Source organism: Globicephala melas, chromosome 13, assembly GCF_963455315.2.
Source record: "Globicephala melas chromosome 13, mGloMel1.2, whole genome shotgun sequence".
Taxonomy (NCBI): domain Eukaryota; kingdom Metazoa; phylum Chordata; class Mammalia; order Artiodactyla; family Delphinidae; genus Globicephala; species Globicephala melas.
The window spans coordinates 2,492,520-2,636,698 of NC_083326.1; the positions used below are offsets into that span (position 1 = coordinate 2,492,520).

Here is a 144,179-nt window from a genome sequence, read left to right on the forward strand (position 1 = left end):
GTCTCTGCCCCCTTGAAGGTAATACTGGTTAGTACTTCTCAGGCAGGTCCCCACAGAATGTGCCACAGGGCTGGGTATATACATTCCTCAAACACTGGGTTGATTGTGTTTCACAGCCAATATTCACAGCCAAAAATATTCACAGTCAATATTTTTCCCAAAAGATATTTCTGCCCCATGATAATCAATAGGAAACAAATTTCCTGCAAAAGTGTGAGGCAAACAGATCTTTTTTATAGGTCCTGTCATCACATTTTGGCAGCAGACTACCTCTAAGCTGGTAAGCAAGTGCCCTCCACACTATTCTACAGGGTTGCTATAAGGATTAAGTAAGATAGCATAGGGTAACAATACCTACCACACTGTAGGTGTTCAATAAATATTGGTTCCTTCCTTCTCCCCAAGAACCTTTTCCTATGAAGAAATGCCTTTCAAGATTCCTGCTAAGAGACTGGCTAAAATCAGATCCTTGAAGAGATATTGATGGCTAATGTATTCATTAGCAATTGATGTGTAACAAATTGCCCAAAACTTAGCAGCTTAAAACAACAATAAATATTTATTATCCTCAGAATGTCTTTGGCCAGGAATCCAGAAGCAGCACAGCTGGGTCATTCTGGGTCTATAATAAGACAGCAGTCAAGATGGTGACAGGGCTGCTGTCATCTGAAGGCTTGCCCAGGGCTGGAGGATCCACTCTGAAGGTGGCTCACTCACACAGCTGGTGAGCTGATGCTGGTTGTTGAGGAACTCCTAAGGCTGCTTGAGTGTCATCACGACGTGGCAGCAGTTTCCCCGAGAACAAGCGAGCCAAGAGTGCAAGGCTGTCTTTTATAACCCAGCCTCAGAAGTCACAGACCATTATTTCTACAATGTTCCACTGGTTACACAGGTCAGTGCTGTGACTACCAGCAGGCAAGGATCATTGAGTCCCATCTAATAATAGTCTAATATATTAGTTCTTTTTTCTCTGGATAAATAGAATTAGAGATAGAAGACAACTTTGAATTACAATTAAAGAATAAAATAAAAACGTATAAACCTTGACAAAGCAAAAATAATAATGGTAATAAAATTAATAAAAATTGATAAAAGTATGGAAAACCAATTTCCTCATTTTTCTTAGTGAAGAGGTAATCAACACTACCTAAAAATGAAACATGGAATTTTTTTAAAGATACTGAATTCTTGATTTTTTTCCAAATAGTTTTTCTGTTTTCTTAGTCTTAAAGGGTTATAAAAACCAAAAATATTTCCTGTGATAAACACTTATCTGAAGATCAGCAGTTTCTTTAGTTTCACTTTAATTCATTTTTCTTTTGTTAAGGTCACATAAAATTAAATATAATACTTTTAACTTTAAAAAATATTTTGTAAAGCATGATCCTATTTCTAGAAAATTATTTTTGTCTGTCCATTTCTCTGGCTGCTTGTGACTATAAGCAAAGAGTTGTTTGGAATGATAGATCCCCAATGTTTATGATGGCCTTTTCTGCATCTGGACAATGGAATGAGTTTTTGCTCTCTTCCTGTACTCTTCAGTAGTTTACGTTTTCACAATGAATGTATATGATTTTATGAACATGATAAGTATAAACATGGTTAAATTTTAATTTAATTACAATTAAATTAATTTTAATTTAATTCTTAAAAGAATATGATTATTGGGTGGGTTATACTGTCATATCATTTTTAATGTGTATTCCCAAAAATTTATGTCTTAGAACCTCAGAAGCCCTTGAAGATGTTATAGATGGGTCATCAGTTTTTAGAGGGGTTTTCCTGACTCTTGTCTTAGTGAGTTAGCATACAGACATAATGCAGCCAAAGACAGTGTGTTCAGATCCACAATGAGCCATTTGTCTTCTCCCAAATCTGTGGTCCCCATCTGTACCCCTAATCAAAGCTAGACTCCTGGTAGAGGCAAATCGCTGATCAAGGGGGTCTGTGAATCCTAGAATCCTGATTAAACCCCACTTCTTAGTTCACAGTTGGTTGCATGAGCTTTGTGCGTGAAGGAATTAGGAATATTACCAAAAAATGAATGTAATCATTATATAGAAGGCAAGGCCCTAGGAGAAAAAGGCCTAGAAAATCTGGAAAACAAAAGAAACAGGATACAAGATCCCTTAACACCCAATTCAAAGATCTCTTAAAAGCTGATGTTAGGGAAATGATGATATTAAAAATATTTCTACCAGCAGGCAAGTTTTTGGTTTCCATGACTTTTTTCACACTTGGTCTATGATGGTTTCTCACCGAGCATTTTGAGTGGGACAATCCCTTGTCATATAGGCTTGTCCTGCATATTGCAGGATTTTTAGTCTCCCCATTCTTCCTCCCAAACATCCTAGTTATGTCCCTCAGTCTCTCAGGTCACCAAGAGGTGCTCCCTTGTTTTCACTTCCATAATCTACACTCCCGCCATGGGAACCAGACAATCCCATCCCTGGGCACTTACAGGTTACCTTCTGGTTTCCCTTAGGACAAGAAGGGCTCTTTCTTTCTCACTGTTGAATCTCCAGTGACTGGCACATAGTAGGTGCTCAACAAATACTTTTGAATGAAAGAATAACATCCGATATAAGACCTGCTATGAAGAAATTTTTGGAAGATTAACATTTCTAAATATTTACATCAGCCAATCCACTCTCTTAAAATCCCTGGTAGTTGGAGTCCTTAGAATTTGTGGACAACCCCAGAACATGTGGGTGGATAGAGGTAGAAACTGACACCGGTTGACACCCACCGCATGCCAGGCAGTGAGCTAGGCCCTCTGCATGTGGCCTTGCAAGGTAGTTACCAACATCCTGCTTCACAGTGAGGAAGGATCTGTGTCTGAGGTGGCACTGTGGTGACTGGCAGAGCTGGAATTTGGCTGGACTCCAGAGTCCATGTGCTTTTTGTTCCACCCCAGTGGGATTTGCTCATCAACACTCACCCTCCTTTCAGATGTTCAAGAGAAAACACATCTTCAGAGATTTCACAACAAGCTCAATTTACTTTCCAGTGATGTCCAGACAAATTCCATCTCTTCAGATTTTTGGCTGTTTAAATATAGCCGACTTAGCTCTCCCATTACCTCAGTCAAGCCTCAGGGAGTCAGAAAACAAGCAGCTCGGCAAATGCCTTCAGCCACTTCCAAATGCACACATTCCTTGACACCCAACTGATGCAACCCCAAGTGGCTTCTTTGGGCATCTGAAGAAAGATTGTTTTGTCAATCTGATTAGTCATATGGGAGGAGTGAGGGTGGGATGGAGCTGGAATTGTTAAGCTCCTCTTTTCCTTTTTAGATAGCTGGCCCGGGGGCTATTTCTGAGTCCAGATGATATGCCAGGGTGATGAAAAAGAAGCTCCCCGATTCCTCTTCTCTATCCTTCACAGGATTCATGGAAGAGGGGAGGAGGGGGAAGCCAAGCCACGGGGTGTGGCAGCTTGAAGGCCGTTGCCGCATCAGAGCAGAGACAACTGGCTCAAGGGCTGCTGTCTGCCTGCCCCGCCCCGTCCGTCTCCTCCGCAGCCTGGTTTTGCCCCCTTTCCTTTACTACCAGCACGTCAGCGTCTACAGCGTCTACTGCGCTGTGACTTCATTTTCTCTTTTTTCCTCTCCTCAGTCACATCTTTTCTCCTTCTTCTTCTTCCTCCTCCTCTTCTTCTCCTTCTTCTTCTTTCTTGTGTCTAGAATTCTCCAATCCTTCCACTTTTTCCTTCATTTCTGCCAATCCCAGCTGTATTTCTCTTCTCACTACCTGCACAAAATGTCCCTTTCCACATCAGGTGGGGCTCTCTCTGTCCTCTCCTCTCCGAGAATGCACACTAATCTCTTGATCACTGAGTGTTTTCCTCTTGTGTTCATCCCCACTGAAGCTTCTGGCAAGGCTGCATGAGGCCGCCACAACTGAAGCCCCCTAACTTCCACTCACCCCAATGTGGGTCCAAGCTTCTGTTCTCTTCGGGGATGGGCAAATCCACAACCCGTCTGTGTCTCCTCTTTACATTCTTGTATGGGCTTACAAGGCAAGGTGAGCATTCGATTTCGATATTCCAACAACTGAATGAGCCTCTGTTTCCATAGGCAGTACATGCTTATTTCTGAACTTGTGCAGCCCTTATAACTAGCTTCCTTGAGAGTAGGCCATTGCTATGACCCTGAGCAGGTTGCATGGAAAGCAGGGACTTAGCTTCTGCAGGCCAAGGCACACACTGGAAAAGACTGGAGTGTTTGCTACATCCTTTCATCTGGAGATAGAGGACATAATGACATTTAACTAAAGTCATACATCTTTTGTTTTGATTTTGTTTTGCTGTTCTTAAATCTGTCTGGTTTTGCTTGTTTACTGCATGCTCTGACCACTAAGCAAAAAAGTTCTGAATTGAATGAAGATCTTTTCCAGGCCCTCTCCTACAGCTCCCACAGCCCACCCCTGCCACCAGCTGAGACCCCTACATCTGTGCCACTCAGACCTGAAGGAGCAGACATGGGGCTCTTGTTCAAATGCAGATTCTGCTTCTGCAGGTGGGGCTGAGCTCCTGAGTTCAGAACTGGAGCTGATGCTCATCACACATCTTGAGCAGGTGGGAGCAGACTGTATGCAAAACAAGAACAGACTTAGCGACCTAGGTCAGCACTTCTCCATCTGTGCTGCACGTCAGCATCCCTGGGGAGTTTTTAACCATCCCAGGCTGCAGCCCAGACTACTTAAGTCAGAATCTCTGGAGAAGGAGCCCAGGCAGCAGCATTTTTAAAGCTCCCTAGAAAGAGACGATGCCCGTGTGCTGTCAAGGTTGAGGACCTTAGCTCTCAGGGTTTAAAGGAAGGGGCATTCACATCCGGCTGGAGGGAATGGGGAGGTGCTTTGAAAACAATTCATCCCTACTCAGTTCCCACCAAACCAGATGAAAACGGTGGCTTGGGTTCATCATGTGCAGAAAATGGCTTATGTGAAGCCAGTTTTGAAAACTGGGAGACTGGGGGAAAGCCAGCTCCTAAGCACGTTACAGCACGTTGAGAAGCACTGCCTAAAGCCGTGGAGGATGGGGCAGGCAGGAGGCCGCACTGGGAGGATCCAGTCCAGTCGCCCCTTCGGCTGGTGCTTAAGAATGACCTGAGATTGAACACCGGCCCCTTAGCTGCCTCCCCTCCCTCTCCCATCAGTACCCCTCACCCCATTCTAAACGCCTCCACTCTGTCCACAGAGGCCTTCCATATTCACCTGACTCTGTTTTAGCTGAATAAGAGGCTCCAAGGACAGCGCCTGATGGGATCTGTCCCAGTTTCTGCACCCTCCCAGGGACAGGCTGACTCCCCTCTCTAATCAGTGTCGCTTTCAGAAAGCAAACATCTGTGCCGGGAAAAAAATTATCAAAGTTTGGTTGAAAAGAAAGGGCGTAGCTCAAGGGCCTTACGGACATGCCAAACAAAGCCTTTTGGAGAGGTCAAGTACAGAACTCTCTCCCTGCCACGGTGGCAGCTGGGGCTACGCACCATCCCAGTTACACACGCAAAGTCCCAGCTCACACTGTGGTCCAGTTCATGAAAGGAGGCATGAGTTTGTACACACGGCATCCAAAGACCAAAAGCATAAACTATATACAGCCAGGCCCCTGGTATATGCATGGGAGGAGAGAGTCCTCCTCAGGGAAGAGTCCAGGACCCGTAGCAAGGGTGTCAGTGATGCAGAAAGAGTCCAGGTCTGAGCATGAGGAGGCAGGGTCAGCCCCAGCTCCTGTGTCAACCCCCATGTGACTTCAGGCAGCTAGCCTCACTTTGCTGGGCCTGTGAAGTGAGATGAATACACCATCCTACCTCTCTCCACACATCATGGGATCGTTTGAGGAGACAAATGCAGTTATAGTAAGGAAAGTGCTTTGTAAAGTATGAAATACTATGCGCATGAAGGCTTAAAGCAGTGCAAAATTTATAGTGTTCATAGTGTGTGCACGTGTATATGTGTGTGTAAGAGATATGTGTGTGTGAGTGTATGTATGATTGTGTGCGTGTGGCGGGGGCATGTACATGAGTGAATGTGTGGATGAGTGTGTGTGTGTGTGTGTGTGTGTGTGTGTGTGTGTGTGTGACTCTTGCACTGTAAAACAAATCCCAGCCACCACATGGGTCAAAGACAAGGTCAGAGCACCTCCGGGTGGTCAGGAAGGTACCGTAGTGATGACAGGGCCAGGCTGTGGGCAGAATCAGGGTGGATAATGGAGAGCACCACACATGACGCAGAATCAAGCCTGAGGGGGCCGTGGGGCCAGAGGAGACCTCCTGCCCAAGCCAGGGGCACATGCTCAGGCACAGGGGGCCCAGCCCTCAGGCAGAGCCGCAGGGGAGCGAGGACAGTGGCCTCCTTCAGTGCTGCTTAAGTTTTCCCCCAACTGATGGAAGCACTTGACGCATTGTCCCCAGGCGGTCTGCAGACGTGCCCAAAGCAGCCAGCTACATCCAGAAATGTTTATCTTAAAAATTAAAATGTTTGCACGCTACTCTTTTATAAGCCATGTTTGCTTAAATATACAACAATTTCCCACCAAAAACAATTAGCATGTGGAGCAGTGTGCATATCCCGTCCAGAGGTAATGAGACACTCAGACCTGGAGCACCTGGGAAGCTTTTTGAGCCGTGGCATGACCAAGTAGTGTTTTAAGCTAATATATCCACCACCGGTGGGGAGGTGGAAAGGGATGTGAGCTGGCCTGGAGAGGGGAGGCCCTGGCCCAGAGGGAGAGAATAGACTGATGCAGACAAAGGCCCTCGAAGGGAGCTCTGACGGCCTGGTAATTGTTGCAGTTGGGATGGTGAGGCAGTGGCTCAGTACATAGCCCATGGAAGGGTCATCCCACTTGAAAAGTGTCAGCTGAGAAGGGTGTGGTGCGCACCTCTGAATGTCCTTCCAGACACAAGCTAGTATCTAAGGCGGAGATCTGGAGGTCTCTTACCTCCACCTCACATAGACTCCTGAGACTTTCAGCTGAGGGCCCTGGTTAAATTCCCAGCTACAGGCCCCAGCCCTGGCCCTGAAGGAGAGGCCAGAAAGATATGGCCCCCGGCACACTGGCCACCAGCCATCTAACCCCAGACAGTCTGCTGATGGCCCAGAGGAGTTTTGCTGCCTCCTGACTCCCGTCCCACCCACCTGACCTTCTGGCCCCAGTGAGTCAGGCTCCTCTGAGCCCAAATCAAACTCATTGGGCTGGAGCTGCCAAGAAAAGCTCTGAACCACTCCTAACAAGAGGCAGCACTTGGACAACATCTTATACAACTGACCCTGAGAAAGGCACCTCTCACCTAGGCCCGGTGGCCTGCCAGGCCCCTTCCTTTCTTCCCCAGCCTATCTGTCTATTGACCAGGCCTCTCCCTGGCCTCCCTCGGGATGATCCACCAGCCCATGGGCCTCTTCTGTCCCCATTCCAGTGTCCACTGAGCCCTGCACAGCTGATTTCTCCCTTTCAGCAGCTGTCCACCAAGCTCAGGGATCCACAGAGCCCCTGGCCTAGGGACCCAGCCTGACTCAGCAAGGTCCTTCAGAGCGAAGTCCCTGCCTTTGATCCTGCTGTCACTGTGATCGTAGCAAGACGGCAGAGAGTCTGGGGGCCTTGTCTGCTGAGCCAAATCAAAGGAAGCTCAAGGGCTCTGCCCTAGAGAAAGGAAGGTTTGGACTCAATCCCTGAAGTGCTCTTATGTGGCACAGGGAGTGCGAGCATCCTGTGCCAACGTGACAGACAGAACCAGAGCCCGCGATGGGTAAAACTCAGGGGCTTGATGTCAGCTCCACAGACCCAAGGGTTTCCAGTAATCAGAGCTGTTCACAGTGAGAACAGACTGCCTCATGGGATTGTGGGACCCCAGCCAACAGTCAGAGGCACTAAAAAATGGACCTTCAAAGTTTGAAAGAGGCAAAGGATATCCCTTTCCGTCCTACGGTTGTAGAAATTTATGGAAACTCTCCCTTTCCATAATTGTATCAATTGTAAAGTCTTGGGTAAAATTAATCAATTCAGTAAATATTTTGGAAAACGTACTAATCACTTTTCCTTCTCCAGAGCACTGCAACCTCAGTAACTCAGCTGGGTGGAAGATGACATAAATGAGGCCATTTTAGATTCACTCCCCATGACAAGGTCACGGGCAGACTTAAACCCAACAAGCCACAGAGAGGGGGAGCTTCTACTGTGCACTGATTCACACCAAAAACTCAAGAAACCCTTCAAAAAAAAAAAAAAGAGGGGCTTCCCTGGTGGCGTAGTGGTTGAGAGTTCGCCTGCCGATGCAGGGGACACGGGTTCGTGCACCAGTCCGGGAAGATCCCACATGCCGCGGAGCGGCTGTGCCCGTGAGCCATGGCCACTGAGCCTGCACGTCCGGAGCCTGTGCTCCGCAACGGGAGAGACCACAGCAGTGAGAGGCCTGCGTACCGCAAAAAAAAAAAAAAAAAAAAAAAAAATACAGAAACCCCTCAATCACAGGCCCTTTCCTCTCATAACTGCAGGAATATGCCAGGGAGGGTGCAGCTTCTCCCCACTGGGCAGAGGCATGTTTTTACATTGCTACTGGAAACAGTCTTTTAGAGAAAAGAGCTAGAAGAAGAATTTCAAAATTAGTACAGTAGAGTGGAAGCCACACTTTCTGATGTTGGGAGGTGAAATGGGGTCCAAGTATATGGACTGAGAACTCACAGTCTGGCTTCTAACACCCAGCTTCGCCTTGGCTGCTGGCTGACTCCGGCTCCAGCAGGCCCACAACTGGGATTTCCTGGCACAAAACAGGTGTGTATTTTTTCAGGCATTTCCTTGGCTGGAGTGCTCGCCTGCCTCTTGCCTGCTCAGCCAAGCCCTAACAGGAAAGCCTGGGCTGGTCTCCCTGAGGCAGGGAGGTTGGGGAACTGCCCTGTGCTTCGACAGCAGTCCCTGCATCCCCCCCACCCTGGCCCACTTTCCCTCCACACCGAGAGTCTGCTGCCTCTCTCCCTGCTTCTCTACCGCCAGAGCAGCAGCTCCGTGCCCCCTGGGATAGCCTAAGGGCACACAGTAGGTATTCAACAGGGAGCTTCTTACAAAGAGGAAGGAGGGCCCAGTCTATCTGAGAAGCCTCCTTGCGGAACGTTGAGGCCTGGCTTTTTGGAGAGATAGGAGGCTGATCCAAACAACCATTTCTGTCCACATTTCTGAGGGAGAAGAGGAGGTGCAGGCAGCCAAGGAGAACGTTCTCACGCCAAGCAGATAATTATGTGTTCTTGGAAGCAGGTTTCATGGACTGGCTCAGAACTGAACTGGGAATGGGCTCTGAGGGCTGCCGCCTTCTGACGGGACGTGGCTCGGGCAGCGATTTCACTGTCCAGTTTTAACAAGTGGCCGACGCCTTATGGAAACTTTTGAAAGGCATTCTGCTTCAGACCAGCCAGTTTGCACCTCATCTGGTTGCTTTAGCCATCTTTCCCTTCAATTTGGGAGAACACGAAGGGAGGAAAATAAAAATCACTGAGCACCTACTGTGTGCCAAGAACCAAGTCAGCAGTTTCACTGTCCTAAGAACCCGTTAAAGAGGGAGAGACAGAGGCCCATGCAGCAACTCCTGGCAGAGAAAAGAGTGAAGCTGGGCATCTCAGCTTCCACAGCCTTTACTCTTTCCAAACAGTGACCTTCTCTTTACAAGGCCATTTTTGCTGCACGTCTCGCCCCTACCCCAAAGCCAAAATTCCCCCATTTGAACAGGATAAACATTCCCATGGCAAAGGAACGCTGTGTTCCCCAGAGGAGATGCAATCACGTTGTGGGCTTATGAAATAGGACACTGGGCTGAGGGCCTGGCCCCAGGCTGGAGGGCTGCCTGCCTCCCCCCCCCCCCCGCCTCCCCCAGCTGTGCCCTGCAAGGCAGTTGGAGTAATAGAAGGAGCCCAGGGTGGGAAACTGGGTCTAATCTTGACTCTGCAGCAAGCTGGTGTCTTCCCTGGGTCTCTGCTCCCTGTAGCCGTCACAAGGCAGCAAGTTTGCTTCAGAAAGTGCAGAGAGTTAATCCACGTGAGAAACAACTCTTGCTTTGCTTTCCTGGGCCTTGATTTCTCCATCGGTAATTGGGAATATTATCTGCATACAGGAGGGACTCAAAGGAAGAGAAGATGGAGCCTTTTTGGAGACACTCTGGAGAGTATTTCCGTTGTGCAATCATTCATTCTTTCCATAATCATTAAACATATATTGAGGGTTTATTATGTGTCAGGCTTTCTGCTGAGCAATGCAAATACAGAAATCAACAAGGTAACAGGCCCTGTTCTTAAAGCGCTCATAATATACACACACATTTTTCATCAAAAAAATATATAAATGTTTGAAGTCCCGTAGTTAGAAAACAATTCCTACTCCTGAGTATTCCTGAGCCGCATCACTATGATTTTTATCATGTTTCCTTGATTATATAATATACATCTTTCTCATATTTTAACATTTCTTAACTCAGGGTGAAACCTGCAATTTTAATTGCCAGCATTTTCTTCTTTCTTGGTTATATATGAAACAATGATACATCTTACAGTTGATAACATCTTAGATTCAATGAAATATGTTTGGGGAAAAAACTTATTTTTCAACTGGATTTTTAATGTAATTCACAGCCACTGAATTTAATACACGATTTTTCCAGAACATTTCTAGTTCATTCAGATATATAGTGTCATGCAGATCGTGTGTCTAGATATCTCACTGCCCCTCACGTTTTCAACTAGGTGACTTGGAAGGAATCATACCAACAGGCTGGGATGCTGTATCACCTCTTGGCCACCAGAGGGAGAGAGTGCATTGGGAAGGGACAGATTCTCAGGCTTGCGGGCTTTCCCTCTCCTAAACCTTTCCAGGGTGCCCCCTCCAGGGCAGTCTGAAACTCACTGAAACGCCACCTGCAAACTCAGAATAGAGGAAAGGCCCTCTTTCAGAGCCATGGCAGAACGAGAAAGAGGAGTTGGTTGGATCTGAATGATGTTTGCTGACCCATGCTAAAAATCACCCATGGTTCAAATGAGCTCTTCCTGGGAATGAGAACAAGTGCTAGACACAGCAGAGTTTTGCCTCAAAGTGCAGAGCTGGTGGGCAGGCCCACACCTTCTTAAACCATTCAACACCTGAGACCCACAGTGATTTGTAAAGTTCCCCCACTCTAGCAGTTACATGTAGCTTTCCACCCTTCCTTCCCCCTTTTCTTCCTTCCCTCCTTCTCCTTCACTGAACTACTTATTTATCGAATACCTACTATGTGCCAGGCTCTGTGCTAGGAGCTGGGATACAGCAGTATAAGGAAAAATACTGGGTCCCATGAGGACATGTGACAGGAGACCATCAGGGAACGCATCACTGATAGGTGATAATTGACACAAAGGGAAAAGTAGGAGTCACCCAGGTAAAGAATGAGGGAGAAGCCTTCCAGGCAGATGGACCAGCGTTTACAGAGACCCTGAGGTAGAAAGTGCTAGAAGGAGGCCAGTGTGGAGCCCAGTGGCTTTCCCTCTGTAGCCACTGAAGGGATTTAATCAGGAAACAGACATGAGTAGTCTTGAGTGTTAATACGACAACTCTGACTGCCTGTGGAGCACGGCTTGGAGGAGAAATTTGAGAAGAGGTAGAGGTGATCATTTGAGAGGTTATTAGAGAAGTGACAAGAAGTAATGACAACTAAGTGGTGATACTGTACATTAAGGTGTATCTTAGAGATAGAATTACTGGATTTGGAGAGTGGAAGAGAAGGGAGCATGAAGTTTGACTCCTGAGTTGTCTGAAGGAGCAGCTTGGAAGGGGGAGGGGACTTTTCCTGGGATGGGCCCCTTTGAGGGAGGAGGACAGGACTTGGGAAGGGAACATTATGAGTTGTCTCAGTGTATTAAGTTTAAGCTGCTTCTGGAACATCCACATGCAAGTATGAAGTAAAGAATTAAATCTATGAATCTAGTGCTCAAAACTGGGCTGGAAATGTTAGATTTGGGAGTTACAGGTATGTAGATGGAAGGTTAACCCATGGCAGCACGGACCAATGAGGAAAACTCTAGCTCATACTGAGATGAGACTGTGTGCAGATCCAAAACCACCTCCCAAAGAAGCAATAAAGTCAAAGTCAAGGAAGACGTAATTGAGCTGGAAGAGGCCAAGGAAGAATGGCTGAGACAGGAAGAGGAGAAGTACAGAACTACGAGGGGGCAGGCAGACTAAACTGGAAACTAAGGACGCTGGGCAGAGGTTGTTTAAAACCAAGTCCTGGCATAAGCCCTGGCCCAGTGGTGAAAGGAAAAGGAGCCCCACATAGAGGGACCGGTGCACATAGCCTCCAAGAGATCATACCAGAGCTGCTTACTGCTCCTGGGGAAGGGAAGGGGGGAGGAGCTGGAAAGGGCACTGAGGGCAGAGGGGAGAGAAGGGGCACTGCAGGCCAACTGTCAGCAATATAAGCTGCACAGCAACTAAGAAAACAAATCTCTCTTAGACCCCCATTTTGTTGGAAGACCCAGATCCACATGTATGTATCAAGGGGAAAATATATGTACAACTAATTACCACAATAAGAGAGTACAATAGACGATATGAAAGGTAGAGAAAAAATATTTTAGTGATCAGAAAAAAAAAAAGAGATCTAGTCTAACTGGGTGGTCAGGGAAATCTGCACAGCAGAAATGGACTTTCTTCTGGGCTTGGAAGAATGGGGGGATTTTGAAAGGTACAGGTCACGTGGGTTGAGGAATGGCTTCAGGCCCCTCTGGAGACTGGAGGAGTAGGTCCCTTGTGTCAGGACAGACCTCAGTCCTCCTGGGGCCTCCATCCAGCCTTGGTCAAGTCCCTGAGGCCCCATCCTGACTCACCTGTTCTTTCCCTTTCCTTTCACCAGTCACATGATCCATGAGTGACCGCCGCATGGAAGAGATGTCTGACACTCACATTCACAGCAGTCCTCTCCTGCCAGAGCCTCTTTCCAGCAGACACAAACTCTATGAGTCAGAGCTTACCAGCCCTAGCTGGCCCTCAAGCCCCCAGGATACACATCCGGCTCTGCCCCTCCTGGAAATGCCTGAAGAAAAGGTGAGGAACGTCCCTCCCAGGGTGTTTCCCAGGTGGATAGTAGGAGAAAGAGTGTAGAAAGATGCTGCCTCCCAGCACATGTGACCTAATGCCATGGAAGTGTCGCCGCTGGGGAGATTCTGCCCCCCATACGTGCTCACACCCACAAGCAGCCCTACTTGGCCTTAGATGGAAAATGTGGCTCTGTGTGCGACATGATTTTTAAGGACAAGTAGAGAATGCACACACACACATACCAGTCTTCCAACCAGTCCCCAAAATCTTTCCCCTTACACCTGCACCCTTGAGTTACTCTACTATCTCCAAAAGGAAGCCCTCATTCAAACACAGGCCTTCAGCACTCCTTGGACCCAGAAGCACCAAGGCAGCCTGGCTAGCTACAGATTCAGTGGAAGAGAACCCAAGACTGCTTAGGTTTTTTTAACGAGATGTAATTCAGGTACCGTAAAATTCATGCCTTTCAAGTATACATTACAGTTTTTTAGCATATTTACAAAGCTGTGCAAACATCATTATCTAATGCCAGAATATTTTTATCACCTCAAAAAGAAAATCCATACTCATTAGCAGTCGGTCCTCATTCCATCCTCCCCCCAACCCCTGGCAACCACCAATCTACTTTCTGTCCCTATGGATTTGCCTACTCTGTACATTTCATATAAATGGAATCATATAATTTGTGGCCTTTTGTGGTTGGTTTCATTCATTTAGCATAATGTTTTTGGGTTCTTTCAGTAGATCATTCCTTTTTATGGCCAAATAATATTTCATTGTATTAATATACTGTATTTTATTTATCCATCAGCTGATGGACATTTGGGTTGTTTCTGCTTTGAGGCTGTATAAGTAGTAATCCTACTATAAGCATCTGTGTAGAAGTTTTTGTGTGGACACGTTTCTATTTTTCTTGGGTATATACCTAGAAGTGGTATTTCTGGGTCATATGGTAAGTCTATGTTTAATATTTTAACAAACTGCCAAACTCTTTTTCCAAAGTGGCTGCATTAGTGTATATTCTCACCAGCAATGTGCACATCGTGCCACTACACCTCCTCATCAAAATGTGTTGTTGTCTTTTTTGTTACAGCCTAGGTGAATGTGTTACAGCCTAGGTGAATGTGAAATGGCATCATTGTGATTTTGATTAGCATTTCCCTAATGGCAAATGATGTCGAACATCTTTTCATGTTCTTACTGGCCACTTGTATATCTTCTTTGGAAAAATGTCTTTTCACACCTTTTGCCCATTTTTTAAATTGGGTTATTGGTCTTTTTATTGTGGAGTTGTAATCATTCTTTTTATATTCTTGATATTAGACCCTGTCCAGATATATAATTTGCAAATAATTTCTCCCACTCTGTAGGTTATCTTTTTACTTTCTTGATCATGTCCTAGAAGCAGAGTTTTTCATTCTGATTAAGTCCAATTTATCTATTTTTTCTTTGATTGCTTATGCTTTTGGTGTCATATGCAAGAAAACATTTTCTTATCCAAGGTCACAAAGATTTACTCCAATGTTTTAATCTAAGGGTTTTATAGTTTTAGCTCTTACATGTAAGTCTTTTATCCATTTTGAGTTCCCTTCTGTATATGATATTAAATAGGGGTCCAATTTTAATACTTTACCAAGTGGATGTCCACTTGTCCCAGAATTATTTGTTAAAAAGATTATCCTTCCTCCACTGAATTGTCTTGATATTCCTATCAACAATCAATTGACTATAAATGTATGGGTTTGTTTCTGGACTCTCATTTCTATTGAACTGATTTATGTTTATCCTTATGGCAATACCACACCACCTTGATCACTGTAGCTTTGCAGTAAGTTTTGAAATCAGAAAGTATGAGTTCTCCAACTTTGTTCTTCTTTTCCAAGATTGTTGTATCTATTCTGAGATCCTTAAATTTCCATATGAATTTTAGGATGCAACTTTCAATTTCTGAAAAAAAATAAAAAGGCAACTGGCATTTTGATAGGGATTGTGTTAAATCTATAGATCAATTTGGAGAATATTGTCATCTTAACAATATTAAGTCTTTCAGTCCTTGGACATAGGTTATCTTTCCTTTTATTGAGTCTTTAATTTCTTTCAATGATGTTTCGTAGTTTTTAAGTGTACAGTCTTGCACCTCTTTTGTTAAATTCATTCCAAAATATTTGATTCTTTTTCATGCTGCATAAATAGAATTGTTTTCTTAATCTTATTTTTCAATTGTTCATTGCCAATGTATAAAAATAAATTTGTTTTGTATATTGGTTGTCTATCCTGCAAACTTGCTGAACTCATTCATTATCTCTAATAGTTTTTTGTAGATTCCTTAAGGATTTTATGTATAAAAGGATGTTCCATCTTCAAATAGAGATAGTTTAAATTCTTTCTTTCCAATATGGGTCCCTTTTGTCTGTTTTTTTCTTACCTAATTCCTCTGGCTAGAACTTCCAGTACAATGTTGAATAGTAGTGACAAGAGCACACATCTTTCTCTTGTTCCTGATCTTAGAGGGAAAGCATCCAGTCTTTCACCATTAAGTTTGATATTAGCTGTGGGTTTTTATTATTAGGTTGAGGAACTTCCTTTCTATTCCTAGTCTGTTGATTGTTTTTAATCAGGAAAGGTTGCTTAATTTTTCAAATATTTTTTCTGTTTATCAAGATAACCATGTGAGTTTTTTTCTTTATTCTATTAAACAATCTGTTGATAGTTTTTATAGGTTGAAACAGTCTCAAATTCTTAGAATTCTCTTTTGGTCATAATCTTTTTTATATTCTGCTTGGATTTGTTTTGCTAGTATTTTGTTAAGGATTTTTGCATCTATATTCATAAAGCATATTGGTCTATAGTTTTCTTTCTTGTGATTACTTTGTCTGGTTTTGATATCAGGATAATAGTAGCCTCATAGAATGTGTTAAGAAGTGTTCCCTTCTCTTCTACTCCTTAGAAGATATTGGTATTAATTCTTTAAACATTTGGTGCAATTCACAAGTGAAGCCACCAGGACTTGGGGTTTTGTGGGAAATTTTGGTTTGGTTTGGTTTGGTTTTTAACTAATTCAGTTGCTTTACTTTGTTATGAGTCAATTCAGATTTTCTATTTCTTCCTGAGTCAGTTTTGGTAGTTTGTGGCTTTCTAAGAATTTATACAGTTCATCTAGGTTATCTAATTTATTAGCATACAATTATTAATTTCTTTATAATCCACTTCCTTATAATTTTTTCTTTAAGGTTGGTAGTAATGCACCCTCTTTCATTTCTGATTCTAGTTATTTCAATCTGCTCTTTTTTTTCTTTGTAAAACTAGTTAAAAGTTTGTCAATTTTGATCTTTCCAAAGAACCAACTTTTCCTTCCTTCTACTTGCTTTGGATTTAATTCGCTGTTATTTTTCTAGTTTCTTAAAGTGAAAGGTTAGGTTGTTGAGATATTTCTTCTTTTTTAACATAGGTATTTATATTTACAAATTTCACTCTACTCAGTGATTTAGCTGCATCCCATAAGTTTTGGTGTGTTGTGGTTTTGTTTTCATTCATCTCAATGAATGAAATATTTTCCAATTTCTCTTCTGATTTCCTCTCTGATCCATGGATTATTTAGGAGTGTGTTGTTTAATTTCCACATATTTTCCAAATATCCTTCTATGTTTGATTTCTGATTTCACTCCATTGTGACCAGAGAACATATTGTGAATGATTTCAATCCCTTTACTGATATTTTTATCAGTAAAAATGTTTCACTTATTTATGGCCTAGTATGGTCTATATTGGAGAAGGTTCCATGTGCACTATAAAAGGTATATTCTGCTATTGCTGGGTGAAGTGTTCTATAGATATGTATTAGGTCTAGTTAGTTTATAGTGTTGTTCAAGTCTTCTATTTCCTTGATCTTCTGTCTAGTTATTCTATCCATTTTTTCAAGTGGAGTATAGAAGTCTCCAATTATTATTATTGAGTTGACTTTTCCTCCCTTCAATTCTGCCAACTTCTGCTTCATGTATTTTGGGGCTTTGTTAGGCATGTTAGTGTTTATAATTCTTATATCTTCTTCATAGATTGATCCTTTTATCATTAAAATTGTTTTTCTTACTCTCTAGTAACAATTTTTGTCTTAGCAAAAGGTTTATTTTGCTGATCTTAGTATAGTCACTCCAGCTTTTTTTTTTGGTAACGGTTTGCACAATATTATCTTTTTCCATCCTTACAATCTATTTACATATTTGAATATAAATTGTGTCTCTTGTAGACAAGATATAGTTGTATAACTTTTTAAATTCCATTCTGCCAATCTCTGTCTTTTAATTGAATTGTGAATCCATTTATATTTAATTTAGTTACTGATAATGTAGGATTTATGCCTGCCATTTTGCTATTTGTTTTCTATGTCTTTTTTCTGTTTCTCTATTATTTCACTATGCCATCTTTTGTCTTAAACAGATATTTTCTAGTGTATCATTTTAATTCTTCTGTCATTGTTTTCTATATGTTTCTAGTTATTTTCTGAGTAGTTGCCCTGGATATTACAACTAAACATCTTAATTTATAACATTCTAGCTTGGATTAAAACCAACTTAATTACAATATTATCCAAAAGCTGTGTTCCTATGTAGCTCTATCCCCACCTCCTTTGTGCTGTTACTGTCATACAAATTATATCTTTATACACTGTATGCCCACCAACACAGACTTACAATTATTTTATGAAGTTGTCTTTACATCAGAAGGGGAAGAAGAGAATTACCAAAAATACATTTATACTGTCTATTGTATTTACCTATGTAGTTACCTTTACCAATGCTCTTTATTTCTTCTTGAGATACTAGTGTCCTTCTTAATGTCCTTTCATATCAGCCTGAAGGACTCATTTTAATATTTCTCATAGGCAGGTCTACTAGCAATAAATTCTCTCAGTTTTCATTTATCTCAGAATGTGTTAATTTCTCCTTCATTTTTAAAAATCTGTTTTGCTGAATATAGAATTCTTGATTGACAGTCTTTCTTTCAGCACTTTCAATATGTCATTCCACTGCCTTCAGACTTCCATGGTTTCTGAAATTGGGTGTTAATTCTATCGAGGATTTCTTGTATGTAATGACTTGATTCACTCTTGCTGCTTTCAAGAGTCTATACAAAATTACTCTTGTCTTTGACTTTTCATAGTTTATGATATGTCTAGGTGAAGATCTCTTTGAGTTTATCCTACTGGAAGTTTGTTGAGCTACTTTGATGTGTCTATTACTGATTTTCATCAAATTTGGGAAGTTGTTCAATATTCCTGCCCCTTTCTCTCTCCTTCCCTTCTGGAATGCCCATTATGCATATGGTGGTACACTTGATGGGTCCCACAGGTCTCTGAGGCTATGTTCATTTTTCATCTTTCTGTTTTCTTTCTGTTCCTCAGATTGGATAATCTCAATTGACTTGCCTTTAGGTTTTCTGATTCTTTCTTTTTTGTTGTTTTTTTTGTTGTTTTTTTTTGCGGTACGCAGGCCTCTCACTGTTGTAGTCTCTCCCGTTGTGGAGCACAGGCTCCGGACGCGCAGGCTCAGCAGCCATGGCTCACGGGCCCAGCTGCTCCGCGGCATGTGGGATCTTCCTGGACCGGGGCACGAACCCGTGTCCCCTGCATCGGCAGGCGGACTCTCAACCACTGCTCCACCAGGGAAGCCCTGATTCTTTCTTCTAAGTGCTCCAAGCTGCTGTTGAGCTCCTCTAACAAATTTTTCATTTCCATTTTTATACCTTTCAACTTCAGGATTTCTATTTGTTTCTTTTTTATAATTTCCTCTTTATTGATAATCTCTATTTAGTGAGATTGTTCTCATATTTCTCATACTCTCCTTTAGTTTTTAAACATGGTTTTCTTTTGTTCCCTGATGATATTTTAAGGTGATTTTAAATCTTTGTTTAATAAGTCTGGCCTTCCTCAGGGACAGTTCCTATTGATTGCTTTATTTCCCTTGTCTCATACTTTCTTGTTTCTTTGCATGTCTCATAATTGTTTGTTAAAAAACTGGATGTCTTAAATAATGTGACAACTCTGAAAATCAGATTCTTCCCTCTCCCCAGGTTTTGTGGTTGCTGGCTTGTTTGTTTAATGGCTTGTCTGGACTAGTTCTGGAAAGTCTTTATTTTTTTGTCATTTGTAGCCACTGAAATCTCTGCTCAGTCAGCTTAAAGTTTAGCTAATTATTGGCCAGAGATTTCCTTAAATGCCTGGGATCAGTAAGCTTCTCAGTCTTTGCCAAGGAGAGCTGTCTATGTGTTGGGGCATCTTCAACACTCACCTAGGCAGTTTTCAACTCCACCTAGCCTTTAATTTCTGCTTTCATAGAGATTCAAACTAAGCCAGAGGTGAGAGCTTAGGGCATTCTCAGGTCTTTCTTGAGCATACATACTGTCCTGGGCATGTGCAAGCCCTACACATGCATCTAGGTGTTCTAGATTCACAGCAATATGCCCAAGGCTTTTAAAGCCCCCTTTGGATGTCTCATTCCCCAGTTTTTCCTTTTAAGCTTTTTGATGAGCTTCTTGTTTTCCTCAATTGTTATCCACCACCTCCAGCACATTTTTTTCCAATGTTCTCATTGCCTTAATGGAGGAGAGAATTTGAGGAGGTCCTTACTTCACCATTTCTACTGACATCTTCAAGACATTTAAGTTTTGATGCAGTGATGAGGTTAGAGAAAGCTGTAGACCATCAGTATACAATAGTAACGTAATATGAGCCACACATGTAAGTTTAAATTTATATTAACTACATTTTAAAAAGTAAAAAGAAAAAGAAGCAGGTGAAATTAATTTATTTTTTATTTAAGTATGGTTGATTTACAATGTTGTGTTAGTTTCAGATATACAGCATAGTGATTCTGTTATATATATAACTATATATATATTATTGTTCAGTTTTTATATATATATATATATATATATTTGTTCTTTTTCAGATTCTTTTCCCTTATAGGTTATTACAAAATATTGAGTGTAGTTCTCTGTGCTATATAGTAGGTCCTTGTTGGTTATCTATTTTATACATAGTAATGTATATATGTTAATCCAAACTAACCATCCCTCCCCCCACTTCCCCCTTGGTAACCATAAGTCTATTTTCTAAGTCTATGAGTCTATTTCTGTTTTGTATATAAGTTCCTTTGCATTATTTTTTCTTTCGATTCCACATATGAGCAATATCATATTTTGTCTCTCTCTGACTGACTTACCTCATCTAGTATGATAATCTCAAGGTCCATCCATGTTGCTGCAATTGGCATTATTTCATTCTTTCTTATGGCTGAGTAATATGCCATTGTATAAATATACCACATCTTCTTTGTCTATTCATCTGTTGATGGACACTTAGGTTGCTTCCATGTCTTGGCTATTGTAAATAGTGCTGCAATGAACATTGGGGTGCATGTATCTTTTTGAATTATGCTTTTCCCCGTATATATGCCTAGGATTGGGATTGAAGGATCATATGGCAGCTCTATTTTTAGTTTTTTCAGGAACCTCCATGCTGTTCTCCATAGTGGCTGCACCAATTTACATTCCCACCAACAGTGTATGAGGGCTCCCTTTTCTCAACACCCTCTCCAACATTTATTATTTGTAGACTTTTTGATGACGACCATTCTGACTGGTATGAGGTGATACCTCATGGTAGTTTTCATTTGCATTTCTCTTATAATTAGTGATGTTGAGCATATTTTATGTACCTTTTGGCTATCTGTATTAATCAGGTGAAATTAATTTTAATAATATATTTTATTTAGCCTAATATATATAAATACATATATTATTATTTTAATATTTAATCAATATAATGTATCACTGAGATCTTTTACACATTCTTTTTTCATACTAAACCTTCAAAACCTACTTCGAGCACATCTCAGTTCAGATTAGCCACATTTTAAGTGCCAAGAGCCATATGGATACTATATTGGAAAGCACAGTTTTAGAGCAAGGAGTCCTGACCCAGGCATCCATAGACAAGATTGACGGGGGTATGAACTTGGATGGAAAAACTAATTTATCTTTATTTTCACTAACCTCCAATGAACTTTAGCATTTACTTCAATTATAAATATAAGCAAAGAACAACAGCCGTATTAGTAGTACCTGAGATTTTTGTCATTGTCACATGATTGGGTTCCCCGAGAAAGCTGACTCTGAGATGGAGAGTTGGATGTAAGAAGTTTACTGGAGTGTATCCTTGGGGTCAATACTTGTAGAGAAGTAAAGGCAGCAGAATTAGGCAGAAGTTGGGCTGTGATGCAGTCACAATAAAGGCCTCAGGTGAGCCTACGGTGAGTTCTGGAGCTAGAATGGCCCTATAGAGTTGTCCTGAGTTGTTATCCCCCATAGTCACTCATCAATGCTTTAAAATTGTAATTGGTGCCCCTATATGCATAGCAGGTTTTTTTTTAATACTGTGATAACTGCATTTCAATATAATTGGTTTTCATTGCAATCTTATTTATTTTATTCATTTACAAACATTCTGGAAGGAAGCCCACAGGCCTACCAAACTGCCAAAGGGGATCCATGGCACAAAAAGTTAAGAACCCTGCTATGAGGAACGTGTAGAAGTCCTGGGAAGAGCAGGCCTGCGTGGGGCACTCTAGACAGCATTGCACAATGGACATTTATTTGTCTCATGATCCTCTACCTTTATCAAAAAATCTGACAATCTTCCCTACCCCCAAATGCCCCTGCTCTCAAAAAGCTATATTATTTGATGTTTTGTCATGGCTTCTCCTTGAAGGATCTTCGGTCATCCAGCGAAGAAAGCCACATTGTGAAGATTGAAAAACCCAATGAAAAGGGTAGAAGAAGAGAAAGTGGGGCAGCCCCTCAGGGCTCTTTGGGCCAAGGGGGCATCAGCCTCTTTCAAGCTGTGGGCTACCTCACAGGCGAGATGAAGGAATGCAGGAACTGGCTGAAAGGTAGGCCAATGCCCAGGGCAGAAGCAGCCAGGCCAGGCCAGAGAGCCAGCCCTCCCTCTGGCTCGGACTAAGGAAGCTGCTCCCACACTCATCAATGGCAGGGCCCCCACATTTGAGGTCCTCCAGCTCAGGGCTGGCTCTGGGTGGCCGTAATGTATCCTACTACCTGAATTCCCATGGTTTCAAAATTCAGTGCATTCCACTGATTTTAGTTCTTTGCAAATTCTTCACTCCTACATGGAACAGATATAGGACAACCACATTAGCAACGTAGAAGCCATTTTCAAACAAACTGAATGGTCATTCCTTCACTTATTCCACAGTCATTTTCTATGTGCCAAGAAAATATTGGCCTCAGCCTCCCCAATGTTCCAGATTCTTCCCTTTTAACATCATTCTTCTCCTAGTTTCCCTAAACTAAATGTTGCAACAAATATGCCTAACCTACCCTCCCCCACTTGCCCCCCACTTGTATATATTGTCCTGGAAACCAAACCAGAGAATGAGACAGAATGCATGTCAATACTCAATGTCAATACATAACTCAATGCTGATTTCACAGCTGGGCTAAAATCATTTCTTTCCAAGCCTTTTTTTCTCCAGACTGTATTCTTTGCTGCTCAGATACCAGCCCTCAACTGAGTCATACAGCTCTACACAAAAAGAGTTTCCTTCCCTCCCCACCTCTTCCTTTGGACCAATAAATTTCCCTTGGAATGTTCCTGGGGCTTCCTTACCAACCAAGGCGATGGGTGGAATAGCGTTAAATTGGTCTCAGCATGGTGCCTCAGTCTGTATGGCAAAACTGACACCACTGTGGACTGATTGTCAGGCCACGCAGAGATTCGGGCTGGGCGCCAGACTGAATGAGGGAAAATGTCCTGGCTAGTGCATCCCTGTCTGCCTTGGTTGCCTCGCCAACCAGTGGTCCAGCAGGGAAGCACAGGCTGATCCCTGCTGATGACTCTGCTTATCTCTTTCAGATAAGCCCCTGGCCTTCCAGTTCACAGACTGGGTTCTGAGGGGGGCCGCTCAGGTGATGTTCGTCAACAACCCTCTCAGCGGGCTCATCATCTTCATAGGGCTCCTGATCCAGAATCCCTGGTGGACAATTGCTGGGGGTCTGGGGACAGTGATGTCAACTTTAACTGCCCTTGTCTTGAGCCAGGACAGGTGAGTTCCTCTCTCTGAGGGTCTTGGGTTCTTGGGATAGACAGGTGGAGAAGTGTTTACTTGAGTGACCTTATCCTAGTATCAGCCAACCACAGTCTCCTGAGTATCAGCTTTAAACATGTCACTGGAGTTCTTTACACAGTTAAACTTCTCCTAAGTTCACAACAAGTGACAGTACCAGGCTCCATCTGACTGTAGAGACTTCTGGAAACACTCCCTCAAAGGCAGGTGCAGAGGAACACTTAAGCTGCTCTTCCTTCATGGAGCCTACAATCTAGTTGAGGGAGATAAGACTAACAGATAAGAAAAGTCTCAGAATAATACAAGACAGTATATACTGGAGAGCTCAGAGAAGGCAGACCTCATTAAGTGTTGGGAAGTTTAGAGAGGGCAGCCTTGATCTAGTAACATTGATGTAGGAGAGAGGAAGGCGAGAGGAGAGGGCAGTGAGGGCGTGGGGGGGTGGCATGGAGAAGGGAACAACAGGAGCTGAAAGGGGGCAGGTTGGGTCGGGGGGTGGGGGTCAGCTCTGCACCGGTGGTCACAAAGCCCAGTAACAACAACAAGCGCATTTTAGAGAACGGGACCATTTCCTCAGACTTTGCCATATGTTATTCCAATGGTTCCCAAACTTTCCTGATGGCCAGAAACACCTGGAGTGATTGTTAAGAAATGTAGTTTCTTAGCACCGCCCCAGTCCCCCTCCCTCCCAGAGATATTCCCATTCAGTGGATCTGGAGGTGGGCGGTGTTTTAAACAAGATTCTCCTGGGTAGTTCTGATGATCAGAGAGGTCTGGGAATGCCCAGAGTCTCAGGTTTTTTTAAATTTGGCAGTCACCACTTCATTTGTAGATCATGAATTTTTAAAAACAGGATTTTTAAAATTAAAATAGTACAGTAAAATAAAACAGATTAGAGTAATCCATATGTAGTAAAGGTAAATATTATTTTGTGAAATTTTTGTTTCAATCATGTTGGGTGTGTGTGGGGGTGGTGAGAGAGAGAGAGAAACTGGGCCATACTATAAAATATGAACACATTCCTTCCTTACCATGGGGTACTGTAAAAATATTGAAAAACACTGTCGTGCCTTGTTACCTGTGATTCTTCCTGCCACTTCACAAGGCAGACAGTGAAGGTAAGAGGGTCCACATTTTGCAAGTGAGAGAAAGAAGGCTAGGAGGAGTAAGGTGCTCACGGAAGGAGCCACAGCCAGTGGATGGCAGGGTTCAGGCTTGGACATGTGACCTGCGTCTTCTAGGCTGGAGGTCAGTGCTCTCCCTGGCACGTGGACAGAGTGGACGGCAGATCCGGGGGCCCCTGGTGACCCCAGAGCCTGGGGAGTGATCCGAGTTGCTTGTGTTATAACCAACGCTGCACTCCTCCAGCCCCCCTGACATTCCAGCTCCACCAAGGCACAGGCGTGGGTTGACTTGTCTCCCATGAGAAGTGTCAGTGCCCCTCTAAGGTGGCCTTGGGGGACCACGCCAATTCTAGCTGGGAGACCATACGAGATCAGATGAATAAGAGGCTGAATTCTTTGGGGTGTAGGTCTGGTAGGTGACAGAAGAAATGGGCTCCAGCCAAGATTTGTGTCTCTGTTTCAAGCAGTGGGTTCCCTATTCCTTGCTGCCACTCACCTCACGGAGAGCTGGCATAGAAATGGCCTCCAACAGGATCAGCTCTTGTCCTACTGTTCCATCACTGTTCGCCAAAACTGCGCTGAGGTGAACTCCATCCAGCCCACCTACAGGTCACCTTCAAGAAGCCTGTGTCCCTTCCTGCTCTGACAGTCTAATTCGCCAACTTCCCTCCTGACCATAATCCACTGGAAAACTTGCCAAGCCATTCAAAGAGCTGCTCCATGGACTCTTTCTTTGCTCCCAGTTTTATGAGGGAAACACACACACATTCCCTGCCTAATCTTCCCAAATATCTTGATTAAGAATCTAAGACAAGTGTGCATTAGCTAAAGACCCAGTCCCTCAGCTTGGTTTCCAAAGCCTTCTCTGATGGGTCCCACCCAACCTACCATGTAGCATCACACTCTTCCCAACTGAGCACTTTTGCTTCAACCTAACTAATCCTACCCTTCCTTCAAATCCCTCCTCCGCCAGGGAGCCACCCCTGACTACCCCAGTGCTCTCTGAACCCTCCTTTCTCTCTGAAAAACCACACACACACACACCCCTTCCCCGTGACACAACTCAGGTTTCTCTTAGATTTCCCTCTATATAAAGCAGTCTAGACTCCCCTGAGAAGCAAAGGGGAGCTTAGACACAAAGTGCATTATTTAATTCTAGATCAGTAAGGGTAATCAAGGTGTGTGTGTGTGTGTGTGTGTGTGTGTGTGATCTAGAAATGTGCCGGCAGCTGTGTGACTACCCTATATTCATTGACTAAGCTGACTTTTTTCTGTGAGCAGCAGGAGGAACAGACCCAGTAAGTGCCAACAAATTCACACGGTACCTCTGTTTTCAACCCCAGGACCACCATCGCCTCGGGTCTCCATGGGTACAATGGGATGCTGGTGGGAATGCTGATAGCTGTGTTCTCCGAGAAGTTAGACTATTACTGGTGGCTTCTGCTTCCTGTGACCTTCACAGCCATGTCCTGGTGAGGCACCTCCTTCTTTCCACTCTCGGACCTACAGGGCCCCAAGGTGCTGTGTCTGACAATGTTGTGGGGCCCAGTGTCTTCATAGTCAACCTGGTTTGTTTCTATCTTGCAAGAGTCCCTGAGTTGAGTTGCAACAGAAGAGGATCATTTTGAGTTTGGAATAACACGGACCTTTCAAAGAGCAAACGTTACATTTTTTTTTTTTGCGGTACGCAGGCCTCTCACTGTTGTGGCCTCTCCTTTTGCGGAGCACAGGCTCCGGACGCGCAGGCTCAGCGGCCATGGCTCATGGGCCCAGCCGCTCCACGGCATGTGGGATCTTCCCGGACTGGGGCACGAACCCGTGTCCCCTGCATCAGCAGGCGGACGTTCAACCACTGCGCCACCAGGGAAGATTTTTTTTTTTTTTTTTTTTTTTACTGCTACATTTTTTTTTTTTTTTTAAACTGTGCTGACAACCTCCTCTGAATGATAGGCTTAGTAATAAAGGTTAACATTTACTGAGTATTTTCTACATGCCAGGCACAGTGCTAGGCAAGGGAGGACTATTACTGTCCCCAATTTACAGAAGGGAAGGCTAAGGCATGCAGAGGCTATGCAACCTGCCCCAGATGATGAACCCAGAGTCTGCACTATTCAACTCCAGCCTACATGGGAATCGTCTATCCCATGGCCTAACCAAGACCCAAAAGCTGAAACTCACTTGTGATAGAATCAAAGAGCTTTCTTGAAACAAAATGTCAATATTTAAAGCATAGAATCTTTGAACAAGAAGCATCAGTTGAGGTCTTGCTGTGCATTTGCCTCATTTTTCAGAAGGAATAAAAGTCAAGATGAAGGTGTTAGCAACAAATAGGCCTCTTACATATGTAATGTTCAGCTCACTTGAACCTACAGTGGTTCCTATAGCGTTCCTGTAGGTTCCTATAGGTTCCTAACCTACAGCGTCAAGGGGTCTGGTCGCACCCACTGTCACATGGTAGCAGGAAGCCTGAGGGGAGCCCATGTCCCCCAACCCCCTGAACTCTACCACTCTCTGACATGTCGACTGATTTTTAACATCTTTCTTTGGTTTCAAAGTCTGGAGTTACTAAAAACAGTTAGTTTAATTTAGTTTAAGTGCTGTTCTATTACTTTTTAGGAGTGTTTGCAAATAAATTACTACATTAAGCATTCTGGGCAATTTACATTTCTTCTTAGGATTTCTTCGTTAATCTATCAAGACAAAATGCTAACACAGTCATTTCTGTGGGGATTTCCTTAATGTCCCCCACACGCCACGCCTGAGGATGAGGAGAACTTGTCTTCATTTGCATACATTTGGTTTATAACTACATAGATTAAGCCCCTCAGACACAGTGCACTGGGTGGCAGTGTGTCTGCCGTGCCCCCATCCCCACCCTCACTTCCCAATTTAAAGTGAAAAAAAAAAAAAAAGAAAAAAACATTGGGCCCCTACGCTGGCTGAGCTCTGTGCTACTATCCGGGCACTTCATGAATCCACTCACACAATCCTGGAAATCCAATCCACAGCGTAGGTACTAAGTAGTGCTGGAGTTATCCAACAAACAAAAATTTGCTGAGGGCCTGCTACGTGCAGAGGCTATTCTAGATGTCGGGGAGAGCTGTGAGCAAGAGAAAGTCTCCATCCTCTGGGAGCTGACATTCTTCTTGGCAAAGATAGAAATAAACTCATCAATTGTTCAGTAAAATGATCGTTTCAAGATATGATATGTGCTTTGAGGAAAGCAAAATGGAGCAAATGGGACAAAGAGTGATCCCAGACTTGGGTGGTCAGGGAAGACCACTTGGAAGAGGAGACATCTGAACTGTCACCTAAATAAGAAAGTACCTGCCATCTGAAGATCTGGGTGAAGTATATTGCAGGCAGAACCAGTGGCATATGCAAAGACACCTACTGGAGAAGTATGATGTGTTCAAGAAACAAGACCAGAGGGGCTGAAGCCCAGTGAATGAAGGAGGGGTGGCAGGAGGTGAGGGCAGAAGTAGATGATGGCCAAGGCCCATACACCTTGTGGATCTAGTAAGCCTTTCTTTTAATTGAAATATACTTGCTGTACAACGTTATATAAGTTATAGGTGTATAATATAGTGATTCACAGTTTTTAAAGATTACACTCTATTTATAGTTATTATAAGATTGGTTATATTCCCCGTATTGTACAATATATCCTTGTAGCTTATTTTGTACCTAATAGTTTGTACTGCTCCAGTAAGCCTCTTGAGTTTTACAACTGTGATGAGAAGCAGTTAAAGGGTTTTAAGCAGAGGAGTGATAGGATGTGGTTTAAATTTAAACAAATCACTCTGCTGGTAGTGTGGAGAATGGATTTTAGCTGGAGTGGGAGTGGATGCTAGAAGCATAGTTAGGTCTGCTGCAATAACCCACAGAGGACAGGAATGCTTTAACCAGGGTGATGTCCATGAAGGTGAAGAGAAGTGGTTGGGCTTGGGGTATATTTTAAGGAAGGTAGTTGGCAGGACTTTCTGGGAGGCTGTGGAGTTTGGGGGTGGGGGTGAAGGAAGACTCGGTGCACTCCTATAATTTGCCTGAGCACCTGGGTTGATGGAGGAGACGGAAAGAAAAACCAGTTGATGGTGAGGGACAGGACACACGTCAAGAGTTCTGTCTGGACATATTAAACTTCAGCATTCTGAGTAGAGATGCTGAGAAAGAAATTGGATGTGCAAATCTGGAACTTAGTGATTTGGTCAAGATTAGGAAGGCAGAAGCATATGGAAGATATTTCATCCTTGAAACTAAAGGTTATCACCCAGGAGGAGAGGATTCCAAAAGAGAAGATCCAAGACAGAGCTGTAGGATCTTCCAAGATTTAGATGCCTGGCAGAAGAGTGGAAGAACAACTGAAGGGGACTTGAGAAGGATAAGCTAGAGAAGCAACTAAGTGCAGTGTCGTGGTAGCCCTGACAGAAAGTGTTTCGATCCAGGCAGAGGATCCAACTGTCAAATGAAAGGGGCAGAGAATGACCACGGCAAGAGAGATGTCATCGGTGAACTGGACAAAAGCCATTTCTGTGGTGTGGGGAGAACATCCACCTGACTGGAGTGGGTTTAGGAAAGAATGGGAGTAGAAAAATTGGGGACAACAAAGATAGACAAGTTTTGAAGAGTATTGTTGTGCAGGGGGCAGAGAAAAGGGGCAATATTTGGAGCAGAAATAAGAAAGGGGGAGGATTTTTAAGGTAGAACGTACTAGAACACATTATGTATTTATGAGAGTGACCTGGAGAAAAAGGAGAGGTTGAAGCTGCAGGAGAGAAAGGAGAGAATTGCCAAGAATGAAGTCTTTGAGAGACTGGATCCCAAAGTACAAGGAAAAGAATTGGCCTGATAAGGGAGCAAGGACACTTCCATTATACGAAAAAGGCAGAGAGGAAGAGTATGTGAGAACAAAGCAGTCGGAGTATGAATCTTATGGTCGGGAAAATGAAACATTTCTCATCTTGTCATTTCTGTTTTCTTAGTGGCGTAAAGCAAGGTGGTTAGCTGAAACTAAAGGGAAGCAGAAAGTGAAGAATTGAGAAAGGAGAAAATGCAAAATTGTTGTCTCAGCAAGTTGGAGAGTTAATTTGCTAGGGACGTATAGTAGGGATTTCAGGCAGTCTTAAATGCCCAATTGAGATTCATCGTACTTAATTAAAAGTGAGCCAATCAACTGCATCACATGAGTTCAAGTTTTGTCCTGCAGCTCACTGCTTGTGGGAGATGTAGAGTGTCGGGTGCCAGGTGGATGGCCCTTTCAGAGGAAACTGAGGCTAAGGAAGGTTAATTTCCTAAAGCAGCTCACTCAGCCTGTAAGTGTAGGAGTTAGGATTTGCACCTCGCTCCATCTTTCTCCAGAATCCACTCTCTCCCCAAGGAAGACACCAGGAAGACAGAGGACACAGTCAACTGAAGGTTTCATTTTCACATGATGGCTCCTAGCATAATTCCAAGTACTTCAGCTGAATTGCTATATTCGTAGCAGCCTCCTCTTAGAAGGTTATCTAAAGCATACAGTCTAAATGTTATCACAGCCCACGATACGTTGTGATGTACATTGTAATGATCCAAAGGCAATACATGACATTTTGTAAGGATAAGATTTTGTTTAGTTTTCTTGGTTTAAGAAACAAGGAAATATATAAATTATTTTATAACATTTTCTATTGAAAACAAGTTATAAGACTTTTAAGTTTTGTTTCCCAAAGATGTAGACTTATATTGAACACCTTATTTCCAGTCCCAGGTAAGTGGACCACTCGAGTCTCAAGGGAGCCAGGAATGGCTGTGCCAAGGAGAGGGGATACAGAGCTGACTAGACAGTATAGACTGAAGGATGAGCACAGCGATTAATCCTTTGTCCCTTCCATCTCCAGCCCTGTCTTTTCTAGTGCCTTGAGTTCCATCTTCAGCAAGTGGGACCTCCCGGTCTTCACACTGCCCTTCAACATCGCAGTGACCCTGTACTTGGCGGCCACGGGCCACTACAACCTCTTCTTCCCCACGACGCTGGTGGAGCCCGTGTCTTCAGTGCCGAACATCACCTGGTCAGAGATTGAGATGTCTTTGGTAAGTCACCAGTGGCAGGTGTGTGGGGCCTTGTTTCCACTGCAGACCGTCTCACTCACCACTTTGTGGATTACTCAGGCTCTCATCTTCTCTAGATGCACCTCCAGCAGATGATGGGTCTTAGCAGAGAGGAGGACAGGAATCGGTCACTGCCACCTCCATATGTTCTTTCAATAAACCCCTACTGAGGACCTTATCAGACACTGGGAGTACATGGAGAACAAAACATCATCCCTGCCTTCATGACGCCTACACTCTGCACAGGGAAACAGATAATAAACAAGTTTACAGATAAAGGTTAAGTTGACAAGACAGAACGGTGGGATTAAGGGGAAAATATTAAATAAAACAGATAGTTGGGTGAAGGGTCAGGACACTAAAATAATGTTTAAAATTAAGATTTTAAAGATATTATCAATAGAAGATGGGGTTAAATTTTTGTTTATTTTCCATATCAGCGGTTCTCAAGCAGGAGTGATTTTTGCCCTCCTGGGGAAGGCAAATGTCTGCAGAAATGTTATAATTATCAAGACTGGGGAGAAAGGGTGCCACTGGCATCCAGCGGGTAGAGGCGAGGGATGCTGCTAGATATCCCACAATGCACAGGTCAGCCCCTGTCCCACAGCAAAGAATTAACCAGCCCAAAATTTCAGCAATTCCAAAGTTGAGAAACCCTGCTTTATATTCTATCACACATGTACATATTCATTTATTCTACTGATCTCTAGACATCAGAGATCAAGGGATATAATAAAAACCTAACATAAGATTAGATATATAGAATCGTAAAATTTTGCCTTTGTTAATGAATATAGAGATAGCTAACAGCTTACACTAAAGCAAGTTTATTACGTATCAGACACTGTTCCAAGCCCTTAGCTTACTAACTCATTTAACCCTCATCATAACCCAATGCTGTAAGTTCTATCATCATCCCCTTTCACAGACGGGAAAACCAAGGCACAGAGAGGGTTAGATCCCTGAGGTCAAACTGTAGCTAGTGCCTCAAATATTGTTCACAAAATCTGATTTCTGAGCCCTCCCCCCGCAGCCAAGTCCTTTGTCTAGATGTGCTTAAACCTCTGGGTGGCCCTGGTGCCGGGCAGACACCAGGTGGGGTGGACAGCACAGGCCCTGCAGCGTCAGCCAAACTCCGAGCCTGAACCTGTCAGAAAAGGAAAGGCTCCCCTGCCCCTCATGGCAAACACTGCTGCCAGCAATGCCAAACCTTTTTCAAGCTTTTGTCTTTTTAAAAGGTTTACCTGAGGCTGAGGTTAGAATGGGATCAGAGGCAGGATTAGGGCCTAAATTCAAGACAATGGAAAAGACAGGAAAAGACAGAGCCCTGCATTTAAGCAAAAGCCCACCCTCTCAAATGGAAAACTGCTGGGGTCAGAGCAGGGACAAAACTAATTTTGAATCATCAATGATCAGCCATCTGGCGACTGGACACACACGGCCTCAGGGGCACAACCCGCTATCCCTGAGCCCTAGGTGTGAGTCTGAGTGACAGCCACAGGGACATGTGGCACTGCCAGAGAGAAAGGGCCACCAAGCCCCCCACCCACCCTGCACGGTGAGGCTGTACTGTCCTGTGCTGAGGGAACCAGAGTGGAGACAGCCACACAGAAGAGGTACCTCTTGTTCATCTTCAAAACAAACAAAGTGGTAGGAGGCAAATCCAGATACCCTGAGGCCCAAGCACACCCTCTGAATTCCCCACCACCACCACTCTGACCACTGGCTCCTTTTCTTCTGCACATCCAAATCTGAGTTTTGAAGAATCAATGCCATTTCCCTCTTTCTCTTCAAAACAATGAGGGGAGTGACTTCTGTTTTGTTTAACCAGCTTGTTGTTGTTACACAAGGATTATCCGGAGTACATAGGAGGCCGGTCCTTAGTAAATTTCCACCGCACACCTGACTGCACTGCGCACCAGGGTATTGGCTGTGGCCCGGAGCACAGCTTGGAGGGACCAGGGCCACCATTCGCCAGGCTGAAATTTGGAAACCGGCAGAGCTTCATTCTAAACGCAGGCTTCACTCCAAAGCAGCTCGTCCCCTCATTCTTCTCATTCTTGCCTGCTTGGGCTTTAAACCTGGGTCCCCAGTTGGGAAGGTGGGAGTCGGATTCCCCGCAGCATCCTGCATTCCTCAGATGTAGGGAAGTCATGGAATATTTACTGAGTAGATTTCCAACCTGTTCCCACTCTGAAGCTGAGCTCCCTGGACTGGTACAAGGGTTTTCAGGGTTTCTTTAAATAAGATGGGGCCCCCACCCTGTGATTCCTTGCAGAAGTCTATAGACTCTGGCCCAAACAGTGCTTGGTGATTAAAAGGCCACCCATTCGGAGACAAGAATGGACATAGTTTAAAAGCTCTCTGGGAGTCCTCAAATTCTCTAAAGAAATCATACTTACTCCAGAATTAAGTCAAGTTGTTAAAAAGAACAAAATTTCACCAAAGGGAGAAATGCAATGCACTCCCAACATCTACAGTAGATTGTCTGTAGCTAATCCATTGGTCCCCAAGCTCTGTTGTACATTAGAGTCACCAGAGGCCCCAGCCCTGCCTCCTGACCCCCCACACCAGTTAAAACAGAATGTCTGGGGAGGGGCCAGACATCAACATTTTTTTAAAAGACCTTTAGGTGATTCCAATGTACACAAAGTTTGGAAACCACTGAGCTAACCAACACATATTTATTAAGCACCTATTATGGGCCCAGGTAAAGGAGGCCTGTCCTCAAACAGGTCATGTGAGCTGGTAATGGAGAAAGGAGTTGGCAGAACCTTAAAGCTGGAAGATAGTCGGCTAGGACAGCCTCCCCATCTTACGGAGGAGGCCACCAGAGCCCAGATTAGGAGGCGACATGCCAGCGGTTACACAATGACCTCCTGCAGAGCCCCCTAAAAGCTAGAGCTCTCGGGCTTCCCTGGTGGCGCAGTGGTTGAGAGTCTGCTCGTGAGCCATGGCTGCTGAGCCTGCGCATCTGGAGCCTGTGCTCCGTAATGGGAGAGGCCACAACAGTAAGAGGCCCGCGTACCGCAAAAAAAAAAAAAAAAAGCTAGAGCTCTCGACTCCCAAGCCAGTCCTCTCCCTGCCCTGTCAATCTCCCTCCTTTCCTTTTTGCCCTCAAAGAACTTTTTGCCAAGGTGTGGGTGGTTCAGCTAGGGCAAAAAAAGGCTATCTGACATCACTGCCAAATCAATCACCTCCAATTCCAGCGCCACCCAATGACTCTCAGGCCCAGGGATTTGGGGCTCCATGCTGTTCTCCAGATGTTCCTCACGCTACCTTTCTGCAATGTGAAGTGCTCCTCCAGAGCAGGCGAAGTGGCTTCCCCTCCTTCCCAGGGTCCCACCATCCCCCAGGTAGCACTGAATGTGAGGCAGCCACCAGTAGACTAGGGGTCAAGCTCAGAGGCTCTAGCCTGGGCTTGGCCACAATGAGCTGGCTGACCTTTGGTCAAATCATTCATCAAAATGGCCTAGAATATTTCCAAAATTCCTGGAATATTTCTAGAATTTCAGAAGGTCTAGGGGAAATCCCCTAGTGCCTGAAATCCCCAGTGGCAGTCCAGGGAGGTATCCTCTGGTCCCCTCAAAGCAAAAGCCATGTGTCCCTCAGAAGCACTTCTGTCTGGCCTCTGTGTTGGGGGACCTGCCCGGCTTTGCATGAGGCATGCTCAGATGCCTGCCAGGTGGTGGAGTGAGGAGTTATTTGTTCCAGTTTGTGCCCTCCCACGTTCTCCCACACACTGGAGGGCACAGCCATCCTTCCGTTCCACCCCATTACCCACCCAGGAATGGCTCACTCTTGGCCCTAGGGCCTGGTCCTTGCATTATCAGCCCACGCTCCAGTGACCTGGATTCTATTGACTTTGCAGCTGCTACAATCCATCCCCATTGGGGTCGGACAGGTGTATGGCTGTGACAATCCCTGGACAGGTGGCGTGTTCCTGGTGGCCCTGTTCATCTGCTCGCCACTCATCTGCTTGCATGCAGCCATTGGCTCAATCGTGGGGATGCTAGCAGGTAGGACAGGGCCCCCTCTCTGCAGGGATCATTTTCCTGGGGTCATTTTTCCCCAGCACACAGCAAATTGTCTAGACTTATCTTCACTGGAGTTTTTAAACACTGTCAGGGCTTGAGAATTATTTTTCCATTTCTCGAGTCCGCAAAGGGAGCAGATTGCAGTAGCAAGATGTGTGGAGAGATGCAAAGGGACTGAGACGTGTTGGCCTGTAAGCTGAGCCCCTGGGAGCTGAGAGGTGGGAGGAGGGTAACCCAGTGAGGGTGGGGGCCAGTAGCAGACCAAGCAGAGGTATAAATGACCCAGCCCTTCGAAATTTTGCCTAAGCTAAAAGGAAAACTTTTCTCAGAAATTGAATTGCCATTTGACAAATGTCATTTAATTTCTATATATGTGTATATATACACACTTATATATGTAACTGCAGACAGTAGAGTCAGAAATAGACTTCGGGCGCTTTAAGAATAGGAGCCTGTTGATTTATCGCAATATTTTTCAAAAACTTCTTGGAAGCACAACTTTAAAAATAAATTGTTTTATTTGGAAAGAATTTCAAACTTATCAAAAATTATGAAAATAGGGCTTCCCTGGTGGCGCAGTGGTTGAGAGTCCGCCTGCCGATGCAGGGGACACGGGTTCGTGCCCCGGTCCGGGAGGATCCCACATGCCGCGGAGCGGCTGGGCCCGTGAGCCATGGCTACTGAGCCTGCGTGTCCGGAGCCTGTGCTCCAGGACAGGAGAGGAGAGGCCACAACAGTGAGAGGCTCGTGTACCACAAAAAAAAAAAAAAATTACGAAAATAAAAATAGTCCAAGAGGCACCCACAAATTCTTTACCCAGATCACCTGCTGTTCACATCCTACCCCTTTTGCTTCCCATTTCTCCAACTGTATATATAGATATAGCTATATCTGTATATACATAATGTTTTTCAACCAGTTGAAGCAGAACTTTTTCAATTGAAATCTTTCTTGCTAAAAATGCAGCTGCTCTGGCCAAAGGAGTGGGAAGGGCCTAGAGTCCACCTGTTTGGCTTACCCTCACCATAGAAGTAGTCATACCTCTGAGTGAAATCTTTGAAAAACAGTGGAAACCACTGCTCTCCTCCCATTTTTGGTTTCCTAAGACCAGACGCTATTTGCAGAGGCTCCTCTGATGAGTAGGGGTAGCAGGTGTGGGGGGAACGACGGAAGAGAGGCCACCTGAGACCTGGCACCAGCATGGGGTGATCTTTGTGCTGCGACCCTGAATCAGCCAGAAATGCAACACCTTGTCCCACAGCCCTGACGGTGGCCACGCCCTTCAAGACTATCTACCTGGGCCTCTGGAGCTACAACTGCGTCCTCTCCTGCATCGCCATCGGTGGCATGTTCTATGCCCTTACCTGGCAGACCCACCTGCTGGCCCTCATCTGCGGTGCGTATCTGGGAAAGCTGGCAACCAAGCCACTCTGCTGTTCCTTGCCCTCCCCACTCCCCTGGTTATGTGACATCCATTGTGGCCACTAATCAGTACTGAGCAGTAGTGATGGAAGGACTGTGGCTGGGGTCCTATCACTAGAGGGTTTAATGGTAGGGTCCCTAACAGCTGGGGGATTTGAGGCTCCTCCACTGTCAGATGGAGTCATCACCACTATTACTGCTACTATATGTACACAGTGTTATAAATTTCACAAGGAAATCCCACACACGTTTCCTCATGTGCTAGTGGCAGTGTTCCTGCCCTGAATAACTCTTCATTCAACCACTATTTTTAAGGCACCACTAAGTTCTAGGCCCTTGGCTAGGCATGGAGAATACAGAGGTGACCACATCCTCATGAAGCCATGGTCTAGCAGAGAAGAAATAATTGCACAATTAATCAGGCTAAGATATCTAAAAAGATGGTTGGAAAGATCCAGTGAGATGATGTATGTACCTGGCAGCACTGAGGTCCCAGAAAATGAGAACATAGCACTAAGGAAGCTTGATTTCCATAGAGTAAACAGAGAAGAGAAGAGAAATGGGCCACGATCATTACACCTGCACCCCAGCACCATGCTCTTAAAGGGCAGAGTATCATCTAGAAGAGCTTTTCCTGTTTTTTCCCCACTTACGTGTGGGGACTGTAAATGACTTCCATGTCTCTCGTATCCTCCTCAGCATCCGGCACAAGGCTGGGCTTGGAGACGGTGGGCTCTGTAAATATTTACCAAGTCAAAAGTGCCAGGTATTTTGAGGTTCAGACTGTAACTGTCTTTGTCCTTCAGAGGAGTGGCAGATTCCTGTGGCTGGAACCATCTGGGAAGGCTTCAAGAGGAGGCTGGGGTTTATCTCAACACTTTCAGGGTGGGATTTGGATAGGCAAAGATGGGGGAAAAGGTGTTCTGGACAGAGAAACAGAGCAAAGATACAGCGGTAGAAGGAGCTTGTCCAGAGGCACCAGGGGTGTGGATGAGCTCCCCTAACTGTCCAACTACTCTCATCCTATGGGTGAACCCACATGCCTGGCTCAGGGACCCAATAAGGCCCAGCCGTGGTGGGACTTGATTAAGGTCCAACAGCATCACAGCAGCTCAGAATCTTGGACAGGAGGGACTTTATCCAGAGCTCACATAGTCTGACCACTCACCCCCAGACAGATCAGCCTGTGCCAGACCATCACCAAGGTCAGTGTGGACTAGTGAAAGATGCTTATTGACCCCTGACTCTATTCAAGGCCACCATGGAAGTGGGGAGGGGATAAAGGGGTATGTAAGCTTTAATCTCTACCCTCAGAGAACACACAGCCTGATGGGAGATGGGTCACATCTACCTGCAAAGATAACTAATAATGTCAGGCAAACATACCAGATGTCAGGGTATGGTGCAAACACCAAAGCTGCTGGAGCCAGAGCGGAGCCCTGCTCTTGGGGAGGGCTGGGGGAGGACCCTGGAAAGCTGTCTCCCGATGGTCCTTGTTTTTCCACAGCCCTGTTCTGTGCATACATGGGAGCAGCCCTCTCCAACATAATGTCAGTGGTAAGTTTGGGGTCTCCTGACACTACCCTAAAGTGCCCCTCCCCAGCCAGGGCTTCAGGACATTTGGAGTCTTGTGATTGTTTTCTGGTAGCTAGCACTCCATACAACACCCTTGTCAAGGTTTATCCAGGGTCTGTGCAGAGAAGGACTGGCAATAGCATACATGTGCCTCTGTGTGTGTGTGTGTGTGTGTGTGTGTGTGTGTGTGTGTGTGTGTGAAAGAGAGTATTGTTACTAGCAGTGGAGAACATGGATGGACAGATGGAGGTACTCATGTTTGGCCGGATATGGGAGATCATCCCTGGGGGATTTTCAGCTCCATCATTAAAAGATTCTGATTGTGCCCAAAGGTACCAACACCTCAAATTCAAACCAACTACTCTGACATGATAAATCCAGAAACCAATGCCCCATCCTCAACCCCTACCACATCCTTCTCCCCCAAGGTCCCCGGAACCCAGGAACATTTTCAGATCCCAGTGTTTTTGATTTCAGGTTGGTGTGCCACCAGGCACCTGGCCCTTCTGCCTCTCGGCACTCACCTTCCTGCTCCTGACAACCAACAACCCGGCCATCTACAAGCTCCCGCTCAGCAAAGTCACCTACCCAGAGGCCAACCGCATCTACTACCTGACAGTGAAAAGCAGTGAAGAAGAGAAGTCCCTCAGTGGTGATTAACCAAGTTACAGGCAGAAATGCTCTTTGCCTGGACTTGGGTCTGCTCCCTGTAATCTCAACTCTGGGTCAATCAGCTGCAGCACTCACTTTCTTTGCTTCTCTTTGTACCCGTGTGGAACCAAACACACCTGTAACTCCCTTTCCCTGGTGCTGATTTTCTCTTCCTGCCCAGATCACCTTAACTAATCATTGTGCATTGTTAGAGGAAGTTGGTGAGGAGCTTGCTGGCACTAGTAGTAAGGGATGTGTTTTCAATGTCATTGGCTTAAGTCTTTTGGAAAGGTGATTAAGAGATGATCTTCTTGGCATGTTTAACTAAATAATAGATGCTGTGATACTGAACTTGCTGAGTGGTTCCTGAGTGGGTGAAAATTCGGGGGATGCAGGCACCACGGTGCACGGAGCTAATGGCTGATGGGCACATACAGCTTTCCATTAAAGAGAGGAATTTCACACAGGTAGTTTTAAAGTAAAAACAGGGACAGCTAGGGCACTGGAAGTGTCTAAATAGGGAGTCTTGAATGTTCAGGGGTCAAAGTAAAGGACGAGAGGGTATTCCGTAGCAGGAAGGAATCAGTAAGTTAGAATCCTATATGACTCATGATGAAGGATAAGCATTTCTCAGTGTAGGTCAAGCCAGCAACTTTGAGCAGGGAATTCAGTTGAGGAAAGTACCTGAGCTCAGTATGTGAGAGGCTGGGGAAATTTATTTCATTTTCCTGTCTGCTTGTGGGTGTTGGAAGCTTTATGAGATTTATGATACTTTAAACAAAGGGTTAGGCTTGAGTAGAAGAAAAAAACTTATCCATGAATTTCATAATTTGCCTTCCCAATTATAGGCATTAGCTTACATTCAATCTTTATTTATATATAGATCAGGGGTTATCAACTTTTTCCCAGAAAGTGTCAAATAGTAAATATTTTTGGCTCTGGGGGCTATACAGTCTCTTACAAACACTCAACTCTGTCATTGTAGAGCGAAGCAGTCTTAGACAATATGCAAATGAATGATGGTAGCTGTGTTCCAATAAGACTTTATTAAGCAAGCAGCTAGATTTGGCCCACAAGCCATAGTGGGCTAGTCCCTGATGTAGATGATCAATATAACGATGCTTAGGAGCTGGAGATCCACATAACAGTTATAGGAGCTGGTGGGAAGTGGGCAGACCCAAAGGACACCACCATGTTCTTTACACCAGATAAACCACAAGGCATTTACATGCTGGGTGATAGTGTGAAGATCCTTAGGAAATGGAGGGCACTCAAGAAACAGTGATCAGTGTGACCGGAAGCAGGAAAATCTGCCCTGAGGCTCTTTCAGAGACTGACAGGCCCAGTGATGAGCACCAAGATGTGCAGTTTTACACGGGGACTTCCTTCCACACACATGTCTGGGAACCACCCCAAGGCTCACCCTCTCCGGCCCCTCGCTCTCTTTCCCCTCTGCCAGCAGGTGCACCACCACGAGAGGAAGAAGAAAACTCAGGCCCTTCAGTGCAGGGGTTTCTAGGCAGGAAGAGGAGGGGGGCTCTGGAATCTCAGGGTTATAAGGGAGCATGCAGGCCAGGTTGTCCCACCATCCTGTGATGAGTGATCCCCTCCATATGGAGGATGAAGCCTTCTGGGGCTCAATCACCCAAAACGGAGGGAGACACCCCACCCCCACCCCGGCTATTCTAACAAGAGATAGAACCAGAAACCCTATTCATTCATTATGGGCAAATTGTCGTAGGAAATCCCCTCTTCTCTCTGTTAAGCCCTTGAGAATCTCCATCCAAAGCACTGGATCTGATGGGAACAGTCCTTCAACCATGCTTTCTATTGGATTTTCAGGAGAGGAAAACTATTTGGATATGAAAAATGCTTTCAGCTCAACTGGACAAGATTATCTCTCCCCCTCCCTTCTCTCCCCACACCACTTCATAGTTTGTCATTTACAAGGTACCACTTTGGTCACTGGTATCTGGGTTGTTTTTCCCTCCCAAGTTCCCCCTTTAACCCCTACAGGAATTAAAAGTTAACTGTAATACAAGCTGCCAAACTCATTTGGAAAAAAATGGATAAAAGCTAAGTTATTCAGAGAAAGGAAAAAGTATGTCCAGCAAGTCTGGAAAAGCCACAGGACCCCAGAAACTCTATAACGCACTGTGATCAAGATGGCCAGGTTGTATACGTACAAATAAAAAAACACATTATCTGCTAGTGTGATGTAAGAAAGAACCGCCGGGGCCAAGTATTATTAATCACTGAATTCTCTGGCCAAGAGAAGTTGTACAGGAGTGATAAAATGTTTTAAAAAAAAAAACTTTGGGGGCTAAGAGGCCGAAAATTGATGGTAATTTTTCAAATTTGGTCAAACAATCTCCTTCCAGAGGCAGAACAATTCTCATTAAGCCAGGCTGGTGGGCAGAAGCGGCATCTCTCTCTCTCAAGTATGGATGAGGGTGGGTAGAAGTGAAAATCCCCACCCCTCTAAGAAAACTCTGCCCAGTGCAGGGCACTCTTCCCACAGGCCATAGACAGATGCCCAGATGTCCTCTGAAGTAGCCCAAATAGCCTTTCAGGACCTGAGAGCTAGCTCCCTGGAGTGATCTTGTCCCACCTTCACCAGAGCTTCGCCAACTACTGTCCCCTTGAATGAGTATGTCACGAGCCCTAACCTTACAGATTCTCACCACCAACATGGGGTTGCTTGGGAGCAGGCCCCCAGGAGGGAAGGAGAAGGGCTTCAGGGAGCATATCATAGCTGTTTTCCTACTATCACCCCAAACTACCAGCAGCAGCCCTTGGGTATACAAATGATAGTTGAACATAAGTATTTATGGATGAACAGAAATAAGCAGTCATTAAAGAGAGTAGGAATGTATGTGTGGGGTTGGGGATAAGGGGGCTTTAGAGGAGGCACTGTCTTAAACTATCTTTCCCCAACATACCCCTTTCTCCCTCTCTCCACTGTCTCTTCCCTCTGACCTGGCCATCTCACCCTCCCATTTTCATCTTCTCTCCTACAACACTGATGAGTTCTACTATCACTGTGAAATAGTTTTGTTCTATTTTTAGAACAAAAAATTCTAGTTTTTGTTCTATTTTTGAGCTGTATTTTTAAATAATCTTAAATCATCTCTCCTGTCTCTTCTATGATAATTGACATAATAATTTTTTTTACTTCTTCTTGGTCAAACTTGGGTGTTTGCTAGGGAATAATCCATTTTCTTTAATTGTAAAATTTTGTTGCCATACTATTACTCATAATATTCTCATGATAATTTCTATCTCTCCTGTTATCTGTTGCTTTGTCTCCTTTTTCATTTCTAATCTTATGTAATTTTGCTCTCTTTTGCTTAATCAGGCTTGTGAGGGCTTCATCCATTTTATTGGTTTGTTTCAAAGAAACAGTTTAGAATTTATTTGTCCTTTTCTACTCATTTTGGTTTTTTTTTCTATGTGTTTTTCCCATTTTTTCGTGGTTTATTTAAATGGTTTTCTTCCTAATGTTTTAAAATTCATATAAAGTTCCTTTATTTTAGATCTTTCTCTTTTAACAACAAAGACACTTTAAGGCTATTAATTTCCCTCTGAGTACAGCTTTAGCTGTGTACTGTAGGTTTTGGAATAAAGTATTCTATTTTCATCAGTTTTAAACAGTTCATAACTTTACTTTTTATTTCTCTTTGATGCAAGGATTATTTAAGAATGTGTTTTTTAATTTCTAGCACTTTAAACTTTTTGATATTTTTTAACTTCTTATATCTAGTTTTATTGGATTATGAGCAAAGAATATGGTCTGTTCAATCTCTATTTTAAAATGTTATGCATTTTTCTGTGTGGCCAAGTATTTGATTGATTTTGGACATACAAAATGCAGATTTTTGATTTGAAGGAAATACATATTAAATTCATTTATTAATTGCATCATTCAACTCTTCTATGCACTTATTTATTTTTTGTCTATGAATCTTAATTCTGAAGTGTTTATTAAAATTCAACTATAATTGTATAGTTTTATTAAACTCTCTTTATATTTCTGAAATATTTGTCTCATATATTTAGCAGCTACATTGTTTGGTGCCTATGGACTATGACTGTCATTGTTTCTTCTTAAATTTTATCTTTTACTATTACAAAGTATCCATTTTTATACTCATTAGTGCCTTTAACCAAATTCCAGCTCAGCTGACATTTATGTTGCCATACTTTCTTTCTGGTATTTTCTTTTTTCTGGTGTATTCTTATCCCTTTATTTTAAACTTTATCATTTCCTTTTAACTTTATCATTTCCTTTTAACTGTTTTTCTGACTTCATTCACTCATTCATCCAGAAGATATTGTATGGGGAACTATTAATATGTTACTCAGGCCCCCCTGACAACAAACCAGGAAAGAATCAGACCAGTTCCTGCCTTCAAGGAATTCACTTTATGGGGATTTGCCTGAGCAGGTGATTAGTCTCACCTGAAGTAAAGGTGAGGATGTCACCACAGACTACCTGTGCCACATAAGGTCACAGCACCAGTTTCATGATTTTGAGTGAATTATCTTGTCGAGTTAGTCTTCTGTTTAGGAAAAGTATCAAGCATGATATTAAGGGTTTCAGGAAAATTTCTATGCCTCTTCTCCTCTTGTCCTCTATCTTGCCATTATCTGCTGCCCAAACATTCCCAGCCATCCCTTCAGTTCAAGTCTTTGAACCTGTTAAAATGTAAACAGTCCTGGGAAGGTAACACAGTAAGCATGATCAATCACTTGCATCTTAGTTTGAAGGAGTCATTTCTGAGAATAGGTTGGATGAAAAAGGAGGGGAGAGTACAAAGGAAAAAATGGGTAGCACATTCTGAGAGCATCTTTGGCAAGGGAGGGCATGCTGACATGGGGCTGGGCTGGGTGAATGAGGTCTGGAGGCCCCTTTGTTTCATCAGGAATGATGATGAAACTGTCATATTCGGCTTGGAGAAGAAACGTCTGGGGCCATGACTGTCCGTAGTATGAGGTAACACATGTGGAAGAAGAAGTCAGTTTACTCAACAATACTTCAGAGCATGGAATACGGACCACTACATGGGAGTGCTAAGCAAGCAGATATTGAGTCAGTGGAGAGGAGTGCTTTTTCACAGTGGAAGTTGCCTGAAAAATGGTTGTCCTCTGAGACCCTGAGCTCAGGAACAGGGCTGGGGGCCTGTTGGAGATGCTTGCTTTGGGTGGATGTAGACCAGCTGACAACTGCAGCCTCTCTTCCAGCTCCAAGTTTCAGTGATTCTATAGCCCTGAGTTCCTACAGAAGAATAAGGGGGAGGTATCATTAAGGTGGCAAAAAGGTAAGAACATGGAGATAAATATATCAAAAGTATACCATTGCTGCCATTATAGTTTTTCCTAGAGCTTGACTAGTTAGCCATTTGGTCAGTCTACCAAAATGCTCAACATGGCTGCTTGTGTGAATGCAAACTGAGGGGCCAGCATCACTCAACTGTGCCTTGTCCTTGACTTTCTCCTCTTCATCACTCTCCCCTCTCCAGGGATTCTTCTTCTGGTCAACCCTCTAAGATCTGCCCATCAAAAAACTTAATCTTCCTGGCCTACTTCTGTGGCTACATCAAACCTGTGTGCCCCAGTTTGTTTGTGCTTCCTGTATGAGTCTGAGCTTTGTCTCCTCAGGTCATAAATGCTGTGAGGGCCTGGGGACAACTATTACCTAAAACCAGCTAGGAGCTGGCAGGTTCAGTGTGGGTATGATTTCCACCCAATAAACCACAGTCTCACCTGACAACTTTAAAAGGTATTCACTTTTTAATGTGAGATTTTTCAACTTGCCTGGGCTTCCCTGCCTCTTGCCATTCAGAGAAGATAGAAGAATCCATAGAGAACACTTCTGTCCCTAATGGAACTAGAATTCCAAGGTCCCAAGGAGGGAGGCAGGGGGCATTGCTAAATAAGTCCTTATTCTCTGTGAACTGATAACTAGGAGTTGCCAGCCCCTCCTACAGCTACACAGGCTGCTGGAACAGAATGAAGTAAAGGAAGTAACTCTCCGGGGAACTTCTAGCTTGGCTTTCATTTATTCCACAGGACCTCTAGGCTTTTCCCCTGGAGGAATCTGACCTCCCCAAGTTTGGCTCCTGGAGGTCAATGCAGGCTCCTCCCCCTACGAAGTTGGAAAGGCAGAGTTGAAGCCATGAGCATTATGAAGAAGACTTTGTTCTGAAGTAAATTCTGATGACCAAGCCCTCCAGGAGATAATCTGTATGCATAGATTATCTTGGGGATGCCGCAGAATCTGAGCTGTGGCCTCTGGTAAGACCCTCAGGGGACAAGGGTCCACCTCAGTCTTCTGCTTTCCAGGAGCACTCGACTGCCCCTCCCTAATCTAGTGTGCGTGACAGATACTCACCACACTTCTGAGTACACAGCTCCATTTGGCTCATGGAACGTGTGAGAATTTCCTGGATGGCTCCTCCCTCCCAGGTGATCATTTCTTGTCTTTTCAAACTGTTTACATGTTGTACGTGGGTAGCATCTCCCTGTCACTTTTAGATGCTTAAGGGCTGGAGTGAACACACCACAGGAAGTTCAGGAGCCTTCAAGGAGAGGCTAGAGTAAAAGGTCAAGAGATGGGCCTCCAGAGCTGAGCCAAGAGACCAACCAGCTGGGGGGACAAGGAACGTGTCCTCAGCAGACAGCCATGGGCCTTGAACTTGCAACACCAAAAGAAGGCCCCATGTGCAGGAAGCTGACCTCTTGTCAGTTCCCCACCCCTCCCTGGAATGTGGGTCCCTCCGGGGCTCCTCCCTCACTCTTTTGTTTGCTTTCCTTCTTCATGAGGCCCTCCGTAATCAGGACCCCTCCTCTGCAGTTCCAAAACACCTGGCCTGGTGAGAAGGGGGCCTTTGACGTCAGTGGGGAGTTTGTCTACTCAGGTGTAGCTAATATCCTCAGTGTGAGGTTCTGTTTCTGAACTTGGGTAGCCACCTCACACCCTGTCACTGAGGGGGGTTGGGGGTATACATGTGCAGGGGTGGGGGTGGGTATACAGTTGATGCTTGACCCATCATACTCACAAAGCCAAACAAAACATGTTTGGATTGGGCCTCATCCCCAGACTCCAGCCCACCAGAGCCCCGCCCCCCCAAAGTCCTCATGGGACTTGGGAGGGCCGCTTCCCTAATATATAGAGCTCAGAGTCCTTTCTGGATGCGGGGGTTAGGTCATGCCCTTCTTGCTCTGAGACAGACCCCAGGACCCAGTCAGCAGAAGTCAGAAGGAGGAAAGGTCTAAAAATTTCCACAAAACCAGAAAGACAGCATCTAGTATTAGGCTGTGCAGAAATAACCATCAAGACGCTGATGGCAATACTGTTCCCCAGCCTGTGCCCTGCCTGTGGTGGGGGGAGTTAAGGGAGTTCATTGAGGTGGGAAGGCAAATTGGCACCCTGAGGAGACAACACTTAGGTAATTGCTTTAAAGGCAAATACTGGAGCAAGAATTCTAAGGAGAGGAGTAACTGGGAGGTGATGCTTGAGGGAGGACAGGGAAGCTATTATCAGGCAGTCCAGGCTCTGGCCCTTTAAAGGAAACCTGCCTGATCAAACCAGTTTGGAGGAACCATGGTAGCCAAACCAGTCTTCCCCGGGGTGTTTAGGAAGGTCGGAGAGTGAGCAAGCTGCAGGAAGAACGTTGTCTTTCCTCTCCCTCTTCCTCCATGGTACCCTTCCTCAAGTGGAAGGCGTGCACAAGGCATAGGGTTAGGAAACACAAAGGGAATTTACAGAAAGCCAGTAAGAGGATGAGCTGCGGGCTCTGGGAACCGAAGGGGTTCGGCTTTAGGGAGAAGTCCAGCACCTGAGTTGAGGACCAGAGACGCCGCCCAATTGGAAAGGAGCTTCTTCCCAAATCCTGGTGGTCTAGATTCCTCCAGCCCTGTGCAGAAAATCAAAAAGAGCTCAGGTAAGAGGTCCTGGGGGAGAGAAATGAATCAGATAGAGCCCTAGCCAACAGGACCATCTATCTGACTTTTCAAAGGAAGAGAAAAAAGGTAGGCCAATCTTTTTCCATTCCTTTCTTCTGCTGAGCTGCAGGAGGGCAATCCTGGGGTGGGGGACCTTATTAAGAACTCCAGAGAGAGTTCAGATCCTGGAAGCTTGAAGCTGGAAGGGCTCTTAAATAGTTATAGTTCAAACCCTTTACTTTTAGATGAGGAAACCATGGCTTGTCCAGGAACCTGCCCAGGTGATAAATGAGCCTGGACAAATGCCCAGGTGTTCTAACTCACAACCCTGAGCTCTTCTCGCTTATCTAGTGATGGATCCAAGTTAACCCATCAGCCCTCAAATCCCCTTACCACCTTCCTGCCCACTGGATGAGCCTTCATATTATTTATCATCCTTTCCACAACTCTGTAACCCACAGCTCTGACATCAGTATGGTTCCCAGGGCAGCCCCTTGTTGAGCTGACTGTGGGATGCTAATGAGGTAGATTTGAAAACCTTCTTCCCAGGAGTCCTTCCTTACCTGCTGCTTCCAGGGTGGAGGCACCTGGTCCAGGCTCCTTAGCCTTTCTCCTCAGGTCCTGTACACCTTCCACAGACAAGCCAATAGAAGTAGAGCATCTCAGGAACCACAAATATCTTAACATCCCAGCTTAACAGCCCATCTCCTCAATGGCCCTCTCTTACATGGCCATCTTAGATTACTTTAGACATGTTGTGTGTAGCTACAGAGAGTGGATGTAGAAACATCCAGAAGGAAACAGATAGCCATGCCATGAGGAACAACATTCCAGGACATTGAAGTTATCTGATCAGAGAATGGGATCTCCTCAAAAACTGGCCCCAAAGGATATGAGCCTTGGTGAACTTGCTGAAGTTAGGCCATCCTGTGAGTCTCGGAAAGCCCATGGCCAGGCCTCTGCCTACTGTCACATACCCCTTCTCTCAGACTTGTATAGCATCCACACCCTCATTTAAGATTAGAGGGGAAAAATAAGTTTACTCTCAAGTGTCAACTGTGACTAACTGCTATTGGTTGTCTGGAGCTTTGTGTTAAGAAGGATTCTGAGGCTGTATTGAAACTTATTGGGAAAGAGTGCTATGATCAGTTAGCTATGTTTGCCATTGGTAATGCAAAGAAAGGGTGGCAGGGAAGAGGATGTGGGGAAAGGGTGTATGGAAACATTGCCACAAGAGAAGAAGCTGGTATACAATGGCCCAGAATTTCCTTGGGCTTTCATTGGATGGCACAAATGCAATGGTACACAGGTGGGTTCTTTTTATTTGTTTTTGGTGACTTTTGTTACTCCTTTTAGGGTATGATATACTTCATAATTTTTTTTTAAATAAAAAAGTCACAAGTCCATTGGTATCATTTGCGAAGGCTCCAGCTATCTGTAAAACACCTACACTACATGGGAAAAGAATCAAAACCAGGACGTCAAAATCTAGCTCCATGAATAATTAGCTGTATAGCCTCAAGGAAGCTACTTCTCTTTGGGCCTCAGTTTTTTTCTGCTAATGCCTAGACCTAAAGTTCACTTGGTTATAAAGGATTGATAATTTCAGGTAGTTTCATTTGATTGGAAAATTTTCATGTGCATTGTAACTATAAAAGTCCACCATGGCCCTAACTCCAAAAGATGGATCTAGGGTACCTTCTGCAAATAATGGAATGATCCATGTGGCCAAATAAGCCAAGGATGGCTTCACGGAGGAAGTAGAACATAAAGCAGACACTGAAGGGTGCATAGAAACTAGGCAAGAAGAGGCACAGAGGGCCAGAGATAAGGCCAGAATGCCAAGGCAGGGTGTGTGTTGGGCAGAGAAGGCTGAGCAGGTTGATGAAGTCAGCTGTATTGTGGAATACCTGGAAAGCATGGCAGAGGAGTTTGAGCATTATTGTACTCTTGGCAAAAGGGAGCCATGTAGATTGTTGAGTAACAGAGTCATGTAATGATATGGTCTAACAGTTGAAGCACAGAATGGATTGAAAGGAGGGAAACTGACAATGTACACAGGTAATGCTGAGGTGTGAGCTCGGTGTAAATAGGGGAAGGAGAGTGAAAACTCACTCTAAAGGAAGGTCAGTCAGGTGTTACCCCAGTGACAGAATGGGCACTCTGACCTTTGCACTCTCTTCAGCCTCATTCATGAGGTTGTAAATGAGGACCAACTCATATATGCTAATTAATATCTTCACGGCATGAGACAGAGACACCAAAGTCCCCCCAATACTCCAAGCCTTCATTTCCTCCTCTATGAGAGGGCGGGTACTCGGTGGGGGGGGGGGACTGTATGAGAGGGCTGGACTGGATAATCTCTAAAGCCTTTTCCAATTCTAACGTTCGATGCCTCTGATAGTTTATAGAATGATCTTTGAAAATGTCAGCTAAACACAACTTCACAGAAAAAGATAGCACCTCATTTACCACCCACAGGTATCTATATCACACACACACATACACACACACAGAGTAGCCTTGAAAATTACACATCACAGTGCAAAGCTCAACTTCCACATGGGGAAACATATGCCTAAATTGCGGCCAAAGTGTTATCCTGTAGAACTGGGTGTAGGAAGAAATCAAGTTATGTACTATTGTCACTTCAAAAAATCCTGCTGGCATAGTAGCTAGGAAATTACCTCCTGGTGTGTGGTTGTGTCTGCCACAGTAAGTTGGAGGAATAAGAGACCCAGTGATCTGGGGAGGGATGACAAAAGGGTCTTGATAGTAGGTTCCAGATCCTCTATATGTTGGGCGTTGCTAGTGATAGATGGACAGTATTGGTCCACCTCCAGGAGACAGGAAAACCTGTTCAAAACCTGAGAAAGACAGCTTGTAGAAGGAGTATAGGTAAAGGCTTGAGTAAAGGTTGATTTTAGTAAAATAGACTAGATCATTTTTCTTCTGAAAGGATGTCATATATGGTTTGGGTTTGTTTTTTTCCCTTCAAAGAAATCGCAGTAAGCTTCAAACTTGTATTTGACAAGTGGGCTCTTCTGTAAAATGTTTTTTACCCAGGGTATTTGAATGGATTGCATTTTCTGTATGTTAGCAGTCAGTAGAGGTGTGGGTACTATGGGATACTACTCTCCAGGAAAAAAAAAAAAAAAAAGTGCTTCTGAACAAATCATTATGGCTCATGACTATTCTTTTCTTCTCTGAGTCAATGGGAGGAAAGCATCACTGGACTCTTGCCTGTTAAAACACAGGATGGTGGCAATCCTCAAGGGCAGGGACCATGCCCCTGAAATGGTCCTGAACAGCCCCAGTGTGAAGCTACACACATTGGGACACTTGAAAGGCTTGTTAGAGAAGGAGGGGGCAGCAGTTCCTACACCAGGTGGGAAAGCCGAGGAGTTACTCAGCTGCTAAGGTTTACCTGCAGGTTCTCAAGGACAGAGCTTCTCAGCACGTATGTAGCTAAGCCACGAGAGCAAAGCCCTTGGTCTTCGAAGCAGACAGAGGTGGGCTGGTGAAGCCAGAGTCCTCAGGCCCAGGCCGTAAACATCATCATCTGTTTTCTGCACCATGCCACACTATTATTTTTATGTGTGCCATGATGCTGGGGGGCAGGGGGAAGGGGAAGCTGGAAAGAACTCCCCAGGGTGAGTTATTGTCAAAAAAAAATTTGTTCTTGGGCTTCAGAACACCCAGCTGCCCTCTTCCAAGAAGCTTTGGGGTTTTCAACCACCTGGTGTAATCTCTTGTTAACCAAAGCAAATCCCATCAAGCAAGATCTCTGTCTTCAGTGGCCTGTTTTATTCTCTCTCATTAACTGGGTTCTTCTATCCACCCATGAAGGATTTCTGGGTTTCTGGTTGGTTGGTCATAGATGGCCAATCACTTTATCACATCTATAAACTTCCCTTCTTTTCTCCAGGTACTGCTGGAGATAATCAACTCTTGCCCTGAAACTTCTAAATCCCTACACAACTCAGCTATTACCATCGTTAACCTATGAAAGACTCACTTTTATTTCAATATTTATCAAGCATTTAACATTTACAACGAGATATATTATTTTTTTAATAGTTCATACCCCGAAATAGCCAACGGTTGTTCATTTTACTATTCAGAAATTAAAATGTGTAGGATAATTATCCCTCATTAATGTATTCAACAAATACTTCTGAGTGCCTACAATAGGCCAGGCTCATGGTGGGTGCTGGAAGTGCCAATATAAACCTCTGTAACCCAGGCTGTCAAGGATCCCACCGTCCTGTGAAGGTGACAGACAGGAACACGAGGTAGGAGTGGGTGATGATAGGTATAAAATGCCAGGCCTGCCCTGACTTAAGGACCCACCCTGCCCAGAGCACAGGCTGTTCCAGAGACATGGCCTCCCTGAGGAGATACTGACATGAGCTCTGCAAAATTATTTTCCCCAACATTTTGCAAGCATTAATTTCATCTTCATAACAATATGAGAACGAAATAGCAGGTACCCTCCGAAATATCTGTCATCATTCTATAGGTTGGGTTTGCAAGGTCAGCTCTACGGGGTCTGTATATCTCCTTCTGAGCGCCGTGCTTGCAATGAGGGAAACTGTCGATGAAATTACTTGACTTGCAAAATGCCGTGCAGAATGAGCGATGCTGGTTCCCGGCCAGTGTTATCGTTGTTTTCTTTTTTCCCCACCACACCAATGGAACATTTATTTCTAGAGCATTTGATAGATGTGTTCATGATATTTTTGAAATTGCCTTTATCCATTATGAAAGCCCTGAGAATCTGTCCCAAAGGTAGTGGTAAGTTGCTATCATCTTAGCTTTAAGTATTTTCACAGCCTCAGGAAATGTGTTACCTTCCTCTCCAATCTTCCTTGTGGCATCCGTCCCACCTGTCATCCTCACCGCTTAGCCGGCACATCTGGAGGGGCCATCGCCCTCCCTGGGTGGTTGGTCTACAGCTCAGCACTCCCGTCCTGCCCACGGGAGGTCCAGGAGCAACACGATGTCAGACCACATTTGGGGCTACCTCCGCAATCACCCCAAATAAGAAAAAAAAATGTGTTCAAGGAAAAGAAAGATACTCTTCATTTTTGTTTCTGTGGCTGGGACATCGATTCTGGGAACACGTAGTACTGTGGACCCTGACCCACTTTCCTGGGCTCTGAGCAAGCAGCACAATCTAAGTGCTGAAAGCGAAGGGCCAGGGCAGGAAACGGGAGCCAGGTCTTCTGCGGCCATCCGTAGAGCAGCGAACTGGGAGTCTGGAGACCTGGGTGCAGCTCCTGGCTGTGCCATAATTAATAAGCTATGTGACTTGGGTGGGGCGAGGTGATTTCTCTGGATATGGGAGGTAGACTGTGATCTTGAAGATCCATGCAAGTCTGAACCTATGATGCTAAGGTCAAAATATGGCTCTGCGCAGGGCGTGGCTAGGGTGGCTGACCATTGGCACGTGAGAAATGAGAAGCATTGAGCCAGCAGAGGTGCCCTTCCAGCCTGGGAGGTGTACACTGTGGACTGGCTATGGGAGAATGCCCTGCTTTGCCAGATGATGCAATAATACCCCCTCGGTCCTCACTCCCCTGCCCAGAACCTATCTGCAGAGGTGCCCTACGGAAGGCTGACCTTCCACGTGTGTCTTAAGCGCAGGGTCAAGGGGGCTTCTCCAGCCTCTGGAGTTATGGCTCCATGGTGACCCACGGGCAGGGTGATGAGTGAAAAAGGAGCTTTTTTCCCATTCCGAGCCTAGAGGGAAGGGACACAGTCACATGTGTGACCTTTCAGTCTGAGAGTATAGACAGAATACCTTCTTTGCTCACACATGTCCCACATACTCCGGTTGTTGGTCCTGCTATATTCTCAGCTTTGCTAAAGTTGTTTCTACATGAGTAGTGTGAACTAGACCAGTTTTTTCAAACTTTAATGTGCACACAAGTCAGTTGGAGATCTCATTTAAAAAGAAAAAACAAAAAACTTATTCCAATTCAGTGGGTCTGAGATGGGACCTGAGAGTCTGCATTTCTAACAAGCTCCCTTGGATGTCCATGAAGCTGGTCCACAAACCAAACGCTGAGCAACAAAGCTGCAAAGAGGACTGAGGGCTGAGAGCCACATGGCTCACTGTTTGTAGGATGCTTCAGAAATCATCTGAGCCTCAATTTTCCATCTTTTGGTGATAACAATGCCCAAGTGAGTTAACTTACAGAAGTGTGCAAATGTAGTAACAGTGTGAAAGCTCTCCAGGCAGCCACTTGATCATCTAACTCTAGACTTCACTGGAACCACAAGTAGAAAGTGTCAGAAGTGTCTGTCTCGGGGACCACCACGTACTCCAATTAGTCAGTGTGGGCCGGGTGTAGTAGGGTTTGGGGCACGCATCATGACAAGCCGTCAGGTGACCTGACACTGTCAATTCTCAGACCCAGTTTGAGAAACTCTGTGCCACGTGGTAAGCTACTCTGTTCTCCACAAGGATAGAAATGTTTCTTGTAGCTGATTGCAGCTTCTTAGCTCCCCACAGAGCAAAGCAATGTGCACAGAAATCACCTGGGGAACCTTGTTGAACTGTAGATTCTGATTCCATCAGCCTGGGTGGAAACTGAGATTCTGTATTTCTAACAAGCTCCCAGAGGAGGCTGCCGGTCCAGGGACTACACTTTGAGCAGCAAAACCCTAGATGAGAGGTTCTCAGCCCAAACTGCACCTTAGGGCCACCTCCTAAAACATCTTGGGCATTAAAAACTCCAATTTTTAAAATGGGTCTGGGGTAGGGGTCAGGCATTTTTTTAAGCACCCAGGTGATTCTGATGTGCAGCGAGCACTGAGGACCCACACACACAAACTCCCTACTGCAGGCGGAGGCCAGGCCACCGGCTGAAGGATGGGAACGGGCAGTCAGCTCGGGCCCACCATCCACGCCAGTCCGAGACCAAGTGAAGGAGGTCTTAGAGCAGTGTATTACTGGGGAAACAAGGCAGGCTGGCCTGTCCATATCTTGACACTGATAGGTGTCTGGGATGCAGTTTCTGTGAGGAAAGGAAGTTTCATCGGGAGGAATGGAAAAGAGGGATTTTTCCGCAGATACTGGTGCACTCACTGCTGCAGCTCACGCCACGCTGCTCCTCTGGCTCTGCACATGATTTCCCTGCACTCTCTGCTTGCCTCTCGGGGGGTGGTCCAGGGTGGGACACTGACCTGTCTTGTTTTGCCCCCGGCCAGGCAGCGCTGGGGGGCCGCCGCCCACGACGAGCCCAAAGGCAGATGAGGGCTCGGAGGCTGTGCACCCCAAGCCCAGGAACGTGTTCCACATCGAATGGTCATCCATTCGCAGAAGGAGCAAAGGTGTGCGCTTCCCACTACCCCCCACCCCTGACCCCGCTCCCGGGTCCTTGATCTGCTCACCTCTAAAATGGGGACCATGGCAACACCTCCATCACAAGGTAGTGGGGAGAGCCACAAGGGTGAGGTTCAGTCTCATCACCCTCGACCTCTGACCACAGCCACGGGTTCCAGGGTCTAGACGCCCTGGGGCAGGGAGACTGGAGCCACGACAAGCAGCTGACTCTGTCAGTCTAGGCCAGGAGGTTGCAAACTTCACTGCACATTGGAACCACCTGCATCTCATTCCCGGAAATGCTAATCCAATTCACCTGGGAAGAAGCCTGGGTGGCAGAAGGAGCTTTAAAAGCTCTCCATGAGGGAGTTCCCTGGTGGCCTAATGGTTAGGATTTGGCCCGTTCACTGCAGAGGCCTGGGTTTGATCCCTGGTCAGGGAACCATCCCATATGCCGTGCAGCACAGCCAAAATACAAAAAATAAAATAAAAATAAATAAAACTTTGCACTTTTAAAATGACCCCAAAAAAAGCTCTCCATGAGATTCTAATGTGCTGCCAAGTCACAACCACTGATCCTGATGCTACTGTTCCTGATGCTGATGCTGGTCCTGATGCTAGACAGTGGTGATGTCTAGAAAAGGGAACAGATGGAGAGCCCTGGAGGGGAGGGGCTCCCAAGGTCAAGAGGAGGGTCTAGAGGGCAGCCAAAGCGGGGAAGCCAGAAACTTCAATTTGGACGCTGAGGACATGTTGTGTCAAACAGGGAAGAGCTGGCAGTGGGGGAGGGGTGTGGGGTCAAGTGGGGGTCTCCCCAGTCAGATGCACGGTGGAGCAGCGTCATGAAGACCCAGGGCAGAGGGGCAATCTAACTTTGCCCTCCAGAGAAGGGAGGCGACTTGCCCAGGGTCACACAGCTGGTGAGGGCATGGCAGGGATAAAACTGATTCCTGGGTTAGCGTCCTTTTACAGTATCACATGAAGCATGTGACTTTCTTGCCCCAGTTTGTCTGAGCCTCCTTGTTTTATAGCCAAAGTAGCCAGCCAGAGAAATGGCCTGGGGTGGTCTGGGAAAACCTCATACACTGGGGAGAGGGCACCAAATTAAATCAAGGACCTCTTTAGCCCAGGAGTTTGTGTTTGACAGAGACCCCAGGGCATCCTCAGGAAGAAAGCATAGTTTGCCTCAAAAAGTTAACAATCTCCCTGCAAACATATTCTTAGGATAGTGTCTGGGGACTGGGGTGAAAGAGGGCCTAGCAGAGAGCCCCACGCAAAGGAGCCTGGGAGGCGGGTTAGCAGAAGCTGCTGAAGAGCTGACGCTTCAGACAAGCAGAGAATCCATCAGGATATCAAACACACTAGCCTCACAGTCTAGAGTCATCCTCTTTGCTTCCTACTCTTCCTTTCAAACTTCCTTAATTTGTTTCTCTTACATAGTGTAACTTCCCAACCACACTGGTATTTGCAGTCCCTGCTCCTTCAGATGGGGGAGCTCAGAGCCATTGACGTATCTCTTCTAGTGTTTAGGTGCCCTGAAATCTCATGAATGCAGACAGAATGGCCAATTGAAGATACAGGGCATTCTGAGCCCAGACAGCCATTCTCACACTGGACCACAAGAGGGCACCAGAGCATAAACAGCAAAACCTCCAAGGGCCTTCTTTCATGTTACTTAAAACCTTTCTGAAATTACTCACCTTTACAAATAAATTATCTTGTAATAATGAAAAATACATTCAGAGCTACTTAATAACAGTTTTCTAGAATTACAAGGACATGCCAAAATCTGTTTCAAGTGACAACATGGATATCACTTGTCTTAATCCAACAAGAAGCTGCTGCTAAAATACCTAAAATTCTAAAACATACATCCTAAAAATACCAAAACAGCTGAGGTTATCCAGTTGGAAAAAGTTGTCGTATAATTTGAACACAGACGTATGGTTCAGGCAGCTTAATGCTTTATGAGCAATAATGCCTCATAAATACCAATCTTCGTGTTCATGTGGAAAAAGAACCCTGGGTTCAGGGCTCACAGACAGCTTTGTTTCCTCACCTAAAAAATAGGGGAGTTGAACAAGATCAGAGCCTCTTAACTAAAAGTCAGCTGAGTCTCTGAATTCCCTAAATTCTTGTAAAATGTCCAATTTACATGAAGATGTGAATTTTTTTCCCCGAAGAGCTTGCCCAATTGGGTGTGTGCAGTAGCAGAGGAGGGGGTCCTCCTGCCCCAGGCGCAGAGGCTGGGGCATCCTCACTGGGGTAGAAAGTGCTGAGTATTCCAACTTGAGCCTTGCAGGAAATTTGCTGCTAAGGTGCCAGGGTAGAGGTCCTAATAGTTGATGTTCTCCCTGCCAACTCCAGTATTTGGAAAAGGTGAACACCAGGAAAGGCGCACCAAAGACCCTTCTCCCCACCAATACCGGAAGCCCACGGTCGAGTTGCTGGTGAGTAAAGAGTGGCCCGAATCAGGGGCAGCGCCCACATCACATAGTCCGCAGCAAGGTAGAGAGCTGAGGTCCAGAAAAGACGTCCTCTGATTTAGGCAAACTTTTCTTGAGTTCATATTTCCAGAAACAAAATTATGTGGGATAAAGATGTCTACTTTTCAGTTTACTTTATAAAGTTTCATGTTTCTTTTATTTTGATTATTTCTTATCCATCTTCCTCTGAATCCAGCATTCAAGCACTTAGGAAATAAGCTGGTGCCAATTTTCAAAACAGAACATTTACTTGTTTAATTTTATGGACAGTTAAATTTTAAAGACTAGACATGCTAGGGTGGGAGGGGATACTTTCTTCTGGAAAGAGTATGGTACAGTAGAAGTAATATTTGTTTTAAAAAAAGAATCTAAAAATCTGTGGGTAAATCTAAATTCTATCATTTGACCTTGACTTTTACAAATGAGAACCTCTCCATCCATGCCTGAGACCTCATCCACAGAATGAGGATAAAGATGTTGTCTTGTTATACTACAGTCATGAGGGATTGGTTCCAGGACACCTGATGTGTACCAAAATCTGTGGATGCTCAAATCCTTTACATAAAATGGCATAGTATTTGCATATAACCTATGCACATCCTCTGGAATACTTTAAATCATCTCTAGATTACTTACAATACCTAATACAATGTAAATGCTATGTAAATAGTTGTAAGTACAATGTAAATGCTACGTAAAAAGTTGCCAGTGTGCAGCAAATTCAAGTTTTGCTTTATGAAACTTTCTAGAAATTGTTTTTGAGTATTTTTAACCTGAAGTTAGCTGAATCCATGGATGATACAGATGGCTGACTGTGCAAGGCTGTTGCCCATATTAAATGAGGTAAAAGATCAAACAAAACAAAAGATATTCTGGTCTACAGAAACAAAAATGATTAAATAGCAATTTCACTAAATACCAAGTGAAAATCTTAGCTTGTCCCCAAGCAAGCAAGTCACTCCTCAGTGTGAGAGCCTCAGAATGTGGGAGCTTCTTGCCCGTCTCTTGTCCCTGGACAGGATCTGGACACCATGGAGGAGAGCTCCGAGATAAAGGTAGAAACAGACATCTCCAAGACTTCCTGGATTCAGAGTTCCCTGGCTGCCAGCGGGAAGAGGGTCCGCAAAGCCCTCGGGTACATCACAGGAGAGATGAAGGAGTGCGGAGAGGGGCTTAAAGGTAAAGTTTCCGTGAGAGCAGCCCCTGCTCCTATCCCTAAAAATGTCCCCTCTGGTCGTCCCCCAGGAAACACGCTGCACAGATCTCTGTAGATGAGACTGAGTCCCATTTCCATGGATAGTATAGGATAGGATAGGATAGGATAGGGTAGGGTAGGATAGGAGTTTCACTCTTATGACAGACACGCAGTCTCTCAGGATGTAAATGCCAATACATGTAGGTATACAAGCTCTCAGTTCTGAACATAACAGTCATGTGCTTTCAAATATCCCCTCAGAATGTCACATTGTACACAACATTGCAAAGCAACGATACTCCAATAAAAATTTTTTTTAAATAAAGAATGTCACATTGTAGGACTGGGATTCTAGAGCCAGCATTCTAGAAAAATGCCTGCCCTAGAGATGGATCGTGGGAGAGCCGTGTCTACTATTCCAATAGGTTCCCGTTAGCAATCCTTCAGACCTCAGGCCATGGGTTTGATGCCTGCTGGGCTGCAAGAGTTTTCTTTCTGGATCCCTCCTCTTGAAAATTCATGCCACTCTCACAGGGGCACAGGTCGCACGGGGTACCCACTGCCTGAATGACAACCTAAAGACCACAGCCAGCTCTCAGTGGGTCTGAAGGGTTTTCTGGGCAGTCAGATGCCCCCTCAGGTTCTCGGTGTACCCTCCTCTGTGGCAGGTGACAGCAGGGAGCTGAACCCACCTTGGACACCCAGCTTCCCTAACCCCCTTGCCCTCTGGGGCCTCGCCTAGAGGTGTAACAGCTGAGCCTTGACTGGTTCTATTTCAGACAAATCCCCAGTGTTCCAGTTCCTCGACTGGGTCCTCCGGGGCACATCCCAGGTGATGTTTGTGAACAATCCCCTCAGTGGCATCCTCATCGTCCTCGGCCTCTTCGTCCAGAACCCCTGGTGGGCCATCTCGGGCTGCCTGGGCACCGTGGTATCCACCCTGACAGCCCTCATCCTGAGTCAGGACAAGTAAGTCCCAGGAAACCCAGGGTCCAGGCCTGAGACCACAGGTAGATCCCCGTGGGGACATTCACCAGCCTCACATCCTCACTGCCTGGCTCCCGGCTCAGAAACCCCTCACAATAAGGTCACTAATCACTCAAAACAACCATTCCCTGGTTACTTTTAACAACCACACATTGTCTAGGGGGCTGTGAAGGGTTGATGGTTTGAAGGGGTGTGTGTGGTCAGGCTCCAGCTGAGAAAAGCCTGACTCAGAAGGAAAATCAAGAAGGCAGTGCCCTGCGTCAGGCCTCGGGGAACCCCTCCTTCACCAGCCCTCCCCCCCCAGGTCCGCCATCGCAGCCGGACTTCACGGCTACAACGGGGTGCTGGTGGGGCTGCTGATGGCTGTGTTCTCGGACAAAGGCGACTATTACTGGTGGCTTCTACTCCCCGTCATCGTAATGTCCGTGTCTTGGTAAGTTTGCTTCCAAGGCTGTGGGTGTAGATCAGCCTTTCTACCCCAACTCCGTGACTGTCTGTCCAAACTGGAGTTTAAAGAAGCATTTCCTTAGCTTGCACATCAGAAACAGCCACTAGAAATAATTACTGATGTTAGACAGCAACAGCACCACTGTGCTAGGTGGTCTGTACACAGTATCTCATTACATACCCTCCTTTACTCTTCATTTTTGTAAGATCTAAAAGAGCCCCTGGTCCTACCCCGGCAGAGCACAGGGAAGAGAACTGAGGCCCACAGAGGTTAAGAGCATACTATGGGGTCCTGTCAGTGTCTGGAGATCTTCCCATCCCTCCTGCTCCCCCAGTGCTACCCTGTCCTTGGGCACCCTGACCAGACAGGGACAACCTCCCAGTGTGGGCTGCAGGCCCAGCCCTGCCCAGAGCCCTCATACGGCCAGGCTCCAGGTCCTTACTCACCTGCAGAAACCACAGGGCACGCCGGCCAGGAGTGCTCTCTGCCTCAACAGACATTTGCTGAATGATTGAATGAATGTGGTTCCCCTCACCATCAGCCCCTTTCCCATGCCTGCGCAGGGAGCCATGTGGCTCTTCAGGGAAGGTCTGTGGCTCCCCGCCTTAGGATCTCCCCTGAAAGCCCTCCTTCTGAAGTTGAGTCTGGGCGTCCACCCTGTTGCTGTGCAGGGGCAGAGGAAGGAGGTCCAGGGGAGGAGCTGCCCAGGGCCAGTCAGGCTGGGAGAGGGAGCCAGCCAGCTGCTTTTCCCTGGGAAGGCACAGGGGGCCCCCTAAACCCACTCAGGCTAGTGTCAGGGCCAGGGGGCATCTTGAACAGCATCTCCTGTGCTTCTGCCCTCAGCCCCATCCTCTCCAGTGCCCTGGGCACCATCTTCAGCAAGTGGGACCTCCCGGTCTTCACGCTGCCCTTCAACATCGCAGTGACCCTGTACCTGGCGGCCACGGGCCACTACAACCTCTTCTTCCCCACGAAGCTGCTGCAGCCCTCCTCCTCCATGCCCAATATCACCTGGTCGGAGGTCCAAGTGCCCTTGGTAGGTATCGTGGAAGGTGGAAGGGCAGCGTCTGTCCAAACTCAGTGTTAAAGTGGCATTTACTTATTTTGCATGTCAGAAACACCCATAAGGGGCTTTCCTGGTGGCACAGTGGTTGAGAGTCCGCCTGCCGATTTAGGGGACACGGGTTCGTGCCCCGGTCCGGGAAGATCCCGCATGCCGCAGAGCGGCTGGGCCCGTGAGCTATGGCCGCTGAGCCTGCGCGTCCGGAGCCTGTGCTCTGCAACGGGAGAAGCCACAGCAGTGAAAGGTCCGCGTACCGAAAAAAAAAAAAAAAAAAAGAAAAGAAACATCCATGAGTAACAACTATTACCAATTATACAGTGCGAGACACTCTACCTCAATATCTCATTAGCCACCAGCTTTTTCTTTCCTCTTTTTAAGAGCTAAAACGGCCATTTTTGGCCGCACAATGTCCTATCATAGCACAGGGGGAGAGACTAAAGCCAGGTTAAGAGACTGCCTGAGGTCACATGGTTAATCAGTAAGGAGCAAAGTCAAGACTAGAACTCCCGCATCCTGACTCCTAGACTTGGGTTCCTTTATCTTTTTTTTTAAAAAAAAGCCTTTTTGATGCTTTACTCCAGTTTCAATCCAAGTGACTCTGTGTATTTTTGTCCTCCTTCAATGTCATTGAATCATTGAAGATGTGCACATCACACACACTGCCATCTGTTGGCTCGACAAGTCTCTGCTCCAGCCTGGGGAGCAGCTTCCCCTTGCTCTCTGGGGCATCCTCACACTTTAAAGCACAGGTGTTGCTCCACTAAGAATTATCTATATAACAGAGATTTTTACGCTTTTGGCAAGTATTCTGTATATACTGCTGGCCGCTGGAAGTCTGCCAAACTAAATAAGAAGCTACTCTAAAAGCGTTAAGTCAGCCTGGAGAACTATGCCCATCAGCCTTCTTTTCTAACTGGGCACATTTTCTCTGAGGTCCCCCTACTCTCTGTTACACTAAATGACTCCATAGGCTAGAGCTCACTCTGAACTTTGTTATTGGCAATTCATCATCTAACCACAAAGCCACCTGGGCTTGTTGAAGGGAATTTGTGTCAGAAATAATGGTGCCTAGTTTCTCTGAACAGTTCAAGGAGACAGCAGCATGGCAGGGCAGAAAGAGCCCTCCATTTGTCCAAGACGCATTATCTAGGAAGAGACGTATTCACATTAGCCCCATCCTTGTTGGGGTGTGTGTGTGTGTGTGTGTCTGTGTCTGTGTGTCTGTCTGTGTGTGTCTGTGTCTGTGTGTGTCTGTGTGAGTGTACCTTCATGAGCCAAAGGTGAGAAAAGATGCTGTTAGCAGTTCAGCCCCTCAGGCTTCCCTTTCACGATATTAAACCAATCAGTATCTTTTGAAGTCAAAATTGCTCTAATTGTCATGCTATGGGGAAATGATGGTAGAAAAGGCAAGTTTAAGATATTTTGCATGCTCCAAACCACATTTTCAATTGAAAAGATAACCAGGAATTTTGTAAAAATGAAAAAAATGGAAAATATTGTACAAATGCTTTAGAACCCCCAAATTTCCAGGAAAGACACATTCAACGTTTGGTGGTTATTCTTTAAGAAATACTTTTCTGGCCAATTTTGAATGGCTTATGGTAATAGTGAGTATGTGTTGTCATTTTGACAATTATAACTAGAGCCTTGAGTTTTGGGGAAACAAGTGGTAGATGTCAGAGAGAGGGTCTAAAGCTCCCAACGATTTTGAGGCCCCACAAGCTCCTCTGCTCTTTGGTGAGGGGAGAGCGTGCCGGAGGGTGCAACCGGCTGGAGACCAGAGGAACCAGCACCACTGCCTCTGCACCAAACTCTCTGCCTGTCCCGCCATCCCCCGCGTGGCGATGCCGGAGCCCAGTCTTGCTCTCTGTCCTGGGATAACGGGGGACGGAGCCCAGAGGGTTGCCCACAAGACTACCCTGCAGTCCTGTCACTGCACACTCTCGTGTGGGGCGAGGGCCCTGGAGCTACAGGACCTCCCTCCCCTGCACCCCAGGAGGAGTCCTCAGAGGACTTGGGCTGAGGGAAGAACTGCCTTATCATGAAATATACACAAGGGGAAGGATGGACCCCAGTGCATCCCAGCAGGGCCCAGAGCCCCTCCTGTAAGCGTTTCTTTGCTCAAGGGCCTTTGGCCAACCTTCCAAAATACAGGACCCAATCTCAGTTGCTGGGGAAGCCCATGTGCCCTGGATCCTTTTCCCAAACTCCAGAGTACGTGTGCAAGTGCCCACTCGACATTGCACCCTGGCCTTCCTGTCTCATTCACACACAGGTCTGCTACCTGAGACACACGGAGGCCTAACACATCAGGGTTCTCCTCCATCAGCCATGTGACAGGTTCATCAATAAAACCCGCAGATGCCAAGATACCACCTGCCCAGGTGCTGCTCTGTGGATACGAGTCCAGCTCCTCGCCCAGACGATGGCACAAACGTGACCACAGCCCAGACATGCTCTTCTTGGAAACAAAAAGGACCATTTTTCCATCTAATATTTAGCCTTCTAGTCATGTTTTTAGCTTTAAAAAAATGTTACAAGAGTTTTTCAACCCCAACTTTGGTTAGACATCTATTACTTTTCTAATGAATAACACCCTCATTTGAAGTATTCAGTTTCTCTTCACTGAGAGTTTAGTGCCTTACACTCATGTTTCTAAATAAAGGAAATGACATTTTAACCCCTTACTGTTCTAAGAACTTAAGATTAAAACAATAAATCTTGTGTGCCTTTTAGAGTGAACCTATTTGAAAATATCTTGGAAAACTGTTGCAAAATATTAGTGTGGAGGGTTTGGCCCCAAACCTTTTCCAGCCAAGCTTCAAGTTGTCTCTTTTGCCTCCATAATTGCATGTGCTCTTGTTGGACCTGCAGCTTTTGAGAGCCATCCCTGTTGGAATCGGCCAAGTGTACGGCTGCGATAACCCCTGGACTGGAGGCATTTTCCTCATAGCTTTGTTCATATCGTCACCTCTTATTTGCTTGCATGCTGCGATCGGATCCGCCATGGGGATGTTAGCAGGTTAGTGTCATTATTAATTAATGGGCCCCTTATTAATGGGCAATAAGGATGCTGTATCTGGGGCCTGCTCCAAAGAAAATGGTGCCATGTGTCTTCCATGCTCCACCGGCTTATTCCTATAAACTCTCCCTCCTTCCATTACACCTGTCTTTCCATTTTGGGTGCCGGTGCCCTCCTACTCCCCTGAGCAAAAGCTGTCCTCAGGAAAGACTCTGGTGTTAGTCATTTCCACCTCAGTATAAATTAAAAGCTGGGGAGGAGTTGCTTCCAGGCATGTTTATATTTTAAGTCTTATCTCTAATCACGATAAGAAGCATTTGTCCTCCATTAGAGAACATTAAGGTTCTGTTAACCCGCCTTTTTCTGGCAGGGAAGGGACCTTCTCTGGACTGCTCACTCAGACTTCAGATCACTACTCAAAAGGGTCTCTTGTACCCATACCAGCTTAACTACTGATATGCATGTGACCAAGGCCATTTGTTTCCTTTAGATGTTTTTTCACTGAATAGTCAGAAGTCCTTTTTATACATACTTTGGTGTTGATAACTGGTCTGGGTTGAGGACTGTGGAGGGCTTTGGGGCTGGTGGGTGGGCCCACGCGACCTGCACAGCACTCAGCCTGTCTTCTCCCCCAGCCCTCACTCTCGCGACACCCTTTGACTCCATCTACTTCGGGCTGTGTGGCTTCAATAGCACGCTGGCCTGCATCGCCATAGGAGGCATGTTCTACGTCATCACCTGGCAGACGCACCTCCTCGCCGTCGCCTGCGGTGGGTACTGCCAGCGGGATTCCCTTTCCACCTCCGATGATGCCGGGGTCCATGCGCACAGGGAAACCGCCCCGCGGAAATTCTGCTGGTCCTCCAAAGATAAATGGGAGGATGTGTTTGCTTTATAAAAGCGTTTTTATTTTAAGCTGTTTTGAATGGTCCTTTAGTGATTAGTACATTGAAAACTATTCTTAGTGAACACTAAGTGTTCAGCCACATGGAGGTTGTTCGATTGTTGCCCGTGGGCTGTCTGCTGTGGTTGCTGCTTCCCGTGCTGGTGATTGGAACTTTCCGACAGAGCAAGTCTTATGCAAATTAATCTTTATATGTGGAATTGGGCAGTTTACATCAGATACAGCAGTTAACCTTATGCACCCAAACATTAACCACAGAACCTTCAAATAATGCTTGTAGGAATGCTGAAGAATGTGGTCAGGGCACTCAGTAACTCTCTGATAAAGGTTTGCTGTTGTTAATATCCTAGGGACCATTGGGATGGTTTTAGTGGAGAAAGTGAGAGCTCAGAAGCAAAGCCAAATTACTGTGGCCCGTTTTCACGGAACCTCACCTCTCACCAGCACTTGGGTCTTCCCAGTGGCCAGCCTAGTGGTACCCTCCACACACAAAGCCCAGAAGATGAGGCAGTAGGTGTATTTGGTCTTCCTCAAGCTTAAAGAATGCTGTTCCTCCCTGGAAACCCATATTATGTTAATAACTTGTGATGAAATATCACAGCAGGGAGTTCTGGGATTCATGTGCCTTGGCTGTATAGTAAAATGTTCATTTACGGTTTATGCTCCTAAACGTTCCTTTGCTAGAATGCAAGGTGGTAGGACCCAGGAGAACTGTAACAGCTAAATTCTGGTCCTTTTCAACAAAGTTCATCTGCTGTCTTAGTTGTGCTGGAATTTGCATGGAATTTAACACTTTTCAAAGCTGCCAAGCAACGGAAACATAACTCGATTTTTTTTAACCTGAGAGATAGCATTTGTGGCATGAAACGTATGGGGGGAGAATATGTAAACTCGAGACACTCTTAGTCACCTATTTCTTCGTTCTTTTGCAGCTCTGTTTGCAGCCTACCTGGGTGCTGCCCTGGCTAACGTATTATCTGTGGTGAGTCAACATGGGCTAGGAATGTGCATTACACCCTCCTCTGTATTCTCTCAGCTCCCCAAACCCCTCCTCCAGGAACCCCTTCGCAATCCATCCCTCATGTCTCAAATCACGCTTCCCTCCTTCACAGCCGCAGACAGAAAGAGCTGGGCCTCAAAAGTGTTAATGTCAACACTGGTCAATCAGATCCTGTGGTCAGTGGGCCAGTGGGGCTCCGTATAGAAGGACAGTCTGAAGAGCATTATCTTGTAAATCAGACTCGTTTCTTGTAAATCAATCCTCTACAACTAGTTTTAAATCTTCATATTTAATTTTTTTTCCTATGTTTCTAGATCATCTACCCAAGTAGCTTGTGGGCCAGTGTACATCTTTGTTCACCCCATAGCAACTACCAAGGAGTCACGAGTCACGAGGCAAGGCTTCCAGGAGGACAAGGCCAAGCCCGAGGGAAGCCAGAGCTGGCGGCTGAGGGCCTGTGCAGCAGTCTGAGAGCCCTTCTCCGCCTGAGCCCCAGTGCAGGTTGTGTGTGAGGTTGGGGGAGCCGCATGGCCAGCCCAGCCCCCAACACACACAGGAGGGACACTGGCCCCATCGCAGAGCACAAAGGGCTCAGCCTACAGTCTATGCCTCCCCCTCCATAAAGGTTCAAGGCCCAGCTCACACAGGCAACCAGGAAAAGTCCCATTGGTCCTGCAGGTGGAGGTGGAGATGGGCATTCCACTAACCCGTGTTTAAATCCCTCCTCCATCCTCAGTGAAATTGCATGGTTTGGACAGAGCATAGGAAGGAATTTTGTAAGCAATAGAATTCAACTTCCCTAATACCATCCTGTGTCCCCCAGTGGACTAAGTCCCTCTTCTGGGCCACATCACATTTTGTGTTTATATCTGCTACGACGCTTGACAACATTGTGACAAGTCTAGTACACACCAGTCCTCTTCCACCTTCAGCCCTTTTGCTCCTTCGAACAGGGGCCCGGTTGTATTCTTATCTTTATCTCTAGTACCTATTATAGTGCCCAGCTCATTGTAGGTGCTCAAGAAATGCAGAATGAGTGAAACCCTAAGGTAGTGAGTCCCCACCATGGGATACATTAGAGCTGGGGCTAGATAGCCGACCATCAGAAACAGGACGGAGCCTGGCCTCTGAGGTTCCTGTCTGCCCCAGGCTTTCCCACCTCTTCTTGCCCCCATCCTTTCACCCAACTGTCCATCCAGTAAATACGTGTCACGTGCCTTCCTTGGACAAGGTACTAGAAGGGAGGCAAACGGGATACTTTTGTTCCTGATCATAGGAATTTACAGGATAACTGGCCCCTTCATCTTGTGCAGAGAAGTTACAGGTTATATCACTCTACCTAGACATTTTTCAAAACAAAATCATGTTTATTTTCTGTGTACCTACTATGTTTAAGACACTGTACTGCCCACTCTCAGGGATACAAAAAAAGTGCAAGCTATTAATTCACTCTGAAGGAATTTCCAGTCTCCTTGAGGAACAGGATATAAAAATGTTGAATGACATTTATGAGACCGTTCAAGCCTCTACAGAAGAGGGCACTTAGGAGCCGCACAATTTTGCTTTCTAATCGGCTCCTGCATGTGCAGCCCCGTATCTTCAACAGCACTGCCCTCTGCCTCACGACAATGACCACAAACTGAGGACCATTTACTGAGCGCTTAGTATGCACTAGGCACCAACTCTGAGTAGATATCTTTATCCCTATTTTGCTGTTGAGGAAATAGTTGTCAGAAAGAGGAAATGGCTCCAACAAGGTAACCAGAGCTGAGATTTGGATTTGGGTCTGTGGAACTCCCAGCCCACATCCTTCTCACTGTAGGACTTGAAGGAGATGCTTTCCAAAACACCCTATGCAGTCTTAGCAGGGCTTTGGTAAGACTCACGGAGTGGAATTCTTCAGTCATGGGTGTTCCTTAAGGCTACAGTTCTGGTACCAGGCTGTCATTGCTCCTCCTAAAGTCCCACCCAACAGGGCCATCTTTGACCACACACCAAGTGGAATCACTCCTTCAATGGTACTCCCTGAGGCTTTTACTGCTTATGATAAAAGGATGTTTGGGGGAGAAGGGGCATTGATTTGCTCCGCTTCATAGTTGACTTTGTAGGCTCTTTGCTAACAAGCTATCCAGGTTATCTCAAATGAAGAATGGGGAAGTGTATGTAAAAGCCTCAGGGCATCTTAAGATACAAAAAACAGGGGAACATCATGAGAAAGGCTGTTGGGAATGGGAGAGCCCTTGAGGAGAGAGGTAGCTACTCCTGATCTCCAGCTCCCTGGGACTAGGATGTGACATCTCTGCCTCTCTCCATACGTCTGTTCTGTTTCTGTGTCTCTCTGGGATGGGTTTCTTCTGCTGCACAGAGGCCCCCAAATATCCACCCAGCACTGGTTGGCTCTCTAGTTTTTTCAGATCGAGTCTTTGGATGCAGTCTCTGTATCTCTTAGCTCAAATTCTCAAGACAGGGATTCTATTCCCAGGTAGCCTGCCTATGGGAAGCTGCATTTGGGTCAGGCGCTTATCTCTAGTGCAAGCAGACATGACCAAAGAGAAAAAGGTTTTGAACGAAAAATGGCTGCCGATGCTGTTCCTTCCACAGGGGCTTTGGGAGAAGGTGGGGAATGGCCACAAGTCCTAGAGTGGGAGGTAGAGCCTGGCCAGACACCCAAGACAAAATATGTCTTCCACATAAAGGCATATTATAAGAGGGTTCCAGCGGCTGCATTTTGAAGAATATGTGTCCCCTGTTACAATGCAGACTGACCCCAATGGAACGATTTGATTTATGTTGGTCATGAATTAAGTATTATTCTGCTCAGTGCCCACCAAGCCTCCCCTCCTCCACCCAGGACCCTAGGTGATTGTGAAGGGCCGATGAGACGAGCACAGGCATCTGATATAACCAAGGCTTCTCTTGTGATCCGCCTCCCCCCAGTTTGGATTACCGCCCTGCACCTGGCCCTTCTGCCTCTCGGCACTCACCTTCCTGCTCCTGACGACCAACAACCCGGCCATCTACAAGCTCCCGCTCAGCAAAGTCACCTACCCAGAGGCCAACCGCATCTACTACCTGTCCCAGGAGAAAAACAGAAGAGCATCGACCATCACAAAGTACCAGGCCTACGATGTCTCCTAAGTTGCCCTTACCAAAACATGTCACTGTAAATTCAGCCTTCAGCAGGCTGTCCAGGTCCCCAGGCTGAAGGCCACTTAAATTCTCCTTCTGATGGTTCTGTGATTCTGCCCCCAAGCAAGCCTATACCCCAGTTATTCCCAAGAACAGGGAAATAAGCGTGCAGTCCCTATTCAGGAAGTTCTATGTTCTAAGATGCACAATACTTATCAAAAACATGGTTAATTTAGACCTTATACCTATAGCTCACTCCACAAGAGCTCTCTTTGTGGGGAATTTTCTCTCTTTTGCAAAATAAGCCACACTCCTAAAGAGAATTCAACAGGAAGGGGACAGAGATGGGTGACATTGTTAGCCAACTCAGTCATTTGATGCAGTGACGTAATGTCAGGAAATCAGTCTACAAGGCAAAAGGGCAGGTCTACCCCCAGCTCTGCCATGAGTGAACTCCAACCACTTGGGTAGGTCCATCCCCCCCTCAGCCTCAATTTCTTATTGGTTTCATGACGAGGAGGGGCCCTACAGTCCCTTCCACCTCAGAAGTATTGATTCTTCTCTTTCCTATAAACTGACAAAATCAGCATGACCAATAAATAATTACTTTAAGTAAAAGATGAAAGGGCTATCTGGAGAAGAGGCAGGACAATTTTAATGTTGTGTGGAGATTTATTCTTGAGTCATGAGATGTTCTCCAGACTTGGGATTAGGAACCTAAGTTCACTGGAAATTCCAACATGCCTTCCTTTACGTAACAATTATTACTAGAAATGTCATCAGATGAAAATTGATCTTTTTCAACATTTAAATCATATTTTAAACAAATGTGTTTCCTTTTATAATATTCATAAGCATACTCTCATTAAATGTTTAAGGTTGCAAGTTGGTGTCAGGGTTTTCTTAAAATGCGGCTCAGTTACGTTGTCCACACCGTGCTCATTTGAGGGGCTTTCCACGGTCAAGGATGTGTTTGAAACGAGATGAGGATGAATAGATAAAATGCATTCTTACCTCTTTCCACAGAATCACTTGCCACCCATTCTGTCTTAACACTGAAAAAGAAACAGCTATGTATTCACTGTAATGACTGTATTACATAAAGTCCAAAACAATAAAAGATACCTCTTCCAAAAAAAAACAGAGAGAGAGGAGGGTGGGTTGAAAGTTATCAGAAGAAGGTTTGATTTGCTTACAAAGGGAATTATACAGTAATGACCATGGTCATTGTTTTCTGTTTCAGTTGAAGTGCAAGTTGTTGCAACCCATCTCATTTCTTAGGGGATAGTCTTGCACCCTAAAATTATTAATCCAGCCCTTCTTGAATGGCCAGTAACTCTTGTTATTTAGTTGCTGTGGTTATAGCATTGAGCTCCTAAAACACAGGGTCCCTTTGCGGGAAGCCACGTGGCTCAGCCTTCCCACCCCTCCCCCAAAAGACAGGGATGAACCACTTATAGTGCCTCAGTGCCCACCCCCTGCACCCTTCCAGGTTAGCATTGTGGGGTGAGGACATAAGGCGGGAGATGAGGGAAGGAAACAAGAGGGAGCGGACAAACTATAAATCCATCATTTAGCAAAAGCTGGTGTCTACGTTTATATTTTCTTTCCTCTGTCAGCCCTGAGATCCCAGCCCTCTTCCATCAGCCCAAAAATACTTGGCTGCCTATTTCTCTTCCAGATTATATCTATCCAATTATGGCTTCTCCAGGAAAACAGAACACTTCTCGCTGGAAACAAATGCCCCACATAGGAAATGGGAACAAGTCACACTCCAGAGGCTACCTCTGAGTTTGTGATCACACCTTGAGGCCAAGAAAGTCTCAGGCTCTATTTTCATGACCAGTGAGTTACGGCTGTCTGAGGATCAAGCATCCGAGAATTTCACCAGAATGCTGTTTATGCTCACAGCTCACTCAGCTGCCCCAGAACCTCTAAGTGATGACATAGAACAATTAAAATACCATTTTTCATGCATTTTCCACCAAAGTGTTATAATCTGGTTTTATTAAGAGCAGGAAACCCTCCACATGCATGCCATTCTGATTATTGACCACTAACAAATCCATTCAGCTGTTCTAAGTATTTCAATATCCTCACCTATAAAGCAAGTTGAGTTGGCCCAGGATACCAAGCAAGGTGGAAATAGATGGGATAAAAGAATTTGATTTATGAAATGTATGACATCTAGAGGTTACCAAAGGATTTCTCCTCCAGCCCTTCAATTCCATGTCAGCAGTGGAGAGGGGAGACAGCTCCAACCAGCTCCTGAAAGCTGGTTACCCAAGTGAGCATATCCCTCCAGTGCCACACTTAGTGACATCACCTTGGTAGCTGGAAATCAGAGAGGGTGGGAGTATTTACACCCCAGAAATTACAAACCTGATCTTTGTTTTCCCGGATGGCCAGTTCACCAGCACACCACTGACACATCAGTTTGGTGAGAAGGAACTAATGTAGGCTTCCTAACCAGAGACTCCAAGACTAGGGCCAAAATATTCAATCCAGCGATGCTACATGGATGCCACTCTACATACAGGAGGCAGCTGAGAGAATAACAAAAGTGTTCTCAATCATAAGATTTACCCACAGAAGCCTGTACTGAAAACACTTTGAGTGGAAGCATCCAAATAAGGAGAAAAATGAAACCAGGAAATGCTGCAAAGGACACAAGAAGTGTAAGGTGATCAAACATGTTTATTGTTTATTAGGACCAAAGGGGAAAAACAGAAGAAATAGACCTACAACTGGAATATCAAATGATGGTGGCAGGGTGGGTGGGGGAAGAGGCAGGAGAGCCTATTAGAGTATTTAGCTTGTACAAAAATTCATACGTTTACAAGGTCCACAGGGAGGAATAAACATGGGTGATAAGGGCAACCACCATGAGAACAAAATCAGAATTATAAATTTTAAACCAGAGGAAAATTCTCTTTGCAATGGAAAGTAAAAAAGGAGTAAAATATTATAGAAAGTCTCCCTTCCAAAAAAAAAATAAGCACAAGAAAATAAGCAGAAGGTAGAAATTAGTCATAATATGACCTTAATTGACCCCCCAAAAAAGTTAACTATTAAATTCACCACTGAAAGACAGACTCTCAGGCTGCATTTTTTTAAAGACTGAACAATTTTCTATTTACAATAAACATTTAAAACAGAAAGACATAAATGTTTGAATACGAGAGGATGAAATAAGATATACTAAACAAATCCGGACTGAAAGAAAGCTAGGGTATCAGCCATAATACCTTGAAAAGTGAAATTAAAGCCCAAAAATAAAGGACAAATAATGATGTAAAGGGAACAATAAGCCAAGAGCACACACTCATCATCAACACTTGTGACCTAAACAGTCAGTCTCAAAATACATCAAGCAACAAATGACTGAACTGCAGGGGGAAACAAACAAATTAATAATTGTAGCTAAGATTTTACCAAAACCTCAGAAACAGATCTATCATGAGAACAAAAAATGAGCAGAGATATCAGGGCTATGAACATTACAAGTAATAAGTGTGAGCTCTTATGTACATGTAGGATTCTAAACCCTCCCACTCAACACCCCTCAAAAAATGTGTTCTCAAATAGAGAACAGATGTTCTTTTAAAGCACTCATGGAGCAAGCTTGGGGTCCTCATGAGATGCTGGTGGGAAATTGAACACTGTTGCCTTTTGGAGAGCAGGTCCTCAGAATTCAGTCATGTTGAGTATCTATACACCTTGTGGCCCAGAAATTCCTGGCCAGAGTATAAACAGTTCCAGATGGGGCTGTTCACCACGGCCTTGGTTGCATTGCAGAGAGCTGGAGAGAGGGCAGAGGCTGAGTGGGGTGCTGCACACCAGGGAGCCAGCACAGCAGGTAGAAGGCCAGAACCACACACAGAGCCATGAGGATAGATCTTAAAAACATAGTGCTGGCATAAAGAGGAAAATGACATTTATAATCATACCAATTCATAAATTTAAAATGCATGGACACAAAATAATAGATATTTTGCAAGCATGCAAACAAAAAAAGAGGTACACTGGAATGTGAGAGAGAAAAGAGAATGGAGCATAGAAATGAAAAGACACACAGACCTTCACACATTCAAGAGAGGGGCTTGCACAGACCAAGAAGATAATATGGAGGGACTAAGCCACATGATTAACTCAATCCTCGGTCAGAAGAAATTATAAAAGGGGTGGGGCATAGTGTGTGCTCTGCTCAGCTCTGTCAGAGCCTCAGAGTGAACGCAGAATTGGGTGGGGTCAACCTGCAAAGCCTGAGAGCATCCCATCTACCTCTGCTAGCATATGGAAGCACTCTGGCCACACTACAAACTGAGATAGATAGATGATAGATAGATGATAAATAGATAGATAGATAGATACTTAGATAGATGATAGATAGATGATAGATACTTAGATAGATGATAGATACATAGATAGATAGGTAAATAGATGATAGATAGATATAGATAGATGATAGATAGATAGATAATAGATAGACTGATGATAGATAGATGGGTAAATAGATAGATGATAGACAGGTAGATGATAGATACATAGATAGATAATAGATGGATAGATAGATATAGATAGGTAGATAGACGGATAGATACATAGATGATAGATGACAGATGAGAGATAGATAGATGATAGATAGATAGATAATAGATAGATGATAGACAGATACATGATACATAGATAGATAGATAGATATGTATTAGATAGACAGATGATAGATAGATGGGTAGATAGATGATAGATAGATGATAGATAGATAGATAGATGATAGATACTTAGATGATAGAGAGATGATAGATGATAGATAGATGATAGATGATAAATAGATAGATGATAGGTAGATGGATAGATAGATGATAGATAGATATAGATGATAGATAATAGATAGATAGATAGATGATAGATAGATAGATATAGATGTGAAGATTTTGCACTTCACCTCCAAATTAGTTGAACATATTTTAACCCCTAGAAGAACAATAGTAAAGAATGTATGTTTTATTTCTTCTTTTAGAGTGTTTTAGAATCTCTGATGAAATGTAGGAATAAGAGGAAATTTTTGTTGCTGTTGAGATTGCAGAAAGGTGGGAAAGAACATTTCTAAAAATGAAAGATGTAGGAATTGAGGATATAAACTGAGTTCAGAAAGATCATGAACCTACGAGAAAGATAATAAATTCACAACACCTCCTACAGTCATCAAACCTAGTTGGTGAGTCAGAAGGTAGGTGTGAAGAGGTCCCAGCTGTGAACTAACCTGGTTTTGAATACAGTCCTTACAGGCTGGGAGGTTATCTCAGAGCCTGCAGCTCATTGTCTATGAAACGAGGGCTGTACCTGCCTCAGAGCAGTGTTCATGTGAAAGCTATTTAAGAGCCCTTGGGGTCAAGATGGCGGTGTGGGAAGACGCGGAGTTTGCATATTCCCACAACTAGGGCACCGGCCAGATGCTGGTGGGGACTTCGACACCCAAGGAGATGGGAGGAACCCCCGAGTGACCGAGTAGAATGTTGGGGGGAGTGAGGGGGAGGAGAAGTGAACACCAGACAAGACTTGTGCCCCTGAGTGGTGGCTGGAAGAGGCGAGGGTTTCCCATGCCTGGAGGGACCCTCAGGGGCCTGGAAGATCAGACGGACAGGGGAGAGCACAGCTAATATTTCCCCTGCCCAATTGGACCCCGGGAAGCCTGCTGGGCTCCCAGGACTGGTCCTCTGCCCTCCAAGGCCAGAGGCACTCCTGGGCCCCTCTTGTGGCACTGAACCTAAGCCCCACCCCCTACCCCCTCCAGGGCCGCCTTTTCGGGCAATGTGGGTATTAAGCATAGGCCCTGTCCCCCACCTAAACTCCATCCATGCCTAAGCTCCACACCCCACCGACCAGGCCTTTTCTGGCTTTCTTTTTTTTTCCTTCGATAGCTACTTGCAAATATAATAAAATGCTTAAGAGTAACAATTTTATTTTTTTAATTTGAATTTTATTTTTTTATACAGCAGCTTTTTATTAGTTATCTATTTTATACGTATAAGTGTATACATGTCGATCCCAATCTCCGAATTCATCCCACCAAAAACAACAACACACCCCCAGCTTTCTTCCTTTGGTGTCCATACATTTGTGCTCTGCATCTCTATCTCTATTCTGCCTTTCAAACTGGTTCATCTGTACCATTTTTCCAGATTCCAAATATATGCATTAATATACAATATTTGTTTTTCTCTTTCTGATTACCTCACTCTGTATGACAGTTTCTAGGTCCATCCACGTCTCTACAAATAACCCAATTTTGTTCCTTTTTATGGCTAAGTAATATTCCATTGTATATATGTACCACATCTTCTTTATCCATTTGTCTGTCGATGGGCATTGAGGTTGCTTCTATGACCTGGCTATTGTAAATAGTTCTACAATGAAAATTGGGGTACAAGTGTCTTTTTCAATTATGGTTTTCGCTGGGTATATGCCCAGTAGTGGGATTGCTGGGTCATATGTAACTCTATTTTCAGTTTCCTAAGGAACTTCCATACTGTTCTCCATAGTGGCTGTATCGATTTACATTCCCACCAACAGTGCAACAGGGTTCCCTTTTCTTCACACCCTCTCTGGCATTTGTTGTTTGTAGATTTTCTGATGATGCCCATTCTAACCAGTGTGAGGTGATACCTCATTGTAGTTTTGATTTGCATTTCTCTAATAATTAGTGATGTTGAGAAGCTTTTCATGTTCCTCTTGGCCATCTGTATGTCTTCTTTGGAGGAATGTCTATTTAGGTCTTCTGCCCATTTTTTGATTGGGTTGTTTGTTTTTTTAATATTGAGCTGCATGAGCTGTTTATATATTTTGGAGATTAGTCCTTTGTCCGTTGACTCGTTTGCAAATATTTTCTCCTATTTTGAGGGTTGTCTTTTCATCTTGTGTATAGTTTCCTTTGCTGTGCAAAAGCTCTTAAGTTTCATTAGTTCCCATTTGTTTATTTTTCTTTTTCTTTCCATTACTCTGGGAGGTGGGTCAAAAAAGATCTTGCTGTGATTTATGTCAAAGAATGTTCTGCCTATGTTTTCCTCTAAGAGTTTTATAGTGTCCAGTCTTATATTTAGGTCTTTAATCCATTTTGAGTTCATTTTTGTGTATGGTGTTAGGGGGCGTTCCAATTTCCTTCTTTAACGTGTAGCTGTCCAGCTTTCCTAGCACCACTTATTGAAGAGACTATCTTTTCTCCATTGTATATCCTTGCCTCCTTTGTCATAGATTATTTGACCATAGGTGCATGGATTTATCTCTGCACTTCCTATCCTGTTCCATTGATCTATATTTCTGTCTTTGTGCCAGTACCATATTGTCTTGATTACTATATCTTTGTAGTATAGTCTGAAATCAGAGCGTCTGATTCCTCCAACTCCATTTTTTTCCCTCAAGATTGCTTTGGCTATTCAGGGTCTTTTTTGTTTCATTACAAATTTTAAGATTTTTTTTAGTTCTGTAAAAAAATGCCACCGGTAATTTGATAGGGATTGCATTGAATTTGTAGATTACCTTGGGTAGTATAGTCATTTTCAAAATATTGATTCTTCCAGTCCAAGAACACAGTATATATCTCCATCTGTTTGCATCATCTTTGATTTCTTTCATCATTGTCTTATAGTTTTCTGAGTACAACTCTTTTACCTCATTGGGTAGGTTTATTCCTAGGTATTTTATTCTTTCTGTTGAAGTGGTGAATGGGATTGTTTTCCTTAATTTCTCTTTCTGATCTTTCATTATTACTGTATAGGAATGCAAGAGACTTCTGTGCATTAATTTTGTATCCTGCAACTTTACCAAATTCACTGATTAGCTCTAGTAGTTCTCTGGTGGCATCTTTAGGATTATCTATGCATAGTATCATGTCATCTGCAAACAGTGACAGTTTTATTTCTTTTCCAATTTGGATTCCTTTTATTTCTTCTTCTTCTCTGACTGCTATTGCTAGGACTTCCAAAACAATGTTGAATAATAGTGGTGAGAGTGGACATCCTTGTCTTCTTCCTAATCTTAGAGGAAATGCTTTCAGTTTTTCACCATTGAGAATGATGTTTGCTGTGCGTTTGTCATGTATGGCCTTTATTATGTTGAGGTATATTCCCTCTATGCCTACTTTCTGGAGAGTTTTTATCATAAACCAGTGTTGAACTTTGTCAAAAGCTTTTTCTGCATCTATTGAGATGATCATATGGTTTTTATTCTTCAATTTGTTAATATGATGTATCACATTGATTGATTTGCATATATTGAAGAATCCTTGCATCCCTGGGATAAATCCCACTTGATCATGGTGTATGATCCTTTTAATGTGTTGTTGGATTCTGTTTGCTAGTGTGTTGTTGAGAATTTTTGCATCTATATTCACCAGTGATATTGGTCTGTAATTTTCTTTTTTTGTAGTATCTTTGTCTGATTTTGGTATCAGGGTGATTGTGGCGTCATAGAATGAGTTTGGGAGTGTTCCTTCCTCTGCAATTTTTTGGAAGAGTTTGAGAAGGATAGGTGTTAGCTCTTCTCTAAATGTTTGATAGAATTCACCTGTGAAGCCATCAGGTGCTGGACTTTTGTTTGTTGGAAGATTTTCCATCACACTTTCAATTTCATTACTTGTAATTGGTCTGTTCATATTTTCTAGTTCTTCCTGGTTCAGTCTTGGAAGGTTATACCTTTCTAAGAATTTGTCCATTTCTTCCAGGTTGTCCATTTTATTGGCATAGAGTTAGTTGCTTGTAGTAGTCTCTTCGGATGCTTTGTATTTCTGCTGTGTCCGTTGTAACGTCCCCTTTTTCATTTCTGATTTTATTGATTTGAGTCCTCTCCCTCTTTTTCTTGTTGACTCTGGCTAAAGGTTTATCAATTTTGTTTATCTTCTTAAAAAAGCAAATTTTAGGACTTCCCTAGTGCTGCAGTGGTTAAGAATCCGCCTGCCAATGCAGGGGACACAGGTTCGAGCCCTGGTCCAGGAAGATCCTACATGCCATGGAGCAACTAAGCCCGTGCATCACAACTACTGAGCCTGTGCACTAGAGTCCAAAAGCCAAAACTACCGAGTCCACACACCCTAACGACTGAAGCCCGCACACCTAGAGACCATGCTCCGCAACAAGAGAAGCCACTACAATGAGAAGCGCTCGCACTGCAATGAAGAGTAGCCCCTGGGCTTCCCTGGTGGCGCAGTGGTTGAGAGTCCACCTGCCGATGCAGGGGACACGGGTTCGTGCCCTGGTCCAGGAAGATCCCACATGCCGCAGAGCGGCTAAGCCCATGAGGCATGGCTGCTGAGCCTGTGCGTCCGGAGCCTATGCTCCACAACGCGAGAGGCCACAGCAGTGAGAGGCCCACGAACCGCAAAAAAAAAGCAAAAGTGTAGCCCCTGTTTGCCACAACTAGAGAAAGACCGCAAGCAGCAATGAAGACCCAACATAGCCAAAAGTAAATAAATAAAATAAAATTTTTTCGAAAAACAGCTTTTAGTTTTATTGATCTTTGCTATTGTTTTCTTTGTTTCTATTTCATTTATTTCTGCTCTGATCTTTATGATTTTTTTCCTTCTACTCACTTTGGGTTTTTTTTATTCTTCTTTCTCTTGTTCCTCTATGTGTAAGGTTATATTGTTTATTTGAGGTTTTTCTTGTTTCTTGAGGTAGGATTGTATCGCTATAATCTTTCCTCTTAGAACTGCTTTTGCTGCATCCCATAGGTTTTAGATCATCGTGTTTTCATTGTCATTTGTCTCTAGGTATTTTTTGATTTCCTCTTTGATTTCTTCTGTGATCTCTTGGTTATTGAGTAATGTATTGTCTAGTTTCCATGTGTTTCTATTTTTACGTTTTTTTACCCTGTAACTGATTTCTAATCTCATAGAGTTGTGGTCAGAAAAGATGCTTGATATGATTCCAATTTTCTTAAATTTACCAAGACTTGATTTGTGACCCAAGATGTGATCTATCCTGGAGAATGTTCCATGTGCACTTGAGAAGAAAGTGTAATCTGCTGTTTTTGGATGGAATGTCCTATAAATATCAATTAAATCTATCTGGTCTATTGTGTCATTTAAAGATTGTATTTCCTTGTTAATTTTCTGTTTGGATGATCTGTCCATTGGTGTAAGTGAGGTGTTAAAGTCCCCCACTATTATTGTGTTACTGTTGATTTCCTCTTTTATAGCTGTTAGCATTTGCCTTATGTACTGAGGTGCTCCTATTTTGGGTGCATATATTTTTATAATTGTTATATATTCTTCTTGGATTTATCCCTTGATCATTATGTAGTGTCCTTCCTTGTCCCTTGTAACATACTTTATATTAAAGTCTATTTTATCTGACATGAGTATTGCTACTCCAGTTTTCTTTTGATTTCCATTTGCATGGAATATCTTTTTCCATCCCCTCACTTTCAATCTGTATGTGTCCCTAGGTCTGAAGTGGGTCTCTTGTAGACAGCATATATATGGGTCTTGTTTTTATATCCATTCAGCAAGCTTGTGTCTTTTGGTTGGAGCATTTAATCCATTCACATTTAAGGTAATTATCAATATGCTTGTTCCTATTACCATTCTCTTAATTGTTTTCAGTTTGTTTTTGTAGGTCCTTTTCTTCTCTTTTGTTTCCCACTAGAGAATTCCTTTAGCATTTGTTGTAGAGCTGGTTTGGTGGTGCTGAATTCTGTTGGCTTTTGCTTGTCTGTAAAGCTTTTGATTTCTCCATCGAATATGAATGAGATCTTTGCTGGATAGAGTAATTTTGGTTGTCGGTCATCACTTTAAATATATTGTGCCACTCCCTTCTGGCTTGTAGAGTTTCTGCTGAGAAATCAGCTGTTAACCTTATGGGAGTTCCTTTGTATGTTATTTGTCATTTTTCCCTTGTTGCTTTTAATAATTTTTCTTTGTCTTTAATTTTTGTCAATTTCATTACTATGTGTCTCAGCTTGTTTCTCCTTGGGTTTATCCTGCCTGGACTCTCTGAACTTCCTGGACTTGGATGGATATTTCCTTTCCCATATTAGGGAAGTTTTCAACTATAATCTCTTCAAATATTTTCTCAGGTCCTTTCTCTCTCTCTTCTACTTCTGGGACCCCAAAATGTTAATGTTGGTGCATTTAATGTTGTCCCAGAGGTCTCTCAGTCTGTATTTATTTCTTTTCTTTCTTTTTTCTTTATTCTGTTCCATGTCAGTGAATTCTACCATTCTGTTTTCCAGGTCACTTATCTGTTCTTCTGCCTCAGTTATTCTGCTACTGATTGCTTCTACTGCATTTTTCACTTCAGTTATTGTATTGTTCATCTCTGTTTTTTTGTTCTTTAATTCTTCTAGGTATTTGTTCTTTAATTCTTCTAGGTCTTTGTTAAACATTTATTTCATCTTCTCGATCTTTGCCTTTACTCCTTTTCCGAGGTCCTCAATCATCTTCACTCTCATTATTCTGAATTCTTTTTCTGGGAGGCTGCCTATCTCCACTTCATTTAGTTGTTTTTCTAGGGTTTTATCTTGTTTCTTCATCTGGTACATAGTTCTCTGCCTTTTCATTTTGTCTATCTCTCTGTGAATGTGGTTTTTGTTCCACAGGCTGCAGGATTGTATGTCTTCTTGCTTCTGCTGTCTGTCCTCTGGTGGATGAGGCTATCTAAGAGGCTTGTGCAAGGTTCCTGATGGGAGGGACTGGTGGTGGGTACAGCTGGATGTTGCTATGGTGGGCAGAGCTCAGTAAAACTTTAATCTACTTGTCTGCTGATGGGTGGGGCTGAGTTCCCTCCCTGTTGGTTGTTTGGCCTGAAGCAACCCAGCACTGGAGCCTATAGGCCCTTTGTTGAGGCTAATGGCAGACTCTGGGAAGGTTCACACTAAGGAATATGTCCCAAAACTTGTGCTGCCAGTGTCCTTGTCCCCACAATGAGCCACAGCCAGCCCCTGCCTCAGCAGGAGACCCTCCAGCAGTAGCAGGTAGGTCTGGTTCACTCTCCTATGGGGTCACTGCTCCTTCCCTATGGGTCCTGATGCACACACGACTTTGTGTGTGCCCTCCAAGAGTGGAGTCTCTGTTTCCCCCAGTCCTGTCAAAGTCCTGCAATCAAATCCCACTAGCCTTCAAAGTTGATTTTCTGGGAATTCTCCCTACCGTTGCTGGACCCCAAGGTTGGGAAACCTGATGTGGAGCTCAGAACCTTCACTCCAGTGGGTGGGCTTCTGTGGTATAATTGTTCTCAAGTTTGTAAGTCACCCACCCAGCAGTTATGGGATTTGATTTTATTGTGATGGGGCCCTTCCTACCATCTCATTGAGGCTTCTCTTTTGTCTTTAGATGTGGGATATCTTTTTTGGTTAGCTCCAGTAGCTTCCTGTAGATGACTGTTCAGCAGTTAGTTGTGATTCCAGTGCTCTTGCAAGAGGGAGTGAGCGCACGTCATTCTACTCCACCACTTTGAATGAATCTCATTTTGTTATTTCTTATGGTTGAGTAATAGTCCATTGTATATATGTACCACATCTTCTTTATCCATTCATCTGTTGATGTACATTTAGGTTGATTCCATATCTTGACTATTGTAAATAGCGCTGCAGTGAACATTGGGGTGCATGTATCCTTTCAAACCATGGTTTTCTCCAGATATATGCCAAGGAGTGGGATGGCTGGATCATATGGTAGCCCCAGTTTTAGTTTTTTAAGGAACTTCCATATTGTTCTCCATAGTGGCTATACCAACTTACATTCCCAACAACAGTGTAGAGGGCTCCTTTTTCTCCACATCTTCTCCAGCATTTATTGTTTGTAGATATTTTGATGATGGCCATTCTGACTGATGTGAGATGATATTTCCTTGTAGTTTTGATCCACATTTCTCTAATAATTAGTGATATTGAGCATTTTTTCATGTGCCTCTTGCCCATATGTATGTCCCCTTTAGAGAAATGTCTAGTTAGGTCTTCTATTCATTTTTTGATTGGGTGGTTTTTTGATATTGAGCTGCCTGAGTTGTTTGTAAATTTTGGAGATTAACCCCTTATGGGTCTCATCATTTGCAAGTCTTTTATCCCATCCTGTGTGCTGTCTTATTGTCTTGTTTATGGTTTCCTTTGTTGTGCAAAAGTTTTGGGGTTTAAAATGTTCATTGCAGCTCTATTTACAATAGCCCGGAGATGGAAACAACCTAAGTGCCCGTCATCGGATGAATGGATAAAGAAGATGTGGCACATATATACAATGGAATATTACTCAGCCATAAAAAGAAACGAAATTGAACTATTTGTAATGAGGTGGATAGACCTAGAGTCTGTCATACAGAGTGAAGTAAGTCAGAAAGAAAAAGACAAATACCGTATGCTAACACATATATATGGAATTTAAGAAAAAAAATGTCATGAAGAACCTAGGGGTAAAGCAGGAATAAAGACACAGACCTCCTAGAGAACGGACTTGAGGTTATGGGGAGGGGGAAGGGTGAGCTGTGACAGGGCGAGAGAGAGTCATGGGCATATACACACTAACAAACGTAGTAAGGTAGATAGCTAGTGGGAAGCAGCCGCATGGCACAGGGATATTGGCTCGGTGCTTTGTGACAGCCTGGAGGGGTGGGATAGGGAGGGTGGGAGGGAGGGAGACGCAACAGGGAAGACATATGGGAACATATGTTTATGTATGACTGATTCACTTTGTTATAAAGCAGAAACTAACACACCATTGTAAAGCAATTATACTCCAATAAAGATGTTAAAAAAAAAAAAGTTTTGGGGTTTAATTGATCCCATTTTTTTATTTTTGTTTTTATTTCCATTACTCTAGGAGATGGATTGAAAAAGATATTGCTGTGATTTATATCAAAGAGTGTTCTGTCTATGTTTTTTGTTAAGAGTTTTATAGTATCTGGTCTTATATTTAGGTCTTTATTCCATTTTGAGTTTATTTTTCTGTATGGTTTCAATGTTCTAATTTCATTCCTTTACATGTAGCTGTCCATTTTTCCCAGTACCATTTATTGAAGAGATTATCTTTCCTCCATTGTATGTTCTTGCTTCCTTTGTCATAGATTAATTTCTCATAGGTGTGTGAGTTTATTTCTGGACTTTCTATCCTATTCCATTGTTCTATATTTCTCTTTTTGTGCCAGTACCTTACTGTTTTGATAACTGTACTTTGTAGTATATTCTGCAGTCAAGGAGCCTGATTCGTCCAGCTCCGTTTTTCTTTCTCAAGATTGTTTTGGCTATTCGGGGTCTTTTGTGTTTCCATACATTGTAAAAGTTTTTGTTCTAATTCTGTGAAAAATGACATTGGTAATTGGATAGGGATTGCATTGAATCTGTAGATTGTCTTGGGTAGTATAGTCATTTTGACAATATTGATTCTTGCAATCTAAGAACATGGTACATATTTTCATCTCTCTGTGTCATCTTCAATTTTTTTCATCAGCATCTTATAGTTTTCAGAGTACAGGTATTTTGCCTCCTTATGTAGGTTTATACCTAGGTATTTTATTCTTTTTAATGCAATAGTAAATGGGATTGTTCTTGAATTTCTCTTTCAGATCTTTCATTGTTAGTGCATAGGAATGCAACAGATTACTGCGTATTAATTTTGTATCCTAAAACTTTACAAAATTCATTGATGAGCTCTGTTAATTTTCTTGTAGCACCTTTAGGATTTTCTGTGTATAGTATCATATCATCTGCAAACAGTGATGGTTTTATTTCTTCTTTTCCAATTTGGATTCCTTTTATTTCTTTTTTTATCTCTGACTGCTCTGGCTAGGACTTCCATAACTATGTTGAATAAAAGTGGCAAGAGTGGACATCCTTGTCTTGTTCTTGATCTTAAAGGAAATGCTTTCAGCTTTTCACAGTTGAGTATGATGTTAGCTGTAGCTTTGTCATATATGGCCTTTATTATTTTGAGGTATGTTTCCTCTGTGCCCACTTTCTGGAGAGTTTGTTTCATAAATGGGTGTTAAATTTTGTCAAAAGTGTTTTTCTCCATCTATTGAGATCATCATATGTGGTTTTTATTCTTCATTTGTTAATGTGGTGTATCATAGTGACTGATTTGTGGATATTGAAAAATCCTTGCATCCCTGGAATAAATCCCACTTGTTCGTGGTGTATTATCCTTTTAATGTATTGTTAGATTTGGTTTGCCAGTATTTTGTTGAGGATTTTTGAGTCTATGTTCATCAGTGATATTGGCCTGTAATTTCTGGGTTTTTTTGTGGTATCTTTGTCTGGTTTTTGTACCACGGTGATGGTGGCCTCATAGAATGAGTTTAAGAGTGCTCATTACTCTTCAATTTTTGGGAAGAGTTTCAGAAGGATAGGTGTTTTCTCTAAATATTTGATAGAATTCACCTGTGAAGCCATCTGGTCCTGGATTTTTGTTTGTTGGAAGTTTCTTAATCACTGTTTCAATTTCAGTACTTGTGACTGGACTGTTCATATTTTCTATTTCTTCCTGGTTCAGTCTTGGAAGGTTGTACCTTTCTAAGAATTTGTCCATTTCTTCTAGGTTGTCCATTTTATTGACATAGAGTTGCTTGCAGTAGTCTCTAATGATCCTTTGTATTTCAGTGGTGTCAGTTGTAACTTCTCCTTTTTCATTTTTAATTTTATTGATTTGAGCCCTCTCCATTTTTTTCTTGATGAGTCTGGCTAAAGGTTTACCAATTTGGGTTACCTTTTCAAAGAACCAGCTTTTATTTTCATTGATCTTTTCTACTTTTTGTCTCTATTTCATTTATTTCTTCTTTGATCTTTATGATTTCTTTCTTTCTACTAACATTGGATTTTGTTTGTTCTTCTTTCTCTAGTTGCTTTCACTGTAAAGTTAGGTTGTTTATTTGAGGATTTTTCATTTCCTGATGTAAGATTGTATTGCTATAAAGTTTACTCTTAGAACTTTTTTTTGCTGTGTCCCATAGGTTTTGGATCATCGTGTTTTGTTTTCCTTTGTCTCTAGTTATTTTTTTATTTCCTCTTTGATTTCTTCAGAGATCCATTGGTTGTTTAGTAGCAAGATATTTAGCCTCCTCGTGTTTGTGTTTTTTTACAGATTTTTTCTTGTAGTTGCTTTCTAATCCCATAGCATTGTTGTTGGAAAAGATGTTTGATATGATTTCAATTTGCTGAGGCTCACTTTGTGGCCCAGCATGTGATCAATCCTGGAGAATATTCCGTGTGCACTTGAGAAGAACGTGTGTTCTGCTTCTTTTGATGGAATGCTCTATAAATATAAATTAAGTCCCTCTGGTCTAATGTGTCATTTAAGGCCTGTGTTTCCTTATTGCATTTCTGTCTAGATGATCTGTCCATTGATGAAAGTGGGGTGTTAAAGTCCCCCACTCTTATTGTGTTACTGTCAATTTCTTTTTATGGCTGTTAATATTTGCCTTATGTATTGAGGTGCTCCTATGATGGGTGCATATATATTTACAATTGCTATATAGTCTCCTTGGATTAATCCCTTGATCATTATGTAGTCTCCTTCTTTGTCTCTTGTAACAGTCTTTATTTTAAAGGTTATTTTGTCTGATATGACTATTGTTACTCCAGCTTTCTTTTGATTTCCATTTGCATGGAATAGCTTCTCCCATCCCCTCATTTTCAGTCTGTATGTGTTGCTATAACTGATGTGGGTCTCTTGTAGACAGCACATATATGGGTCTTTTTTTTTTGTATCCATTCAGTCAGTCTATGTCTTTTGGTTGAAGGATTTAATCCATTTACATTTAAGGTAATTATCAATATGTATCTTTTTATTGCCATTTTGTTAATTGTTTTGGATTTGTTTTTGTAGGTCTTTTTTCTCCCCTTCCTCTTTTGTTCTATTCTCTTGTGATTTGATGACTAACTTTAGTGTTGTGTTTGGATTCCTTTTTCTTTTTTATGTGTATCTATTGTAGATTTTCAGTTTTCAGTTATCATGAGGTTTTGATATAGTAGTCTGTATATAAATAAGATTGTTTCAATTTGCTCATCTTTTAATTTCAAATGCATTTCCAATTTCCTGCATTTGTACTCTCCTCTTCTCACGATTACTCGTTTTGATATCATATTTGTGTGTGGTTGATTCCCTACATTTACTGTATGTTTGCCTTTACAGATGAGCTTTTCCATTCGTAATTTTCTTGTTTCTAGAGGTGGCCTTTTCTTTTCCTCCTAGAGAAGTTCCTTTAGCATTTGTTGCAAAGCTGGTCTGGTGGTGCTGAATTCTTTTAGCTTTTCCTTGTCTGTAAATCTTTTTATCTTTCCATCAAATCTTAAAGAGAGCCTTGCTAGGTAGAGTATTCTTGGTTGTATGTTCTTCCCTTTCATCACTTTAAATATACCTTGCCACTCCCTTCTGGCTTTCAGAGTTCCTGCTGAAAAATCAGCTGATAACCTTATGGGAATTCCCTGGTATGTTATCTGTTGCTTTTTCCTTGTTGCTTTTATTTATTTATTTTTACGTCTTTATTGTAGTGTAATTGCTTTACAATGGTCTGTTAGTTTCTGCTTTATAACAGAGTGAATCAGTTATACATATACATATGTTCCCATATCTCTTCCGACCTGCGTCTCCCTCCCTCCCAACCTCCCTATCCCACCCCTCCAGGAGGTCATAGCACCGAACTGATCTCCTTGTGCTATGTGGGTGCTTCCCACTAGCTATCTACCTTACGTTTGGTAGTGTATATATGTCCATGCCACTCTCTCACCTTGTCACAGCTTATCCTTCCCCCTCCCCATATCCTCAAGTCCATTCTCTAGTAGGTCTGTGTCTTTACTCCTGTCTTACCCCTAGGTTTTTCATGACTTTTTTTCTTAAATTAAATATATATGTGATAGCATACGGTATTTGTCTTTCTCTTTCTGACTTACTTCACTCTGTATAGACTCTAGGTCTATCCACCTCATTACAAAGAGCTCAATTTCATTTATCTTTAGGACTGAGTAATATTCCATTGTATATATGTACCACATCTTCTTTATCCATTCATCTGATGATGGACACTTAGGTTGTTTCCATCTCTGGGCTATTGTAAATAGAGCTGCAATGAATATTTTGGTACATGACTCTTTTTGAATTATGGTTTTCTCAGGGTATATGCCCAGTAGTGTGATTGCTGGGTCATATGGTAGTTCTATTTGTAGTTTTTTAAGGAACCTCCATACTGTTCTTTATAGTGGCTGTACCAATTCACATTCCCACCAGCATTGCAAGAGTATTCCCTTTTCTCTACACCCTCTCCAGCATTTGTTGTTTCTAGATATTTTGATGATGGCCATTCTGATTGGTGTGAGATGATATCTCATTGCAGTTTTGATTTGCATTTCTCTAATGATTAATGATGTTGAGCATCCTTTCACGTGTTTGTTGGCAGTCTGTATAACTTCTTTGGAGAAATGACTATTTAGGTCTTCTGCCCGTTTTTGGATTGAGTTGTTTGTTTTTTTGTTATTGAGCTGCATGAGCTGCTTATAAATTATGGAGATTAATCCTTTGCCAGTTGCTTCATTGCAAATATTTTCTCCCATTCTGAGGGTTGTCTTTTGGTCTTGTTTATGGTTTCCTTTGCTGTGCAAAAGCTTTTAAGTTTCATTAGGTCCCATTTGTTTATTTTTGTTTTTATTTCTATTTCTCTAGGAGGGGGTTCAAAAAGGGTTTTGCTGTGATTTATGTCATAGAGTGTTCTACCTATGTTATCCTCTAAGAGTTTGACAGTGTCTGGCCTTACATTTAGGTCTTTAATCCATTTTGAGCTTATTTTTGTGTATGGTGTTAGGGAGTGATCTAATCTCATGCTTTTACATGTACCTGTCCAGTTTTCCCAGCACCACTTATTGAAGAGGCTGTCCTTTCTCCACTGTACATTCCTGCCTCCTTTATCAAAGATAAGGTGACCATATGTGCGTGGGTTTATCTCTGGGCTTTCTATCCTGTTCCATTGATCTATCTTTTGGTTTTTGTGCCAGTACCATACTGTCTTGATTACTGTAGCTTTGTAGTATAGTCTGAAGTCAGGGAGCCTGATTCCTCCAGCTCTGTTTTTCGTTCTCAAGATTGTTTTGGCTATTCCGCATCTTTTGTGTTTCTATACAAATTGTGAAAATTTTTTTTCTAGTTCTGTGAAAAATGCCAGTGGTAGTTTGATAAGGATTGCATTGACTCTGTAGATTACTTTGGGTAGCAGAGTCATTTTCACAATGTTGATTCTTCCAATCCAAGAACATGGTATATCTCTCCATCTGTTTGTATCATATTTAATTTCTTTCATCAGTGTCTTATAATTTTCTGTTTACAGGTCTTTTGTCTCCTTAGGTAGGTTTATTCCTAGATATTTTATTCTTTTTGTTGCAATGGTAAATGGGAGTGTTTTCTTGATTTCACTTTCATATTTTTCATCATTAGTGTATAGGAATGCCAGAGATTTCTGTGCATTAATTTTGTATCCTGCTACTTTACCAAATTCATTGATTACCTCTAGTAGTTTTCTGGTAGCATCTTTAGGATTCTCTATGTATAGTATGTCATCTGCAAACAGTGACAGCTTACTTCTTCTTTTCTGATTTGGATTCCTTTTATTTCCTTTTCTTCTCTGATTGCTGTTGCTAGAACTTCCAAAACTATGTTGAATAAGAGTGTTGAGAGTGGGCAAACTTGTCTTGTTCCTGATCTTAGTGGAAATGCTTTCAATTTTTCACCATTGAGGATGATGTTGGCTGTCATATATGATGTTGGTTTGTCATATATGGCCTTTATTATGTTGAGGAAAGTACCCTCTATGCCTACTTTCTGCAGGGTTTTTATCATAAATCAGTGTTGAAATTTGTCCAAAGGTTTCTCTGCATCTATTGAGATGATCATATGGTTTTTCTCCTTCAATTTGTTAATATGGTTTATCACGTTGACTGATTTGCATATATTGAAGAATCCTTGCATTCCTGGAATAAACCCCACTTGATCATGATATATGATCCTTTTAATGTGCTGTTGGATTCTGTTTGCTAGTATTTTGTTGAGGATTTTTGTATCTATGTTCATCCGTGATATTGGCCTGTAGTTTTCTTTTTTTGTGACATCCTTTTCTGGTATTGGTATCAAGGTGATGGTGGCCTCATAGAATGAGTTTGGGAGTGTTCCTCCCTCTGCTATATTTTGGAAGAATTTGAGAAGGATAGGTTTTAGCTCTTCTCTAAATTTTTGATAGAATTCGCCTGTGAAGCCATCTGGTCCTGGGTTTTTGTTTGTTGGAAGATTTTTAATCACAGTTGCAATTTCAGTGCTTGTGATTGGTCTGTTCATATTTTCTATTTCTTCCTGATTCAGTCTTGGCAGGTTGTGTATTTCTAAGAATTTGTCCATTTCTTCCAGGTTGTCCATTTTATTGGCATAGAGTTGCTTGTAGTAATCTCTCATGATCTTTTGTATTTCTGCAGCGTCAGTTGTTACTTCTCCTTTTTCCTTTCTAATTCTATTGATTTGAGTCTTCTCCCTTTTTTCTTGATGAGTCTGGCTAATGGTTTATCAATTTTGTTTATCTTCTCAAAGAACCAGCTTTTAGTTTTATTGATCTTTGCTATCATTTCCTTCATTTCATTTTCATTTATTTGTGATCTGGTCTTTATGATTTCTTTCCTTCTGCTAACTTTGAGGGGTTTTTGTTCTTCTTTCTCTAATTGCTTTAGGTGCAAGGTTAGGTTGTTTATTCGAGATGTTTCCTGTTACTTAAGGTAGGATTGTATTGCTATAAACTTCCCTCTTAGTACTGCTTTTGCAGCATCCCATAGGTTTTGGGTCGTAATGTCTCCATTGTCATTTGTTTCTAGGTATTTTTTGATTTCTTCAGTGATCACTTCGTTATTCAGTAGTGTATTGTTTAGTCTCCATGTGTTTGTATTTTATACAGATCTTTTCCTATAATTGATATCTAGTCTCATAGTGTTGTGGTCAGAAAAGATACCTGATACAATTACAGTTTTCTTAAATTTACCAAGGTTTGATTTGTTACCCAAGATATGATCTATCCTGGAGAATGTTCCATGAGCACTTGAGAAAAATGTGTATTCTGTTGTTTTTGGATGGAATGTCCTATAAATATCCATTAAGTCCATCTTGTTTAATGTATCATTTAATGTATCATTAAAGTTTGTGTTTCCTTATTTATTTTCATTTTGGATGATCTGTCCATTGGTGAAAGTGGGGTGTTAAAGTCCCCTACTACGAATGTGTTACTGTCGATTTCCCCTTTTATGGCTGTTAGTATTTGCCTTATGTATTGAGGTGCTCCTTTGTTGTGTGCATAAATATTTACAATTGTTATATCTTCTTCTTGGATCGATCCCTTGATCATTATGTAGTGTCCTTCTTTGTCGCTTCTAATAGTCTTTATTTTAAAGTCTATTTTGTCTGATATGAGAATTGCTACTCCAGCTTTCTTTTGGTTTCCATTTGCATGGAATATCTTTTTTCATCTCCTTACTTTCAGTCTGTATATTTCTCTAGGTCTGAAGTGGGTCTCTTGTAGACAGCATATACATGGGTCTTGTTTTTGTATCCATTCAGCCAATCTGTGTCTTTTGGTGGGAGCATTTAGTCCAATTACATTTAAGGTAATTATCGATATGTATGTTCCTATTCCCATTTTCTTAATTGTTTTGGGTTTGTTATTGTAGGTCTTTTCCTTCTCTTGTGTTTCTTGCCTAGAGAAGTTCCTTTAGCATTTGTTGTATAGCTGGTTTGCTGGTGCTGAACTCTCTCACATTTTGCTTGTCTGTAAAGGTTTTAATTTCTCCATCAAATCTGAATGAGATCCTTGCTGGGTAGAGTAATCTTGGTTGCAGGTTTTTCTCCTTCATCACTTTAAATATGTCCTGCCAGTCCCTTCTGGCTTGCAGAGTTTCTGCTGAAAGTTCAGCTGTTAACCTTATGGGGATTCCCTTGTGTGTTATTTGTTGTTTTTCCCTTGCTGCTTTTAATATGTTTTCTTTGTATTTAACTTTTGACAGTTTGATTAATATGTGTCTTGGCGTATTTCTCTTGGATTTATCCTGTATGGGACTCTCTGTGTTTCCTGGACTTGATTAACTATTTCCTTTCCCATATTAGGGAAGTTTTCAATTATAATCTCTTCAAATATTTTCTCAGTCCCTTTCTTTTTCTCTTCTTCTTCTGGGACCCTTATAATTCAAATGTTGGTGCATTTAATTTTGTCCCAGAAGTCTCTGAGACTGTCCTCAGTTCTTTTCATTCTTTTTTCTTTATTCTGCTCTGCAGTAGTTATTTCCACTATTTTATCTTCCAGGTCACTTATCCGTTCTTCTGCCTCAGTTATTCTGCTATTGATCCCATCTAGAGTATTTTTCATTTCATTTATTGTGTTGTTCATCGTTGTTTGTTTGCTCTTTAGTTCTTCTAGGTCCTTGTTAAATGTTTCTTGCATTTTTTCTATTCTATTTCCAAGATTTTGGATCACCTTTACTATCATTATTCTGAATTCTTTTTCAGGTAGACTGGCCTATTTCCTCTTCATTTGTTAAGTCTGGTGGGTTTTTATCTTGTTCCTTCATCTGCTGTGTGCTTTTCTGTCTTCTCATTTTGCTTATCTTACTGTGTTTGGGGTCTCCTTTTTGCAGGCTGCAGGTTCGTAGTTCCCATTGTGTTTGGTGTCTGTCCCCAGTGGCTATGGTTTGTTCAGTGGGTTGTGTAGGCTTCCTGGTGGTGGGGACTAGTGCCTGTGTTCTGGTGTATGAGGCTGGATCTTGTCTTTCTGGTGGGCAGGTCCATGTCTGGTGGTGTGTTTTGGGGTGTCTGTGGATTTATTATGATTTTAGGCAGCCACTCTGCTAATGGGTGGTGTTGTGTTCCCATCTTGCTAGTTGTTTGGCATAGGGTGTCCAGCACTGTATCTTGCTGGTCATTGAGTGAAGTTGGGTGCTGGTGTTCAGATGGAGATCTCTGGGAGATTTTCACTGTTTGATATTATGTGGAGCTGGGAGGTCTCTTGTGGACCAGTGTCCTGAAGTTGGCTCTCCCACCTCAGAGGCACAGCACTGACTTCTGGCTGCAGCACCAAGAGCCTTTCATCCACACTGCTCAGAATAAAAGGGAGAAAAAGTAGAAAGAAAGAATTAGTAGAAGTAGAAAGAAAGGAAGGAGGGAGGGAGGAAGGAAGGAAGGAGGGAAGGAAGGAAAAAAGAAAGAAAGAAGATAAAGTAAAATAAAATAAAGTAAGATAAAATATACTAAAGTTGTTAAAATAACAAATAATTAAGAAAAAAAATTAAAAATAAAAAAAATGGACGGATAGAACCTTAGGACAAATGGTGGAAGCAAAGCTATACAGACAAAATCTCACATAGAAGCATATACATACACACTCACAAAAAGAGGAAAAGGGGAAAAAATCATAAATCTTGCTCTCAAAGTCCACCTCCTCAATTCAGGATGATTCGTTGTCTATTCAGGTATTCCACAGATTCAGGGTACATCAAGTTGATTGTGGAGCTTTAATCCGCTGTTTCTGAGGCTGCTGGGAGAGATTTCCCTTTCTCTTCTTTGTTCTCACAGCTCCCCGGGGCTCAGCTTTGGATTTGGCCCCACCTCTGCGTGTAGTTCGCTGGAGGGCGTCTGTTCTTCGCTCAGACAGGACTGGGTTAAAGGAGCAGGTGATTTGGGAGATCTGGCTCACTCAGGCCAGGGGGAGGGAGGGGTACGGAGTGCGGGGAAAGCCTGCGGCGGCAGAGGCCAGCGTGACGTTGCACCAGCCTGAGGCGCGCCGTGCGTTCTCCCGGGGGAGTTGTCCCTGGATCCCAGGACCCTGGCAGTGGCGGACTGCACAGGCTCCCCGGAAGGGGGGTGTGGATAGTGACCTGTGCTCGCACACAGGCCCCTTGGTGGTGGCAGCAGCAGCCTTAGCATCTCATGCCCGTCTCTGGGGTCCACACTTTTAGCCGCAGCTCGCGCCCATCTCTGGAGGTCCTTTAAGCAGCGCTCTTAATCCCCTCTCCTCGCGCACCAGGAAACAAAGAGGGAAGAAAAAGTCTCTTGTCCCTTAGGCAGGTCCAGACTTTTCCCCGGACTCCCTCCCGGCTAGCTGTGGTGCACTAACCCCCTGCAGGCTGTGTTCATGCCGCCAACCCCAGTCCTCTCCCTGGAAGCCGACCGAAGCCCGAGCCTCAGCTCCCAGCCCCACCTGCCCTGACGCGTGAGCAGACAAGCCTCTCGGGCTGGTGAGTGCCAGTCGGCACCGATCCTCTGTGCTGGAATCTCTCCACTTTGCCCTCCGCACCCCTGTTGCTGTGCTCTCCTCCACGGCTCTGAAGCTTTCCCCCTCCGCCACCCGCAGTCTCCACCTGCGAAGGGGCTTCTAGTGTGTGGAAACCTTTCCTCCTTCATGGCTCCCTCCAACTGGTGCAGGTCCCGTCCGTATCCTTTTGTCTCTGTTTCTTCTTTTTTCTTTTGCCCTACCCAGGTACGTGGGGAGTTTCTTGCCTTTTGGGAGGTCTGAAGTCTTCTGCCAGCATTCAGTAGGTGTTCTGTAGGAGTTGTTCCACGTGTAGATGTATTTCTGGTGTATCTGTGGGGAGGAAGGTGATCTCCATGTCTTACTCTTCCGCCATCTTCCCCTAGTCTCCTTGTTGCTTTTAATATTTTGTCTTTGTCTTTAATTTTTGTCAGTTGATTACTATGTCTCTCAGTATGTTCCTCCTTGGGTTTATCCTACCTGGGACTCTCTGTGCTTCCTGGACTTGAGAAACTGTTTTCTTTCCCATGTTAGGGAAGTTTTCAGCTATTATCTCTTCAAATATTTTCTGAGGTCCTTTCTCTCTCTCTTCTCCTTCTGGGACCCCTTTAGTGGAAATGTTGGTGCATTTAATATTGTCTCAGAGGTCTCTTAGACTATCCTCATTTTTTTTCTTTCTTTTTTCTTTATTCTGTTCTGTGGCAGTGATTTCCACCATTCTGTCTTCCAGCTCACTTATCCATTCTTCTGCCTCTTTTATTCTGCTACTGATTCCTTCTAGTGTATTTTTCATTTCAGTTATTGTATTGTTCATCTCTCTTTGTTTGTTCTTTAGAACTTCTCATTCTTTGTTATACGTTTCTTGTATCTTCTTGGTCTGTGCCTCCATTCTTTTTCTGAAATCTTGGATCATCTTTACTATCATAACTCTGAATTCTTTTTCAGGTAGAGTGCCTATCTCCACTTCACTTAGTTCTTCTTCCAGGGTTTTATCTTGTTCCTTCATCTGAGACATATTCTTCTGCCATCTCACTTTGTCTAATTTTCTATGATTGTGGTTTCTGTTCCACAGGCTTCAAGGTTTTAGTTCTTCTTGTTTCTGCTCTCTGTCTCCTGGTGGATGAAGCTGGTCTAAGAGGCCTGTGCAGGCTTCCTGGTGGGAGGGACTGGTCCTTTACAGTGGTGGGTGCAACCAGGTCTTGTCCCTCTGGTGAGCAGGGTCGTGTCAAGGGGTGTATTTAGTGGGCAGCTGTGGGATCAGGAAGACTTTATGCAGCCTGTCTGCTGATTGGTGGGGCTGTGCTCCCACCCTGTTCATTGTTTGGCCTGAGGTGTCCCAGCACTGGATCCTACTGGCTCTTGAGTAGGGTCAGATCTTGGTGAGACAATGGCGGCCTCCAAGAGGGCTCCTGCCAATAAGTACTCCCCAGAAGTACTCCCACCAGTGTCTTTGTCCCCAGAGTGAGCCATAGCCTCCCCCCCACCTCTGCAGAAAGCCCTCCAATACCAGCAGGTAGGTCTGGCCCAGGCTTCTATGTGGTCACTGCTTTTTCCTCTGGTTCCTGGTGTGCAGGAGACCTTGTATACACCCTCCCAGAGTGGAGTTTCTGTTTCCCCCACTCCTGTGGAATTCCTACAATCAAACCCCACTGACCTTCAAAGCTGGATGTTCTGGGGGCTCCTCCTCCTGAGGCCAGACCCCCAGGTTGGGGAGACTGATGTGGGGCTCAGAACTTTCACTCCTGTGGGAGAACCTCTGTGACATAATTATTTTCCAGTTTGTGGGTTGCCCACATGGGATTTGATTTTCATCATGAATGCACTCCTCCTCCCATCTTGTTGTGGCTTCTTTGTGGATATAGGATATGTTTTCTGGTAGGTTCCAGTATTTTTTTCATTGATGGTTGTTCACCAGTTAGCTGTGATTTTAGTGTTTCCATGAGAGGGGGTGAGCTCACCTCCTTCTACTCCACCATCTTGTCTCCACCACCCTTAGGAATATATTTTTTTTAACTTTATGTCCTTATTATCATTTCAGCTCAGGCAGGCAGCAGCTCTTGTTGAAGGTGGCAAGATAGACTAGAAACTCAGTTTTAAAATAAATATTCCTTTTCATACATAATTCTCAAGGACTTTCCATTGCCTCTATGGAAGAGGAAACTTATGGGATTTATTATAACACCTTTATTGAGATATAATTCACATATCATCCAATTCACCCACTGAAAGCTTATAATATCCACAGACTTGTTCAAGTATCACCACCATCAATTTTAGAACATTTTCTTCACCCCAAAAAGAAACTCTGTACTCATTGGCAATCATTCCCCTTTTCTCCCCAGCCTCTCGAGCCCTAGGTCAACACTTATCTGCTCTCTGTCTCTATAGATTTGCCTAGTCTGAATGTTTCACATATATGAAACAATAGAATATATGATCTTTTGTGACTGGTTTCTTTTACTTAGCATAAGTAAGGTTTTCAAGGTCATCACACTGTAGCAGGGATCAGTACTTCCTTCCTTTTATGGCTGAATATGTTCCATTGTGTTGCTATACCACTTTTTGTTTATCCATTCATCAGTTAAAAAATATTTTGGTTGTTTCCACTTTTGGCTGTTATGAATTATGCTGCTATGTACATTCATGTACAAATTTTTATGTGATTTAATTTCATTTTCGTACATCCGTAGGAGAGGAATTACTCAGGTATATGGTAACTATTTGTTTAACCTTTTGAGGGGCTGTCAGACTATTTTCCAAAATGGCTGCACCATTTTACATTTTCACCAAAAGGAATGTATTAGAGTTCCAAGTTCCTCCACTTGCTCCACAGTTATATTATCTGTCTTTAATTGTAGCTACCCTAATGGGTGTGAAGTGGTATCCCATTATGGTTTTGATTTGCATTTTCTTGAGGACTAATAATGTTGAGCATCTTTTCATGTTCTTAATGGCCATTTGAATTATCTTCTTTGATGATATATCTGTTCATATCATTTGCTTATTTTTAAAATTAGGTTGCCTTTTTATTATTGACGTGTAAGGATTCTTTATATATTCTGAATACAAGTTCCTTATGAGATATAGGACTGGCAAATATTTTCTACCACTCTATTAGTTGTCTTTTCACTTTCTTGATGGTGTCCTTTGAAACGCCAAAGCTTTTAATTTTGATGAATTCCAATTTGTTTTTTTCTTTTCTTTCTTGTGCTTTTGGTGTCATATCTAAGAAACCATTGCCTAATCCAAGGTCATGAATACTCTTCTTCTAAGAGTTTGACAGTTTTAGCGCTTATATTTAGTTCTCTGATCCATTTTGAGCTAATTTTGGTATGCAGTGTGAGGTAGGATTCTCAGTATTTTACAGGTGAATATCTACTTGTCTCAGCACCATTTATTAAAGGCCACTCTTTCCCACTTATTGGAGTTTTCTTTCAGAACTCAGAAAAATCTTTAATTTGCATTCTTATTATTCTAGGGTAGTATTTCCCAAGGTGGTCTATTGAGAACTTTAATAAACATGTTACTAGAAAAAAGGGAAAAAAGTCACATGATCCAACAAGTTCCAGGTACATTAAGCTAAATAAAATTAAACATCTCCCTTTACTCTAGGCTTCTCAAAGACTTTAGTGCCAGCACACTTTGATGGATCTCTCACACTTAACTTATCAGTGAAGGCTTTTTATGTGGCCGCATATTAACATCTCTAGAAGCACACTTCCAGAACACTCCCTAACACCATACACAAAAATAAACTCAAAGTGGATTGAAACCCTAAATGTAAGGCCAGACACTATAAAACTCTTAGGGGAAAACATAGGCAGAACACTCTTTGACATAGTGTTCACAGCAAGATCTTTTTTGACTCTAGAGTAATTAGAATAAAAACAAAAATAAACAAATGGGATGTAATTAAACTTAAAAGCTTTCACACAGCAAAGGAAACCATAAACAAGACTAAAAGACAACCCTCAGAATAGGAGAAAATATTTGCAAATGAAGCAACTGACAAAGGATTAATCTCCAAAATATACAAACAGCTCATGCAGGTCAATATCAAAAACAAGCTAATCCAAAAATGGATGGAACACCTAGACATTTCTCCAAAGAAGACATACAGATGGCCAACAAACACATGAAAAAATGCTCAACATCACTAATTTATTAGAGAAATGCAAATCAAAACTACAATGAGGTATCACCTCACACCAGTCAGAATGGCCATCACCAAAAAATCTACAAACAATAAATGCTGGAGAGGGTGTGGAGAAAAGGGAACCCTCTTGCACTGTCGGTGGGAATATAAATTGATACAACCACTGTGGAGAACAGTATGGGCGTTCCTTTAAAAGGTAAAAATAGAATTACCATGTGACCTAGCAATCCCACTCCTGGGTATTTGCCCAGAGAAAATCATAATTCAAAAAGACACATGCACTCCAATGTTCACTGCAGCACTATTTACAATAACCAGGACATGGAAACAACAAAATGTCCATCAACAAAGGAATGGCTAAAGAAGATGTGGTACATATATACAATGGAATATTACTCAGCCATAAAAAGGAATGAAATTTGGTCATTTGTAGAGATGTGGATGGACCTAGAGATTGTCATACAGAGTGAAGTAAGTCAGAAAGAGAAAAATAAATATTGTATATTAACACATATATGTGGAATCTGAAAAAATTGGTATAGATGATTTTATTTACATAGCAGAAATAGAAACACAGACTTAGAGAACAAACGAGAACAAATATATGGATACCAAGGGGGAAGTTGAGGTGGGATGAATTGGAAGATTGGGATTGACATATATACACTATTGATACTATGTATAAAATAGATAACTAATGAGAACCTACAGTATAGCACATGGAACTCTACTCAGTGCTCTGTGGTGACCTAAATGGCAAGGAAATTAAAAAAAGAGGAGATATATACATACATATAGCTGATTCACTTAGTTGTACAGTAGAAACTAACACAATATTGTAAAGCAACTATACTCCAATAATTTTTTTTTTTTTAAAGAAATTAACAGGGCAAATGACCTCCCAGAATGATCCCTGCAGCTTATCATTGACACATAAATAAGTTCTGGTCAGCAGGGGGAGAAAAAAAAAGAAGACACACACTTCCAAGAAACTCAAGTTTGGGATCCACTCTTTTAATAAACTTATTCATTTGAATGCTCTTAAAATATTTTAACTTTTTGAGAATTAAGCCACCAGCGTGGCTGGGGGTTGTTTTGTAGAGTTGTATCTTTTATTTTTAACCAGGTGGTAGCAGAAATAAGACAGTAACCTGTGAATTCCTCTGGATCTTTTTGGTAACTGGTTTAGGATGCATATTTTTGGTTTACTAGTGAGGTATCAATTTTTAAAACTAAATATTAAGCAGCGTGTTTTATTTATAGTGTGGTACAAGAACCATCTGCATCAGAATCACCTGGATGTGGTTTTAAAATGCAGATTTCTTTCTGACCTAATAATCAGAAACTCTCAAGCTGGAGCCCAGATGCTGCGCTCTCAAGCGCTCTGTTGATTCCTGTGCACACCAAAGCTTGAGAACTACTGCTCAACCTTGGATCAATGGAGAGGGCCAAGTAGTCTGTAGCAAGATGGGGGGCGGGGGTGAGGGAGCGTGGGCAGAGGCTGACAGGTAAGTAGGACCAGGATGGCTCTTCCTGTACTTCTTCCTTTCCTTCCCCATCTCCACTGCCCACTTTGTGCCCTTTTGCATGTGTATATGCATGTATCCTGTGTACACATACCATCACTGAACTCAGGCACACAAAGCACTCCTTGGTTTCTGATACCTTCATGTTGTCACCAGAGGACGCCAGAGCATCTCCGAAAGCCACGCAAGTCTTGCCTTCCTCTTCACTCTCCTTTTGCACTACAAGCTCTCCAGCCAGAGTCCAATCTCCCAATCTCAGGCCTGTCCCCCACCTCACTGATTCCCAAAAGGATATTACATCACACAAGAGTGCACAGCTGTTTTTTAAAAACCTCATATTAGTTGTGAGGCCCTGAGGAATTTGCCTAATGCCTCTAAGCCCATGTTTCTCATCTTAAGGAAAAATACGAACCTATTATTGTAGTTCTTTTAACAGTTCATTGAGATAATAAAATTAATGCTCCTTGATCAGCTCCTGGATATTATTATTCTACCATGGGCAGTGATTTGCACTGCTAGAAAACCAGAAAACTTGAACTGCAAAAACAGTTTTAAAAATTGTATTATTGGGCTTCCCTGGTGGCGCAGTGGTTGAGAGTCCGCCTGCCGATGCAGGGGACACGGGTTCGTGCCCCGGTCCGGGAAGATCCCACGTGCCGCGGAGCGGCTGGGCCCGTGAGCCATGGCCGCTGAGCCTGCACGTCCGGAGCCTGTGCTCCGCAACGGGAGAGGCCACAACAATGAGAGGCCCGCGTACTGCTAAAAAAAATTTTTTTAAAAATTGTATTATCAACAAATTATAAACAAATCCAAGTTCTGTCTTGGCTGTCTTTCATCCCTATATTCAGAAGCTTTTCTGCCTCTTCGATAATTTTTGGTCTGGACCTTATCATTTTGCTTGCAGCACAGTTCGTGACACCAGTGGTGAGCAGAAATGCAGGTTAGCAAAGCAGTGCCTCCATTCCCACCAAGGGGCTCAGCTCCAGGCTCCACACTCACAGAGTTCTTCCCCAGGCCATGCTAGGTAGTAACAAATAGATGTCATCTAAGTGTTGTTCCCTAATTAATTGTGCTATAATTAGCATTATGATAGTTCATTTTGTGGAGGCAGCTATTGCAATAGGTGCTCTAGTGGTGGAGGTGGAAGTGAGGAGAGTAGTGGAGGTGGAGGTGGTGAAGAAGGTAGAGGTGACGGTGAAGTTGGTGGTTATGGAGCTGCTGAAGTTGGTGATGGAGAGAGGGTGGTGGTGGTAGAAGCGGCTGTGGGCTCTCCTACTTAGCAGCCTTCAGAGATTCCACCTGAAGGATAAATCCCAAACTCCTGAGCTTAGCAGACAAAGTGCTTCACAAGCCAGCTGCTGCTTACTTCTTTAGCCTCACTTCTCACCAACCACACACACACACTCACTAAGCTCTTCCACATTAGAATATGTTATGAGCCTCAGACCCAGTGCACCTTAATTTTATTCTGTCTTTGTACTATTCTTGTCATCCCATTCTTCCCACCAGAAACAGTCCTATTCAGCCTTCAATACCCAGTTCAAATGTCACTGGCATCTTTTATGAGGGGTTCCCTGACTCTCAAGGCAAAGTTGTTTCCTTCCTTGACACGCTCGTGGTATTTTTTGCATACCTCCAGTCTAACATTTTTGATCTGCCTTGTAACAGGCTGATGGGGTCTCCTTGCCCACCAGAGGTAGCCTTAAAATGACCGCTCCAAGGACCCCTTTAGACTGATCCAAGACCTTTGACCCAGTGCCCTCAGGCTGAGCCAGCAGGCACTCCGTTACAGTCTTGAATGCCTACTATGAAGTCAAGCGGCAGAGCTCAGAAAACCTGTAACAAATCCATTTTTAACATATATCCAGAAGAGTGAAAAAGTAATAAGTGAACATAAATAAATTTCCAATTAATGAACATACTCATGTAACCAGCACCAGGTCAAGAAACAGTATCACCAGCATCCAGAAGCCCTTCCACAACTGTATTGTAAAATGCAATTAACTTTTGGGACTTCCCTGGTGGCACAGTGGTTAAGAATCCGCCTGCCAATGCAGGGGACACAGGTTTAAGCCCCGGTCCGGGAAGATCTTACATGCCGCAGAGCAACTAAGCCCATGCGCCACAACTACTGAGCCTGCGCTTTAGAGCCTGTGAGCCATAACTACTGAGCCTGCATGCCACAACTACTGAAGACTGTGAGCCTAGAGCCCATGCTCCACAACAAGAGAAGCCACCGCAATGAGAAGCCCATGCACCACAAGGAAGAGTAGCCCATCCTCTCCGCAGCTAGAGAAAGCCTACATGCAGCAGTGAAGACCCAACGTAGCCAAAAATAAATAAAATAAAATAAGCAAATAAATAAAATGCAATTAACTCTTGAAACTTATGATTTTTTAAATGAGCTATCAAATTCAAATATGCAAGTAGTTACTAGCTTTTCAAAGACATTTTAAAAATTACAGAAAACAAATGTCCCTGAGGAAGTCACTCAGAGGATCTGGAGACACTGTGTTCCTTTCCAGAGCAACACCCAAGCCCTTAGCCAGCCTGGGCTGCACAGTGGGTGCTCCTGACCCTGGGAGCTGAGCCAGAATCAGGGGAGGCAGGTACACTATCTAATTAGTGAAACCACTTGAAACACAAGGTCATGTTGACTATCAGGACATTCCAGGTAGAGGTTAATGGAAGTTAGATGGAGAACAACTACTATTTGTTTTCTCTCTACCAGGGGCTTCCCGGATGCTACCCCAGCCGTACCACTGGAGGGGGGGGGGGGCATCCCCACCTTAAAGACAAGGAGACTGAGCAGAGTGCACAGGACTTGCCCCACATCTTCATATTATCATGCTCAGGAGCCCCAGAACCAGGATTTCCATCCCTCTGACTCTCAAGAACATCTTTCTAGGAGGAACAGCCTAGCAAAGGTATGGGGTGGAAATGAGGACCATTAGTCCTGAGGCACTTGTACACTGAGGAACTGATACACCCTTCTGACATCCCATTGAGGAGCAATGAGAGTTAGTGATGGAGGGGTGGGAAGCACCCCACTACAGAGGGAGGGTCCTAAAAACAGGTAGAGGAGTTTTGATGGAGGGCTTCTACCACTCACCCCCAACCAGTTGCTTTGCCACTCCTGCCATCCCATGTGTAATGGTTAAGAATTCATGGTGGGGACTTTGGGGCGTGTGTGTGTGTATCTTGATATGTATTTTTCTTCTGCATTTCTGCAGATGCCTTGATGTTTTATGTGGGTGTGTTTAGTAGTCCCTACTGCCCTGGTATTTTCCATTAGAGGAAATGTACTGGCTCTGTTATGGATATATTGCCTTGGCCCCCAGCACCACGCAGGTGTTTGCGATGGCACCCTGACCTTCTGACCTACCGTGCTTACAGGGAAAGCACCAGCCCAGGAGCCCACATGAAGCAGTGGGACAACAAGCCTGTGTCACCTCTCTTTGTGTGCACGGATTCCAGCACACTCCTCCTTTATCTCAAGAGGCCCCTGTATTCCAAGGAGGAGAACCAGGCAGCTCATTGCCTACTCTCTCTCAGGCTAACCTTCAAGACCCTTCTGTGGGGCCTGCCCACCTGCCCAGATGCCTTGATGCCCTCTGCTGTCAGCAGCCGCAGGGTCAAAGGCATCACATGTCTTGCAGGTGGACAGCTGGGCTGGTGGCTCACTCCACCCTCACCAGCGTGAACCATTCACCTTGCCAGCCAGTCCTCTGTTTCTTCAGCCTTTAGGGGAAGATGATGGCACCTGAAGGGATGAATGAACATCTTTCCTCCACCCCATCAAAATAGAAGTCCCAAAAGACAGAAATCAGGGCTCACAGAGCAAAGCAGAGGGTCTTAGTGGAGGGAAGTGCTGAATAGGCTTCTGATAAATGGCCCTGCTCACTCCTCACCCTTTTTCCTCCTTCTAATGGGACCTACTGCTCTTCTAGCTGACTGTTGTTTTAACTGCTCCCCTATTGTCCCAAAAACTTGCCCACACTCTCATCTTCCTGTCTCTTCTGAGTAAACAGCCCCCAAATTAAATGTCTCCAGGCCTGGGTTCTTGCCCAGACCAGAGTCCCCATCTCCAACTGCATCCTGGGCATTTCCACTTGCCTGTCCAACCATCTCAAGCTCATTGTCACAAAATGGGCTTTCAATTGTCTTTACTTTATACTGTCATTTCAAAAACTTTTATTAAAGTGTAATAATAGATATTAAAGGGCAGATATCATAAGTATACAGCTTGATGACTTCTCACAAACTAACACATCCAGGTAGCCAGTGATGGGTCAAGACACAGAACATTGTCAGCACCCCAGAAGTTCCCCTTGTGCCCCCTTCCAATGGTGATTGATACCCTGACTTCTCTCAGCTTAGCCTGTGTTTGAACTTTGGGTAAATAGAATCACACAGCCTGTACTGTTTTGTGCCTGGCTTCTTTTGTTCAACGTTGTGAGATGCATTCATAGCATTGCATGGAGCTGTAGGTCATTAATTCTCTTTCTGTGCAAATAAATCATTATCTACTCTACTGTTGATGGGCAATTGACGTGTTTCCCTTTTTTGGCTGTTAGGAGTAGTGCTGTGTTGAACTTTGTGGTGCTTGTCTTTCAACGTGATCATGTATACACATTTCTTTCGTGCATGTTCCTAGGAATGAATATTTGGACTGTGGATGTGCAGCTATCCACTCCCGTAGATGCTGCCAGGCAGTTTTCTAAGGTGGTTGTGTCCATGTGTGTCTCCTCTGGCACCGTGTGTGAGTCCTGGTTGCTCCACTCTCTTACGCTTAATGCCATTTTTGATTCATCCATCCTTCACCCCAATCCTATCTCTTTCTTCCTGAAAGACTGTTCCCTCTTTTCCTGCCTTCACTAAGTGCTACTCAAATGTTAAGGGCCTTGGACTTCCCTGGTGGTACAGTGGTTAAGAATCTGCCTGCCAATGCAGGGGACACGGGTTCAATCCCTGGCTCGGGAAGATCTCACATGCCACAGAGCAACTAAGCCCATGCGCCACAACAACTGAGCCTGCACTCTAAAGCCCGAGAGTCACAACTACTGAGCCCGTGTGCCACAACTACTGAAGCCTGCACACCTAGAGCCAGTGCTCTGCAACAAGAGAAGCCACCACAATGAGAAGCCTGCACACCACAACAAAGAGTAGCCGCTGCTTGCCACAACTAGAGAAAGCCCGCACACAGCAGCAAAGATAAATATAAACGCAGCCAAAAATATAAATTAATTAATTTTTTTTAAATGTTAAGGGCTTTATGAGGCCCATATCCAACACAGCCAAAAATATAAATAAATAAATAAAGTTATTTTTAAAAAAATGTTAAGGGCCTTATGAGGCCCATATCTTCCGTAAAACTCCCTCTGCCTATTCCAGACGCCACCGATATTACCCAAACTCTTTTAGCTCTAAACTGTGTCTGCTCACAGTTTAGCACTTAATTGCACATCATCTCATATCATTTTAGAGAGCCTTAAAATCTGTCAGTTCTCAATTAAACTTGACAGGCATTCTGTCCCTCCCTGGAAGACTGCATGATGGGCTCCCTCATAGGCCAATGATATTATAGATCCCTTCTGTGCTAAGAAAAAAGTACTATTCTGCCCATAGAATGACCAGTGATCAGACACAGCCTTGATCCTGACACTAATGTTCCTTTGTGTCTTGTTGCTGCACCAGGATTCGAGAACTACACTTCACACCATGCCCTAGGGTCCCGAGGATTTACCTTTATCCACAGTAGGATGGGGAACCAGGGATGAACAAATGATGGTTAGTGGAGGGGCAGTGGCTCAGAGCATGGCCTATAGCCTGAGAGAAGATGCTGAGTCCTAGGACAGCTGGAAGGAAGTGAACCGGCCAAGACATCATGAATTTATAGCCTAGGACCTAGGATGTAAAGGGAGGAGGAGCCAGCCATGATCCGCACCCAGTCTTTGGAGAGCCCAGGCTTCCTGGGTTTGGATTGAGCCAGGTTTTGGCAGCTGGGGTTGGAACTGTCTTGTACCATCCACATTGATCTCTACCAAGGAGGCCCTGAAAATGCAGCTTCCTGTCTGCTTATCCACCTTCAAGATGACTCAGGTGCTTCAAGAACTGGCCAGTCTACACACCTGGAGCCAGAGCTTGGTCCTCCCCAGTTTTAGGAAAGTCTTAGAGGAAATTCAAAGCCTCTAATCACAGAGGTTGACCTGAAAACTGGAGTGCTGGGTGCCTGGTGCCTTAGGTTGATTGGCTTGTGGCAGCAGAATGAGAGCAAGGGCCACCCGTGTGTGTCCAGATGGCAGGGGCTCTGCCCCATGAGCTACGTGTTCCAGCCATAATGCTGTACCCTGCTCTGAGGACTGTATTTGGGACAGATCTACACCGACCCCTTTGCCACACCAAAGACATACATGCGCATCTCAGTACAGTACTGTGCAAGAACTTGCCTTACCCTTCAAGTTCCCAGAGTCACAGAGTCATTCACCCACTCATTCACCTATGTGCTCAACTAATAGCTTACGAGGATCTCTGTGAGCCAGACACGGAGCCCAGAACTGGAGCCACAGCATGAAAAAGACCAGCCCGACTCTGCCCAGGAAGCTTGCAGTCCAGTGGGCAAATTCAATGAAACAAATACTCACAAAACCATGTAATTACGAACAATGGTCAACACTGTGAGAGAAAAGAGAAACACTCTGGGAGGTGTGTCCAGTGGTTCCAGCCCTGCCCTGAAGTGTCACCTTCCCTCAGATAGTGAGTCTTCATGGGGTAACATGTGTGGTGTGAAAGGTGTATTTAACATACCTACTGTTGTAATGTAGGCTGTAAAAAGTACAATTCCACACACAGATTTTTGCCTTTTGGCCAAAGGAGTTGTATACCAGAGTGGGATGGGGGGAAATCACTGAAGGGACGCTAGTGTAAAAAGGCCAAGGAATCCAAGACGGAGGATTGAGGGATGGGGACCACCAAGGAAAATGCTAGAAAAGATCCCCAGAGCCCGGGGCCAGGGGCTGCTCATGCAGTGCAGGGAGTATCAGTCCTGTGAGTGGGCAGGATGCTGAGGCCTCTGGCTGGACACAGGAACAGGAGCAGTCCAGTTAGGCATGCATCACCCTCCCGTGACCTGTGATAATCTGTCATGGTGACTGGGAGCTGTGAGGCACTCAACAAGCCCATGTGAAGCAATTAGTACCAGGCAGAGGGTGGGACCTGACAGAGTGGCTTGATGGAGTCTAATGAGATTGAAGAGGCTTCGCCTAGAGTCCTGCCTTCTAGCGGCATGGCCCAGCGTGTGACAGCATGCTCCCCACTGCAAGTTGGAATGCAACCATGACTCACTTGGGCTCACCATGGCATCTCCAACCAAGACATTGGACTCTGTAAGCTGTCGTCACTCCAGGAGCTTGAGTCCATCCCTTTTCACTTAATCCCAAGGACAGGGAGGCTTGTGAGTGGTGCTTCCCAAACTTTACAGTGCATGCAAATCCTCGGGGGACCTGGTTAAAATGCAGATTCTGATTATGAAGTTCTGAGAGAGGTGGAGATTCCTTGATTCTAAACAAGTTCCCAGGGAATCACACATTGAAGACTTGAGAACCTTAATAAGAGTGAATGAAAGTGAACCTTCCCCTCTCCTTCATGAGTGAGTATGGTCAGATCTACCAACTATCACTCATTCAGCAAGTATTAGTTGAGCCTGAGGACTGGGACAATGATGGCACCAGTGGCAGAAGTAAGGAAGTCAGAGGTAGGAACTATTTTAGGGGGAAATAATAATAAAGGTTACCTTTGCTTGAATGCCTGTCATGTGCCATGATCTTGTTTTATCTGTATGTTTGGCAAGGTAGATATTAGTAATCTTTATTAATTTCATAATGGAATAAAGTCTTGGAGAGGTGAAGTAATTTCCCCTAGGGTGTTATATCTGGCTGAAATTTGAACCTGGTCTGTCAAACTCCAAAACCTATCTGATCCCACAATGACACGCTTCCTCGTTTTGAAAGGTAAGGAATTAGAATTAGATTCAGTCCAGTGGTTCCCAACCTTGCCTTCATGTTAGAATCATCAAGAGGACTTTTAAAGCTGCCCCACCCCAAACCAATGACATCAGACTCTTTAGGAGAAGGAGCCACTATCAACATTTTTAAAAGCCCTTCAGGTAATTCCAACGTGCAGACAAGACTGAGAATCAATGAGTTAGTCCAACTCCTCTTCTGATAAGTGAGGCAGTTGAGAAGTGATGGATGAAGTGCCAATCTTGTCAGAAGTAACACCTCTCAATTCCTACTCCAGGACTCTTTCCAATAAACCAGCTAAACAAAAATTATGTAGTGGGTTGAAGTAGAGCGGGAGAGGAAGTAGGATGGAGGTGCTTGCCGAAGGAATATACAGAGAGAAGAACAGAGAATTTTAGTGAACAAGAGGCATTTCACATTTAAGAGATGAGGGAAAGATTCAGAAAGATAGAAAAGCTCACCAAATGGAAATCCTTGAAGTTAGAACAACATCAAATTCATCCATGAGTCCTCTACTTAGCATACGTTAGACGATGGATGAGTGAATGGAGGGAACAAGAAGGACAGGGTGCGTCCAATGGGCAAGAAAGTCTAGAAGTCAAGTTGAGTAGAGAAATGGGAGCCACACTGGAATTGAGGAAAGGGATAATGATAGAACAAAAGGACTTTACCTGGGATGAAGCGACTAATGTAAATGTGAAGGGTCACTATCAGGAAACCATGTTTGGGGATTTTATTTTTAGGACTTGGATTATTTTTTATGATAGGATGAAATGCACCAAGTGGAAAATAAGTGGACAATGTGTTTGAAGCAAAAGAGGCTTGAGGCTCTTCTAGGGATTTCAGTGCTTCATCTCTTGCCATAATCAAGGTAAAAGGCTGAGGCTTCCCACCACCTCCACAAATAAAAATCTCAGATTCTACACTGAACAAAGCTCTGGGTCCTCCACCTGTCCCCCAGGCTGCCTTTAGGTAACTTTTTTCTCCCTTCAAGGCTGTAATGGATATTAATTTAAAGCTAGTTTCTTCTTGTAAGTTGTTGGGCATGAGAAGCTATTGAGAAATTGGTTGTCAGATTAACATGGCCGTTGACTCTTTCTGAGGTCTGTAAACCCCAGATTCTGCAAAAATGTGAGCCAGGAGGAGCCAAAAATCTAAATGATGCTGTGTATTAAGAATCCACATGGGGATATTGTTTTGCTCATCACTTACCAGTATGTTCCTTTAAATTTCTTACTGGATTTTCCCCCTCACTCAACAGTGTTTAACTCATCATCCATGTCATATCTGGGTTCAATCATGAGCCCACAGACCCTTGTCTTCAAAGATGGCATCCCTTGAGCTGTGTCCTAAGCATTCTTCTGTAAGGAGGAAGGACTTTTCCTCATCCATCCACTCTCCCTGGCCCACTCTGTGACCTCAGCTGACACGTGGGTATGGCTGGCCAGTGCATTGGGGGGCCAGAGAGCTTAGGTAACCTACTCAGGACTCTCATAAAACTACTCATAACTTCTGTGACTTCACTCACATCAGCACATCCTACCCGCCAAGGCCACCTGACATAATTAAATATTAGCTCTCTATTCAAATATGTCCCTTGATCCAGGTATTGGGAGAAAATAAACAACAACCTGGGCTGAGAGAGAAAAGGCTGTAGGCAGGGGAAGTGGATAAAGCAGTGGAAAATCTGTTCTTCCCTGTCTGTACCCTACTTCTTCCCATATTAATATTTCTCCCAGTCCCAGAGTTACCCCTTAATTGGGAGAAGGCACCACTAGCTCCTAGAAGCTGAGTTCTAACCTGGCTTCTTGCATTTAGAAACAAAGTGAAGCAAGTCATTTCTCCAACTAAGGATAACAACAGGGAAATTCTCTGGCTGTCCAGTGGTTAGAACTCCATGCTTTCACTGCCAGGGGCCTAGGTTCAGGCCCTGGTCGAGGAAATAAGATCCTGCAAACCGCACAGTTCAGCCAAAAAATAAAAAAGGATAAAAACAGTGTTGAGAATTGCTATATTTTATTTTTTAAAAAAGTGTTCGTGATTAATTATGAATGTTTCTAGTTCTATCACTATTTTTGCATCATAATATTAATAAATTAATTTTTATTTCAAATAACTATCTGCAGAGAATAATGGTGCTGTAATGTTCAGCTGAATTTTTTAAGTTCTAATAAAAATGGTTGCATCAAAAAATATCTAAGTCCTTCTTCACCAGGTTTCCTTTTTTTTTAATACAGCACGTTCTTATTACTTATCTATTTTATACATATTAGTGTATATATGTCAATCTTAATCTCCCAATTCATTCCACCACCAACACCATCACACCCCCTGCTTTCCCCCGTTGGTGTCCATACATTTGTTCTCTACAACTGTGTATCTATTCTTGCCTTCTGAACTGGTTCATCTGTACTATTTTTCTAGATTCCACATTATTATATGATATTTATTTTTCTCTTTCTGACTTACTTCACTCTGTATGACAGTCTCTAGATCCATCCACATCTCTACAAATGACCCAATTGTGTTCCTTTTTATGGCTAAGTAATATTCCACTGTATATATGTACCACATCATCTTTATTCATTAGTCTGTCAATGGGCATTGAGGTTCCTTCCAAGTACTGGCTATTGTAAATAGCGCTGCAATGAACATTGGGGTGCATGTGTCTTTTTGAATTATGGTTTTCACTGGGTATATGTCCAGTGGGGGATTACTGGGTCATAAGTAATTCTATTTTCAGTTTTTTAAGGAACCTCCATACTGTTCTCCATAGTGGCTGTATCAATTTACATTCCCACCAGCAGTGCAACAGGGTTCCCTTTTCTCCACACCCTCTCCAGCGTTTGTGTTTGTAGATTTTCTGATGCTGCCTATTCTAACCAGTGTGAGGTGGTACCTCATTGTAGTTTTGATTTGCATTTCTCTAATAATTGGTGAAGTTGAGCAGCTTTTCATGTGCCTCTTGGCCATCTGTATGTCTTCTTTGGAGAAATGTCTATTTAGGTCTTCTGCCCATTTTTTGATTGGCTTGTTTGTTTTTCTAATATTGAGCTGCATGAGCTGTTTATATATTTTGGAGATTAGTCCTTTGTCCATTGATTCGTTTGCAAATATTTTCTCCCATTCTGAAGGTTGTCTTTTCATCTTGTTTATAGTTTCCTTTACTGTGCAAAAACTTTTAAGATTCATTACGTCCGATTTGTTTATTATTCTTTTTCTTTCCATTACTCTGGGAGGTGGGTCAAAAAAGATCTTGCTGTAATTTATGTCAAAGAGTGTTCTGCCTATGTTTTCTTCTAAGAGTTTTATAGTGTCCGGTCTTATATTTAAGTCTTTAATCCATTTTGAGTTCATTTTTGTGTATGGTGTTAGGGAGTGCTCTAATTTCATTCTTTTACATGTAGATGTCCAGTTTTCTCAGCAACACTTATTGAAGAGACTGTCTTTTCTCATTGTATATCCTTGCCTCCTTTGTCATAGATTAGTTGACCATAGGTGCATGGGTTTATCTCTGCACTTTCTATCCTGTTCCATTTATCTATATTTCTGTTTTTGTGCCAGTACCATATTGTCTTGATTACTGTAGCTTTGTAGTATAGTCTGAAATCAGGGATTCTGACTCCTCCAGCTTCGTTTTTTCCCCTCAAGACTGCTTTAGCTATTCAGGGTCTTTTGTATCTCCATACAAATTTTAAGATTTTTTGTTCTAGTTCTGTATAAAATGGCACTAGTAATTCGATAGACATTGCATTGAATCTGTAGATTGCTTTGGGTAGTACAGTCATTTTCACAATATTGATTCTTCCAATCCAAGAACATGGTATATCTCTTCATCTGTTTGTGTCATCTTGGTTTACTTCATCAATGTCTTATAGTTTTCTGAGTACAGGTCTTTTACCTCCTTAAGTAGGTTTATTCCTAGGTATTTTATTCTTTTTGTTGAAATGGTGAATGGGATTGTTTCTTTAATTTCTCTTTCTGATCTTTCGTTGTTAGTGTATAGGAATTCAAGAGACTTCTATGCATTACTCTTGTATCCTGCAACTTTACAAAATTCATTGATTAACTCTAGTAGTTCTCTGATGACATCTTTAGGATTATCTATATATAGTATCATGTCATCTGCAAACAGTGACAGTTTTACTTCTACTTTTCCAATCTGTATTTGTTTTATGTCTTTTTCTTCTCTGGTTGCCATGGCTAGGACTTCCAAAATTATGTTGAATAATAGTGGCGAGAGTGGATATCCTTCTCTTGTTCCTGATCTTAGAGGAAATGCCTTCAGTTTTTCACCATTGAGAATTATGTTTGCTATGGGTTTGTCATGTATGGCCTTTATTACATTGTAGTAAGTTCCCTCTATTCCCACTTTCTGGAGAGTTTTTATCATAAATCAGTGTTGAACTTTGTCAAAAGCTTTTTCTGCATCTATTGAGATGATCATATGGTTTTTATTCTTCAGTTTGTTAATATGGTGTATCACATTGATTGATTTGCATATATTGAAAAATCCTTGCATCCCTGGGATAACTCTCACTTGAACATGATGTATGATCCTTTTAATGTGTTGTTGGATTCTGTTTGCTAGTATTTTGTTCAGGATTTTTACATCTATATTCACCAGTGATATTGGTCTGTAATTTCTTATTTTTGTAGTACCTTTTTCTGGCTTTGGTATCAGGGTGATGGTGGCCTCATAGAATAAGTTTGAGAGTGTTCCTTCCTCTGCAATTTTTTGGAAGAGTTTGACAAGGCTGGGTGTTAGCTCTTCTCTAAATGTTTGATAGAATTCACCTGTGAAGCCATATGGTCCTGGACTTTTGTTGTTGGAAGATGTTTCATCACACTTTCAATTTCATTACTTGTGATTGGTCTGTTTATATTTTCTATTTCTTCCTGGTTCAGTCTTGGAAGGTTATACCTTTCTAAGAATTTGTCCATTTCTTCCAGGTTGTCCATTTTATTGGCGTAAAGTTGCTTGTAGTAGTCTCTTACATTGCTTTGTATTTCTGTGGTGTCTGTTGTAACATCTCCTTTTTCATTTCTAATTTTATTGATTTGAGTCCTCTCCCTCTTTTTCTTAATGACTCTAGCTAAAGGTTTGTCTTCTCAAATAATGAGCTTTTAGGCTTATTGATCTTTGCTATTGTTTTCTTTGTTTCTATTTCATTTATTTCTGCTCTGATCTTTATGATTTATTTCCTTCAACTCACTTTGGGTTTTGTTCTTCTTTCTCTAGTTCCTTTAGGTGTAAGGTTAGATTGTTTATTTGATATTTTTCTTGCTTCTTCAGGTAGGATTTTATTGCTATAAACTTCCCTCTTACAACTGCTTTTGCTGCATCCCATAGATTTTTGTGTCATTGAGTTTTTGTTGTCATTTGTCTTTAGGTATTTTTTGATTTTCTCTTTGATTTCTTCAGTGATCTCTTGGTTATTTAGCTGCTTATTGTTTAGCCTCTGTGTGTTTGTGGTTTTTACGTTATTTTCCCTGTAAATTGTTTCTAATCTCATATAATTGTAGTTGGAAAAGAGGCTTCATATGATTACAATTTTCTTAAATTTACCAAGGCTTGTTTTGTGACCCAGGATGTGATCTATCCTGGAGAATATTCTGTGTGCACTTGAGAAGAAATTGTAATCTGCTGGTTTTGGATGGAATGTCCTATGAATATCAGTTATGTCTATCTAGTCTTTTGTGTCATTTAAAGCTTGTGTTTCCTTATTAATTATCTGTCTGGATGATATGTCCATTTGTGTAAGTGAGGTGTTAAAGTCCTCCACTATTTTTGTGTTATTGTTGATGTCCTGTTTTATAGCTGTTAGCATTTGCCTTATGTATTGAGGTGCTCCTATGTTGGGTGCATATATACTTATAATTGTTATATCTTCTTCTTGGATTGATCCCTTGATCATTATGTAGTGTCCTTCCTTGTCTCTTGTAACAGTCTTTATTTTAAAGTCTATTTTATCTCATATGAGTATTGATACTCCAGCTTTCTTTTAATTTCCATTTGCATGGAATATTTTTTTTCATCCCCTCACTTTCAGTCTGTATGTGTCCCCAGGTCTGAAGTGGGTCTCTTGTAGACAGCATATATATGGGTCTTGTTTTTGTATCCATTCAACAAGCTTGCGTCTTTCGTTTGGAGCATTTAACCCATTCACATTTAAGGTAATTATCGATATGTTTGTTCCTATTACCATTTTCTTAATTATTTTGGTCTTGCTTTTGTAGGTCCTTTTCTTCTCTTGTGTTTCCCACTAGAGAATTCCTTTAGCATTTGTTGTAGAGCTGGTTTGGTGGTGCTGAATTCTCTTAGCTTTTGTTTGTCTGTAAAGCTTTTGATTTCTGTGTCAAATCTGAATGAGATCCCTGCTGGGTAGAGTAATCTTGGTTGTAGGTTCTTCCCTTTCATCACTTTAAATATATCATGACACTCCTTTCTGGCTTGTAGAGTTTCTGCTGAGAAATCGGCTGTTAACCTTATAGGAGTTCTCTTGTACGTTATTTGTCATTTTTCCCTTGTTGCTTTTAATAGTTTTTCTTTGTCTTTAATTTTTGTCAGTTTTATTACTATGTGTCTCAGCTTGTTTCTCCTTGGGTTTATACTGCCTGGGACTCTCTGGGCTTCCTGTACTTGGGTGGCTATTTCCTTTCCCACGTTAGGAAAGTTTTCAACTATAATCTCTTCAAATATTTTCTTGGGTCCTTTCTCTCTCTCTTCTCCTTCTGGGACCCCAAAATGCTAATGTTGGTGCATTTAATGTTGACCCAGAGGTCTCTCAGGCTGCCTTCATTTCTTTTCATTCTTTTTTCTTTATTGTGTTCTGCAGCAGTGAATTCCACCATTCTGTCTTCCAGGTCACTTGTCTGTTCTTCTGCCTCAGTTATTCTGCTACTGATTGCTTCTAGTGTATTTTTCGTTTCAGTTATTGTATTGTTCATCTCTGTTTGTTTGTTCTTTAATTCTTCTAGGTGTTTGATCTTTCATTCTTCTAGGTCTTTCTTAACCATTTCTTGCATCTTCTCGATCTTTGCCTCCATTCTTTTTTCTGAGGTCCTGGATCATCTTCACTATCATTATTCTGAATTCTTTTTCTGGAAGGTTGCCTATCTCCACTTCATTTAGTTGTTTTTCTAGGGTTTTATCTTTTTCCTTCATCTGGTACATAGTCCTCTGCCTTTTCATTTTGTCTATCTCTCTGTGAACGTGGTTTTCATTCCACAGGCTGCAGGATTGTATTTCTTCTTGCTTCTGCTGTCTTCCCTCTAGTGGATGAGGCTATCTAAGAGGTTTGTTAAAGCTTCCTGATGGGAGGGACTGGTGGTGAGTAGAGCTGAGTGTTGGTCTTTTGGGCAGAGCTCAGTAAAACTTTAATCCACTTACTGATGTATTTCCTCCCTGTTGGTTGTTTGGCCTGAGGCAACCTAGCTCTGGAGATTACAGGCCCTTTGTTGAGGCTAACGGCGGGCTCCAGGAGGGCTCATGCCAAGGAGTACTTCTCAGAACTTCTGCTGCCTGTGTCCTTGTGAGCCACAGCTGCCCGCCATCTCTGCAGGAGACCCTTCAACACTAACAGGTAGGTCTGGTTCAGTCTCCTATGGGGTCCCTGCTCCCTCCCCCTGGGTCCTGATGAGCACACTACTTTGTGTGTGCCATCCAAGAATGGAGTCTCTGTTTTCCCCAGTCCTGTCGAAGTCCTGCAATCAAATCCTGCTAGCCTTCAAAGTCTGATTCCTGGGAATTCCTCCTCCCATTGCCAGATCCCAAGGTTGGGAAGCCTGACGTGGGACTCAGAACCTTCACTCCAGTGGGTGGACCTCTGTGGTATAATTGTTCTCCAGTTTGTGAGTCACCCACCCAGCAGTTATGGGATTAGGTTTTATTGTGGTTGCTCCCCTCCTACCATCTCATTGTGGTTCTCCTTTGTCTTTGGATGTGGAGGGTTTTTTTGGTCAGTTCCAGTGTCTTCCTGTTGATTTTTCAGCAGTTAGTCATGATTCCAGTCCTCTCACAGAGGGAGTGAGTGCCCGTCCTTCTATTCCACCATCTTGAACCAATATCCGGGTGCATATTTTTATAGACCGGGTTTAATTTTTGTTTTGAATAAAACATGGAATCAAGTTTATTCTTTAAGAATAGAATGCAATATCAGAGCTCCATGGGAATTCTCCTCCATGTCTGTCATAATAACCCCACACAACTGCATTTCCTTAGCCAATGTTATTATAGGATTACTAAGGCTCTGTTATAAATCTGTGGCCAGTTGAATCATAATAGCTCAATTTACCAACTCAAGAAGTTGAGGGTGCAGTGTAGTCCAACTTTAAGCCAATTGACCAGATATGTAGTTGAATAATGTCCTCTCAATGACCCTCTGCCTTTGGTCCCCACCCCAGCCTTGGCAGGTGCCGACAGTAGAGAAAGAAGAGGCAAGGGGAATGGGAGGAGGAGTGAGAGCCAAGAGACTCTGAATCCTTCTGTAAATCTTGGCAGCCAATTGGTGTGAGGCAGGGAGATGATAATAGGGAGCATTTCTGATCTTTAAATCAGGCAGAGCTGGCAACACTGTGCAACCAGCAGACATTAAGCCTCTAGTTAGGGCAACTGTGAGGAGGCTGAGCCAACTGCCACCTCCTTAGCTCCCGAAAGCAACCTTAGTTTAACATATCTACCCTGGCCTTTGCAGCTTCTTGGCTGCATTAATGCCAGCTCTCTCCAAGAGGCCCCCTAGTGAGTAACCCCGATTCATGTGCCTGGCTAGGAGAGAGCCTCAGCCCATCCTACTCAACCTCCAGTGGCTGATGTCTTTGCCAAGAGCCTGTAACCCTTGGCCAGCCCACTGGCTCAGAGAGCCTCATTCGCAATGCTTGTGCTAGGCCATCCCCCTTCTCTTCCTGGCCCAATTATAAAATAAAGCTCGACTTCCTAAGTTTAGGAATATTACAGGTAAACAGGGCCATGCCAGTCCCCAACACTCATTTTCCTCTACACTCCAATCTCTTCTTTCAACCTAGTCTATGTAGATTACAAAAACTCTCCTCCTACGCTTTTCCCTATTGTCCCTCATTGGGAAATTATTTTTTTTTTTTGCGGTATGCGGGCCTCTCACTGCTGTGGCCTCTCCCGTTGCGGAGCACAGGCTCCGGACGCGCAGCCCCAGCGGCCACGGCTCACGGGCCCAGCCGCTCCGCGGCATGTGGGATCCTCCCGGACCGGGGCACGAACCCGTGTGCCCTGCATCGGCAGGCGGACTCTCAACCACTGCGCCACCAGGGAAGCCCGGGAAATTATTATTTTTAATCCTGAATAAACAAAAGCACCAGCAGGACCATTGTTAGCCAGTATGACCCTTTCATTAAAGGCACCCCAGCACCCCTTTCATCAAGACATTTTAGCACCATCTATAGGAGTTTTGTTGCAATAAATACATAAATGTCTAGGATGTTAAAGCTGCCCCTTTAGCCATGGTGCATTTTTGCAGTGCACACCCTTAGGTACTGGCTGAGGACACCAGATACCTACATGATGGGCCTGAAACTCGCCTGAGTTTAATTTAAGAGCTGGAAAGAAGGTGATGCATGGAAAGAAGGAATCTGATAGAAGTCATAGGTAGGGATGGAGGTTTTCTCACCCTTCTGCTGTGTGCAGAAGGACAAACAACCAGATACTCAATGGGGCTGAATAATTGCACAAGTGCATTTAAGAGCTAAAAATGTAGGTGCCTCAGTGCTTCCTACCATCTCCCATCCCCATGCTCCCCTGGCCAGGTGGAGAGATGTGTGCACTTAGCGCCTGCCTGCCTCTTGGCTCCACATCTAGGGAATGCCTACCACAAAGGGTACCCAGAGTGGTGTTCTGGGCCAATGGGGGTTTTGGCCCTTGTCTGGAGCCTCTTTGTCTGACTGTTTACCAAACCAAACACTGTGGTCCCAGAACACAGTGCAGAGGGACACTCTGTACTCCATGTGCTTTTCTCTGTGGGGGACAGGAGGACAGGAGAAGAAGACTGAGGCTGCTTTTTCTTTAATGCTCTCTCTCCCATTTAGAAAAGCCCTGCTCAGGATGCAGAATAGCCCTCTGCTTGCTTGTTCCTCTTCTGCAGAATTCCTGAGTGTGGACACTGTCCTGTTATGCTGTGGTGCAAATTATTTGTAAAGTTAAATTGCCTATAGAAACATCAATATCAAGCAGCAACCAAAATGAAATAATGTTGGGATAATTTCTGAGTCAAACAATACATATTTTAAAATACCTACAAATGGGGGCTTCCCTGGTGGCGCAGTGGTTAAGAATCCGCCTGCCAATGCAGGGGACACAGGTTCAATTCCTGGCCCGGGAAGATCCCACATGCTGCAGAGCAACTAAGCCCATGCACCACAACTACTGAGCCTACACTCTAGAGCCCACGAGTCACAACTACTGAGCCTGCGTGCCACAACTACTGAAACCCACGCACCTGGAGCCCATGCTCCCCAACAAGAGAAGCCACGACAATGAGAAGTCTGCGCACACCCCACTCACCACAACTAGAGAAAGCCTGCACACAGCAACAAAGACCCAACACAGCCAAAAATAAAAACAAATAAATAAATTATAAAAAAATAAAAGTATCTCTTATAAAAAAAAACCTACAAATGCAAGACATTGTAGGAAAAATACTTAAATCACATCATTATCCATAGTTTTTTCCTCCTTTCTTCCCCATTTATTTATCTAGTTCTTACTTCCTCTCACATATATTTTTATGAACTTCCTCAAAACCTTTCTGGAAAGAAAGAGATCTGTTATCAATAAAAAGAACAATTAGTATCCTCCAGCCCAGGTGGGACTGCACACCATAAAGTATTTTTTTAAATAAGAGACAATAGCAGAGCTGTCGCAGGGTCCAGGGGGATAGTCACTTCTCCAGTGAGGAACATGGACATAATTGCTTTCATTTCCCAAGAGCATAGTGTGGACGGGCGGAGGAAGAAAGCTGGGTGTGGATGCTTATGCAAAGTGGGTGGGGAGAGAGGAGAGAAAGAACTTTCTAGGGGCAGGAACTCTATGGAGAAAGTCAGAGGAGGGAAACCTCCTCATATGTTCATTGTGATTGAGGCAGAGAGAGGGTGACAGATGAGTTCCAAGAACGAGGAGAGGGGGGCGCCTCCACCATGAGGAGGCCTGGGGACAACTCGGGAAGGAAAACAATGTCGGTGCTCAAACTCTCAATAAATGATACCAGGAGAGGCTGAAAAAAAGTCATTGAATTGTGTAATTAGAGCTGTTTAAAAGCACCTAAGAACCTATGTATGCACTTGTTATTGGGTGCCCAATTTTCCCTCTAATGTCCAGCTCAGTGTTCTCTCCAAAGCCACAGCCACTGGGCAAGGGCAGACCCTGGCATCTTGGGGTCTTGCAGTGTGAGAACTTGACTCCCACCTACCCACTTCAGGGTTCTTCCACACTCATAACTACACCACTTTGGATGTCAGAGCCAAGAAGTCTTTTCCCCTGGTTCAGGCAGGGAAGAGGGACCCTTTCAGGAATCCCCAAGGACAAACCAACCCAAATTGAGAAGAGCAGACATCCGAATGGTGACACCTCCATGTGTCAGGTAGAGATTTACATACATAGTTACAACACTTCATCACAACCTTACAAAGTAAGTCAACTTACCCAGCTTTACAATGAGAAATCTGAGGTCCAGAGACAGCAACATATCTCAGGTCACACAACTAGTAAGGGACAAAGCCAGGATTCAAACTCAGGTCTGCCTGACTTGGAATCCCACGTGCTTTGCATTACTTTAAGTAAACCATATAGTACGGCTCTATCTTGTAATCAGCAACTTAAGGTGTGCCTTTACAAAGATCAGGGAAGAGGGCAGGGAGGGAGGGTGGGTGGGGAGGAAGTTGTTCTGCAAGAAGACTTAAGACTCAGTACACACCCTCCACCCCTGAGCAGCCCACTCAGGCCACTGAGGCAGAACGCTGCTTGGGTACCATGTGGAGGTGGCTTTAGGATGAGTTCTAGAGATACATGTTGATGGCTGAGCTCATTGAGTTAATTAATGAATTAATGAAAGACAAACAATAGGCAGAAGTTGGAAATACTGGATGATACTAGAGTACATCCAAGTACAAACCTCAGCGTTAGACTTGGGGCAAGTTATTTAAATTCTGTGAGCCTGTTTCCTCCTCTGCAAAAAGGGGATAATGGCATTCACCTCAGAGGATTTTAGTGATGGTTAAATGACTAATGCATACAAAGCGCTTAGCCCCAAAGTGCAGAGCCCAGCACATAGAGTGAATGCCCAACCATTTGTGCAATTCCAATCATTATCATTACTACCACTATTACTATTATTACCACGAGGGATTGTAGCCCATTTGCATAAGGAACTCATGGAAACACTAGTGTGATTCCTTTCATTCCTATACCAGGCCCTCAGACTATCCTCTTGTGATTCATTTTTCTCCTTCAGGGTAACCTGAGGAATTTATTTTCTCCTTATTTTACCAGGAAGAAAATGTTGAAGGGAGATTTGCCTGAACCTCAAAATTCTGGTCATAAACCTGGACCTGTGGTCTCCCTCCCAGGCCCCAGACACACATACCCTGAGCTGCAGGGGGACACTTGGAGGGAGGGAATCCCCCCCACCCCCCACCACATGGAGCCCTGTGGTTTGGCTGGTGTCCAGGGGGTGGAGCCAGAGACTTGCTGGCCGCCTCCCTGATGAGGATTATCAGCTCGTCCAGGTGGGTGGGAGGCCCCGCTGACACCTGCACGGCTTTCTGTGTGTTTTATTGGTTTTTAAAATTCTGTGCTCATAGAAGTGAACCAGAGTTCCCGTGATTTCTGTCATCACAGAACAAGCCACAAAAATGAAATTTAAGAAAAATGGGGAAGAAAGGGATTTCTCACTTGAATTTTAGATTCCTCTGCTGTGGAGTGTTTGCCTCCTGACTTTTAAAGGCAGCAGAGTTTGTCCCGGGATTCTCACCTGGAAAGGGGGACAATTCCAGAGAAACATTTATATTTTTGTTTTCCTCCTCACTGGGGACAAGGGCAGGTTGGTTTCCAGAAAACAACTTGTGGACCCCGGTTCTCCCCCACGTTCGCACCACACTCTGCAAGGCTTTGCTGGATTCCTACACCTGTGCAGAAGCCACGTCAAGTCTGAGAGAACATTCCACCCCGGGAGCCGATACTTAGCTCCAGAGTCTACTGTGTAGCAACGTGTCTCTCAGTTTTTAGTTTGAGTGACACTTGTTGATCCTTTTCAGTTACAAATCTTCCCCAGAATATCTCAGGGTAGAGGAAACAGCACCGGGAAGACAACAATGAGCTTGAGCAGGATTGCTGCTGGACAAAGACCTGGGAACCCGCAGAAACGATGGCAAAGCTGCTGGCACCCAATCAAGAACAGAGACAGACAGACAGAAGGCACGGGACAGGGGGCCATTTGCTTGGCAGTACTTTGGCCCTGGTGCCTGAAGTGGGAGGAGAAAAAAAGCAGCACAGATACGCAGAGTGGGTTCTGAGTATCAAAGTGCTGGGTGCCTCCCCCAGCACCCTCCTCCTAAGCACCTCCCTTTTAATAGAGCCCAGCAGGGCTTTATCAGCCAGTGCCGTCTGCCCAGGAAGCCAGCTGCAGTGTGAGTACTCTCATCTCTGTTCATTTCTAACTGTTCCTTGTCGGGGGGTTGTCTTCTTAGACCTCTCTAATTTTTGCTCTTTTTCGCTTTTCTTTTTTTAATGGAGAAATATATTCAGATGATTGGAACTGAGTAAAAGCAGCAAAGACAGAGTTCTGGTATACTAGAAAGCCATTTACCCAAACCATGGGCTTCTTCCTGGACGCTTGCAAGCAGCGTCTTGGTTCATGGTTTCTACAGCAGGTGGATCAAACTACAGCATGGTTTCTTCCACCGGAGTTCGTGTGGAAGAGGGTTTCAGCAAGGAGTCCACTTGAGGTGCTAAAGGACTCAGCTCACCGACGCTCTATAGGAGTTTCAGGCTGTGTTTTTGAAATAAGTAAAATTGGAGATGTATCAATCCGACTCAAAAAAAAAAAAAGTGGGTACTGGGAATGGCCCTTTCCAACTATGGTTTTATGTGCTGTCGTGCTGGAGGGAGGGTGCTGGAACACCCATTGGGAGAAAGAATCAGTCCCACTACAGGCACGAATCTGGCAGCTTCTTTGCAGCTACCCTTTCTGATGTGGAATTCAGACCTCAAGGCTTCTAGGGGAGTGTGTTCTGAAGAGAGAAGTGTTTTAATCAGGAGACAGGATAGCTGACAGCAGTTTCTTTGTTTCTGATTACAGCTTTAGAGAAACCTGAGCACCTCCCACTGCTTAGAATCAAAAACTACCTAAAATAAAGATTACTGTAAGTATCAGATAAATGTCAATGCTGAAAATTCTCTTATGTATGATAGAGCATGAATCTTTATATGCTTTCTTCTATATCTATATCCAAAACTTTGTATTATTTGTAAAAGTGATACTTGAGGCATAGAAAATTAACAACTTTCAGGGCTCTCTAATTGTACAAATTTCTAATGTATGTTGACAATAGAATGAGCTGTACTTCCTGTAATAAAACAAGGAATGTAGTTGAGCTGAAATCTTGATTTTTCAGAATGATGAGTACTGCTTTGTTGTACTAGTGATCTGGGCTATGAAAAGTGCTTTCTAACTCCTGCTGTAAGCTCATCGGGTGCAGCTTCCAGAACATTCTTGGGATGTTACCTTCAGCACATATAGGCCTTGTTGTAGATATGTCAGCGATGCAGGAGAGTGAGGCTTACTTTGAGGCACAGTGAGATGTTTGTCAGGAGAGTCACTGCTTCGGGCAAGGGCATGGGGTGAAACCAGACGTAGCAGAGCCCTTTGCTGCTGTGCAACACTCCCTCCCCAGGGTTATGTCAGGGAGGCCACGAAGACAGGCTGTGTCTAGTGTGTCACTGAGCCCTAATGCCCCTTGCATCCCAGCATTCAGAAGCTGCTCCTTCACTGTGTGTTGACTTGAATAGAATCTTGGGGGCATCAATGTGTGTGGCTCCAGCCCGGAAGACGAAGAGCCACCAGGGCTTACCTATTCCATAAGGCTGACCCTGCTGAGTGAACGTGGATGGTCCCCACTCTGGACCCCAGTTTTCCCTTCTATAAAATGAAGCCTCAAATTATATGCTCTCTCAACTTTTTCTCTCTCTCTCTCGGCTAAGGAAATATCGTTGTTGAGCTCAAGGTTGTCATTCTCCAAGACGTGGTGATTTTGGTGGTGGGGAAATGTAAAAGGGGAATGTAACAGTCCTACCTGTCTCTTTCTCTCCTTTTTCTGTTTGTTTTGTTTTTGTTTTTGTTTTTTTTTGCGGTACGCAGGCCTCTCACTGTTGTGGCCTCTCCCGTTGCGGAGCGCAGGCTCCGGACGCGCAGGCTCAGTGGCCATGGCTCATGGGCCCAGCCGCTCCAAGGCATGTGGGATCTTCCCGGACCGGGGCACGAACCCGTGTCCCCTGCATCGGCAGGCGGACTCTCAACCACTGTGCCACCAGGGAAGCCCTCTTTCTCTCCTTTTTATTTCATTCATTCTTTCTTTTTTTTAAAGTTGTGTATGAGTGCCCTACAGTTGGGTTTCTGCATGTTGTTCTTTATCAAACAAAAATATACATAATGCAGCCCACTGGTCAGGTATTTGCCAGATTGTTTAACCATGGATAAACATACACATACACAGTTTTTTCCTAAGAAATGTCAGTAATATTTTCCACGGTTGTGGATTTTTCTGAGTCACTCTAGTAGAGTGTAAATTTTCAGATTTCAAACGAAGCCAGTAAAAGAAAATAAAAATTAAATAAAAGAGGAAGAAAAAAAATAAAGAAATACCACACATACGACTTTCCTGGGACCTCTGAAGGAAGAATACTATCCTTGGATGTGATGAAATTTTTTTTTTAATAAAAAAAAAAAGGAAACAAAAAGTTGCCACACTTGTTGAATTCAACTAAGAATTGTTTCTTATAAACAAGACGATGTCCAATTTTTAACAATTCCTAATCAGATACAAGGAGGGGGAAAATGCCATTTAGCAGTTTCTTAGACTGGGCTTTTGCTATGCATACAAAGTGTGGCTAGCATCTTATCACAGAAAATAGAACCCATACCAGGCCTTCTCCTCACATTTGTAAAGATCAAGGCTGAGGGAATTTGTGGCATTGGCTTTGACCCCCAAGATGGAGCCCTAACAGTTTGCCTGAAGTGTTTCAGAGCCTGAGCCCACCCCTCCTTTTGGAACAAGCTTCAGATCTGTCAGCTTCCTGATAGTGGAGAAACGCAACAGAACAAAACCTATGCATAGGTCTCTGTGCAGGATGATTTGCCATATTTTTCTTTTGTTCTAAGTGAAGTCAAATGAACATTCAATGTCTGCAGTCAGCTCATCATCTCTCTTTGCTGATGGAGCTCTTGTTTATGGAGAAGTTGGCCTTCTCTGTTAATATCTCCTCTCCCCAGGAACTCTCTGGGAGAGCTCCTGCCTCTCTCTTCCTTGCATTTCACACCACAGCCAGGGCACAAATCCTGCTGATTCATCTATTTTTGCCCTTTGTCATGTATGGAAAGAAAGAAAGGATGAATGGACGGTCTTTGATTGGCGCCGCTGGTGACGCCCCTCCTGGTCCTCTTTGGAGGGACCCTTTTGGAAAAAAAGCTGGTGAGGCAGCACGCAGAGGCTTCCCCTGGCTAAGCTTGGCCCTGGCCCATGGGCCACCAGAACAGGTATGCTACCTTTGTGCAGCTTCTCTCTGTGACTCTGCTGTGTCTTTTCTGAACAGAGCCTGGGAAGTGGGTCCTCATGCTCTGCTGAGCAGTGCAGCTTGGGCTGAGCCAGATGCACAGGGGTCTTGGTCAAGAAAGTCACAAGACACTCATCTGGGGTTGGATGCTGGATCTTTGTGCTGCAGAGTTTTGACAACCATGGAAAAGCTAGGAAAAAGTAGTCTGGGATTTTTAACTTATGCTCCTCCTATTTTATAGAGTTTTTTCCTTTTATTTTCTGGTCCTGTCTTTTTAGTTGAAATTTAATGACCTACTTAGATTTGAAAAGCTTGAGCATCAGTTTAAGTTCCTGCTTTATCACCTTGCATTGCCTTTCCAATTAGGATGTGTGGATTCTTAAATATCCCTAAAGAAATGCAAACAGTCTAGCATGATAAAATTCTAGGGTGAACCACAACTTTAAGTTACTGATTTCTCATAACCAATTCTCATGCCTAAGTTCTGGAGCAAGTAGTCAGGGTTCCCAGGGCTCCAGAGTATTCAGGATTTCAGAATAAATGGTTCCTGGGGGGTTCGGCCACAGCAGCAACTGTCTGCTCAACTCATGAGAAGACCCCTCTCTCTAGGACATGGCAACCACACAACCTACCCCAATATGTGGATACTGGAAAGACAAAGCACAGCAAGCCTTCTGTACGTTGGGCTGTGGATTCAGATAAATGATTCAATCTTTATTCAGCTTCGGGTGGCTAGGCAGGGAACTCTGGCCAGTCAGGTTCTCAGTCATATCTGGCCAGTTAGAATATCAGGTTTCATATTTGTTATCTCTAAAATCTCTGAGGTGATGATGTATTTAAAACCCTCTTAAATAAATGCTGGAAATTTTGAGAACATGAATTTGTTCACCCTGGAATAACCCATATACCTAATTGTTTCTGTGCTTGATGGAAAATGTCCACTTTAATGTTTTCATTCGGTGCTGCCTCTGTAGGGCCAGATCTACTCAGTCACAGAAACTCAAGGCAATTTCTTGTCATTGCCTGGACTGGAGCCTGATGCCTCTCATAAGATGCATGGCTTTGAGAATGGGGTCACTGTAGCTGAGGAAAGGGCCTTCCAAGCAATATTTTCAGTTATGATGTTTAAAGAGGGAGATAAATAAAAATAAATGATAGTCATCACTTAGATTATGAAATAAAATCCAATTTTTCACAATTGCTTAATAACTCAAACAGTTTTCCTTGTTTAACTTTGGGGCCAGCTGAGTTCCATATAGACTTAGTTTTGGTTCCTGACCTCCAGCAGTTTTCAGTTTAAGAATTTCTTAATGCAAATGTTCATTGGAAGTCTCACAAATGCTGGTTTCTATCACTATTTTGCCAAGACAAAATGACCTTGGTCTAGAATGCACTGCATGAACAGCTTCTACTTTGTGGAATGGTTGGCCATTGTTCAAAAGCAGAATGGTTAGTTGGGCAATGAAATAATACAATTGAAGTGAAATTGTGACTCAATAAAAAATGTTACATTGATTTCTGTACTGGGATTAATAGAAGCCAAAACTAAAATCTGGATTGCAAAAAATAAAAATTTTAAAAGCCATAACTTTTATTATCTGTTAATAGCCATTTGTTGGCTATGGTAAATGGAACAACGATGGGACCAAAAATAGCCACGAGAACCCCTTATTCACAGCCTGGCCACAGAGAGAAGACGAGCTGGTCTAACTGCACGAGTTTGGGGTATTTCCTTGGTCATGTCTTACGTGCCTGTGGCTTCCACATTCCACACTTGTGCCTTCTGGGGTCTGATGGTTTTGGTGTTCCCCTGCTTCACACTGGCCTGGCTGTGCTCCTTGCTTCCTTGCAAACTCAAGGTAGTTTTGCCATTGTCTTTCTCCCTTTGCCTGTTTCTGGGACGACATCATTGGTATTCTTTTATATCTACCATCGGCACCATAAAACCATTTTTGTCTACAGGGTACCATATTCTGTTGATGCTGGTACTTAGTCCTATTAACACTTATCATGAGAAGTGAAGAGTCTCATAGTGAGCGCCAGTCGCGGTTATACTGTTAGTATTTCCCCGAGGCATGCTTACTGTAAGTATGCCCTGTACATTCTTATAGCACACAATTCTTTTTTTTTTTTTTTTTTTTTGCGGTACGCGGGCCTCTCACTGCTGTGGCCTCTCCCGTTGCGGAGCACAGGCTCCGGACGCGCAGGCTCAGCGGCCATAGCTCACGGGCCCAGCCGCTCCGCGGCATGTGGGATCTTCCCGGACCGGGGCACGAACCCGCGTGCCCTGCATCGGCAGGCGGACTCTCAACCACTGCACCACCAGGGAAGCCCCATAGCATACAATTCTTAAATTGTAATTTTTTGGTTTTCAACAGCTTGGTCTGCCTCCACCTTTCCCATTTTCTACACCTTTGTGGAATATTATTTTTCCAGTCTTTAAACATTTAAATAACAAATTCCAAAAATAAAGAATATCTGAGGCAGTTGCCTGATGTGATGACATAGTCAAGCAATCTTTGACTTGGAGAGTGTGTGAGAGGCGGTTTTCTTAGGCTGTGTTAACACACACACACTGTTTTGTAAACATTTCTTCTCTTTCAAACTTTTAAAAACAAAACTCTTTTTTGTAAAATAAAAATTCAATTTAAAATGACTGCTTGTCTTGGAAAGTAGCTGATTGGTCTGTAACCTGACATCTGGCTCCTTTCATTGGCAGCAAGAAGCTTAAGTACTTAGCTATTTCTATATCATTATCTGACTCCTTACGTTGAAATTAACTATTTTTCAGTCTTTCCCACTAGACTGAGCTCTTTGAGTGTAGGATATAGGTGCTCAATAAATATTTGTTGAGCTAGAAACTGAACCTTATGAAATGAAAGACCAGAACCTTTTTTCGTGATGGCATTGAAAACAGTGATAACAAAAGTAGTATGGGGTTTGGGTCTTGGTAATAATCTCCGTGACAACATTTCAAGAGGAAAATGGTGTTTCCTTAGTTCCATGGGATGTCATGGTCCAGATAAAGTGCCTTTAAACTCATCCTCTGTGGCTACTGTGACCAGGTCCCACACTGGCCAGTCCGAAGTGTTCTACATTAGGATGTTTATGAGCTCTGTTCTTTCCTTAAGGAGCCAGAGGAAGAGCTATCCATGGAGGACAGCCCCACTGTGGTTAAACTGGACCAGGGTGGAAATCAGGGTCCACCAGTTAGCAAGAGAAGATGCCTCCCCAAGGCACTTGGCTACATAACTGGTGATATGAAAGAATTTGCCAACTGGCTTAAAGGTATTTACTCTTCCATCCCTTGGAGCAGTGGCTTTGGGGGAAATGGTTTGCTGGTTCTTCTAGTCATATCTTTAGTTATACTCCCCTACCTTCTATCTATCTCTTTCCTCTCCCTTTTTTAACTTTTTATCTTATAACCAGCAAACTTCTTCAAATTTTTTTTAATGGAGATAGTGGTCAGGGCCGCAGTCCAGTTGATATCAGAGGAAGGCACCTGGTTCCTCCTTTTAATTTCAGTACTTAAAAAGTGAAATTTTACTATTGGTAATTCATTCCTTTGCCGTATGAATCTGAACCTCTAAGCATGGTAAATAAGTTCATCCGATGCTTTCTGGAACTGAGATTCTAGTAGGGGCAGTTGGATTAAGAGGAAAGAAACTGGTTGCTTTCAGGGATCTGAAGGTCACTAAGGGGAAAGGGTTCAGAGAAAAAGCTTCAAGGAATATCAAAAATTAGCTTCACCTTCATGAGAGGGGATTTTGCTCAGGGTGGGCCCTGGACTTGGGAAGGAGCCCCATTTGCCTCGCTGTTTCCTTAGCTCTGCCCATCTCATCTCTTCCAGACAAACCCCAGGCACTCCAGTTCGTCGACTGGGTCCTTCGGGGCATATCCCAAGTGGTGTTTGTCAGCAACCCCATCAGCGGAATCCTGATTCTGGTGGGACTCCTGGTCCAGAACCCCTGGTGGGCGCTCAGTGGCTGTGTGGCAACTGTGGTCTCCACCCTGACAGCCCTGTTACTCGGTCAGGACAGGTAGGCGCGTCCCTCCAAGCCTCCGCTTCTTGCTTCTTAGAACACAGGAGCCAACCAGTTACTCTGGGCAACAGTGATAAAGCCCCACCCTCCCCAGGAGAAACAACCTTTATTGCACAGAATGCTTTATATGTGCCTTTAGTCAGAGGTCAGGAAATCATTTATATCCTCTTATTCGTGGTACCTGAATAAGCGGCCAGTCTGAATGATGCCAGATGCTCCTGGCACTACATGGTAACCAGAAGAAAGCTATAAGTAATTCCCAGGGTAGGGTCCAAAGGGATCTGCTTTAATGATTGATCAATTATTTATCATCAGCATTTTGTTTATTTACAAAAAATGAATATGGGTTCAGGAAAAGTTTTAGTGGCTTAAAAATCCCACTAATCCCATTATATCTTATTTCCATGCTTAGCTTAGTAAATTCATTCTTCATGGACAGTACAAAGATTAGCTCAGCTTCCAGAGAGACAAACTGACATAAATTCCAAGTAAGCAAGTTCTGACTTAAGTAATGTTAGTGTGTCTTCTGAACTATGTGTTAGGCTAAACATAGCGTGTACTTTATAAACTATCTGCCACTGAAGAATTGATGAGCTGACTCCTACCATGGGAGGAGACGGCTCCTGCCTGACCAGTTCCTTCAGGGAGGCTGCTGGTCTTCTAGGTGGCCAGGATCCATGCATCACCCCCAGTGGATGGTCATTATACAGCTAAGCTCCTGTAACACTTACTGCAAACTGCCTAAGGGGCTTCTCGGGGAGAGAGTCCAAAAATGCTCCACTTTCCCATCAGGTCCAAGGAGCCTGACTTGTTCTCTATGGAGGGTGATTTTGTACCTTAGGTCAAATTCTGTTCTAATGCACATCAAGAAACAGTCTGTCCAGTTTGGAGGTGTGGTCCAGGATTGTATCATATCAAATCTTCTTCATTGTTTTGCCCCAGTAGAAGTTGACCCATTGTCCTTATCACGTATGGTTTAAAACAGGGGTCCCCAACACCCCCTGTTAGGAACTGGACCACACAGCAGGAGGTGGGTGGCAGGCTAGCAAGCAAAGCTTCGTCTGCCACTCCCCATCGCCTGAACCATCCCCCCCCAACCCAGTCCATGGAAAAAGTGCCTTCCATGAAACCGGTCCCTGGTGCCAAAAACGTTGGGGATCAATGGTTTAAAAGACCAGCCATATTTACATGGGTTAGTTTTCAGATCTCTTTTACTCTCCTCGGTCCTAAAGGGCACATGAAAAAGGTAATTCTGCTTTAAATGAATACACATCTTCCTGTTGATGAAACTGTGGCATTCCACAACATGTAGGCATTGCAGTTAATTTTTTGTTGATCAAACTCAAGCCTTCAATCCGAAAGTCAGTTGCTGAGAGGACAAGCCTTGCATGGCTCCCCACTGCCCTCAGGTATGGCCTCAATTATCATTTCCTGGGTTAAACCAATACAAGTCGCATCACCTGCCACATATCCTGAAGGATTTTTTAAGGGAGACAAAGGGCTTTTGAGCATGGGGTCTCACCTCTAATACTCTTGCCCAGATGAGTATCACCCTGCTGTTGAACTGGTGCCTCCTGCTCCAGTGACAAACAGGCCGGGAGAAGCTTTCACACCATCCTGTACTGCCCTGTAGCGTGACTCATTGCTACATCATCTCCCCCTCAGGCCCTGTGTTCAACCTCGCCCACCCACTTCACCATCTGCAAACCCGTGACTCCTACAGACTTCATCCTTGAATGCTGGGTACCTTCAAGGTGCCAATTCTCAGAGCCCTGGGGGGCCTGGCTTGTCAGCCCCAGGGCTTATTCTATAGAAATCATTCCATTTCTTGGAGCTTCTTGTCCCCAAATATGAAATGGGAACCATTTTGGCCAGGAGTAGAAACTTACCCAAGACAACATTTAGAAGTGAGGTTAAATGCTGGGAAGCAAAAAGGACCCAAGAAATAATTAGGTGCTATATATGCACATAATTAAATGGAGTAATTTGCCAAGTAAAAGTAATCGTTTTTCTTTGCAATAACTTGGAAATGTATATCTGGAGACAACAAAATGGAAGCACAGGAAGATGAAAATATATGCTAAGTTGGAAGATCTGTGTTTATAAGATCAAAGACACCATGGAAGTAAATTTACATTTTAAGAATCTTACATCTCTCACCAAGAAAATCAGACTTAGGAAACAGTTTCACATCAAAGCTCTATTCAAGTCAGAGGTCCTAATGACTTAAAAGAAATAATAACTTTTGGAACAAAAGGGTAAAAGGAAGCAGAATAGGTTGGATTGCTGATTTCCCTTTCCTCCCCTAGATGCTGGAATTCTATCTTTAGCTATGACACCTCTATAGGGGTTGTTCTATGTGCACATTTGCATCTTATCCATGTATATTTTACTTTTTCATGCTTTTATTAGTATTTGGCTTCTACAGACTTTGCAATAAAATCCTAAATATAATCTCATTTTCAAATGTAAATATTATCTGGAAGTTACTAGTGTCATTTATGTGCACGTCCAGCCAACATCCTCCTGGAAGCTGTCCAAGCTGTGCCTTTTGCCCACAGGTCCGCCATTGCAGCAGGGCTCCAGGGCTACAATGCCACCCTGGTGGGAATCCTCATGGCTGTCTTTTCAGACAAGGGAAACTATTTCTGGTGGCTATTATTCCCTGTATCTGCTATGTCCATGACTTGGTAAGTTGTACCTGGTTTTCGAAATGCCTTTTTGAAAAATGTATAGGGGGAGAAGGCAGTGGGGGAAGTTATTATTTAGGGAGTGTAGAGTTTCTGTTTTGCAAAATGAAAAATGTTCCATGAATGGATGGCGGTAATAGTTGTACAACAATGTGAATGTACTTAATGCCGCTAAACTGAATGCTTTAAAATGGTTTAAATGGTAAATTTTATGTTATGTATATAACACAATCTTTAGAAAAATATATTTTTAAATTTAGATTCAGGATATGTCTATTGGAAACATTCAAATACACCGATGCGTGTGGCCTCCACACACACCTCACAGCCAACCCCCCACAAGATTCTGATGTAATTGGTCTGGAGTGTTTCCAGGGCATCATTGGGAGTTTGAAGGCTCCCAGGAGGTTCTAAAGTACAACCAAAGTTGAGAACCACTCCCCACATCAGTGGTCCTCAAACATGCACACTATCGGCCTCACCTGCAAGGCCTGTTAAAACACGGACTGCTGCTCCCTCCCCCAGGCTTCCTGATTCAGTCCATCTGGGGCAGGGCCTCAGAATCTGCATCTCTAACAACTTCCCAGATGATGCTGTTGTGGCTGATCCAGGGACCTCACTGAGAACCCCTGTGCCTGTATGAACTCCCCTTACCACCTGCCCCTGTCCCCTTCAAAATAGTTCTTTACTGAATTCGATTCCTTTTTTAACCCTAAATCCTTCAAACTAGTTCTATGTTGACACTGTCTTAAATACTTTTTTCTTTTTCGAAAACAAACATTTCCTTCTTACCATGGTATATTCAGAATATAAAATATTAGTACCCACACAAATGATACGTGTAGCCCACTATGGACAGCGTGCCCACCCTGGATACAGCACAGATGTGTGGAGGAGAACCTGCCGGCACGGCCAACCTGCTCAGGTGGGACTTCCCACCTATTCTGAAGATAAGGCTCAAGGGCAAGAGGCATCACCTGCACATGGTCACTCACCCTCTCCCCCAATTCCGGAAACCTGGGATTCTGACCTTAAAGTGATGGCTCCTTGATTGGATCAACAAGTGAGGGAACAAAATGGGCCCAGAGACCATATAATCCAATCTCCCAGTTTACAGATGAGGGAACTGAAAGTACCTCCCTGCCCTCGGCCATACAGTTCAACTGCTCAAGGACTTAGAACTCTGCCCTCCTGAGTTTAAGATCTCTTTCCTCCAGTCCACACCACCTGCATCCTTCCTGGGACCATCGTTTTTCTTTTTCAAGACTAAATATACTAAGACTCGTGGAGATGGTATACAAGTTCAAGATCAAGTTTGCCTCTGGTGGGGAGGGAGGTGCATATGATCAAGTAGGTTACAGAAGGGGCTTTAACTGTTTAGACAATATTCTTTTCAGATGTCTTAAATACTTCAAAAATATTTTTAAAACCTAGATTTATAACTCACTGTGAGCAAACCCAGAGCATAATTTTCCACAAGCCAAATAAGCTGAGAGTTTATTTTTGACTGTATGTAAGAATTATTCTATGACAGGATTTATTCCAGGTGTGTTTGGGTTTGGGTTTGTTTTTATTTTTGGTTTTTTTTTCTGTGAAAAGTTTGGCAACACACTTTAGGGACATATTTGCCAATGAAACAAAGCCCCTCCATAGTATAGAGATTCAGTTTGTCAACCTGGCTTCCATTCCAGGGCATTGGGAGTTTGGAAGGCTTCACATGCATATTCTTCCATTCTGTTCTGTTGTTGTTTTTAGTCCAGTTTTCTCAAGTGCGTTGAACTCCGTGTTCTGTAAATGGGATCTCCCTGTCTTCACTCTGCCCTTCAACATGGCGTTGTCAATGTACCTTTCTGCCATGGGACATTACAATCCATTTTTCCCAAGCAAGTTGTTCACACCTGTAACCTCAGTTCCCAATGTCACCTGGTCTGACCTCAGTGCCCTGCAGGTAAGATACACTATCTTCTTACACCCCCACCCCCCCAACCCCACCCCCACCACTGGCTCTGGAAGACACCCCGTGTCCTCCTGGTTAATTATTCATGGGCATCAGAAGCTTATAGAGACTCAGCACTGGGGGGACCTTGCCACCTTCCTCTTTTTTTTTTAAGAATTTTTTTTAAAATACGTATTTGGCTGCGCCAGGTCTTAGTTGCCGCACGCGGGATCTTCGTTGCCACATGCGGCGTCTTGTTCCCTTACCAGGGATCAAACCCAGGCCGCCTGCACTGGGAGAGCAGAGTCTTAACCACTGGACCACCAGGAAGTTCTTTAACGCCTTCCTCTTGCCGTCTAAATGCTTATTTGTTCTACTCCAAAGCTTTGGGCTCTAAGGGATTTTTTAAATGACTATTTGGTCAAAGCTAATTTTTCTTCCTCTTTTCCTAAAATCTGCAGTGCTAACTCCAGAATATATCTCCACTGAAATTTAGACACTCTATTTCAAACTTGGCCCTTATTTGTGGGGTATGATGGAGGCCTGCCCTTGAGGCAGGGGCCTCCAGCCTGGTGTTAAGTCATCCCTGACCTACCTCCTCCAATCAAAAGAACTGGCTGCTTACTGTTAGATCCTGTTGCAGAAGCTCTCTATTCTGCTTTTTCTTATGGTGGACCTCATAGAATATGTACAGTAATTCAGATTTCTCAGGCTTTGGAGGCATAAGAATCACTGTTTTTTAAATACTAATACAAGCTCCATCTCGACTCCCTAAATCATAATCATTGGGGTGGAGCCTAGGAGCCTGTATTAACAAGCTCCCCAGATAATAGTGACGTGGGCCAGAGTTTGAGAACCACTATCCTAGGATGTATGCTGTGTATTTCATTACAGTTGTGCATAGAGAGAGCACTATTTTTAAAAGCCTGGTTAACCCAAATCAAATTCCAGCTCTTTGTATTGGTGTTTATTTAATAAATCTGTTTAAGGTTTCTTGATTATTTAAAAAAAGAAAACACTTGAAATCAGAAGAAAACCAACCTTACCTTTTTTAGGGTGCAAGAGACTGATTTTTCCGCTATCAGGTTATAAAATACCTTTTGCTGTCCTCTTTGCTGAGCAGTCAAAACATGTGAGGAGTTCAAGTAGCCTTTTCTTTAGCTTCTTGCCCAGAAAATGAATGGGAGCATTTGGAAATAACTCAGAAGGAAAATTAAAAATTTATCAGAACTGCCCATGAAAAAATAGCATTAGTTTAACTATCTAAAACTGCCCTAATACAGTAGCTATTTTAATTTAAATGTAAAGTTAATTAACATTAAATAAAATTTAAAATTTAGTTCTTTAGCCTCACTAGCCACATTTCAGGTGCTCAATAACTGCACGTATTGGACAGCACAGATACAGAATATTCCATCACCACAGAAAGTGCTAGTGGACAGTGCTAACATGGGGAAGGGGAGTCTTGTCCTTCTCCTCACTCTGAACTACCTCTCCAACATCAGCATACTTATTTTCCATCTCATCAACTCCCCATTTCCCTGGGGAGGGATACCTGAGGGATAGTCCTGCTGTCCAGTTCTGTGATAAAAGACCACACAGTCTGCCTGTGTCAAGTTCCCTGGTCTAGAAGAAACAGGAAATGATCCTGTGTAGACGTGAAAATCCAGCATGGGCTGGAAGAATTTAGGCCCATCTTAGGTTAGAATCAAACTCACAGTATGATCCTGTGCCCTGGGCAAGGACCAGACTAGCATCAGAAACCAGCATTGGATCCAGCCTAATTCATGGAAGGAGCGGACACTTCCTTGTGCCAAAGCTGGCCTCCCTGCATCAGAGTCACTGCCTCCCAAAGGTCCTTGCGAAAAGGTGGAAGGAGTGAGATGGGAGGTAGGGAGGACCCCTTTCAGTGATAGCCTTGGTCAAAACAGAACTAACACAATTAATTACGCCTATCCTAGCCCTACCAGAAGTGTTGTTATAAGGAATTATCATTTGTTAACTTGAATCAAACCCTGTACCTTGTTCCTAGGAACTGCCACTCTGTGAACATATTACCTGAGTTCAGAACTCAGCCAGAAAGCTAGAATTGTGATATTTACATGGATTTTTGTGTTCTGAGGACTGGCAGTTGTTGATAACTGGAATAAGCTAAGGATATCTTGGTTTAAATTAATACAAGCTCTCTAAAAATGTATATATAATGAAAAATAAAAAGAATTTTTAATTAAAAATTTTAATAAAAACTAATCAAAACATAAAAAGTAAATAAATAAATTTTAAAAAATAAAGTAAAATTAATTAACTAATACATGTTCTCATTAACAACAGAAGTGTAAATATGGTCCTGACTCATGAACCTGTCAATAATTGCTTCGGAGTTGTGGATAAGATAACCCGACTTTGGGTCTCTGCCCTTAGCACAAATAACTAAATTACGTGGGAGTAATAATACTTCTATTGACCATAGAGATGCATTGATTTATTGGCCTCAGATCTGATAGAGAGTTGAAAGCAATAGAAGTGTGAGCTGTGGTCCCTGCCATCCTCACTGGGAGGCGTGGCCGATCCTCACAGGATCAGTGAGGAGCAGTGACACAGCACTGGGAGCTTATCAGTGACCAAAGCCAGGTGACAGTGCAAGCAGTAGAGCCAGTGAGTGAAGGGTCTGGGAAAGGCATGCTCAGCACGCAGCAGGGAAGGGCTGGTGTATCTCTGGGGATAAAGCAGAAGAATGACTGAGATTTTTCCATAGAGAGAGAGAATTTTAAAAATTAGTAGCACTGACCTTGAAAGATAAGATACGCTAAATCTAAAATGACATCGCATTGTGTTTGTGGGTGCCCTATGAGTTTCTGTACAGTAGTTTTAATGACCGCATTTTCTAAATTTTTTCTGCAGTTACTGAAGTCCCTGCCTGTGGGTGTTGGTCAGATATATGGCTGCGATAATCCGTGGACAGGGGGCATCTTCCTAGGCGCCATCTTCCTCTCCTCCCCACTCATGTGCCTACATGCTGCGATCGGGTCGTTGCTGGGGATGGCAGCAGGTGAGTGTAAGACTTGTTACCAGATACTGAGCGCCTCCTCTGCTCCATCCATTGTCTCAGGCATCTTCTATACCCCAGACCTTTCTTGAAGGTCTGCTTCCAAGGGACCAGTGGGAGTTCTCGGATGACTTCCCCACCCCAAGACTCCTTCCAGAGCATCCTGCATTTAGTCCAAAGTTCTGACTCCTCCTGTCTTGCCTAATAGGACTCAGTCTTTCAGCTCCATTTGAGAACATCTACGTTGGACTCTGGGGTTTCAACAGCTCTCTAACCTGCATTGCAATTGGAGGAATGTTCATGGCGCTCACCTGGCAAACCCACCTCCTGGCTCTTGCCTGCGGTGAGTATCCTGTTCATCTGGGGCATGGTTGCTTATGATTATGGGATCAACATCAAGAACAAACAGTCAGAAAGGACTGTGTGAGAAACTAGAGCAGGAGTTCTAGTTTGAGCCCCCTGCTATCTGCTGAGGATGGAACCAGGGCAACTGGCCTCCCCTCTGGGAGGGTTTGGGTCTGCTCTGTCTACCTCATTACTCATTTTGAAGATGAGAGAACCATTTTACAATATGTGTATGTTGAGGGATAGAAACTTGACTTGTCCTATGTCCTTCATACTAATTGTTTGACCCAAGAAACTAAAAGGAAACAAGCTTAGAGTCGGTTCTCCTGGTGAATCAGGTGGTATTAAAGGGCCCTTAGAGAATCACCTTAATCCAGCTGTTCTCAAAAATGGAGCAAACATCAGAATCACCTGGAAGCCTTGTTAAAACCCAGATTGCTGGGTCTAATCCCCAGTCCCTGACTCATTGTTAGAGGTAGGGGGAGGAGTTTGCATTTTTAACAAGGTGCCAGGTGGTGCTGATGCTGTAGCTCTGGGGACCACATTTTGAGAACTGCTATATTAATCCTTTCTAACCTCTGTTTTCTAGCCAGACTCAGCCTATGGGAGCTAGAAAGGGTTCTGGAGATCTCCACTCCATCCTTCTCATTTTACTGTTGGGGTTCTACATAAGGGCAGAGAGAGAAAGTGACACACGGAAAGGCATCCATTAGGGGTAAATATAAGTCCAGAATCCACATTTGCTAACAACTTCCAGAGTTACACCCACTACACTACTCTCCTTCCCTTTAGTACCATTCAGGCACTTAGGTGAAAACAGACCTCAAGTGCTTTGGATATGAAAAGCTACCATGGATTTCTCTGGCCATTGGAAGGGGAGCTTATTCACTTATAGCTTCTGGCATCCCTAATTCAACACAAATAAAAGTGTGTAAGATAATGTGCTAGAATGAAGGAAATGACACTTCCTTGGGGACAAAGGGGTGGAGGGATATTGGAACATGCAGAAACTTTTGTAATCTCATGGAAACATTTGTCTAGAGTCATTTTATCACCAGATTAATCAATCCAGCCATTATTAAAGTGGTGGGCTACATGTCAGGTAGGATTTAGAGTGAGTTCCTGCATTGGGCAGGACATGGGATAGAACCAAAGATTTCTAAGGCCTAATCCAATTTTGATTGTCTGATGCTCTAGGAAGATTAACAAAACTCAGGTTGCTGTGGTGTTGCCATTCACATGTCATTTTGTCAATTTCTTTATAGTTACATAACTATTTCACCTAATAGTCCTGTTAAAATTTTTGCTCATTTTTCCATACTTGTTTAAAGCTTAGGACAAAGGAGAAGGGTAGAAACAGATTATGTGGCCTCCTGAGCTCACCTGGGTTAGACTCTTTATTCTGAGGTTGGTTTGAGGTTTCAAACCTTTATTTTTTCTGTATTGGCAGTAGCAGCAAATATGTATTAAACACTCATGGTACAACCCAGACAGTACTAGGAAGAGCTAGAGGTTCAGAAGCTTTAGATCCCAGATGGTTTTCTGTACAGAAAACAGAAACCAGGTGAGTAAGAGAGAGAAGCCCACAGAGACCACAAGATGCAGAGCTAGGAAACACCTACAGTGCAGAGTGAGTCCCTGGGGGAACATTATAGTTCAGAATCACCAAAAAGCACCTCCTAGAAAGGGTGGCTTTTCTGTAAGTCCTAAAAAGTAAGAGGAGGAATTCCAGTTGGTAGAAAGCATGGGCTGGGCCAGCATAGGGACAGTCTGAGCACATCCTTAAAGATAAGCAGAAACTGTCTTGGTCACGGGTGTTGTTAAGGTCTGTGAAGGTCTCTTCACGGACTATGGGAAAGGAAAAGCCAAAGATGTTTACAGATGTGTGTTTCCCAAAGCTGTGATATCATCATTATTTTCTTTCTATACTTCTATAGTTGTACAGGCCTATTCTACCAAACAAAACAAACAAAAATTCAATCAATACAGAAGTGTATAAAGCAGAGAATGAAAACACTCCATCCCACTCCCTAGACAGAACTTCCTTGCCTCCTTCTTATAAGGACCCTGTGATCACATTGGGTCAACCTGGCTAATCCAGGATAAACCTCCATCTCAAGATCTTTAACTTAATCACAACTGCCAAGTCCCTTTTGCCACATAAGGTAACATATTCACAAGTTCTGGGAATCAGGACATGGACGTCTTTGGGGGCCTTTATTCTGCCTATCACATCTCCCTTCCTTTGGATAGATCAGATTTTCATTATTAGTAGAGCATAATGGTTAAGTCAGTATATTGAACTAGTTAAGAGCCCAGACCCTCCCTGGTGCCCAAATCCCAGCTCTGCCTATTTTAATTTCAAGAGATGCCAAATGCAGCCCACAAAGGCCGTACCAATTTCCCCTGCCACTGACAGTATATGAGAGTGCCTGTTTCACCCACACTGGGCACTGTCTTTTTCATCTTTGGACATAAAGTTTTGAGACAGACCTCTAGTCCCTCTTAAAAAGCAAATCTCACAGCAAGTTTATGCTTGCCCATATCACCCCGATACTGCCAAACAAAAGGTAAACCTTGTCAGCCAAGGTAAATAAATAACAGGCATTTATCACAGAGGTGCTCTTTTATTAGCTCCTATGGCTTTATCGGAAAGAGGACTTCGGAGTCACTGATAGAGCCTGGTAAAGCTTCCTTCCCTGTGTCCCTAAGCCAGAAACTGCATGGCCAGGGAACTCCTCAATTTTGTTATTTTATCAGTGCAAACTGTAAACACATTTTGTATCTCTTCTTACAGTTGGGTTATCATAGTAGGACTCACACATGGTGGTCTGTGGGGAGGGACGTTGTCTATGAAGGACTAGGATCCAGTCCTCCCTTCCACACTCAAGGGCCTTTTCTCTCCCTCAGTTACTCAGAATGCTGTCAGGGTCATCACCTCCAAACCATGGTGTACAGAACTTCACCTCTAATATAAGGCTTTCCCAGCCCAACCCAGCTAGTCTTAAGTGATGGGCAGCAACTGTTAGACAATCTGATACTCTTACTATAGAAAGAAAAGCAACAGGGAATTGAAACAGCATTACAATATGAGACTCGAGCACCAAAAGTACGTTAATAGGTATTAAGCTATTGCACTTCTAGGAGAGAAATAAGGTCTCACGTGCTCAAGGGAGTGTCATAGAAAAGCTGGTACTCAGGAGAGAAGGGACAGAGTGTCCCCTCTACTTAGCCAATGGCCAGTGAATATTTCTTGAATGAGTGAATGAATGAATGAACTAAATGGGGGGAAAAGAGAAAATCTTCTAACCCTTCTCCTCAGAGCAGTACTTCCAACCCATGGTGACAGAGATGAGTTTATAGCTACTGCTTGTGAAAATATACGATTTCATTTGAGATTCATTACCTCCCTGTAAAAAACCTCTTCAAGTTGCCTTTTTACAGATGATGAAACTAGATTCCTAGTTCAGTGATTTGTTGCACAGCAAACAAAATTGCAGAACTGGGATTTGAAGCCCAGATCATTTCCAAAGATGAGCCTTTCCATTAGCATGAGACAATTCAGATGTGAAAGAATTAGGTATACTGTTGAACAAAAACTATCAGAATAAAAATATAAAATATTGATAAAAGGATGGAAGTCTATAGTAAAGTAAAGGAGGATCATAAGGTCCCTCCCACCACCGCTGCCCAACTTCCCAGAGTAGCAGATGTGATTTCTCGATGGACTTGAGGATCAGATGATGAGTGTGTCTAACACTGAGTGTTGCTGGCCCAAGTGACCATGTGGCCATTGTAAGAAGGTTATTCTTCAGGCCGGCTCTGTGAAACCTAAGGGCTTCCGCGAGCCCCCTTGGGGCCAGGAATTGAGTTAGCTAGTTGAGATCTTTGATTTTGTTGTTTTACATTGAAAGTCATACATATAACTCAAATTACCTACTCTAATTTGTGCTCAAAGTAAATAAAAACAGGATGTTAATTAATTCATTGACCTGTATGCCAACCTTAATGGTATTTGGGAAAATGTTATTATGGGGAGGAATCCCAGGTCTGTGTTCAGTTTCTGCCAATTTCTGAGTTACTACATATATATATATATACACTATGATATTTGGAACTGTGAATTCTAACCATTGATCTGAGAATCCCAGATGCCATGAGATTGTATGCTGTCTCAAGGAACATAAGTTTAATTTTAATTATTATGCTTGGATAAAATAATGGGGAAGTTTATTTACCATGGAAGGCCTTTTCCTTAAGTGTTATCAATAATAGCAACAAAATAGTACCACAGAAAAGCTACCTTTATTGAGTACTTACTGTGTGCTAAGCCCAAGCATTATCTTCTTCACACTCACACCAACCCGTGAGAAAGAGATTCCTATTACCTCCTTGTACAGGTGAGGAAATGGGCCTTCGAGAGGCGGCACCGAGCTCGTACAGGGTGGAGTCTGGATTTGAACCCAGAGCCGCTGACTCTAAGCTCATACTTGTAACCAGGATGCTGGGCTCGCTGGTGAAACGCACAAGTTTACATTCCAGGGATTTATACCTAAAGGCAGTCTTTCCTGTAATGAAAAGTGCACCTACCAAGCATTCTTCTTTCCTTTTTTTTTTTTTTTTTGTAGCCCTGTTCACTGCCTACGTTGGAGCCAGCATGTCCAACCTGATGGCTGTGGTGAGTTTGCTTTAATCTCATTTTCTCATCAGTGTGATCGATCAGTTTTCAACGATATGGAAGCCCTCCTGAAGTCCACTTTCGTGGCATCCTGGGGCAGAATCCATGACAGATAGCCACTACTTTCCATCTGCCAGACCCACCTGTCCTCACTTACCCTCCAGCATCACAGTAAACCTTAGTCCAAACTACAATCACCAGGCTTGCTAAAAATATCAGATTGTTTGATTTAAAGGAGTGAAATTTAGGGTGTATAATATATTATCAAGTTCATACTTTAACTCTGAGTGTCAAGAAGTTGACTTTAGAATATCTTTCACTTAAACAGAAAACTGGGGCTATGTATTAGTTGATAAATCAGAAAAGGGAGGAAAAGGATAGTTGGTTAAAGACCCAGATTTTTTTTTAATTAAGCCAACAGTTTTTCATACCCCTTATATTTTTTTAATCCCCAATCAGTCATCAGTCATCATTTTAGACCCATGTCCTGGCTGAATTTTTTTTTTATTTTTGGCTGCATTGGGTCTTCATTGCTGTGTGCGGGATTTCTCTAGTTGCAGCGTGCAGGCTTCTCATTGTGGTGGCTTCTCTTGTTGCGGAGCACGGGGTCTAGGTGCACAGGCTTCAGTAGTTGTGGTTCGTGGGCTCTAGAGCACAGGCTCAATAGTTATGGTGCACCGGCTTAGTTGCTCCACAGCATGTGGGATCTTCCTGGACCAGGACTCAAACCTGTGTTCCCTGCACTGGCAGATGGACTTAACCATCTGCACCACCAGAGAAGTCCCTGGCTGAATTATTTAGTAGCCAAAATGGTTGCCCATTAAGAGCCTCCTGCTACTCTCTCCTTCCTTTGACTTTGTCCTTCCCCTCCCCTGAGGAGCCCAGTATCCCCAGAGTATTCTGGGGTCCCCCACCTCTCAGTGCTCTTCCTCACTGACCACTGCAGATGATGCAGGGCCGGTTCATGATAACTCTATCCATGTAGATGTGGTCATGGCTGCCACTGGGTTAGGACAGCATCTAGCCCTCTCAACAGCAGCTTCGAGAGCTTACCTGGGAGGGTCCTTCTGGAGACATAGTATCTTTATGGTGGAATGTCAAAGCCCTGTTACAGGCATGATGGGATGCCTTAGAGCTCGTGGGGCCCTTCACATCCCAACAAAGGTTCACAGACCTTGGCCTATGGGCCAGAATTGGACAGGCTGCGAAACAGAGTCACCTAGGGAGATTTTGAAAAATGCAGATCCTCAGACCCTGTCCCTTGGCATTTCTGGTAGAGTAGATCTTGTATGATGCCTAGGCATCTGTGTTTTTTTAAACTCTTCCAGATGTGATGTGAAGTCAGGTTTGTGTACCATCATACCCTGGGGGTCCATGTTTAAGGCCAAACCTAACCAAGTACGTGGTGTGTGCTCAGAATTGTGTGAGTTGCCACGGACGCACAGAAGGAAGAGCTACCATCAAGGAGCTTACAGTCTTTTTGAGAGATGGAACAAAAAGCAGTAAAGCAAGTAGAGTCCAAGACCTAGTCTGGGTAGAGGTCAAGGGGAGAGAGGGCTGAACTAATCAAAAATGGCTCTGTGGACCTGATGAGTGGTCAGGAGCCATTGGTGGTTGGTGAAGTGTCATCTCTGGGAGCAAGGTGTCATGTTTGCTCATCCAGTGTAGGAAGTCTGACTGCATGAGAGGGAGGGAAAGACATACATCAACACTAAGGAATGCATGCTGACATTTCAGCGGCAGAATGCCCTGAGATCTTAGACTCAGTCTCCACAGGGACAAGCAGAGTCCAGAGCAGTGCCCCCAGCAAGTCATCCCCTGAGCTGAATGACAGTGGAATGAAGCATGGTTCCTTTGAGATCCTCCGACAGGATCTCAAAGGAATGTGTGACTTGTCTCTTTTGCTCCAGGTCGGATTGCCATCTTGTACCTGGCCCTTCTGTTTGGCGACACTACTGTTCCTCCTGCTGACCACGAAAAACCCCAACATCTATAAGATGCCCCTCAGTAAAGTCACTTATCCTGAAGAAAACCGCATCTTCTACCTACAAGCCAAGAAAAGGCTGGTTGAAAGCCCTTTGTGAATGCAACCCCCATCCACAGCCATGGTCACAAGTCATTTCTGACTAACTACCCCAGTTGACTTCGAGGGTCTCAAAACTGTTGTTTTTACTACTAACAAATTTCATACTAAGCCATCGGTGATCTGTTCTTTTTCCCATTTTGTATTTTTCTTTCAGACTCCAAAACACGCCCAAACAAGTGACAAGACACATCAAGGTGATGTGCTCTGGCTATGGAATTTAAACCCCAGTGGGGCATTGGCACTGAGACTGTACTGTATTTACAAAGTCAGAATGGTCCACCAGAAAGAGGAAGGAAGACCAAAGCTAATTATTGATATTTATTGATATTCTTGGTGCTTGGTTGCACATGATGTTAACAGTATTAAAAAATTAATCTCTATAAACCAACTAAGCCTTAAGTGAATGGAATTCAGAGTCACAAAATCAAAGTCAACCCAGAATTCTCAGATAAGCCATCTGGCTTATTTAAAATCAATGCAAGTTACACATTACAGCAGTGGTCAACGTCGCAGGGCTCATCACTGAGCTCTTTCCCCAGCTCCTCAGCAGAACCGCCTCCATGCTGTCCCATGTGTGTGACATTCTCTTACAGGAGACGGTCGGTTTGTTTCAGGCTGGCAGAGCTGCAGGAGGGAGAATGGGATCCCATCCTTCAAAATTATTCTGTATTGTCACTTTTCTTGGATATTGCAAAGGATTTTTTAAGTAGTTTATTATCTTTTTTTTAGGAGGATAGATTTGTTTTCAATGAGGTAAAATAAGAGAAGTTCCTGGCTTTACCAGTTCCTAGGTATTAAAAAGAAAAAGTTACATTTTTCTAAAATACTCAGCATAGCTATTTTTACTTTAATCTACCTAAATTGATTTTGTAAATGCCACAAAAGCAGAGAATCGAATACCAAATCATCAACATCCAAGGGCCCTTTAAAGTCACATTTTCAATTCATTTAAGGATGTTATATATTATAAAGACTGAAGGTTAATGCCAGATTGCTTCTGGGTGTTTAGAAGTTGTTTAATTCTTACTTTAAAAAAAATCACTATTTTCTGCACGCTTACAATATTCTCACTCAGAAACCAATGGTATTTGAACCATCAAAAAGAAACACAGGTAGGGGGCTTCCCTGGTGGCACAGTGGTTAAGAATCCACCTGCCAATGCAGGGGACACGGGTTCAAGCATTGGCCTGGGAAGATCCCACATGCCGTGGAGCAACTAAGCCTGTGCACCATAACTACTGAGCCCATGTGCCACAACTACTAAAGCCTGCACACCTAGAGCCACAACAAGAGAAGCCACCGCAATAAGCCCACGCACTAAAACGAAGAGTAGCCCCCACTGACCACAACTAGAGAAAGCCCACGTGCAGCATCAAAGACCCAACGCAGCCAAAAATAAATAAAAATAAAATAAATTTATTTTTTTAAAAAAGTGAAATACAGGTAAAGGAGTCTCCTGTTTTGCTTTGTTTGTGTAAGTTATCAATCCTATAAAGATTCTATAACCAAACATGCTGAAGACGGCAGTGGGAAGCTCCGAAATTTTGGAGAATTGGAAAATGACACTGGAATCCTAAAGGTGTTTTTCTATTTGGGTTTGAAGTACTCAGTGCAAACTATACAGTTTGCTGAATGAACAAACAGAAGAAGGGAAGTAAACCTACAAATATTTTAGGGAAAAGTTCACTTCTTCATTTTCTCAGGGAAACACTGTTCCAATTTAAAAACCTTGTGACCAAAGCCTTTTGAAACCATGACTTTGCAGCTGTCATAGAGTCATGTATATTCCTGTGGAAAAACTAAATTTTCAGTGTTGGAACTGAAATCTCCCTTGTTAGGGAATTTGTAAAATAAGAGTTGGTGGGGGGGGGACAAAAATGCAAGCAGACCAAAGATCACCAGGACTGGAGACCCTGGGGCAAGGTTGAGGGAACCAGAGCCTCTCAGTGTCTCCAAGTCCGTGTTCACAGGGAAGCCCTAGCGGGCTGACCATATGCCCTTTTCCCACGTGCTCACACAGACTTGTAAATAGGAACATTTTAAAACCTTGTACATTGTCTAATTTAAATAGTATTCATTTTCTCAAGCTATTTTTGTTGCTAAGTATTATCCTAATAATTTTAGTGAATATTTTATTGATTTTCCTAAGGAGTGCTTATATTCTTTTCTATTGCCTGTATGACAAATTTCTATGTAAGAATATGAATAAATTATACGCACAGCTCAGTTTTGTGTAAATTTTGTTTAGAAGTCATATATGCCTTTTATAGCCATTGTGTACATTAACAATGACACGCATAGGTATGTATTGCTTATATTTCAATGTACTAGAATCCTTATTCCTTTCTTATACTTCATAGTCACACCAGATGCGTAGTTGAGAAAACCCTGTTCAATTTCAGATTTATGAGCCCATCCCCTTGGTTATCCCCTCAACTATCCATTGGTCTCCTCACTCAAGAATTAAAATGCATTACTGAGGACAGTTACAGATGTTCAGGGCACTCTCCTAACACTTGGAGAAGAATATCCTGAGAGCCAGCTTCCATGCATTCCCAGACAGGCCCTGGGTACCCATCAGGACTGACCCTGGGCCATGACCTGCCTCAGGGGTCAGTGTTCTAGGACAAACTACTGTTCAGAATGTCATCCCCCGAGGGTGAAGGCCAGTGCTTGTCTCTGCCTCCTTTAACCCATGGTTAGCATATTTGAAAGAAAACACACTAAAAATGGAAAGTTAGTCCAACCAGTTTCAAAAAGCTGCCCAAACAGGAAGCAAAAGGAAGCCACAATGACTTGGACCCTTGGAGTGCTCTCTGTCAAAACAAAACCACTCCCACCTATCGTTTCAAGATAATAAATTTTACAAGAGTGATCTGCCTCCTTTGGTATGAGGTAGAAAACAGCGAGAAGGTTTTGAGCCCTTTTTGCTAAAGACTCCAGACACTATATAATTTCTGAGTTACAGGTGCCAATTTTCTTGCTACCCAGACACTTGATTACTGTGGAGTATGTTGAGATTGGAAGG

The 144,179-nt window shown here is 43.4% G+C and overlaps 2 protein-coding genes across 3 annotated transcripts; both read left to right on the forward strand.

Annotated features, from left to right (window-relative positions):
* The first annotated feature begins 12,873 nt into the window (after nt 1-12,873).
* SLC14A2 (solute carrier family 14 member 2) lies at nt 12,874-67,605 on the forward strand. Of its 2 annotated transcripts, XM_060310223.1 has the most exons (22): nt 12,874-13,053; nt 21,812-21,992; nt 22,976-23,165; nt 25,654-25,782; nt 30,187-30,379; nt 34,269-34,416; nt 35,696-35,830; nt 37,364-37,413; nt 37,909-38,083; nt 49,393-49,404; nt 50,224-50,239; nt 50,825-50,830; nt 53,279-53,370; nt 55,730-55,812; nt 56,868-57,027; nt 57,823-58,012; nt 58,335-58,463; nt 59,322-59,514; nt 62,416-62,563; nt 63,199-63,333; nt 64,400-64,449; nt 67,405-67,605. In XM_060310223.1, the coding sequence occupies exons 1-22, from the start codon at nt 12,874-12,876 to the stop codon at nt 67,603-67,605; spliced, it is 2,796 nt and encodes a 931-aa protein (XP_060166206.1). The 2 variants fall into 2 exon arrangements, with proteins under 2 accessions (XP_060166206.1, XP_030724136.2); XM_030868276.2 differs by lacking the exons at nt 49,393-49,404; nt 50,224-50,239; nt 50,825-50,830 and having other exon boundaries at nt 53,248-53,370.
* A 51,437-nt stretch (nt 67,606-119,042) lies between these two features.
* On the forward strand, nt 119,043-143,366 carry SLC14A1 (solute carrier family 14 member 1 (Kidd blood group)). The gene is made up of 10 exons (XM_060310618.1): nt 119,043-119,185; nt 119,857-119,920; nt 125,459-125,615; nt 126,178-126,367; nt 128,932-129,060; nt 130,816-131,008; nt 133,898-134,045; nt 134,251-134,385; nt 139,016-139,065; nt 140,976-143,366. Exons 3-10 carry the CDS (start codon nt 125,480-125,482, stop codon nt 141,147-141,149), a joined length of 1,155 nt encoding a protein of 384 aa, XP_060166601.1. The 5' UTR covers nt 119,043-119,185; nt 119,857-119,920; nt 125,459-125,479; the 3' UTR covers nt 141,150-143,366.
* Nucleotides 143,367-144,179: the final 813 nt, after the last annotated feature.

Coding starts and splice junctions, on each gene's coding strand:
- SLC14A1 (XM_060310618.1), top strand. CDS start 125,480: ATGGAGGACAGCCCCACTGTGGTTAAACTGGACCAGGGTGGAAATCAG. Junction 134,046..134,250: donor GTTGCTGGGGATGGCAGCAG/GTGAGTGTAAGA, acceptor CTTGCCTAATAG/GACTCAGTCTTTCAGCTCCA. Junction 139,066..140,975: donor TGTCCAACCTGATGGCTGTG/GTGAGTTTGCTT, acceptor CTTTTGCTCCAG/GTCGGATTGCCATCTTGTAC.
- SLC14A2 (XM_060310223.1), top strand. CDS start 12,874: ATGAGTGACCGCCGCATGGAAGAGATGTCTGACACTCACATTCACAGC. Junction 59,515..62,415: donor CGGAGGTCCAAGTGCCCTTG/GTAGGTATCGTG, acceptor TTGGACCTGCAG/CTTTTGAGAGCCATCCCTGT. Junction 62,564..63,198: donor CGCCATGGGGATGTTAGCAG/GTTAGTGTCATT, acceptor CTTCTCCCCCAG/CCCTCACTCTCGCGACACCC.